The sequence below is a fragment of the Neolamprologus brichardi genome, chromosome 12 (genome assembly GCF_056152115.1).
Source record: "Neolamprologus brichardi isolate AB-2024 chromosome 12, ASM5615211v1, whole genome shotgun sequence".
NCBI classification, from domain to species: Eukaryota; Metazoa; Chordata; class Actinopteri; order Cichliformes; family Cichlidae; genus Neolamprologus; species Neolamprologus brichardi.
The window spans coordinates 28609770-28753948 of record NC_142115.1 but is presented as its reverse complement, the minus strand read 5'-3'; the positions used below and the strand labels follow the sequence as shown (position 1 = coordinate 28753948).

Sequence of the window (144179 nt, the reverse complement as noted above, 5' to 3'; positions counted from 1 at the left end):
GTGAAATGTGCTTTCCTTTTGTTCAGCATCACGGGAATTCTTCATGCACCCACCCATCTGCCCCGAGGCTCACAGCTACAATTTCATCAAGTTTTCCAGTTATATTCTGACAGAGCTACTTTTAAAAATAAAATCATTTATCAAGTGTAAAACCAAAAGGGAAAGGGGAAGAGGAGGTCTTAATACTCTCTGTTCTGCCACAAGCAGCTGGTTTTATTTGAACATTCAGTTGCCAGTAGCAACCACTACTATTCCACTATTGCATTTTAACTAATGGAGTCACATTCAGCATTGTGTCAGTTCTTTGGCCAGGGAAATATTGACAAACACATTTTATCCGCTCCTACAATGACCTTATCAGAGAATTGTTTTCCAGTGTTATTATAGCAGTTTTGTGATTGCTTGTTTGTGAGCAATCAGTTCACAGTTAAACAGGCAATCCAGCTGGCTAGCTGTTAGAAGATAACGCCTTTCTAATTTGACAGTGTATTCCTGATGGACAAAGTAACAACTCTTCTAGCAGCACCTTTAAGACATTACATTTCTTAAACAGCACTAGCGTTCTCTTTCACAGTTTATAACTGTTGTAGTAAAAAGGTCAGCCGTTATCATTTATTCATCTTTATTTGAAGTGTATTTAGCCCACATGATGATGAGCCCACACACATTGTTGCTTGTAAACTCTTGGTGGTTTATAAAGGATAGGGTATGTATTGGACTTGGGTATATATTGGGGCGATTGTGGCTCAAGAGTTGGGAGTTCGCCTTGTAATCGGAAGGGTGCTGGGAAGACACTTCACCTGCTGCATACTGGTGGTGGTCAGAGGGGCCGGTGGCCCCAGGGTGGCTGTGGCTACAATGTAGCTTGCCATCACCAGTGTGTGAATGGGTGGATGACTGGATGTGTAAAGCGCTTTGGGGTCCTTAGGGACTAGAAAAGCGCTATACAAATACAGACCATTTATATTGGAGATTTATGCCTTTTGTTATAATTTCAAATTTGTTTGTTTTTTAAATGTGCATTTTAATCAGCATTAAGCAATTTTTTTTTATTTTTTCTTGCTGAAGATTTTGATAGTTTTGAGAAAAGAGGTATTTAAGTATTTAAGGAAGAGGAAAAGAGGCTTTTTGGGGGGGGGGGGGGGGCATATTTCACAATGTAACTTTCGAAGGCAATTTACTTCCACTTTTTGTACCTAAATTCTGTCTCTCTCTTCTTTTGTAATACAACAATCTTATACAGGCTTTAATTGATTTATGAAACTATGGAAACCTAATTATCAAAATCCTTAATCTCATTATGTTGTTGCTCACATACCCAACATATTCATCATGAAGTACCTGTATGTGTTTTTTTTTATCTTTAAACAGATGAGCAAACTAATTGCACATAATTTACGCTCACAATGCATGCATAATCACAATAACAAAGAACAGATTAGTCTTGTTGCTGATTGGTATCATTTCACTGATTGCTCTGCTTACCAAGTATCTGAGGTTATATTTGTCCTATATTTTATTCTCCTTGCTTGAAGTTACCAGACATCAGACAACGTGTGCATTTCAATTACAGTTGAACAGTGGTTTTAAACTTCTGACACTCTCCAAGGGAATAAAGAAGAAGCTGCAGCTCACCGCGCTATCCTGCTGTTCTTGGCTTGTTGTGAGGAGAGGGGAGTCTTGAATAATTAACCTTCAAGCACTTGAAAAGTCAGGCACCATGTTCTATTTCTTGGCTCTGTTTTGGGCTTTGAACACTGGTCTAGTTCCAACTCGGACTCAGAGAGTGGTGTGGTTGATGTATGTTTCCGATGCAAAATGGAAACGTGCCCATGCACTACAAGTATTGAAATATGCAAAATACATACATATGTATTTTATTTTTAAATTAATTAGTATTCAGACTCATTGTCTGTAAATAAAGCAGTGCAAAAAATGAAACGGAGTAAAGTAAAGGAGTTAAAGGAAAAACACGGCCATGCCAAAACCTTCAGATAGTGGATTCATTCAGGAAGTTCCTTCTGCAGTTAGGATAACATTTATGTTCTACATCCACAGTTATTTGAATATTTTATATCACTAGCCATTAGGTGTCAGTATAGAAACCTCACAAAGGACAACCTTAAGCCAGAATTCACCTCCAGTCAGCCTCTAACACTGTTTGCCTGCCTGCAGTTTGCACTCCTTTACAATTAAGCAGACGACATTGTCACCTCCCTCCCTGCGGTTTTGATATTGCCAGCATTTGTCTCCAGGCCTCTCTAGAGACTGAGGCTTAGCGCTTCTGTGCCTTTCACTCTGCTTCACATTAAAGGGAAATGGCACAGGTGAATACATGATGGGATTTGTTCCGAATGCTCCATAAATATTTTATTTGATCTTGATTTATTTTTTTTTCCACACATAATCTGTGACATCATCATTTGCTGCTGTAGCATATCATAAGTGAAGTATTTCTCTTAGACAGTAATGGGAAACACCTCTTCATAAAAGAATGCATGAATTTTAGAGAAGGCCAGTTAAAGCAATCTCACTAATTCTTACCTAAGGCGGTATCCACAAAACAAAGCCTTGTATCTGTGATGCAATAAAGAGGTAAAAGGAGTTCAAAGAATAAATTGAGATAGCTTATAAGAATAGCTGAGGGTGTTGGAAGATGTTTTCAAACTTGCAGAAGGTAATATCTCTTAAGACCACTTAATGAGGGTCATGAGAAAGAAATATCCAGGTTTCACACTACAGCTCAGTAAGTGTCCTTACAGCCTCGTTCAAAAAGCCCACTGTGTTCCTGCTTCAAGGGCAGACTCCAGTGTGACAAATCACTGGCCTTCAGCTCCCCTTCATAGTGGAAAAGGATGACACCAGGTCAGAGACAAGGGCAGGAGGATTCGCTGCCCACCACAACCAGGCAGACAACCATCTGCCTCAGAATCCCTTATGGGATGGTTTGATTCCCCCAGGCCTTATCTCAGGCTTCTAACACATTTATCCCATATATACACACATGGTTGCTTTTAGATTACAGGGGTTTTTACATTTCTAGAAATGTTTTATTTTATTTATTTATTGTCTAATATAAAGTCCAAACCTAAATCCTACCCCTAATATTATACCAAGTCGAATGAGTTTCTTGAGTATATATGTTTGCCCAAGGGACAGTAGCTGTTTTTCCCCCTTTGAAAGCACACCACAGTAAACACATACAGCTATTCCCCACAGTTCAAATACATAAAACAAATATAGATGAGTGTGAAACCTGCTGCTGTTGCACATAATGCATGTATTACCATAATGTAAATGTTGACCTTTCTAAATATTACCTATTATGGAGATTTTTTCCTAACTTCCTCTGTCTCAATTAACTTTGTGCAAATGGACTGACTCATGTATTTAGTTATCCTTTAGAGTCTGTAGTGTGCCATAACTGAAATATCAGGGTACATTTATTTTGTGCTTCGGGTAATTGTATTTCTTATTTAGACATTAATAAAAATCTGCATATGGTATTTAGCAAGTTAGAAACAATGAAATTCACAGTATTCTTCCAAATCATGGTATCTGTATTCAAAAGTCAATTAACAAAACAAAGTTGGAGCTCAGAGAAACATAATTTGCCACCAAAAATCAGTCACTGACAAAATAGAAATCTTCTGATATTTTTGCCAAACATTTTTCAAGTCAATTAAAAATGTTTAATTTATGGTAATCTATTACCAAATAAGCAATATAAAAGGTTATTAATTGCCTTTCCTTTTCATGGAAATGCAGTGATGTTCTTTTGCTCTGCCTTGCTTCAGAAATCTAAGATGACAAGTTGGGATGATGGTGTTAGACTCCAGTTTGACAGCTGACTGCAAAACATCTTTACATTTGCATTCATTGCTAACATGAGATGACCTACGCAAGAGAAGCAGAAAGATTATGTAGGTAGTTTTGATGTTGTGATCCATCAGCTGATCTCACATTTATATTAGTAACAATGATCTGTTGTTCTAATGGGAGGAACTACGGGTTAAACAGTTTAGATGATAGATTCATTCATTTAATAAAAAAGTTTTCAGAAATTTTTATTTTATCTTTTTCTTTTTTTTTCTTTCTTTTTTTTTTTTTTTTTACCACAAATAAGTCCATTTGCACTTATGAGGCATTATGGATCCAAGAACTTTTCCAGAACAAAAAGTCAGCATGTCTTTTTAGAGTTTGGAAATCTCTTTTTATCACTTCATATATCAGAAAACACGGTCTTACTGTCAAACACAGACAGAAAGATATATTTTTTGCCCTCTTTTTTAGGAAGGCAATAATATTATGAAAAAACTAGGCTTTGAGAAGTATAAGAAAATCCCTCTATAAAAACTGTCAGAATACAGACAAGAATAAAACCAGAAAATCTGGAAGATGTTAAAAAGTGTCTAAAATATGTGTGCATTGTATAATTCCAGGACTTTTTAAAAATCAGAAATGAGAAAAAAATAAAAGTTGATCACTTAAGCTAAGACAATGGTTTAGTATTAACAAAATTTCCTAAATTTTATGTTTATGGAAATAAGGGCTCTCACTAAATATGCACTAATTTGAATAAGTGGTAAAGTCAACAGCTTAAAATATTTTTTTTCATTCCACCGTTTGACTGAAAAGTGGGATGAAAATAGCCTAAAATATCAAAACTGACCAGCACTTAAAAAACATGTTTTTGCCGGCCCTCTCTCACCATAACAAAAATATTATACACATATTGTCTCCCCCTCTTTCAAAATAAGGAAAAGTTATCGCTCTCGATATTGTATGACCAGAACTCACATAGGTAGAAATGGCTCTTCTAATATACATCAGCTTGTTCTTACACACTCCTCTGCAAAACACAAACATATGCATCCACTGGGACCCTCATGTGCAGGTCTGTTTCTGGTTCATTTGTCTTCCTCTGTGGAGCTTCCTGCAGAGTTTCTGGTTCAGACAGAGGTGCTTCCTTTCAGTTGAAATTCAAATGCTGACGCACATGAAATGTTTCTGACAGCAGTCAAATGAAGCGCACTAAACAAGAGGGAAAAAAAACACTTTTTTCAGAAGAGAAGGAATAACAATATGTTATCAAAAGTGTTTCGGCACTGAGCTCCACTTGTTTTTATTCAAGGTGAATCCCTCTTATAAAATGTTTCCCTTACTTAACAGTGATGTGGTATGAGGGTAAGAAATGTATTGCTATATTAAAGTGCAGCCTATCATTTGTGTCTGTTTATTGCAAGTTAATGCATCGAAATATACTCACCAGACATGTAATTAGGTACAACTTGCTTAGTGCCTCCAAAACTACCTAAATTGTTTATGGCATAGTTTTAACAAGGTGCTGCAAACTTTTCTCACCTGAGTGGCACTTCTGTTTTTTGGATCATTCTCTGTAAACTCGAAAGACAACTCGGTGGCAAATCCAGCCTCCGACACCAACAACCCTGTCCCCTTCAAAATCCCTCTGATGCTTGCTTCAAACTAGCGGGCTATCTTGACCATGTCTACATACCTAAATGCACTGAATTTGTGCCATGTGATTAGATGGCTGATTAAATTAAAAAGCAGTTGAACAGTTATACGTGTATATGAAAAATCACCAGTGACATTATGACTATGACCTTTACTGTAAATAAACCACACACAATGCCATTAAAATTATAGTTGAATCTTTGTGTGCAATATTTCTTCAGACCGTGATGATGACATGACAAGTCAGACAGGTGCAAAGACGTCTGAAATTTTGCTATTTGTAGTCTGCCATCTCTGCATTGCACCATCATTTCAAATACACCAAAGGAAGACTGCCTTTTCTAAATCCTGTGCAAAAGGAAAAACCAGAAGCAGAAAACTCAAGGTGTTAAGTTCATTCCCCCCCCCCCCCCCCCCCCCCTTGCTTTTAGTTGGAAATAAGAATCAGTCAATATGAGAGACTACAAAATGTACATTACATCACACCCAAAGGGAGCATTTATTGGCTTCCTCCCACAGCCAGTGGTGATGGCAGATCAACCGGTAGCGGTTTGTTTGAGGGGGAGAGACAGGGAAGGAGCATGATAGAAGGATTAGGTTTGAATCTGGTCCCTTATCATTCAGTTCAGTCTGCTGGCTCAGCAGCAGTAAGCAAATTGAAACTAACAGGATCTGCTGTAGCTACTACCTCCTCACAGTAATATGTGAGCCAAGCCAGGCCTGACTGGCATTAGAGGACTTAATGTCCTCTGCCACTGCCAAACGCATCCTGATGTACTCAAAGGACCAATGCTCCTTTAAACAAAAATTACATTCTCCGTTTGTTAGTATGTGGATGCCCCCCACCCCACCCCGCAACAGAAGCAAAGAGCTCTCATTGTGATATTTTGCAGGCGTTTAAACAGGTTAAATATTATCAACATTCAGCTTAGAATCTGAAAATTCACCCATTACCCAGGAAATTATTCCTTTGTACTAATAATAACAATCATAATGATAATAAGCTTCTTTTGGCTGCTCCCTTATTCACAAGGGGTCACCACAATGGGTAACTCGTGTGTTTGATTTGGCATGTTATCTTTAAAATGAATCTGTGACATTCACTGAATGTCATTGCAAAGCGGAGCATGCACGGCTTATCACACAATGTCTCTGGCTGTTTTAATGTTGCGACACTTACTATAAAGTAGAGTGACAGAAGCAGGGACAATTACTTCTCTCCTATTCTACTGGATTTTCTGACCTAGATCCCATAACCAGAGGTACATTACACAACACTGAGAGAAACTTAAACTCATTTGAATTCCAAACAGATATTACCCTAGGTTTATTCACTCCAATAGCCGGATAAGCCTCTTGAGATGAAACAGCTCATTAGAAGCATAAAAACAAGAAAAAAAAAAACTTCGTCGACCTAAGCTCCAGCACGACTTCTCTGACTCGTTCCCACGTCTTTGGCTAGCAGTGCATAAGAAAGCCCCAGTGATCCACACAGGTAAGAAGTGATAATCGCACAAGTTCTCATTTCATTTAACAAATTGAAAAGCACCCAACAAAATCCAGAAAGCTCATACATTCTTATAAAGAGTATGAAATGGAATATTTTATTTTCTTCCCCATGGGTGCAGCAAAAATTTGCAATCGTTCTCTTTGCCGATGGAAACTTTGATTTAAAATGACCCTGTCTAAATGGGAATCACTGTAAAATATAACCTGAAACTCAAAGCCATCAATTTAAGATGGCTATAACAGATACTTTTTATATTAACAATATATAAAATGTCAGTTTTAAAAAACAACGTGACAATGTGACTTCTCCTCTTACAAATTCCTTTCACTAGTTCTAATTCACTGGACAAATTCACTGAATTGTCTAAATTCAAGTCCTTGAACTTGACCATTTTCAGATGAGCGGTTCCTCTGAAATTGGTGACTGACCTATTCAAACCTCATTCAAACATAAAAAAGACACACAATTCAAGGAATGCCCAAGTGATTTGTTTCTACAAATAACAGATAAATTAGCAAAGAACCAATGTTAAACTGTATCTTTGGGCACTTATAAAAACACATCACCTATCTATGGAAAATACCAAAACTACATTCTGACCAACAATCAAACAACAAGAGGATACAGTGTGTCCTTGAAAAATTTGAGTAAACTGGAAAAGTGACAGGTCTAAAAAAAAAAAAAAAAAAAAAAAGCCATCTACAGCAGATAGGAAATATCTCAAAGCCATAGGAAAAAAAAAATCAGCAAAACCCTGAAACAGGAATTAAGCAATGCCCCTGGTGTTTCAGCTGATTCATCTATGGTTTTACTGAAGCCACATCAGAAATGGTCTCCGTAGACAGATGAAAGTCAAGAAGCCATTCTTAAGAAAGAGAGGGAGGGAGAAAAGGCTAACGTATGTCAAACTACACAAGAACATGACATTTAAAAAATATAAATTTAAAATTTTTGCTTCAAATAATTGTCATTATGTATATATATATATATATATATATGTATAGTCAGTGTTGGGGAGTAACGGAATACATGTACCGCCGTTACGTATTTAAAATACAAAATATGAGTAACTGTATTCCGTTACAGTTACTGTTTAAAAAGGTGGTATTTAGAATACAGTTACTTTGTTGAAATAAATGGATTACACGGCGGTACTTCCCTGTTTCATATTGTGGCCTGTTTGGGTTTTGTTTGACAGCTACGTTCTGTTGTTCCAGGTGGCAGCGTTACGGTTGCCATGGTTACAGGGTGACGCTGTCTCTCTGCGTGTTTCCTGGGTGAGAGAGGCCTTTTTGTTGTTGTTGTGCTAAGCTAATAGGCAGAATGCTACTGGTATAGCTCTAAAGAATGTAGCATCATAGGCAGTGTAGTCCGTGCTGCAGGGAGAATGGACTGCCATACACGTTTTGTGTCTGTGAGCGAGGGAGGAAGAAAAAGGAAAAGTATGAGCTGTCATCGAGCAAAAACGGGAGCTGGAAGCATGTAAATATAATAATAACCACTGCAGCCAAGAAGAGAGCCTGACGACCCCAGTTGTAAGTAAGCTATTAAGACTCGACTGTACACCGTGTTCGTGTTTTCCTCCAAAAACAATAAGTTCAGTTGGAGCAGCCTTTCAACGCCTCTCTCTGTCTCTCGCTAGCAAAGTTGACCCAGACAACAAAGTAAAGCTATTTTTCGGCTACGAGCCCGACACAGAACCCACCGTAGTAGCCAGAGGTCCCTTTACTACGGTTCGGAGCCGCGGACCTTCAGTAACAGTAATAAATCACAGCAATTGTACATTCATGTAGTTGTAAACATAAGGCAGCACGGTGGCACGGTGGTTAGCACTGTTGCCGCACAGCAAGAAGGTCCTGAGTTCAATTCCACCATCAGGCCGGGGTCTTTCTGTATGGAGTTTGCATGTTCTCCCCGTGTTTGCGTGGGTTTCCTCCGGGTACTCCGGCTTCCTCCCACCGTCCAAAGACATGCAGCTTGTGGGGATAGGTTAATTGGATAATCCAAATTGTCACTAGGTGTGAATGTGCGAATGAATGTGAGTGCGAATGGTTGTCTGTCCCTGTGTGTTGGCCCTGCGACAGACTGGCGACCTGTCCAGGGTGTACCCTGCCTCTCGCTCTATGACAGCTGGGATAGGCTCCAGCGCCCCCCGTGACCCTGAAAAGGATAAGCGGAAGCGAATGGATGGATGTAGTTGTAAACAGCATGATAATATATTAAGTAATCCAAAGTATTCAGAATACGTTACTGTCATTGAGTAACTTAACGGAATACGTTACAGAATACATTTTGGGGCATGTATTCTGTATTCTATAATGGAATACATTTTAAAAGTAACCTTCCCAACACTGTATATAGTGGAGGTCAGGAGAGTGATACTTTTTAAAATGATTATTATTATAGCAAACTCATCTACAAAACATCTATCTATCTATCCATCCATCCATCCATCTATCCATCTATCCATCCATCCATCTATCTATCTATCTATCTATCTATCTATCTATCTATCTATCTATCTATCTATCTATCTATCCATCTATCTATCCATCTATCCATCCATCCATCCATCCATCTATCTATCTCAGATTCCATTTGAGAATGCAGAATTTTCGTAAGGTTTGAGGTTGACAAATTTGTTAATGCTACCACAGTCTCACCCACTATAGAAATTGTTCGATCTTGGATGGAGCCCATCAAGGTTCAGTCTTATTCCCTGTGCTTTAGATTATTTACTTGCTCTCGCGTGGCCTTAAAATATAACAATAAAAAATGATCTCCTTATGTTTTTAGTTTCTGTGCTAAAGATATGTGATAAAATTGTTTTCGAGACTATCTTGAGTCTCTCCTGGCGAGTTTCCTACAGCACAATCCATCCCTTATCCACTGCAGGCAGTCAATCACAAATGTGACTAAATATCTTCCAGCTGACTGACTCACAGATGATGTATCAATGTGAAAAGCTGTCTGTCATGACTGCCAACACTTCACGTCAGCAGTGAAAAGCTCCTTCCATCATTGCACCTCCAGACTGCGGCTGGACAGTTGTTTGTTTTTCATTTCATCGTGAAAACAAAAAACAATGTTTTGAAGTAATGCACTACAATCTGAAACAATTCACTCACAAACTGAAAATGAAAAGATTACCATTTTTTCTTTTTACACCTGCTCTTAAGTTATTAATAACAGAGCAGGCACATTAAAATAAAATAAAGTAGCAGTGGGTGTTGTAATTCATATCATTCATCGGTTTGTTTACAGCCTTCCATGTTAAATATAATCTCAGGGAATACCTCTAGTTACAAACCCCTGGATATCAACAAATATGATATGCATGTAAACAGCTGCTAAATGCTTTGAATTTACCACAAAATATAGCAATCAAGGATGATGTTAACACCAGTGTGAAGCTGTCTCCTTCCCTTTTTTTAAAGAAAGTAAAATGCAGTACTTTGGCAAAAACCTTTTGCTAATTTAGTTCACAATGCAGGCCATGCTAATATAATTACTTTTTTTTTTTTTTTTTTTTACATTTCTCAGGTTTTCTGTTCAGTTTCCATCTTTTCCCCGCGTGCCCCACTTCAGTTTCTAATTTGTGAAAGAAGATCAAATCCCACCATTCAAATTTAGCCATTTCCTCACGGAGACCACTTAGAATTGGTTACTTTTAATGCACACTTTAATCTTGTCCTGAGGCACACAGTAGACATTTTAATCATGCAAGCCTCTATTTGAACCCTCTGTTAGTCCCTAGCAACTGCCCCAGATGTCAAAACTCAAGATGCCTTTTCCGTAAAAAAAAAAAGCATATTTCTTTTGTTATTAAATACAAATTAGCCCCGTGATAGACTAGTGACCTATGTACCCGCCCTACAGATTCAACCCTCCCAAGCCCTCTCCCCATCAGGTTAAAATTAGCAGTTAAAATTAATTGTGATAGCCCATTCATTAAAGTACTGTACTTAAGGACGTTTATTACATGCATTGCTTTATTCTAAGAATTTCCTATTGTATTTTTTATTAACTATAATCATTTGTGTGTTAAAATTAGACTTCACTGATCCTTGGGGTAATTTCATAGGCTACCCACCAGTACATAGCATAATTAGCTTGACCTTTAACAGCTGCAGCATTAAAGTGAAGTGCACAATAATTTCTGTACAATTTAACAGAATGGTGTACAGTATTCTTTCTGCAATGAATGGGTCATGCTGCATGGGTGCTTTTTTTTTTCTTAGGGTTCTTCAACTATGTTTGGATTAATAAAAAAAAATGAATGCATGACTATACAATAGTACAGTGAAGTACTGCTCATGGTAGCAATTTATAATCAACAATAAATAAGCTGAAGAAAGATATTTTATCTATAATAATATCCAGAATAAGCAAAACTCAGATCCATATGGATAAGTACAATATTTAATATTATCAACATTATTAATATTATTAAAGTGGTAGCAAGTTTTGCATTTCCTAAAAAAAATAACTATTTCAGTTTTGTTTGTTTTTTTTAAAAAAAAACATGACACTTTTATTTTCTAAATAGGAACAGCATGATAGCAGCTGTGGTATTTTTCTCCCAGATAACTAAACAAAAACAAACTGATTTTTTTCTTTTTTTCTGTTCTTACTTTATGAAACAGATCTTCCAGGGCACAATAATCTATTCACAAAGAGCAGCGAGGAAGGTATTGTGGAACATAAAATGAGACATGGACAATTCACCAGCACCTGCTGCAGAATCCTAGTAATGGAAGGGGAACACGAACCAAAAGCCAGTGAACCGGAAAGCACATGAATAAAGCAGTAGGGAGATGGATGGAGCGGGGCTTAAAGTCCTCCCTCCCTCCTTATTTCCTTTGGAGCAGGTCAGGAGGCATCCTTGGCTTTAATCAGGCTCACCTAAGCATACCTCAGCACCGCTATGCCAAAATGATGGATTGCCTGGAGAAATACCTGTAATGGCAAGCTCTGTGCAATGTTTTCTGTTTGGCATAGCAGGTGTTCACTCAAAAAGTATGGTAGAGAACCGAAGGAGAACTACAGACCATGGAGTCATGTTCTTTTACATATTCAAGCCTTTCCCCCGCCTCTTACTTTTTGCATTCTACCACAGTATGTTGTATCTGGGGGAGATAATCAACTTTAAAGCTCCAACCTGGTGTCTTGAAGAACAGTCAAAGCCACGAAGTGCAGGTGTTTGGGGCACTTCTGACATTTTGTCTGATATACTACAAATGTAGCGTCGTTCCTTTTTGCCTCTGGACTGACAACGTGTAGGGCTGATAGAAAGATGTCTTTTCACTCAGTCCTGAATGATACATTTTGTTCTTTGAGAAATGCCAAAGGCTCGGTTTAATCTATTCACACACTCTTTTTTCATGCTGTTGCCTTCAAGGGCTACTGCTGCACACAGAACTGCTCTTGTAATTGTAATAAATAATGTATGATTAATATGGCTGATTAAACAGTCTGGGAATCCTCTCCCTGTGGGCAACACTACTTCTAGCAGAATAACAAAGATTACCTTAGAGCTTTCCGTTCTTGTGACACCATTGTCTGATAACCAGTTAGACAGCTGCAGCAGATCAAAGAACACCTTTGTGAAAGTACATTTGCAAGTTACTTTTAGTTAGTTTGAAAGTAGTATTATAGCATACTGTGTGCGGTTTAGGGAAGTAAAAAGTTTGTGCTAAAAGCAGCCTTTGTTGTATATGTGTAGCCAGTTATGGCTCTCAGATTTGTCAAATTTTATTTACTTATTAGTCCTTTACAAATATGTAAATATGATGCCACCTGAATCACACAAATCATATTGGAAAACACTAAGGAGGTCATGGTGAAAGCTTCAACAACTGTAATTTAATGTCAGATGGTATTCTTAAACATCAGTTTATGATAAACAAACTGACGGAGAAGATAAATGTTGGCATTCTGCATTATTTGTGTAACCAAATATTAACATCTCTCCATTGAGGGAGGCTATGCGAAGACATTTGAAGTGTTCAGTGCTGTGACGCAGCAAGCATTCAGTGGGACCCCAGTCACATACTAACTGGATAAAATGGTTCATGGCAGATGAATACATTTACAATAACAATCACTGGCTCTTAAATTATGGGGGAAAAAAAGGTAGCAGGGCCCATTGCTGCAATTGCCTCTTTTCAGTAAATCCCATGGACAGATGCTGATTTCTGTGACAGTTCAATCTGGAAGATAGAAATTGGCAATGTATGAGCGCTTTCTTTTCTGTGCTTGTGTTCTCGGCAACAAACAACTTTAACATATCAGCTCAGCCAAGCCGAGCACGACAACAAGAGCAATCCATTCATGTATTTGTAAGAGGAAACTGGCAGACATAAGGAGCTATGTTTTAACATCTTTTGAATATAGCAAATAGCTTTCAGTGGTCCAGTAAAAACATCCATTTACATCACTGCTGAAACAGAATTCTTTTTCCAGCACAAGCAGGAAGTGCAAAAAATTATAAAACACTGCCCTCCTTTTTTCAGCTTGTGTTTCTGGAAAAACAAAGTAACATTACAGATGCTGTATTATGTATATCACAAATGCAGAGTTAATATGTTGTTTATACAGCCTGTCACTGTAAAATTAATTTAGTCAAAATTTAATTTGTCATTATTTTAATGTGAGTAATCTAATAAAATGTTTCCCAGTTATATTTAACCATCCAAAGCATGGCACAAAACACTTGGTCAAGGTGCGGCCAGAGGAGGTGTATTTTGACATGCTAAACTGTGGTATTCTTGAATTCTCGAAGCTTCCCTTGAAGAAATAGTAATATTTTTTTAAGCATAGCATCTAAAACTAAAAAGCCAAAAACAATGGATACTGCTAATCTGTGACAAGTTCAAAAACTGTGACAGAAATTAAACAGTAAACTATTAGATGAATCACTTATCATTAACATTTTTACCTAAGTGCAGAAGAAGCAGGGTTTCAACCACCAACCCCAGTGGATGATCCAGTTTTCTATCTTAGCCACCCTGGCATTGTAAAATGCTCCTTTACAAATGTTTGCATTGCAGTACAGCACATAATACTGTTGTTTTATTTGTGCCATGCATACCTTTGGATTTAATACTTCAATACTGACTGTATGTAACGTTTTATTTAGTTTTACTCTACCATTTATAGTTTGGTAATGACAATAATGACAATTTTGCCTCAATGTTAAAATTGTCAGGTGGAAAATTGGAATTTTCTGCACCCTAAAGGCCCAGACCTCCAGTGCTCCCTGGAGTCTCACCTTCTCTTCTGTCCTCTACTCCAACCTTCTCTTGTAGCTGGTAACACATCATCATTATTTGCCTTGATAGAGAATTTCTCCATCCTCCATTTCTCATTTTGAGATATTTCTTTTTTCGGAGAAATTGTGGAGTGCCCTTCTGTAAAGACCCTTGAGTATAAGACATAAAGTATGAAAAATTATATTTCTTGCTTGCACTACGTAATGCAGAAAACAGAAAAACTTTTTCCTTTTTTTTGCTATATACTGTCTCATTTGTGTGGACTTGAGACAAGGTCACAATCTTTGTCCCTGATGTATAAAGCAAAATGCTATTACACGCTGAACCACTTCTGAGGGACATAGTCTGTGACTGCTTTTTGGCTAATATACCTGATGGGACTACTACCATGGGCGGTCAAGTGAGTGAAAGAATGGCGTGTTTCTAATTTAACTGCCATTGTCTTTGACAGCCATTGACCTTTGGCAGACAGAGGTCCTTAAACACTATTACAGGGTTTGGGGGGAAATAGAAGTTGTTTAGCCTAATGCCTGGCACAGACACTTAGAAAATCCAATAAAGCAGAAGGTTACAGACTGTCCATTCAGCTCTACAACAGAGAATCTGAAGAACACTTGCTATGTGCTGTGTGTTATCATGCTATGTGTCCTGCAATTCTAACTGACTTGACAGCTCAAAATCGACGAACAGCCGTTTGATTTAATGTAAGAGAGCTTTGAAGCCCTAATAAGCTCAGAGAAAAGCCTATTTGTTATCCCTTTTCATAAAAAGAACTTATTAGGTGGGTAGTAAAACTGCAGAGCAAAGGCACAAAGGATTCCTAATGAAACCCTTATGCCATCAACCCTACTAAACCATATCATTATGTTAAATTCACTGTAACCTTTTGAGAAACTCTGCCCCACACCACCGATGCTAGCTTCAGTTGCAATTACAATATTTTTTAACCTTGTCTTATTCCCATATAATATTCAAATACCTGATTCAGACTAAAGTGCTTTCTGAACTTCTTTAAGAGAAAATAACATCTCTTCTGATTTTCAACTGCAGCTTCCTATATGGCTCGCATAACCTTGATACCGTTTGTTTACTGATGAGGAGCACAGACATATATATATATACACTGTATGTTATTCTTTGGCAAACATATTCTTTGTTCTCTGAAAGCAAATACATGCTGCAAGGCAACTGCAATTGTTTTTCACAGACTACTTGAACAGGAGTATCCTGGCCTCAAAACAAAACACGGTGAAGTGGAATATGTGCAAGCTGTCTATGAAAGAGTGTGTAGGAGGCGCTGTATATTTTTTAGAATTTCAAGTCTGGTTATGTGTGTAAATAAATGCAAAAAATATTTTCTATCAATACAAAATGGTAAGTGAATCAGACGGTGGTAGGGGTAGCACATCAGTGATATTATTTAGTTAATACCAGTGGTATGTCTGTGGTAAACCTCCATACTGTAAATTATTCATCGTGTTGTTTTTATGCAGGGGGCTGAAGTATATCACCACTGGGCAGGCTGCCAGTTAATAACAGGACTGGCAACAATAGACAGTCATTCAAACTCTCACTTTTGGACCAAATTGTATTTTCAGTACAAACGGCTTGCATATGTTTGGACAAACTCCAAAAGGTATCCACACAAGTGAAAATATTAAAATGCAGCACAGCGATTGAGTCACTGTGTCTCCATTTTCCATATACTGCAAGTCAAACCTTTGAGAAGCGTCTGTTTTAAGAAAGAAGAAGAAGAAGGACAGCATCAAGGTTAATGGCCTGGCCTTTATGACTTTGGAGGGTGATTACTTTTTGTGGTAATTTGCTGTTTATATAAATTGCAAAGCCTATTAATAATGGAGCCTTGCAGAGTAACAATGTGATTATGGCTTTGGCAACTCAAGATAAGCAAGCTGCGTTGCTCTAAGTAAAAGCTTTCCCAGGATTCACTTTCCTTGACCTAGAAAGTCCCGTCACTCCCACTCATCCACACACTTATTTTCCCAAGATGGTTTAAGAAGTCAGTTACGCTCCAAGGCACCAGGTACTTTATTGCCCAAAGTAATCTAACTCTTGATTTTTTTTCCAACTACATGTAGCTCTCACACTAAGACTTCTACATGGGTAATAAACATCAGAAACAATCTATAGTATTGAGACTGATTGAATTTTCTTTGAGTGAATTTCTAAATGGCTGTCATACAGTCGTTGCCAAACAGTAATCTAGACCGAATATCTCAGTGGGTGTTCTCTGTGATTGCCAGAAAGGATTATTAGTCAGATTTCTGAGAGAGTTATTCCTTAAATTATTAAAAACAGAAAATGTTTTATAATATTGTCCTTGAATAATGCAGGCAAACTGCTAACAGCATCTCTGTTGTTTTGTCTGTTAATTCCTTCCTAAATTAGTCAGGGCTGAAATACCTCAACAACCACTGGCTGGTGTGAGATTTAAGAAAGTCTGCAATTCTGTGAAAAAAAAGACTAAAAAAAGGAATACAAAGTTGAAGTTAGAATATGAATCCAAAAAGGTGAAAATGCAAGTTATTTAGTGGGATACAATTTTAAATAAGTAGGACACAAACTGGACTGCAACATAATTATTACAATTGCAGCATTGTGATGAAAACTGGCACACTTCCCAATACTTCAGGACAAGCAATTAACATTGGTAAGCCAATCAGCACCAATAGCGGGTCAAAATTGTAATTTGTTAACATTTTGGTTTCTGAATAAATACCCAGTGTTAATGGTCTGTGCCTGTCTTGGTGAAAGGATCATGAATTCACAGAGCTGCTAGCACAGCATTAGGCGTATTCTTGTTAAATAATAGGTCTCCTATTAATTTACAGTCTAACATAAATGTAAGTACTTGCTACAGCCATTATTTCACTGCAGATAGTTACCCTGCAAATAACAAAAGGAGATGTGTTAGACACTTCTAATTTACAGTGTATTCTTGCAGAATGGGGAAAATGGCCTTTTGGATTAAAGTGTATGAAATTGTTCCAGCAATTATGTTTCCGTATCGTTAACTAATAAGATACAACTTTAAATTGACCGCACAACACTTTTAGGGACATTTTGTTGTGTCAGTGTGTTTTAATCTTTTGCACCGAGAAGAGATAACCTTGAATTACCTGACAATCAAGTGTATCTTGTATGCTGTAGCAAAAGCAGCAGAGCATTTGCCTCTTCTTTGCAAGATAAGCGGGCCTGGCCTTAATGACTCCTGATGGCCACTTTAATATTTTGTTGCCTTTTGAACCCCCTATTCCTGAAATGAATCCAGCACTCTTGTGTTCTCTTTCCAATCTGCCATTTACCTTGTCAAGCTTGAAGTTGTTATGTATGTGAAAAGCAGTACTTTGGTCTGAAATTCTGGAGCAGCACTTTAAAAGGTTAGTTCCTGCGAAGAAAATGATTGGCTTTTACTGATTTATTTATGACGAGCTGTGGAGCCACAATAGCTTGATTTGGCTCCATTACTCTTATGTAATGCAGCTTCTTGTGAAACATGCAACGTTTTTTGTTTCAAGCGAGTGATATATGTTTGCCTCTCAAGTGAAAAACCTGTGTGACTCATAGAAAAATCAGGGTTCAGTGTTCAACGTTTACTTCTTATTAGTCATCTAACTAATAAGAAATAAATGTACTGCATAAATTACACGCTGAACCTGCTTTTTTGAGAGCGATTTCTTCAATCCAATGTTTTTTCAGCACAAGGACAGGCTCTGCCACTATTGATCATGTTTCCTAATTGTAGGTATCTAGTGATGTGAACTGGTTCGCATTTTGGGATCTGTCCATAATCTGTCTTTGCTTATTCTACAGGGGCTTCAGGGGCAGTGGAGTCTATCTGAGCTCAGTATTGAACTGACAACACCGAGCATTACATGAAAGAAGCTGGTTCAGGTTTTACAATCAACTTAGCACCTTAGGCAAGGAACACATTAAAAACTGCTCACAGTGGACTGAATCCATTGACTCAGCCACAGTGAAACATAATGAGCTGAAAGAAACTCTTCTCACTTTAGACGACAAAAAATAATTAAAAATGTGCATACATGCAACAAACAGTGCTATATTACATTGTACTGCACTATATACACTATATATACTTTTTGGTATCACAGTGATGAAACAATACTGTACTTTCAATTCAATTCAATTCAATTTTATTTATATAGCGCCAAATCACAACAAATGTCGCCTCAAGGCGCTTCATAGATACAGAGAAAAGCCCAACAATCATATGACCCCCTATGAGCAAGCACTTTGGCGACAGTGGGAAGGAAAAACTCCCTTTTAACAGGAAGAAACCTCCGGCAGAACCAGGCTCAGGGAGGGGCGGCCATCTGCTGCGACCGGTTGGGGTGAGAGAAGGAAGACAGGATAAAAGACATGCTGTGGAAGAGAGACAGAGATTAATAACAGATATGATTCAATGTACTAAATTCAGTAGTCTCATTACAGTTACACTTAAGTCACTACTTGCATTGGAACATTGATTCTTCCATAAATTGTGGATAGAGAGAAAGAACCATCAAGCATTCTTTTTTCTTGCTGTGGACTTGAGCTCCAATCAATGATTTTAGTTCATGTGCAGGAAGCATTGAAACCTTGAAAAAGTACAGTTCAAAGAAATCTAAAATGTCAAAAAAAAGGCCAAACTTACCGCGACATTCATGTCCATGATCAGAGTATTTAAAGGTTTGACCACAACTGTGTGTAATAGGACAGGGATTCAGTGTGCCCGACTGCAGGCTAAGGTTTCTGTGGTTCACTGGTAACAAATTACAGAGTACTGCAAAAGTAATGTAAACAGTAGTGTAACAATTTACTTTTTCTTACGAGTAATTGAGTAGCATAATGCATTACTTAAAAAAAAGCTACAAACAATGTGTATTACATGACTTTTCTGAGTAACCATCTGATTGTAGCTGTATATACCATATATCATATCTAGTGATATAAAATGATATGAAATAAAATGCCGCAATATATGCACATATGTGTGATTTACAGGGTTTAATCTTTACATTTTTGCTCCTTTCTAAACACTTATGTTGACTTAAAAATAAGAAGAAATTAGGAAACACACAAGCAGGAAGACAAATATAAAATGAATCAAAAGCTTAAACTGTCCATAAAGGGTAATAGCTTGTTGTACTAAAGGTGAGGTGAAATAAATTTGAAACCCGGACAGCGTGGGAGTAAAGTGTTTTTAGCTGTGAGCAAAATACCTCCATTTCCAAGTAGCTTTTGCAGATTTAATATCTACCTGATGAGAGTGAGTGATCCGTCTGTCATCATGGTGGTTTTGCATCTGTCACAATCACTCGATCAGTACATAAATGACACCAACAGATGGAAAGTGTGTTTCAGAGCTGTTTAATGCGCCTGTTTTTAACAACCTGCTCTATAGGCCTTCTGTTTTCAGCAGTATATCTTCTCACTAGGCTGTGATATGGGAATAATGATTGTCAGCACCATCTTCTTCAGTTTCTAAACTTTTTTGGAGTGGCTGCACATTAAAGACGTGCGAGACTCTTTACGAGTGTCTATTCTACTGGTTACCTTTAAGTCAGTAATGATTTGCTTCATCGTGTTTGCATTTAAATCAGCTTTATTTTCACTTCACTACCCTGTGAGTCACACAAACTCCTCAATGTAAAAGCAACTCATCATTATCTTGAATTCCCTGAATCAGTTTTGCTACTTGCAAATTTAATGATGTGGTTCCTATAATATTTTTCAGTGCAGTCATGGGTGAAATGTGAATAGAGAGGGGAAATAAGAATGCATCTCTGGGTCACACCTGCGTTCATTACCACTGCAGATGAAGTACAACGATCGACTCTGACTTCATGTTCTCTTATAATAAAACAGGGTCACAAAATTTATGCGTGCTGTGATGTACTGGCTGATTTTTTTTGTTGTTGTTATTGGTAGCTACAGTTAATAAGAAGAATATGTGTTTTGTACTGGATGCGTGACCTTTTATAGAGTCTCATTCTGTTTTAATAACATGCTGATGTGCGCATCTGCACAAAGGAAATCAGAGTAAAGCACCAAAATGTTCTCTACCTGACGCTACTTCTTTTCATCGAATTGTTGTCTCTATAGCCAAAGGAGTCCACGCTGGAAAAACACATGCACATTTTTAAAGCAGTATTTCTTGTTGAAGCACATATTTCAACCCCAGAGTAAAACATTTTTGTCCAACACAACTGAAAAATAGAATCAAGCATTTTTCTTATCAGCTTGACAACAAGACAAAGATAAAAACGAGTCTGTATATTTAATAATGACCCTTGCCTTTAAATAATTTCCACCCTGCAACTCAAATGCTGAGTCTTTTTGTCTCACACCACTGGTACAGAGAGGAGTACTTCTGCCTCATCATGCCCCCAGGGGGTCTTAAGACTAATCTGAAGGGTTACAAGTATAATACAGGCATGAAAGAAAATCTTTCAAGTTAAAATAAATTATATCAGGCTTAAACATTTATTGTAAGGATGATTGCAAAGGTCCCCTATCTTTAGTTGTGCTTTTTCTAACTTAAACCTTAAATTTAATACAATCTTCACACTGCCAGATCGCAGTGCAGATTTATTCTTCATTATTCATTTTCACCACTTTTGAAAACAATGCCAAATTAAAAATGGCAAATTGTGCCAATCTGATAACAACATTCGAACATGCTGAAGGGGAGTTGCAAGTGATATTTTGCTGATTACTGTAAAGGACTTTGTTGGGATTTCCAGATAATTTTACATCTTACAAAGTCTAAAATGTATTCAAAAGACTCAGTCTGGGAAACGTAGATAACTCAAAGGATTTGAGTAGAGAGGAACTCTGTTAGATTTGATTTTACAGATATAAATACGGGTTAAATAAAAGGAAGTTTTGTGTTATGTTCACATATGTAAACCAAAGTGTTTGAAGTCAAAGGGAATCGTTGTGTGCAGGGTGGCTAACACATTTTCCTTGGCTTTTGTCACCCACAGTAGTTTAACTTTATTGTTTGCTTCACCTCACTCAGTTATTAATGAACACATTCTGGCTTCATTTTTAACCCTGCCAACCACTTACCTTGTTCTGGATTGTTTCCGACTTAATTTCCCCTCGCTTATCCTAAGCAGATGTCACCCTCTCAGCAAATGACTTTGCTGAAAAACAACATCACTATCCCCGAGAGCTAATTCCAGGTGAACAAGATGATCGAGGCCTGTGTGAGATAACACTGGGAAATGGAGCCAGGGTTTTATATACTGCTGTCTTAATTTCAAAAGAGATCCATGTTGCAGCTTAAGCAGATGTTGGTACTAACCCATCATTTGCACTTTTCCACATCTAAAAAATAAAATAAAATAAATGCGATCCTCTACTGTGTGAGTCTCTTTGATTTCCAAAACAGCTGCACACTGTCAACGATGATGAAATTTGCCTCACAGAACACTTGCACATTTCATTTCCACAGTACTGTATAACAATAACACATCATCTTCTCCACTGAGCGGCCCACAGAAACAAGCAACAAGCTATACAGAGCTGACCAGCCTCAACCCAGTGACCCAACCTCCTGTACTCCTTGTCCCTCACCTCCAACTGCAATACTCTGAGCGCCTAATTGGGAAGACTGTGGGCTTATAGCAAAGAATGAGCCAATCAGAATGTCTTCTTCTCCACAGGAGTGGAACTGCATGCTGGCTGTGGAGCTTGTTAAGCCATAGTTACTGGTAGCATCATGGGAGCAGGAGCACACAAACACACACCAGATGTACAGCACAGTTACTCAAATCACTGTCTATACACCATTAAAAATCATTGAGTGTAAATTTTATGTGGCACATTTGAGAAAAGTACATAACATCACAGTGAAAGAGTCTGTAGTTAATCATAGTGGGCTACCTCTCCAACTTTACAAATGAACAGGATGGGGTCAAATCAAACAAGGATTTCAGGGTGACAGATTTACAATAAAGGAAGGCAGCAAAATAGCTGGGATTTAACAGCACAATTAGGGATTTCATTTTAAAACATGGAGCTAATGCAGTGTTTACACTAAGCAGCTACACTTCTCTGGTGTTTAAAGGCCTGTAAAACTGAGACTTTTGGAACCATCACTGACCTAGTTTTAGTTTGAAAACTCTGTGTTTTAGACTTTGGGGGGGGGGGGGGGGGGGGGGGGGGAATGATGCAGCCACTCACATTCACTTTTTGACTGGATCTTATCAGTCACAAAAATTAAGCCAAAACATTACATCTGGGCTCACATATCTTTTGTGGTTTCATCTATCTTGTCTGGGTACTCTTTTTCCAATCTAGTGGCTTTCTTCTCTCTCTCACATCTCTCTCTCCCTTTGCTTCCCAGTGACTGCCAATTTATTTTTTTCTGCCAGAGAGTATGTTTTATACTCATATATTACTTGTAAACAGACCTTATAGGTCTAAGCTAAGAAATCTCTGGTCTTACTGTTTGTCACTGTATTTTCTCATCCATGGTGTTTTCTATAAACCCCAAATCCTTTGTTTGCATGCATGTTAGTGTTGAAAGATCTTAATTCTGAAATTGTACTAAAAGTCTGACAGAGATCATCATTGGATTAATTTGGCCTTTAATCTAATCATTTAATCATTAGGATATACAAAGTCAGAAAACTGCAATCAAGCTGCAGTTTTCAGAAATTGTATATCACTGCATTCATACACAGATATTTGGACGAAGGTGGTCAGTCAACTGACAGATTTAAAGTGTGTAAAAGATCCACCTTTTGTTGAAATCAGTCCAAAAACAAAATTATAAGAAAACCTAAAATATCAAGTAATTTGAAAAGCTGTGAAACAATCCAAACCCCCCAGAAATACTGAGGGTGCAAGAGACAAAAAAAACAACAACATATCTGTCATTCTAATTTTAATCTTCTCATTTTTATGATTCCTGTACGAGTCAACCCATCCTCCAGGCCGAATTTTAAACACTAAATAATAAATCGTCTTCTATGACTCGAGAAATAAAAGACGAGTCAAATAATGCCGATGTATGTGATCACAGTTTCCAAAAACAGGACATAGTATAGCATAAAGGGGTTAATTACACCTGTCGAAAAAAAACCATGTACAACAAGCACTAATGAATGACAGCCTCACAGGTACAAAGTTTGTTAGCAAAGTTTAGTTCTTTTAATCATGTAATTTAGAGTGATTTTCATAATTTCACAACACTCAACAGCTGGCACAGCCAGCATGTGGTGTGCTGATACTATTTAGCATAATGCATAACACCTCTGGAAGCAACAGGGAGGACAGATGTCTCTCATGATATGAAATAACTCCCAAAAACCAGAGGGATATTTGTGGCTCCACTGCAATTATAACGCTGGAGAACTTTTAGGGAAAGCTAGAGTCTAACAGCAACATACTTTTAAAAATGGAAATGAAAGCGGTGGGCTAAATGATATCAGAGTGTACAAAAGTTGCAGCAATGTGAGAGCTGGTTGATATATTTTGGAATGAAAGTTCATTTTTGGTGGCGTGTGCAACACAAAAATCTCAGCTCAGGGGTCCACTAAGCAATTTTGGATATTTATATTGTAATGTGTATCTCATAAGAACATTTTAAACTGTGCATTTAGGTGCGATTTCATTCAGGTCTTCATCTGTTCTATAAATGGTGCTGTCTAAAAGTACATTGACAGCACAAAAGAATTTCAGCTACTTTCAATATTGAAATTTGAGATCAAAACATGACAGGGAGATGATGCTTTTACAGCATCTATTTGTGCAAGGTTTGTCATTGCACAAGGAGAAATTTTAATGTCCTCTTTTTTGATGTGCAAAAGTAAGGGAACACATGAAAGGAACACAAATAAAAAGGAATGCAGTCTAATATTTTGTCCCTCGATGCAATGACAACACAAGTCTGTGGTGCCCTGTCTTCACTAAAGGTTTACTAAATGCTGCTGTTTTAGGTTGATGTTTGCTGCATCCCTATTTTTGCATCCACTGGTAAGATTCTCAGTTGGCTTTAATTATGATGACTGCCTTGGTCTGTCTACCACTTTCCAGTTTACATCAACAGTAATATATGTTTTGCACGGGATGCAGATTTTGGACCATTGTTTTTGTTATAAGACGCAATCAATAATGATAAATGAGCCTCTTCCAAATGTAGCCATGTGCAAAGCACGACATTAAATCTTTCCATATTTCACTCATAAGATGGAACGGTTTGAACATGGGCAGCCCCCACTAAGAAAAAAAAAATCATCAGATTTTTCAGAATTGCAAATATTTTTGAATAAAAACTTTCCCTGAAAAAAAAACATTCAGTTGACAAGTATTCAACCCAGACTATGAATTCATGAATTTATCCATTTTTATCCATTTTTTCATCTTTGAATATATGATCAATTCATATATGAATGGGTCTGATTATTTCTTATATGCTTGTTAATATTATTCTGCATAAACAGTTGCGGCAGATGACTGTCTCTCCCTGAGCCTGGTTCAGCTGGAGGTTTCCTCCTGTGAAAAGGGAGCTTTTCCTTCCCACTATGACCTAAGTGCAGGCGACTGTCTGATTATTGGGATTTCTCTGTCATATTGTAGGGACCTTAGAATATTAAGTGCCTTGAGGGGACTGTTGCTGTGATTTAGTGCTATATAAATAAAATTGAATTGAATTGAAACTGTTTGTTTTGATAAAATACCAGAAATCAACCTTATGTTTGGTTCAGCATTGCACAATTTAATAATCGAAGGAAGTATTACATTGTTGTAAAATGTGGAAAGGGCAAACAATTTAAGATATTTACAAAATTTTTCACATGACTGTCAGCCATTTGTTTGTCAATAGAATCCAGAGAAGCATTTCCTGAAATATAATGCAGATCTATATTGGCTTTGGTTAGCTTTAGGCATACCAGAACTGTATTTTAAAGGTAAAAGGTCAGCATTTATGCTCAAATTGGAGCCAAACAGTACAAACCACAACACTACAATGGTTTAAAAACCGACTATTTATCGTGCTCTTTTCTCTGTGTAGACTTTAATGTTAATTCCGTAATGTTTCCTGTCATTAACTATCATGGCTGCTATAACCCACAGTCACATAAACTGCTGGCATTTAAATTATTTGTCAGAGGACAAACAGTAATTTTGCAGGCTAGAAAGCTAATCTATGACTAGAAAAAAACCTCAATAAAGCTGAGGGAGTGAAGCGATAATGCTCTATTGATCATTTGCACATTGTTTTTCCTTTGTCATTTCATACACTGTTATTATGAAAATATTGATGATTACTACTTAAAAAAAAATCTCAATAATTTCCACCACTGCAAACCCATACTTGATGTTTTACAGGACATCAAGTATGAATACTGATTATATGAAGACTCCATTTTTAGCTGTTGATTTGGATAAAAATGTGATAAACTTTGAAACTCATCTTAACAGAAACCACAGAGTGCTGACTATGAAGAGTTATATTTCTTTCTGACTAGCAGCAGTCAAGGTTGAGACTCCTAATTCACAACTCCTAATATTATTGCTTGTTAAACTACAAGCATCATAAGGACTCTAACAACCCCGGGCTTTTTACTGTTTCAAAAGACAGCCATCATTTAGTTTTTTTTATCACAGACGTCTGTGTGGGGCTGCACATTGCCTATACCACAACAGACTTTATTAAATCTCACAGCTCCAACATTCAGCCGATCCCTTTCTACACAGCATCTGAAATGTAGCATGACCTTTCTGGTCCCATCAGACTGCCAGGCTGTCTGCTTGATGTGTTTGGGTCCAGTATGTGCTGACAGGAATCTGGAGGAGGAGCAGAGCGGAGCCAAATCAGAGATGTGAAGCTACTTATTCAGAGCAACCCTGTTTTGACAGTTTTCTCCCCCTTCTATACCCCTGTATTAAGGACACCCTTTAAATCCTCCTTGCTTTAAATTTAAAGTGACATTGACTGATCAGTATGTAAAAGATTCAGACCACTCAGAAACATAGACTCTATAAGGACCCCAAGATGTCTTTATGATGATCCATCAGCTTTCACTTTTATCTCAGGGTAACATGGCCTAAGTGTTCATGGGACACAGATTTGAGATTATCTGTATTCAGAGCGCATAGATGTCATTAAATACTCTATAATTAGACCCCTACTTCCTTTTTAAGTGTCAGCAACGGATGAATGCACACTCGCATGCATGTTCAATTTGTCTCATTTCAGTTTAGTACTTGAGGCTGATGGCTTGCAGGCAATTTCCAAATCTTGTGTACCAGGCTAATCATGGATTATGGAATTTTAAAAAAAATGATAGGAAATAGGCAACAAGTCTTTAAAAAGCATTTATGCCAAATCATAATGACGCTACACTTTTTCTCATATAGATTTAATTTATATTACCAAGTATAATCATAGCAGTGACATAATTAAGTAGAGTTTATATTGCGATGCAAGTCAAAATTTACCTTGCAATGTGTGCACAATCATGTGCGCCTATTGTAGCAAATTATTTCATAAATCTCAACCTAAAGTTTCAGACAACACTGCGTGCTTCACTGGACTTACCTGGAGATATGAAATATGATGATATTTAAAAACGCACTCTCTGCCATCAGAGTTAAAATACAAAAAAAGTTATAGTTATAATTTATAACAAGCCAGAAGAGTTATCAATATTAGGTGATAATAGCAAATAATTTTACTTGCAAAACAAACCATATTTTTGTTTTGCACATTTATTTACATGCATATAACTAATTACATTTTTTTTTTATCGCTAGTTTCAAAAAATGCACTAGTAGCTGAAGATGTAGCATTGACAGAACAAAGCTGTGTGAGAATGTTATGAAAAACTGTTACACTATAATTCAGTATTTTTGGAGTAAGCACAAGGAAACATGGGAATCTAAAGGATTAAGTTTAGTCTATTAATTTAGTAACATTGTGATCATTTCCTCAGGCTTCACTATTATTTTGAATGTGTGATGTGGTTTTCAGTTCTATGGTTTAGCTAGCAGTTGGCCACCGTGACTGTGACTCCTATAGTGATCAATCACACCCAGCCAGCATTGTTTAGGCTGTTTATTAAAATGTTGAATACAGCAGTCTCTTATAGCCATGAGCAGCAGGGGAATAACCATGACAGGGGAATTGCAACAAAGCTGATAACACTCGATCAAGACAAGAAATGAATTCAAGCTGCATGGTATTACTACAATAAAGTAATAAACAATTTACAGTAGCAAATAACAATAATGTCTGGCAACCAAACTACTGACAATATCATACTCTAAAAAATCATATGTTTTATAATGTATGTTATCAGTAATAAAACAGTTGTTGTAGATTACAGATGGCAGTACTTGTATGTGCATGCGGTATTGTAATATCACGATAGGGAACCGGGCGGAAACACCAAATATTAAAACCCGATTCTTTGATCCCCATGATAGAACAGAGAAAACCCGACTCAGGAGTGGTCAAAACACTTATAATTCTTTATAAATGTATAAAACATTTATAAATATGTATAAAACATTTTTAAATGTATAAAATTTATAAAACATTTATAATTCTTTATTCAATCATCTTCCGGAAGAGAGAGCCCTGCACAGCCCAAAGCCAGTTGCAGAATCTCTAACATTAGAAGCTAAACCCATTTCTGCTAGACCCATTTCTGTAACATACTTACATATCTATATTATTGCTAATATATATTGTAATATATCTATATCACTAAAGCACTTCTGGATGGATGCAAACTGCATTTCGTTGCCCTGTACCTGTGCATGCGCAATGACAATAAAGTTGAATTCTATTCTATTCTAAAAATGTGTCTCATATAGGTGTTATTTTGGTACTTTACACGTCACACATAGTTTCGATACAAACAACTCCTTATATGTTACTAGTACCTCTTTTTGTCTGGTTTCCTGTTTTTATTTATATGCTTGTATAGCTCTACACTAACTTCCTGTTTTCCAGTCTGGCTGAGCACTTAGTTTATGAGTCAGTGGCCTTGCTTTACAAGCCTTTATTACTAAAATACATAAAACAATATAATCAGAAAATAAGCACTAAGAATATATGTTTATTCCTTAACACTACATTGTACAAAAACAAAAATAAATTCAGATTTCTAACAAGAGAATAAAAATCTGATGTGTTGAGTCTCCTGTCATTCCCCACTGAATTAATGGACATTTGTTTGGAAGTAATGCAACCTACCATAAAATATGGATAAGCTGTGGACTGAATAATATAGTTACACTCACTGGACACTACCCAGTGCTACCGAGGTACACCTTGGTAAACCTTGCTAGCTCCATTTTGTCTACAGTACTGAATAGTTTCAACAAACATTTCAGTGATTTTTGTCTGTATTGACACAATAGCATCACACAATTGCTGCACATCCACAATGCAAATATGCAAATCTCCTGTTGTCCCACATCCCAAAGGTGCTCAATTGGATTGAGATCTGGTGACCGTGGAGACCATTTGAGGACAATGAACTCACTGCAATGTTCAGGAAACCAGTTTGAGATGATCTGAGCTTTGTGATGTGCTGTGTTTTCCTGGTGGAAGACTCATGTTGTTTACAGTTCTGACCCTACCACCTTGAAGTTGCAGCAGAAACTTAGAGTCATCAGACCAAGCAACATTTTTTCAGTCTTCTTTTGTCAAGTTTTGGTTAGCCTGTGCAAACGGTAGCCTTACTCTGCTGTTATTAGCTGAAAGGAGTGGCATCTGGTGTGGTTCTGCTGCTGTAGCTCATCTGCTTTATGGTTTGATGCACTGCATCTTCAGAGAATCTCTTCTGCATGGATGCAGGCATTATTCGAGTTCTTACAGACTGAAGTAATCTGGCCGTTCTCCTCTGACATCTGGCACCAACAAGGCATTTTTTCTCAGAGCATTGACATTAACTTTGGTTTCTGAAATACTCAAACCAGTGCATTTCGCACCGAGAACCATACCACGTTTAATGTAACTTAAATCGCCTTTCTTTCCTATTGTGGTGAGTGTATGTGAATAACAACATGTAATATCTAATACAGCAGAAACAAACACTTTGGGACTTGGCATGGGTGTTTCTATATGTAATATTGATTGCCTGCACACTGAGAGCAGGTGGCCAGTAGGCAGTAGCGGTAAAATGGGCTGCCAATAGGGACTGGACAAAATAGTGTCAAATAGTGTTCCTTTAAGAGGTCTGTTGACTTCTTTTCCCTCCACCTAATACTGTGGACTTGTTCCCCAGTTCAGTATTTAACCTGCTGCCCCGAGGTCAGTAGCTGAGATAAAACTCAAGACTCTCAACTTTCCCTGCAGTCTGCGTACTGTTTGCTCCTGCAGTGAAAGACGAGCCTCTCTTCCTCCTCCAACTGATAGAGTCACAGTAGCTGTAACAAATTAATCACTAGTTCTGCTCTCTTTCCTAACTTTTAATCTCCCTCATGGACATACACTAATCTCTCATTTATATTTAAATCACAACTTTATGCAGAATGTGTGGCTCATGAGGAAAATGAAGCTCATTACTGTTTCAAGCTCAATTTAAGTGAGTGATACAGTGATGAGGATGCTGGAAAAGTCAATGTTTCCCCCCCAATGGTTACACAGGAACACTAGCTTTGAACTCAATGAAAAGGTCAGTGAAACATAGAAATAAGAATAAAAATGAGAAAGAATAACATTTTCTTTGTGTATTTTCACTGCAATTGAATTCGTCTGTTCAAAGTGTAATACATTCTTTATTAATAAACTAACATCATTACGAGCTAGCATTTGCACCCCAGAGTGCATCTGGTTCTGTAAAATGGGCTCATTTCCTGGTTGCTATGCAGTCATGTAGAACAGACACTGGACCTAATGACCCCTACCCAATGGACATCTTAACCACTGGAGACTGACCAACATGACGTTGTGGGTTAACTCGCTCTTTTGACTTTTTTCAAATTTAAACCCTTCCGAACGAAAAGCTACTTAGTCACGAGCCCTCCGGCATTTCAACCGCGTCGACCACATTATGCATCTTTGTGTTGACCTTGTATATAAACTGTGCTCAGACTGCCTTTCTGTTCCTACTTTGGGATGCTCACGATGTGCAGCTCTGTTGACACCGAGGTCAAAATTTCTAACATGAGTAAAGTTGAAGGCTAAACTGTTGTTATTGCTGGGGCATTCAAAACACATAAAAATGTGCTTTGAAGTTTAATCGTTTCAGCAGTGTTCCCTGCACGGCACCGAAGAGTTCTTCTTCGTTCCTTCAAATATGCATATTCTTCGTGTTATTGACTCATGTTATTAGCTCTGTGTAATGTTTTTATGTTCACATTTTCTGCACTGCTGTGCCGTTTGCATGATTCATTTTTATTTTTAATGTTTTAACACATTATTTAAATTTATGCTCTCCATATGATTTGTGCATCTGTTATCATTTATAGCTGGAAAAGTGCTCATTATAGTGAAACTATTGTCGATTTCCTACAAATGAAAATCCAATAAAATCAACCTGATAGAGCGCATATAGACATGCTGATGCTTCATAGGGTATATGTTAAAAAAAAATCACAGTTTGTGTATGTGCCACCATCATCTACCATAAAAAACACCCTGTGAACTCCATATTTTTAAAACGTTTATGTATATTTGGGGGGAAAGTGAGATAACTGGCACCTTTGGGTTTAGGTTGCATTGCTTTGGAAAATGTGAAATAACACAGCAGGCAATCATTTGTCAGTCAGTCCAAATCAGAACATTGCTGCATGTGCACTTTATTCATTTAATTTTTGTTTGGAATCATTTGTATGAGATTCTCTCTGGATATACTCCAAAAACCGTGTAGTCCAAAAACATACTTATCAAGTTAATTGGTGAATCTAAATTGGCCGTAGGACTGAACATGAGCATGAAAGATTGTCTTCTTCTCTGTGTTTGCCCTGCAGTACACTGGAGACCTGTCCAAGGTGTACCCTGCCTCTCCACCGTGACAGCTGGGACAGGTTCCATCCTCTCATGACCTTGAATCAGAAAGCGGCTAAGAAAATGAATGGATCATTTTGAAAACATGACTCTGTTAGCCAAATAGACAAGCAGAGATATTTGGCATGATCGCTAGATCTTATTTTTTTTCGCCAAATTTCCTAATACTTTGTCTTTGCATCACATACCTCCTCAAACTGCAGAAACTAACCTTGGAACAGCCATGTAAATAAGTGAAGACTAAATAGCTCTCCCACTGTAGGTTATGAGGATGTTTTAAAGTAATAATAACCCTGTTATGTTAGCCAAGACTCTATGAATACAAAGATGCCTCTTGCAGCTTTGATTTCATGTGTGATGGAAGTAAAAGAATATCCAGTGTTTGAAATTTCAATATCTAAGACCTTGTCATTTTAGTCTAATTTGTCTCATTAAGTACAGTCTGAGGCTTTTTATTCCCGCCAAGGGGTGCACTCTGCACTTGGAATATTGAGTCTCTTATTACATGAATTTCCATTTCTTGGCTTTTCATTGATGTGGCAAGGGAGTGACTGAGAAAATGCCCTGATATATACACAGCTTCACAAAGTTTCGTGTTAACTTAACCATTCTTTCATTTTGAATTTCAAAGGCACTTTATTTTCCTGTTCAGTACCAACAAGATTTTTTAAGAATAGTGCCTCTTAAATTCTTAAAACTAATAATAATAATACAGAAAAAGAAAAAAAAAGGATGCTTTGATGTTTTGATGAGATGACGAGTGCAGCAAAGGCTATAGGTTGTCTAGGTTGTGTGGGATATGTGGGCTGTACCTTTGTGCATTTAAAAATCCCTAATGAAATTCTATATAAAGAATATGAATATAAATATGATTCAACAAACATTTTAAGCATAAAAAACTGTATGAGTCATTTTGATACTGTTTCTTATTTAATAGCACCGTAGCAACACAGTGTAGACATCGTGCTGCTGCGCCTTTTCCCCTTCGAACAAAGAGAAGAAAATTCAATGTAAGGACTTTATATAGCCTTTAGAGACCTCATTCTGTTATATTTTAAAGCTCAATAGTCTCTCACAGAAACACACACACAACACACACAAACATGTGTTTTTATGATTTTTTGGAGGTCTTATTTGGACATATCCTGACACGACTCTGTTAATGGGCACAATCGTGCCTCAGTTTGTGAGAGAATAATGTAACTGTATGCCATGACATTCTGCATGGACCTTCCCGGGGGACAAATTGCTATGTTTGCTGATTTCCTTGCACTATATGCTTGTCTTGTTATTTAGCTGGAACATAAAAACATACACAAATGCACACACACACACACACACACACACAAACACACACACACACAAACACTTGAGAAATAATTAGCTGCAGTAGTTTGAGGCTTTAGTAGAATCTTCTATCTTGAGCTGTAAATAAAGACTTTGCTTTTTTGAATTTAAAAAAAAAGACTTGTTATTCAATTATAAGTGTTGTTAATAATTTTAAAACAATAGAAGAGGTCATGTGTAGGAAGTAGTCATAAAAAATAACAAAAAAGAAAACATCAGGTGGCAGGTTTTCTTTAGAAATATTAGTTTCCAGTTGCTGTGAAAGTCTCCTTTGGTAAGTTCTGGGAATCCTCCATTCACACATACTGTAGGTGGAGTTAAGCAACAGAGACAGGCATGCTTATGGAATTCATCTCATACATTTTGCATGCCGGGCACATGTACTGTACATAAAAGATGGACATATCCACAGTGACATCATCTAATAGACTTCAGAGATTCTTTTGAAACCTTTTCTTTGACATTTTGGCTGTTGGCATTTGTTTGTTTGTTTTCTAAAAATTCAACACAACCATATTTAGATCACGAGGTAGTACCGAGGAGCTAATGCTAGTACTAGCTTAGTTTCCAAAAATCTAATGTGTGACTCTGTTGACTGATGATAAATGTTTTAGCTGCCCAGTAACAGTTTTAATCTTGTTTGGTGTTCAGGTGTTGGACCTGTTTCCAATGCTTACCAAAAGAAACATTATGTGATTTGATATCATTTCAACCTCAGACACCTTGTCTTTCACTCATTTATGGCGAAGGACATATAAATTATAATATAAGAACATATACAACGTGTGTTTTTTCTTGTGTGTCTGTGTTCCAACCCTCCAACTCTCTGCTCCTGCATTCCTGCACATTTTACACTCTGTTTTGTGAGAACTACTCTGTATTGTTTCACATTCTGTCACAACTGTAAATCAGGAACAGGAAACAACAAGTAGCTGTGCCTGTGCCTGCTTTTCAATCAAAATGGTGAAAATATTCTCTAAGAGAACTTTGCGATTTCAGACAAAAGAGAAAGTCTGGAAGAAGATTTTTCAATACAGAGTCCTTTTGCCTTTGTTGGATCCCAACCCTTCTTTATTGGACAGCAGGGTTGGGAAACAGTCTGGGGCAAACTCAAACTCGGCCCCTGTGGTAAGGACTCTAATGTTCAATATATGGCTCACCTACTCAATCAAGTGAGCTACAGAAGGACCATTAATTCAGAGTATAACAGTGAGTTTGAAGACGCGGATGAGGCTGACCATCATTTTGCTCCCAAATAGTCCCATCAGCAGCCATCAAGGGGGGGAAATGGATGTCAAAAATGGTGAGAGCGAATGGTCTTCATGCCCAAGAAATAAGCCATCCCACATGACTGCCCCCACGATGCAACCAGGGCCAGCACAAATGGTGTGACGTGAAATCTTTAACTTTACATCCAAGATGCCATCTAGAAAACCATCCTGACCGTGAGATGTTCCTTGATATAAATTCTCCTCCTTATCAAGGAGCAACAGAAGCATGTAAGAGGTGTGTGGGTCCAAGATAGACAGAAAGATAGATAAAGTGCATGAATTAAGTATGCAACACACAGAGCAAAACTCTGTCCCTTGTGTGGTTTATATGCTGGCACCAACAGGCTATTTATTTAATGGGAGCTGAACTATAGACTGAGATGAATTGTTTGGAATTGGGACAAAGTAAACATATGTTAAGTATTTTTACAGACTGTTATGACTAAATTGAATAAAAAAGACCCAAAATGCAAAAGTTGGCCAGGTATCAAAATGTGAACATCACATAAGGGTTAAAGGAAAATGCAATCAGTGGAGAAACTGAACCGATAACTCTGCATGGTCTCACAATGTCTTCCGACTGAGTAACAGGCTCATAATCATGAGATAGCCTTCACTCTAAAGCATTCCCTTCTTTATCATACATTTTATTCTAAATGAGGATCATAATGTACAAAATGAGGATCAGGCTGCACTGATGAAGCCTTGAAACTGGCAATTGTGATTATAAACTCATCAGGAAAAGTGTTTACTGAGGCCACCAATCAAGTGAAAACTAGGATCATTTTCTTATAGACTTCTTTACATTTGGACTTATGTTTTTATACAGCTAGCTCTCTGCCTCCCCAGAGGCTATATTTATCTTTATATAAAGTCTCAGATCCAAAGACATGAAAGTGTATAATGGTAAACAGATGTGTGAGGGCAACAGCAGTGAGAATAACCTAATATACTATATAACTGCTTTGCTTTTAAACTCTCAGCTGACTGCATTTACATGCAAAAAGCATCTGATACTGTAGGTTATCAAGCTAAGACTCAAAGAACTCTTATATTTGCTTATTTAATATGATGTAAAACGGTTTTTCCAGGTTTTCTGTCTTTTTTGCTGTAGCTAACAGCTTCATCACCGTCTTGCTTTATACCTACAGGGATGCTGTATCAGTTTACTCAAGACAAAGGATTAAATGAGCGTACTTTCAAAATGTCTCTGAGCACTGTGATCATATCTTATTGGAGGGCTATCAAGGCCAGGTACAATTTTCACTTGTACACCTGCCAAAACAATAAATTATTGAATCTATTCTGAAATAAAAAGAACAAAAACCTGAAACCACCCAGAACGATAAATATTGAAGAACGACTGATGGATCACACCTAAAAGGAATACAGCAAACAGTAATAAAACTTTTACAGCTTTTCTTTTCCTTATATAAGAAGAGAGTCTACATATAAACAGTATGGACTGAAGCGGCATTCATGCTCCCGCTCTCTAGGAGAATTATTTATCTTTAGCTCTATTCCTGGGAGGATGCTTTTGACAACATCTCATCTCACTGTCTGAAAACCACTGGCATCCATTAGGGCCAGGAATTGCACTACGATGTCTTTGTGGGAGGCTTTGCCAGTTGCACTACGTTTAAAAGCTTCGAAAGAAGCAAAGCAATACTGAGGCAAAGAAAGAAAACATTTATTGTTCATGAATGTGGTGTCACACAGGTCCTGTCAGAAAAGAGCAGGGAGGTGAGGTCTTGGTTTGAGGTCTCTGAAGTAATCCTGCCTCCCCTCTTCTCTAAGCACAGGAAACTGGACTTTGGAGCTGTTCTTTTTCAAGAACAATCAGCACATTCGTGTAAAAGCAGTACATTGCAAAAGACAGTCTAACATTCCACATGACAGCTAGGTTTTACATTTGTGATGCCCACTGTAATTTATATCCTTATAAAAATTTACAGAATAACATTTTTGTGTCTCAGTGCAAAAGATATATATTCCAAAAGAATTTCAGAAAAGCCGTGCCCTTGTTAAATGTCCGTCCATATCCCTCCCCTTATCTGTACCCCTACAATAGTATAATTGGCCTGTTTACTGTACAAGACCACCAATAAATAACTAACAGAAGCAGTTTTACAGTCACTGTCAGGTAGCAGCAGTGTTTCAGCTTAGACTTTAAATACATATTCACAAACAACAGTGTGTCACTGTACACCCACAATTCATCAGAACTTTAACTATAGATAATAATAATAATAATTACATTTGTATTGATAGTAATTACCATGACAATAACAACGGAAAAAAAGAAATACATAGTGTCACATCGGCATTAAAGTATTTACATTGCTTTTTCAAGTTCTGTGGCTTAATTTCCCGTGTGTGAATTTCCCAAGTAAAAGAAGGCAATGAAGTGTCTCTAAGGTAAAAGGTTGACAGTGGGGAGTTTATCAGCTGGTGCAGATGCTATTGATGGAAATGATGCCTGGGTCCACCAGGCCAAGCTCCTCATGCTCATTCACGCACAGCTGATAGCCACAGCCCCGCCTACGCTTCAGTGGGGTCACCTTGGCATCCGGCTTGGCTCGAGGTGGCAGGAGAAAGCCCACACTCCCTGCAATCAGCATGTGCCAGATGCTGTGTATGTAGAAGTAGTTCTCCTCCGTCTCCACAAAGGCGTAGAGCGCCACGGCAGATGTGGCAATCATGGTGCCCGGGAAAAGGAAGAACACCCAGCGCTTCCAGGTGGGCGGGTAGCAACGTCGACGCCGGATGGTGCGCACAGTCTGACAAGGTCCACAGACACATAAAAAAAAAAGATTATCAATATCACTATTTACACCTGTTTTTTTTCCTGAAAGCTCACAAAGTAACATTTTCCAATGGGAACAGTTTAATACCCACTCATAATTTCATACAGGAAATGACAGCTTCCAAAAGAAATTCCATGAAAAGAAAAACACAGCGCCAATCCTTTACTGAGATCCATTTACAGACCAAGAAAAAGACTTAATTTATTCCCATATGTGCTGTGTTGCCTGCAACCAATATAACCCTAGCAACAACCACTAAGAACCTGAAAAAATCTATTTTTGCATTCATGTGTATCTGACCTCATCACCACAGACTAGAAAGCAGAGTTATAATGTGCGCTTCCCAGGGCTGTGTGTAAACACGTGTTTGAACACATTGTCATGTGTGTTTCTTTTACGCTCACATGTTAACAGCGTGATGTGTGTCAAAGGCAGCAGAGTCTCACGTAGCAAACCACAAAGTGTTTTATATAGTGAAGTTTATTTTCATAGTTCATAGTTTGTTTTCCACATGAATTGATCTCCAAGGCCTTGTGTTTAACGGTCTTACTAATTTAATGAACTTTTTTATGTAGAAAGAGCATATTGAAGTGGGAGATCACACAGGGAGAGTCATTAAAGAACTGAGACCAGTGGGATTTCAGCGAGGGACCACTAGACATCTCTATTTTATTGCAGGTGAAGAGGGATGGTATTCTCCGTGAATCTCTTGTGGTTTTATTGTATGAAATTTTGTATTCATGCCTAGCGCCGCAGAAAAAGTCTATCATCTGGATCAGCTGATGGATTAGTGACGTGCCTGTCGATGCTTTATCTGCTTTTTTATGTTTCTTTGCTGGAGCTGGATATGAAATCTATTTTTGAGAATATGTGCTAATGCTTTCTGTAAGTGTCCCATGATTGCCTCTATTACAGCGCAAAGAGAAATGAACATTTAATTTCATTCAGTCTCTATTTTCATCGCTTCATAAACACTGATTGCTTGAATGATTTTTTTTTCTTTCTCAAAAGGCTATTATGAAGAATTTGACACAATATAAGGGGAAATGTAAGCTGGTCATGAATGACAAAAGTAATTACATGCACGAAATGGCTCTGTATGCATTTAACAATGAAGAATGCAAAATCCTCGCATACTTTTGTGGTTAAGCCAAATAATTCTAGACCAGGATTGTGTTTTTATGTATGAGGCAGGGACCTCATTTAGTTTGAAGAATTAGGGATATTTGGCATTGACAGAGTTGAACTTCCCCCCCTTCCTCTTGCTGCTAATGACACCCCTGCACAGCAGCAGACGCTCTGTGCCCTCCGCTTGACTGATCTAATTCGGTTGTGTCTGAGAACATTCCGAATGCCAAGCTTTGCAGAAACATGACAAGCTGAAATGAAAGGGCTCTTGTAGAAAATGTGCAGTGCTCAGACTCGGAGTTGGAGTACAGAGCGGAGAATGTTGAAATGCAGACATACGCTGTTGAACCGCTGATAAATTATTAAGTGTCAGGTAATCAAAGCAGAATCCTGGGTTCATCTTTAAAAACTGCAACATTAGCATGAGATTCAACTGCCTTTAAGGAAAGGTTGCTGCGAGGAGTTTATTCCTATGCAGTCTGTTGTTTCATTTGCCAAGGGAGGATGAGAGATTATCTGTCTCTGTTTATACTTCCAGTCCGCAGACACTGTCACAGTATATCATTTGCCACTCGTCAAATAACATATGTCAACAAACCATCTATAATTGAATTACAAATCAGCCAAAGACTAAAGAAAATCAGTCAAATATTGAAAGCCGGTAGCTTTACATACATTTCCAGTGAATTATTTTAAAGCATTTAGAAAGAAGACATTTTTGACAATAGTAAAAAAAATACACTTTCCTACTTATTGTGCTAAAGCTGCAGGGTTTACATGGTGGAATTAAACAGTGCTTCGTCTTCCAATATTTCTGTAGGATCCTCCAGCTCGCAGATAGATAACTCTCAGCGCTACAACTCCCACACTTTATTCAGCACAAAGCTTTCTCCAAGGAAACCACAAACCTTGTTTTCAAACTCATGTCAGAGGTTTGGTGTTAAAGGCTTTTTTTCCACAAGAACCTTGCCTGAAAGACTATTATTTTTTATCTTCTCAGTTCAGGGAGCACATTATGACTCGAAGAAGAGTCAGTGAAAGTACAAGCTGAGTTATAATGGAACTACAACCCATGACTAATACCCACAGGCTGCAAAACTTTTAAAGCCCCTTCAATACTAATGTAAAATAGCTTCATTGGTCAGAAAACCACCAGTTTTTTATGCATGCACATGTTCCAAGCCTATGTTAGCTTACATGACAGATTTAATCCTTTTATACTTACTATCATCAGGGACTAGAGGGACTGTGGAGACGCATTTTATTTGCATGTCTGAACCAGCGTGAATGTTAAAGACAAATTATGTATTAAAGTAACAGTTTCATGTTGTGCACAAATATAAAATAAAAAATCTATTGCACAATAATTTTACACCCTATAAATACATGCAGAAATGCTTTTACACCTGATTTATACGGGTTTAACTTGATTTTAATAAGCATAATATAATGTAATAATATAAATTTTGGCACAAGAAAAAAAAATTACCCAGCCCACTATAAATTTTTAAAGGTTATATATATATATTGGATAAAGATTTTTAGTGTGATACTTTACTTTATATGTTCTTATCTTATATCATATCATATTTTTATTTTTACGTATTTATCGCTTTAGACTGTTTCTCTACAGTTCCTATAAATAAGTAGATCATTTTTCCCTTACCCATGCCACGGCCATGATGCCCAGAGCAAACAGGCTGGGTCCCAGCAGGTTCCACAGACCATGACGGTCCAGCTGCAATGCCATGGACAGAGACATCGCCCCCAGCAGATACAGAACCTGACAAAAAAAACATGGATCAATAACTGCCCTCCATAAACACAGTCAGCATTGTTACATGTACATGCAAGAACATATTTGTGCGGTCAGGCGATAGCACAACTCTACCTATGGAGAGGTAAAGACTATTGTCAGTGTGGCAAAGCTGTAATCATTTTTCCATACATATAGCAAAAATGGCTTTGCATCAAATCTCTAAACCATCAGGTGATTCATGTGTGGACTATACTTTCACGTTTTCTCTGTTTTGAGCTGACATCCTGTTATTTGGCTCTCAGAGTTATACTTTTCTTAACACACGTGGTTTTTTGCCATCAAGTTCAAGTTCAAGCCATCAAGAACATAGCTGTGATGCTGCACAGAAATAAGTGCCTTACTAAAAGAAATGTTGTTGTGCTTTGTCAACAAGTTCAACAAGGCTTTGGATGTTGTTATTTTCTACTAGTCACCACAATACTATATTACAAATTTTAGTTTTCAGTTAATAGTCTGCTATTATTAAAGATATCCATGTTATGAAAGAACAAACAGGTTCGCGGTTGAGAATCATAGACAGTTTGACAGTATTGACAGATGGTTTTGAGGCACTATAGAAGTATTTGTTCATGTTATCTATTCAAAACAAGAAAATATAAAATAATGGCAGCTATTTACTGCATTGTTAACTGCCACAACAAGCTACCTTTAGCACACAGCATGCAAGTTTGTGCTCCAAAAGGTAAAAGCCTCTCATTATGTAAATATACAAGCACTTTAATGTACCCGTAGGGAAAATAACTGCAGAGTTCAGGTGAAATCAAAATGGGTATTTTAAAGTGCTTATAGAAAAATACACTAGACCTCTTTTGAAACAGCTGAAAGCCCCAATAAAACAGTGAAAACAAAATGCTAACAATAGAGCCACATGATATATAAAATCAGTTATTTTATTTTATTTCATTGCCAAGCTCACAACTGGACACAAAGCCACAGGATATAAAAGAGATAAAATGAGAATGAAAAAAATCAATAAACTGTGCTACACATGCTCGGGGAGAACTTGAGCCCATCCAGAATGCCTAGGGTCTAGTAGGCAATGTGAGGAGGAATCGGGGATTTTTGAGCTGGTAAGAGATGACCTGTCTGCAGGAGAATAGAACTAATTGGCACACACCAAGGAGGAAAGGAGCAGCATGGTGCAGCCTGAGGACTCGTTGCAGCAACAGTCATCAGTCATGCTGCTCTGGTGGATCACACAGTGGCACAGAAACAAGCATGCGTTGCATGTAGGCATGAATGCATAGTGACAAATGAGCCTGCAGGAATTCTAAAAAAAAAAAAAAAAATCTATTTTTATCTGCAACTTATATTTTCATGCTTAATAAGATATACAGTGTGTCAGATTTAATGTATATAGTATTGGTGCATGTCTAATGACCGTACCACACTGAGGTGTCATATAACAGCCAAGGAAACAGTGGCTAAGTAAAGGTCAGCTTATCATCTTTCAAATAAGAATTTCATAATTAAATAATGCTGGAACCAGTAATATATTAACATATGTCTATATAAAACATTTTTACAAGGTTGTACAGACATTTGATGTACTAAGATTCCTGTGGATTACTGCTAATAACTGCTAAGTTATTAGCAAGGTTACATACTCATTCATTCTATAGTATATTTTCAAATTTGCAAATTATTTGTGAAGTCACGTTACAAATATTAGGAATAATATTGGTTTAATTTCATATCATGAAAAGCAAACAGAAATAGAAAATTCGGAGCGTCAAACACTGAAAGAGAAAACAGCGCTTCTATTTGCAGCAGCTATTTCAGGCATACCTATGTAGCTACTAGTAATTAAGATCATGTGGCTATTTTTTTCTGATTGACTGAACAAACATGTTTGATGTCCTACAGTGCAATTACATTGGTGAGAACAATGTTGTCAGTAAGGAAGGGGCAAAATTACAAAGATGTGATGAAGTGTAATTATCTTCATAATTGTGATCCAGAACTTTCACCAAGTTGAGACTAACATACCTCCTGGTGTTCAATCTTTATGCGAACAAGCATAAAATGATTTTCAGCCAACATTTTTAAGACATTAAGAGCTTTGGGGGTCCAAAAGTCGCATACTACACAGCGAGACAAACAATATTCCATGCTCTTAGGTCCTTTATCCTCTAGTACTAGTGTAACATACAAACAAACACACACATACACACGCTCAGTGTCTTTTTCAAGTACACAAACGCACAAAGTCCCACTTGCCAGTCCTGACATGTGCGATTTGATTAGTGACTGCGTACTGCAGCGCTAAGCAAAAATGAAAACTCTAGAGGACAGCAGATGTTCATGCACTCCCCACCCTCCTCCTACCTCACACCCTCTCTCCACTCTCCCCCCCGCTCTCTGTCTCACTTATGGACATGGACACACATTTACACATACACACACACTTTCCCTCAGACTGCTCCATCTTGGTATGCAGCCAGGGAGTGACCCATGGAGAAGGTGCACCTGTTAGTGTTTACCATTACCCACGCAATATGTCAGCAACCAGAGAATTTAGTGCCATGCAATGCTGATTTTAACACATTGATCTTCTCATTTATAACTGAAAATTGAGGCATATGCGGTACTCGTTTATAGAGCTACAGCCTCTCAGTCCTTTAATCTAATCTAATCTAATCTCTCTTTGTTCATGGTCTGGGAGAGTGCAAAGGCATCAGGGTCTGAAAATGTCTGTTTCCGGATGTCTGAATCTACTGACATCTACCTACGACTAACATTTTATTAAGTAGCAAATGTGACAGGCTGAGTTGTTTTTCTAAATGGCTGTTTATCCATTTAGAGACATAATCTCCACATAAAAGGGTATGACCTAAGCTGCACTTCATGTGTCCAAGCTGAAGTGCCGCTTATTACTTTTCAGCTAAAGTGGGGAAAATTAGTGTGTTTATAAATATGCACTGTTAATGATTCCATGCATTTTCTCAATTCATTTGTGTTGAGATCAATGTATCAAAGAACTGTTGATATCACCATGCAAGCCTTACATTTTCATCTTTATAAAGGGAAAAGTTTCTATTACAACAGGACTTTTCAGTTTTATAGAAAGAAAACGAATATCCAGTCTGAGTATCAGTAGAAACAGGCTTCGCTCAGAATTACACATACCTGTTTGATGATGGATTTTAGCCTAGCCATTGCAATGACGGTGACCCACACTGACATGAGAGACCCGAGGAAGTCACAAAACTGCAGAACATCATACTCCATGATGCAAAACACCACAATACCTGGCTGGTCGCATGCATGGTAGAACTGTGAGAAAAGAAGAGAAAGGCACAAAGGTTACAAAAACACGCAGATGTGTCAGAAGAATAGACGGCACAACAGCACAAAAGTATTGATTCTGTAAAAAGCACGAGCTGAATGATAAGCTGAATAAAATAAGCAATACGCGCATACAGGTTATTGCTGGTTACTGACAAAGAAGCTATACAGACCATTCTTTTACAAACTCATCTCAGATTCATTGCAACACAGTGGCATGCACATACTGGCCAACTCTATTTATGTATGAAATCCCACTAGCATATGTTTACAGCTATATTTCTTGCAATTTTATTTTTACAGCTTTGTTGAAAGAAGAAAAAAAAATTCCGGTATGAATACATTATCTATAAAATGTCTACTGTATACACTATCAATAAAAAAAAGCGCTAATGATTATATATATCACATTATCGTCGTAAGACATCGTTCATTTTAAGGAGAACTGGGTTTTTTTTTATCCTTTTATAAAGGAGGATTTCTTTTGTTAAATAATATTTCAAAAAAGTACACAATAGGCACTTTCTCAACAAAAGCATGTGAAACCTTTTCTTCAAGGAGAAATATTAAATTAGTCCCCTGAGATATGAAAAAGCATGGTCTGCTTTTAAATGTAGTTTTCTTTCACTCTATAAAACACACTCTTCTTGGTTAGGAGGCGGATAAAATGCAGCACATTATTAAAAAATAATGATGCCATATCGAGCATTGTTTCTGGCTCCAGCAAGATTTCATCCTTAGCATCAATGGTAACGTTTATTGTCAGTATTTCTTAATTGTAATTCTGTGCTAATATACTAGATGTAGCTTTTTAAAAGGTAGCTGAAAGAAACAAAACAACATACTTCATTTGATTCTAACAGTACTAGCTGCCAAACAGTACTTTTGGTGAGGGTGAAATAATTTACCCAAACTTAATTTAGTTGTAATTTTTGCAGTGAAAATGTTTTCTAAAACTTGCTGTTGCCTGGGGGAAGTTCCTGTAGTGGAAAAGTAATAACGTTATGGCTCTGAGCAGGGGATCATAGTAGGGATACTGGAGCATTTCTGTTTTAATGAAGGACATTCATTTTAATGCTTCCAATGCAGAATAGAATTGTAAGCATAAGTATTTCTGACTGTGGTGTAGCTTTGAATGGCTTACTCAGAAATAGGAGTATGTCATCTGCATACATGGGAATTTGATGCAGAATGTGTTTCCTAGTAAAGCTAGCCTTGCCACAATCTGATGACTTACAGAAAACATCTGCTTTTGTGATTCTTTCTAAATTGTTGTTTCAAATTCAATTTTTTTTTTTATTTGGCACCATGATTGTTTTCTTTATGCTTACTTTTGTGCATTACTGATACCAACTGTTTATTAGCAAAATACCATGCTTAAATAAAAGGAAAATATACTTTAGGTTATCACTTTTCACTCACAGTGGAGAAAAACATGGTGAAGATGTAGACCGAAGCCTCCAGGAGGTAGTGGCTTCGGATGGCGATGGCCACGGGCGGGACAAACATCAGGTTACTGAGACAGAGCAGCAGGGTGGAGAGGAGCTGGAAACTGTACGAATAGGCTTCTGAGTTGTCTGTGCACCCCCATCCATCCCAGCCTAAAATACCAACACACACAGACCCACTTAGTAAATCTGGTACTTTCACCTAAAAAACTAAAGCTCTAAGACAGGTTTTTGTTTTGTTTTTGTTTTTTTTAACAGGCTTTACATGTTGGGGAAAGCATAAATGGTGCCTGACTTCCTTAAACCCTCAATCAACTCCAGGAAAAACATGGTTTTGGTTTATGAATGAGAAGAGTTTCCCCAGCAGGTGAAACTGTTTGTTTCAAACCCTTAATCTCTTAAAATGTATGAAATATTTATTATCTCTTGACAAGAATAATGCCTTAGCAGCCTTTTGCTATGAACAGACATTTCTCTGCAAAAATAATCAAAAACAGATATGTGTGAAGTTGTTTATCCTGCATAATAGAGCCTCCTGGTGTGAACTCACTTCTATTTTAAAAACACCCCCGCTTTGGTACATTGGATCTTTATCAAGTGGTTGATTGAATAAGACAGTGTGAATTAAATATTCGTGAGCACTGTTGAACAGAGGTTTTGCAGTCTGAGATGGGCCAAGGGCAAGTGCTGAATGCAAAGCGTCTGCCAGGAAGCAGTCACACATATGAAGTATGACAATGAATTTAACTGAGGAGAAACCAACTCTGATAAAAGAAGATCAAAGGCAGGATTTAAAAAAGCCTCAGAGGACATGCTTTGTTTAGTTTCATAAGCTCATCTTTTATTGAAAAGCTGTTGGTAATTAAGACTGTGTTTTATTGTCTTATCAAAATGCCTTATATTAGAAGATTAACACCAGGCTGCTGAATGAGTCACTGAAAAGTGGCACATACAATTTAATTGCAGAATTGTCAGCTCAATTCTGGAAAATGACCTGTGCCATCCCACCTGGCTCTCTCTCATTTTCTTGTCACTCCGCATGATGTATTTTCCAACAAATTAGAAATTCTTTGCAGCAGTGATGACCTATTTTCTCAAAGAAAAGTTCTGTCTTATCTTTCATATGCAAAAGAATCTTTTGACAGACAAAAATCAAGTGTAATTATACATTCAGGGTTGCACTTGCATGCTGTTTATTAATTACTAATTAATTACTGATAAATATTTAAGGAGGTTGTTAAATATATACAGTACTAATTATTTTTCCCTTACATAAAACAACTTCCGCTCTTTTATTACTAACTGCATGACTTAGATATTAAAACAGACTCAAAAAAGACTTTACCAGACCACCTCGTTTCAATTTAATTGACAGTGTGCACTACAAGTTCAAATAAATAAACAAGGATTTAACAAAGCTGTCCATTTAAGCTGGAAAAAGTAAGACACTGTGATGGACTGCAATAGATTTTTAAAGTAAAATGTTACCTGCTTTGCATTCACATGCAGCATAAAGGTAATTGTTGGTGCGCAGAAGCTTGCACTGTCCATACGTCCCACAGTCATTGATGCACGGAGTCAGGTATGCACGCATATAAACCTCTGCAGTCACATTGCTGCATTGCTCAAATCTGGAAAAGGCAAAAATATATGATTGCAGGTGATGCCTTCACTGTTCTTCATCTGCATGATGACTTTTGTTTATGGCCAAATGTGTCAGATCTATAGACTGCATAGCTGTGCACACTTTTTAGCATTCCAAATTAAGCTGGTAAACATTATACTTACTAAATACAAATATAACAGCATTGTTATTGTGAGCATGTTATCAGCTGACATTCACATATCACTCCAAGCTCTTTTAGAGCTTTGTCTCACAAAGCCGCTCAGGCGCCTGCGGGGTTTTGTCTAGTTTTCTTGTGTCCTCCAGAAGCCCTCATCACCACAAAACACTGGAGATCAAAAGGTTGTTTCGGCATTGCTGGATGTCAGACAACTTCATTCTATTAGGCCTCGGAAATCTCCAACTTTATAGCGCAATTACAAAACTAATTTTCTGTAAATGATGTCTATTCCACCAAGGGTTGTAGTTTAACCTTCATTAATTATTTTGAATAGGTAACTCAGCTGTAATTTCTCACAAAACTCTAAGTCTACAGGTGACTGCATATTCAGAGACAGAGGTTACTTACTTAATTTGCTCATCTTTAACACTACAAAAACAAAAAATGCTAATCAATCAGTTAAAGAGAATGAAACTTCAAATATGTTTCTTTATGTGTTTCTGCAACATTTTATTAAATTTGTTTTTATTTAGTTGTATACATCAGCTTCACTGTATATTTGAAGGGCACCTGTCATTTACCATCTAATGATACCTGATTGGTTTAGTATATGCAAATGCGTGGAAATCTAGCACATAACACTCTGATCTTTGTCTGCATTTTCATACATCAGCTAAGTGTTCGTGTGAGGATGAGTCCACGTCCCACACCATCTGTTATTATCTGTTATTCAAATTCAATTGGAACTCCCAAGTGGGACGGGAAAAATCTGCTTAATTTCATTCTGTTCACATTTTTGTGCCATAAAGGCTTCGCCAGAACAGCTCAATCTGCTGAATTGCTAATACTTACGAACTCGTATATAACATTACAACAACAAAACTTAATGAAAACATTCGCTCTAACTTCTCTCTCTGACATGATTCGCACCAACTTTAAATAACCCTCAGAGAAAAATACTTTACTTCTTGAATTCACAGGTTAAGTAACACTTACATAAACGTGGAGAGAAAAACAGAAAGAGAGGGACACTGGTGTGGCCTTTGCAGTAGGCCAAAGCCTTATTGGTACCTACAAAGTATACTATTAATATCCAAATACCACTACCAATAAAACAGCATTGCAATAGCATTTTTTTAAAAAAGCTTTTTGCAAACTTTTGTTGGACCCCTTGAATTAAAACTGAATGTGTGCATTTCGATTACAACTTGATTGTTTGATTTAAAATTCACTATGACGTGTGCAAAAAACCATTTCCTAATTGGTAAGTGTGAAAATATGGATAAACCTCAAAATCTAACCCTCCTCTATGTCATATGCTTGGTGTGCACCATACACACATTTATGAAGCCAGTGCCAAATCAGTCTGCTGGGTGACAGATGGCAGAGGATGTGGTTCAATGAGGGAGGCTTCGTCATTCAAACAGAAAGCATGGTGTCTTCATTATGGCAATGAATTATTGATTTTGGTAAACAAACTAGTGATTGTGTTATGCTGACAAATTCAGAAGATATGAATGTCCTATTTTGCAATTGTCTTTGTGTAATTGACAGCAAATATTGTCTCATAGAGGTTGCTGTGGAGCATTGGGACCAGGCCGAAGGACTGATTATGAGAATGTCATAAATTTCTGTCAAAATTTATGACGTTCAGCTTGTTTCGTTGAATTCCTGCTTGTAAATTATGTTTTTGAGACTTTCGAGGTTGAGCACTCAGGAGATTATAGTTCACACAATTTTAAAGGAATAGTTTAAAGAAGGCATAGCTGTAAGGATTCTTACCATTGGACACAATTTATCAAGCCTTTTTGCCAAGTTTTTCAACCTCCTGTTTGACAGGAGGTTCATATTTAATGTATAACCATAAAAGCAAGTATCACAATTTTAACAGAGCAAATATTAATTTCCAAAACTGTAATAATGTCTCTTTATAGGCATAAAAACACAAACTAAAACTTGGTTTAATTCAGCGGTCCCCAACCTTTTTTGCACCACGGACTTAATGATAAAAACGATTTAAAAAAATAACGATAAAAACTGATAAAAACCCTGAAAACCAGAAATTTCACACCCTGGGGGTTGGGGACCGCTGGTTTAATTGATATATATTTAGGATAAGATGAGATGAGAAAGTTACAGCAGTTACAACACTATATGTAAAGCACAGATAATATATAGCAAATATGGAGACTGGTATGAAGCGCTATAAAATAGAATACATAACCAACAAACAGGTAAAGTTCTCAAGGGAAGCAGTGCTTTCTGTCTTACCCATGTTCAGTAGCACATAGAGAGCGCAGACTGAGGTACCAGGTGCCTGTTTGTGGGTAGGGAATCCTCAGTTTGGTGATATTAGTGGAGGTGTTCACAGAGAGGAAAAACCCTGCCACTGATTCTGAAGAAAAAGGTAACACAATAAAACACAGTCCAAGCTGTGACAGAGAAGGTCCATAACTGAATAAGCTTTGCGCATACACGGCAAAAATATCGATTACTTGTGCTGTTCTCACAATTCTACCAATAAACTCGCTTAGATTCAAAATCACACACTATGTGGCTGTTTTGTTTAAGCAAAATTTGGCATACCTGATTCACATTTCAGTGATGTGTTTTCACGTAAGAAAAGTGGCATCCCGTGGTTGAGGCAGCCAAACACTGTGAGATTAGCTCCTTTCAGCGTAGACTGCAGGAAAAACACATAATCAAACGTCATTCATCCGTCCAACCATCAACCATCTGCTGCTATCATTCTGGTGAGCTAACACTGTTCATGATTACCTTTAGGTCTATTTTCTGCACAGCCATGAGATAGTAAACTTTAAAACTAACAAATCAAGTAAAGTGCTCTCTCTCTGTCTGCCAGAGGCACCTACAGTAAATGAAGACGTTGGCAGTTTGTCGCCTTGAAGCATCAATTATACATTAACATGCTCAAGCATTAAAAGAAATCCAGGAGAATTATTCAAGCGTCGGGAACTGCATATGCTTATACAAATTGGTTCATTCTGCAGAGAGGTGAAGGGAGGCCACAGCTGTCCAAATTGGTCTATTGGTAAACAATAAATAGCAGGAAACTGGATGTGTCAATTTGCACTCAAGCACCAAACTTGACACTTTATTAGTTTTAAAATTCCCCTCCATTATTTACCTCCAGCTTTTGTTTCTGTGTGTGTGGGTGGGTACAGCGATGGGTCAGTTACTAAACCACAAAGTATGGTAAAAATCAGAAGACTTTCTGACGAAAACTTTACATTCAGAAATTCACATTATATACATTTGTGGGATAACTTTAGACAATTATTTCTTAAATACATAAGATTTCTATTACCCCCTTAGCATAAAATGGGCATAATGTATATATAGGGAGTTGGCAAAGTTGTTGATTAATGCAATGACTAACAAACACTTTGCCAGGTGCTGAGATTTCAGGCTTCCTAAACTCACCATCTGGCCTCTATTCTCTTGGTGGGAAGACTAAATCACACCCAGTGGCATTTTGAGAGAGTCCCACACCCTCCCCCTCCTTCATCCTGGCTCTCCTCTACAGTTTGAGGATAAAGGATTAAGCAACAAATATCAAAGTGGCTCACCAGATGCAAACACGGGGAGAGCAAAGCAGGCAAGAGCCACCCCAAAGCCAGATAATATGATTCTAATTGGCAGGTCAAAGAGCTCCATCAAAGTAGAGATGTTTCAAGTCAATGTAGCTAGATGGCAAGGTTGGTGTGCCAATTGACCAGTCAAGCACTATTAGAGGGATTATTATAAAATTTTCAACACAAATTCAAAGTATCTACACATTGATTTTTTTGTGATTTCTTTCCTCTGACTTTTTCTTTTGTAACAAAGGTTTATCCAGCCATTCATGGTCTGCAAAGGATGATTCCTGGTGAGTCTTATTCGATAATCTTCTCCCTTGCTCTTAAACACCACTAAACGGTTAAATTTATACTTTTACTGCGATGTATACCCTGTGATAAACTGGCAACTTGTCCAGGCTGTACCCCCACCTCTCACCCTGTGACAGCTGGAATAGGATCTCCCCCTCACCCTGAATTGAGGATGGACTGATGGAAGGATAGATGGATAAGCAAAACGTTCGGTATAGTCTGATACCTTAATGAGGACACATTTCAGTGACACTGATTTCCTAACTTTTCATTCAGAACAACGAAGCTGTCGGCTGTTCTTGTACACTAGAAAGCTCCACAAAGCTCAGTGTAAAAGTCAAAAGAGACAGATTTTTTTAATTGAGCAACATGAGAGTGTGTGAAGCGTTAATGATGCAAAGGTAATAACAGAAAACATTTTTATTAGACATTTGTTTTTCAATTAGGATAATTAAGATAAATGAATTAAAATAAATAAATCCACATCCATATTACTTTATTATTATTTTAAGCATGTATGGGAAATTACGGCATCCCTACAGAGGACAAACCAAAAAAAAAAAGAGGTAAATGTAAATTCTTAGCATCTTGAACTGTTGTGATTACAGTCCCAGTCTTTTCTCAAAGTTAACTTTTTTGGAATTCACTCTTAAAAAATGAGTTACCAATTTTAACTTCCTTTTTTGCTGGCTTCATATGCATTCCTGAGCATCTGTTGATTCAGTAATACTGCAGTATTAAAGCGGTTTAAACTGACAGAATCGTGAGGTTTTGCACTCTCACACAAAATACACTTTGTCAAGGTTTAGCGAGGATTCAACTGTATGCTGTCGGATATGAAATAACAAATCCCACTATGGAGTGCTCGACCTACCCCAGCCTGCAATTTCAAGCTGCTATGAAAATTGTTACAGGGTTAAAGTTTACATGAAGCCAAAATGTGACGATGTCCATCCTGTTTTTGGTGTATTTACTCAAAATAACATGACACACACATGTGTGTAAATTATTTGCAAGTTAAAAAAGCACATCTATAATATAAGTGCTCCCAACCTGGTTAGCCAAGAAAGCTAAAAATGTTCAAAAATCAATGGAGCATGTGTAGCTTGTTTTCATTTTTTAGAAATTATATCCCCTTTTAAAATATAAAAAACTATAAGACTATTTCAGAATCAGTGCACTTTTTAAATATGATTTATTATTCCACCAGTAATGAATCTCAGTGATTCATTTATTCATTTCATTATCTGCCCATAAACATCCTGGTTCCCCAGGAAACACATGCAATTAAGGAAGAAAGATTATCTCAAGATACAAGATTATGTGATATATGTGATCACTCTCAAATCTATCATCCAAACCGTTCACGCACTCGAAACAACGATATTCCCTTGCTTCTTTGATATTTCACTGATAACTTTTGAGGCTCATTCTGTCTCTCAAATCTGTCTGAAATAATTTCCCTTCAGCGTGGATGCTGGCTTTCTCAGCACACCGCATCATTTCTGTCCAGAACCCAGAATTTCTAAAAGGATTTCAATCACTTCTTAAAATAGCTTTAGCTGTCAGGGCATTATGTGATGTGTTGTTAATAATATTCTATTGTTGTTCTGCTTTAAGAACACATTCATGTCTGGAATTCTAATGTTGATTCTGTATGGGGTTTTTTTTATTTATTGGCTTTACTCGTAAAGCCTTTTGTAATATGATTGTGAGCATTGCTATATTAATCATGTTTAATGTTAGGATTTATATGCCTGATCCATTATGCAGATGTTAGTTATGATTGGTGAATGTGAGTGGCAGACCCATAATTCAATCAGGGGTGCTATCTACCAGCAAAGTAAGGCTCAAGGTTAAAGACTGAAGAAAACTACTGTGGAAAATCTTTAAAAGGATCACTTCGACAGCCCTGATGCATCAACTCTGATTGCTAAAATAGAGGAGAAAAAAAGGTTTGATGAATGCCAGTTTGTCTGTGTTGTAGACTGACATGTTTTTGCTTTGCTGAGTTTCATAGAAGTTATGCTGATGACATGTGCCAGGCAGTACATAACGCCAACTGATGCAAGAACATGGACAAGCTGTCATATGCTGTATATACTGCCTCCATATCCCAGTGCCCAAACTAATTAAACCAAACCCCAATCTCTGTGATGGGTTTTAATTTTAATCAATAATATATCTGCTATCTGGATATCTTTTAAAGCACATGTTTCAGCCTCTGACCACATGAATGCTGCTTAGCAAAAAACAAAAGAAGTTTTATTAGTTTGGGGGGTTTTTTTGTAATTTATTTTTTGGTATTTAGTTAAATTGGTTTATTATTTTAAATAAAAGATGCACGTAGTGCAGAATTAAGATGTGAGAAATATTACATTTCTTTAGATGTATTATTTATTGTGCATATGTTTAATTATATATTTATGAAGATTTTTAGAATGATTGTTTTAATCAATATTTATTTTAGCATTCAATTTCACACCTCTCCTGTGTGATAATGACAGATGGTGTTGCACAACTCTGCCATAAAAACGCCTAGTTTTCACTGGCTGATTAAAAATATGAAAATAAATGGCCGTGGAAATACTGGATGTGAAAATAAACTTACAAATAGAATACGATAAATGAACATAATAAATTAATATAGTTTAAAAAAAACATATTTATTGTTTGTCCCTGGCTGTTTAGCTATTATGACCTAGTATATTATGTAAGCATTATTTTTCATGTATCACACTTGTTTATTTTTTAATCTACTCCCCCAAACACTTTTATGCTGCCAAAACAGTTTATTACTGTGACAAAAGTACTAGTGCATAAGGGTTAGCCAAAGCATTCATGAATATGCGCTCATTACACTGTTTCTTATTTCTTTTCTGCGTGAGCCTTACCAAAGGTAAACTTAAACTGATCAACTGCCAGGTGAGGCATCAGTGGGAATAAAAGCCATATGCATTCCTTTCACACTTTTGCACAGAGAGTGATGCAAGGCAGACAAGCAGGTCCAGCTATTGTCTCCTAAAGCCCTGCAAATCTGCCAGAGTCCCCCACAGGCAGCGGCTGACTGGATTCTGCGCCTGTGACAAGCAAGTGACAGATCATCGCCGAGGGGGGTTAAATCTGTTCATAGAATAATATAGCATGACAGTCTCTCTGAAGAATACATCTAACGGCTCATACAACTATCACACCAACCAGGTTTCACCCCAGCATACTGTCTTTGTGACATCTGCAGTGCGCACCCAGTTAAAATTAACCAACAGCACACACTTGGGAGTATACCGGGGTGTTGAATGCAGGGTGAAAGGGGTCAGGGAAAACACTTTGCTACTGCAAAGATAGCACCGATAAATACAAAGAGAGGTTCTGCTGCAAGATAAAGGACAGATACAGTAAACAGGTGAAAATGGGCACACCACGGAGAAAGCCAAGGGGCTCACGTAGCCTTTGTGGGTGGTGACAGCAGCCACAGCAATCCCAAACTCCATTGATACACTGTTAAATGAATTACCGTCAATTATTTTCATTTCCTTTAAAAATTTTCTCTGACAATCTTGGAAAGAAGGCTGTTTGCTTTCCTACCGGGGGTTAGATGAGAAGATCGATCATTAATTTCATCTGTGTGTGTGTGTTCAGTAGAGATGATGGATGTGTAGTCTGGCTTATTATAAAGTCTTGAAGCGGTGAGAAACAGTATATAGCTGCATTTGGACAATTTCAAACCTGTGAGGACGGGATTGTAGGGGGGGGCACTACACCTAGGGTTTACTTTCATTTATGATTAATCTGACATTAATTTCCTCATTAATTGGCTTATCTTGTCTATTAAACCTAGAGCGTAATAGATTTAGTGTTAATTTCAAGTCTGCTGCTGCAAATGCTCTTTTTCATCTTTTTTAATGTCTGACATTTCCTACTGTTTATATCTTTTGAGCTAAATCACTGGTACTGTGGGCAACAAATTTCGTTTACCAGTATTTTTACTCTATCTTTAAATGTGGGGAGATAGACCCGATATTTTAAGAAATATTTCCCAAACTGTCAGGATGTTCCTTAGAAGTAAACAATCAAAGCTATCTGTTAGTGTTTTGTGCTTCATCTTGTTGCTGTCTCAACACTGGCTGGCTTTCTCTCCATTAGAAGTAAAATGTTTAAAAGTCCATCTGCCAGCCTATAGCTCTCCAGTTTCTGGCTCCCTGTAGACCTCCAGAGCCAATGCAGGTGCATTCCTAATGCCATTACTATCTGAAGGACAGATCAACACAGACATATTAAATCCTGCTTGGCTGATTTTTGCATTTTGTTTGCTCTCAATTAGAGACATATGCCACAAGCCCAAACACTGGCGCCTGTTTCATTGTGAACTTTTTCAGTTCCCACAGCAAAGTCTATGACCATACGTGCATCCATATTTAGCAGGCGCGCTCAGCCAGGCACTTTGTGAGCCCAGTTATTCACCCTTGCTAGCTGCTGATTTTCTCCTCTATGACTGTTGCAAATTTACTTTTCTGATAACAATCTGATCCCTGCACAGGACACAGCAAGCAAACGGTGAGAGTGGTGCCAGAGCACTGTCCAGCATCTTGCGCCAAATCCCTTCCTTGGACCAGGATGATAATACTGATTTGATGAGCTAGCAGTGCCTCGAAATTTTACAAATACTGCGAGAAATTATGAAAGAAACAATAGTTGTATCATCTGTAAACCTCACCATGTTGAGTTTGAGCTCCATGTTTAGGACTCCTCCGCTGTCTAAAACGGGCATTAGATTGACGGCGAACACGGCAGCCCTGTCCGGTGGAATCGATATATTTGGACCGAAGAAGACGTAGAAGTGCACAGAAAAGGTGTCCAGCTCATTGCGCAGAGTAGGACGGATCGGCCAACACTTGTTAGTGTCTGCAGTCGGTGCAAGGTAAATGATGCTGTCTTCTGAGGTGTGCAGGTGACTGCTGTTCTGGGACAGGCTTGGCAGGGCTGCCATTAACAGTGTATCAGATAAGGAGAAACCCATCGCTGTTCCAAAAGACTGAGGCATGTTCATCGAGGAGCTGGGTTGTGCTTGGTCTTTCAACAAACTGGGTTTGGAGCAATCTGTTCAGGAAAAAAAAAAGTCAAAACAATGCTGTTATTTAATTTGCACTTATATGCACTATAAGCAACAGAGTCTCTATAAATGTTTGAGCTGCAGCTCTGTGTTTTAGATCCGTGCTTACAGGCAGTGTTTACTGTTTGCTATTGTTCCTCAATATCATTTATTCTCTCTCTGCTCTCTTGTGACCCCCGACTGTTCACCAAGGCAGCCGCCCACCCTGCCTGTTAAAAACCTTCTGTTAGAAGGTGTTTTTTCTCACAGAAAGCATTTCATTAATGGGGATTAATGGGTTTTCTATAAGGTCTTGACATATATGTAAAGCACCCAGAGTAAACCATGTTGTTGTTTGGCACTATATTAATGGAACTGAAACCTAATTATTTAGTTCAGCTGGCTTCCAGAACATATACACCAAGATTCAGTGCTGTGGATTGCCTCTAACTTGATTGTAGACTGTATGTTTCCCACCAACACATAGAAAATCAATGCAAAATGGTCACTGATGTCGAATGGCAAAGTATCATCCAATACCAACAGTCCCCAAGGGGAAAGGATTTCAAAGGCTTTTTAGCTCAACCTCGTTTGCATATTATTGTCTCGAAAGGGTTTGAAGTATTTTGATGTCCGTACAGGCAGGTGGAGAACGCCTAAAAATACTGAATACTGCAGCTGCAGGTAACATTTGTGTAAAATCTGTAAAGCCTCGTAGACGGAGGACAAAGATGGAGCACTTGAAGAATCCTGAAAAAAATCTATAGAAAAATCTATAGAAGAAGAGGCAAATGTCACCCATCTGTCAACCAAAAGAGCCAACCAATAATTAAACCAGAAGACATGTTAACCAATCACATCATACATAATACAGATCATGATACGTTCGGCTGTGTGGTGGCAGACATATTAACTTATTTCTGTGATGATATAGAGAAGTCCACCTTTTGTTTTTCTTGGCTTTCTGTATCTAAGATGTGCATTCGCATTGTATTTATTCAGTCCTGAAATCGAGTAGGTTTTTAAATTAAGCTGTAAACCTTCTATATTGATGTATATTTAGGTGTTGGTGACCACTACAATTAAAGTAAAAGTCTCTTATTAAAGTCTCTTTTCATTCATTTAGATGGGCAGTTGCTCTTATCCAACAAAAATGGCTGCTGAGTGGCAAGACTAAATGTATATACACAATAAGTACTGTACTGTATTTGTGTGGGCAGCTTTCCCCCTTTCATTTAGAGCATAACACATCAACCCTGTTCAGTTGTCTGCTGAGGACAGAAAAGCTGCAGTGATGAAATGCTTTATAAACAGCAACAATAAATAATAAAGTGCAACCTAGTTTTATCACACTTTGTATTACTAGCGACCGTGACACCTGTAAATTGGACCGAATTCAACTATGGGCACATATTTCTGAGACAGCTCATAACAACAATAACCAATAACAGAAAGAAAGGTGAGGACTCCAGATGGTCTCCTCCCTCAACCTGAGCTGTTCTCCAATTTAAATCCACAAAAGGTCAAGTAAGATCTGCCTGGCAGACAGGAGGAGAGACAGAGTGTGAATAATTAGTGTCTGTGTTGCCATAGTAACAAAGTGCACTGTACAGTGCCGAGCAGAGGGAGGGGATCGCTACATGGAAGTGGACGTCCCACAGATTTGTGAGCTATCCCCATTGAGGGAGCATAAAGAGTATCTCGGTTCTCCACAACCCAAAAACAGCATGTAGCACTTAAGGATGGTATCATTTGCCTCTTAGCAATCCTGCACGAATCACCTCAGTTTGGGTTCCAGTCTTTTCTTGAAGAAGCCTCTTGATGATCTGACTGTGTCTGCCATCCCTTATCCCATCAAACATAAACTGTCAGATGCATGAGCATTGTGGACGGTCTTTGAAAAACATTTTCCGATTTGTGCTTAGATAAGCACAAATCGAGTAGAACACCCAAGATTTAGTCTTTTATGTGCATCTGAAAGCCATAATCCTCTATACTTTGACTGCATACCTTTGAATACTTGATATGGCATGCTGCAGAGATCCACTCTGAGCTTTTGTTTGGCCTAATTTATGAGGTAAACCACCCAAGCTTGGTCTTTTAAAGCAGCAGGAAGAAAAATAAATACAATTGCAGACAAACTGCTCATGGATAAACACCGCAATTTATCTGCAGATAATAAGAAAAAAAAGAGAAATCCAACAGATAAACATCTAGTAAAGCAGTAAAATGCTTTAATTGGCAAAATTGGTAAAATAGTTTAATTCAAAAACCTCACACTGTGAAAAACCTTCAGTTCATTTATAAAGCTCCGAATCACAATCACAACAGGCGCTGAATATGTCGTGTCATTAAACATTAAAGGGTAATTTAAATCAAGCTATAACACCAATGGACAAAGATGTCTTCATTTTAAAATGTAAATTTAAATTTGAACAGAATACATTTTTTATTTATTCATTTTAAATCTCCATATCTATAAAGGTCAAATCATGAAATTTAGGGAAAACAGAAGGTAAGGGGTTTGTTTGTTTCTTTGTTTTTAATCAGCATCTCAATTTTTAGTTTAATCTAACTCAATAAGTTTTTTTAAGGCATTTACAGCGCACTTTTTTTGTTCTTTGCAATTGCTTTTCCAGCACTTGTCCAATTAAATAATAAATAATAAATAATTAATTAAATATAAAACTAATGTTGGTTTGAATATTTTACTTTCATGAGTTTAAAATCCAGATAAAAAATACAGCTTAATGATGAAATTCTCAAAAAGAAGAAAGTATATATATGTTTTGTTATAACCATTTTATAAATTTTTTGATCTTTTAATATCTAAATTAATATAATGACAGACATTAAAGACTTTATTCAAATTTAGATGGAAATAATTTATTATTGATGAATGTACTGAATCTGAAACCGAGGAGGAACTATGCTACACCTGTGCATGTTCCCTCTTAGGTGGACCTGAAAAAGGTATAACAGGAACAACTACTCTGTCTGCAGCTGTCTGTGTCTCCATTCACAGCTGAGCACCATCCCCATCTTCAGATGCTTCATTAGAGCTGCTTTTGTAGTCCTTTCTGCCATCTGTTGTCTTTACTTAAAAGCATGTTCAACTGGGCTGAAATCAGGGGAATGTTACGGCTATTTAAGAACATTACATTTCTTTGCTTTTAGAAGCTCTTGGGTTTGTTTGCAGTATGTTCTGGGTAAATATCCCTCTGTGGATCACTTCAGTTTTGCAGCATTTGACTGAATCCCATGAAAAAACAAAACAAAAGCTATATCACTATACACTTCAGAATTTGTTCGACTACTTCTCATCATCAAAACACTGCACTGACCCAGTTCCACTGGCACCCATGCATGCCTATGCCATCAAATTGGCTCTACCATACTTGACAGATGATGCGGCATGCTTTGATCATAAGCGCTCCCTTTCCTTCACCATACTCTTCTCCTGCCATCACTCCGCTAGTAGTTTGATTTGTATAAAGAACACTGGTCCCGAACTGGACTGGCATTTTAAGATATTTTTGAGTTAAGTCTATTGTGGCTTTTCTATTCTTGAGCGTTCCCATACTGAGATAAACTATCTTTTGAAGTTGCTGACTACTTCAACATGTCTTTGGATCACATAAGGAGCTCTGTGAGCATCTACCAAGTGCAAATACCAATTCAAGTACAGACCTTGTATCTTCTTAATTTACTGGGAATTAATGCGGATTTGGGTTTCACCTGGCCATGACACTGCTTATCAGTCAGCTGTCCAATTATTTTTAAATCCATGAAAAGGAGTGACTATGCAAAGGAATATTAATTTAAAAAATGTCTATATGGTCATTCGTTTATGGTTAATGCAGTGTTATTATTAAAACCCCCGATTTAAAACGAAAAGTCTAATCTCAGTCAAACCTCAGTTGCGACATTATAAATGGTCAGTGTCTAAAGGCAGATTTCCCCCAGACGTCTGTGGGAAATCTGCCTTGTAACTTACGACGTAACAGGACACGCTTCTTAACCCTGCGATGTAACCTACCAAGCCATTTAGTTGTTGTGAGCTGTATTGACCTGATGTGTACCATAATATACACATGTAGTTACATTTTTCATAAGATTAAAAGGGGTTTCCAGCTATGTTGTAAGTTACAACAAATTTCCTGCAGAAGTCTAAATCAGGCTTTACTGAATGACCAGAAGCAAATAGCAGTGAAAGTTATGTAATATTAACCAACAAAGTCCATATTCTGACTTTATGACTTTTTTACTTCAGGTCTAAAGCTTATTGAAATGATTTTTTTATGTGTTTATAATGTGTTTATTCTGATATAAATAAAGAACACAAATTTGCTACAAACAACTGAAATTAACATTAGCCAGAAAATATGGCAAAAAAGCTTCACACTCACCTGTGACCTGCACCCCGATGCGGAAGTAGACGTCAGAGTTACTTAGATATCTCTCCACCAGGATATAATACCATTGCTCCCAGGCAGGTACAAGGGTGACTAATTCACAAGGGTTCCATTCCCTGCAGTCGAGGGCACTTGAGTTATGCACTGGCGGTGCCCGCGCTCTTATCTTCAGCACCACGGGACAACTGTCACTACTCTTGTTCTTGGTGCTGCAGTTTACCAGCTGAACCTTCACCTTTGATATATAATTGGGGATGAACACTCTGCACAGGCACACATAAACACAAGTTTTAGGCATTATACCACACAATAAAATGTAGACCTCTACTGAGTAAACATAATGTAAGTCAGCTTCATTGAAATAATTGTCTTTTAGATTTGTTGAATGTTGTGCATCACATCTATTCTGCAAAGGCTTCTATGTTAAATCGATATACTATATATTTTATCATGAGAAAATTAAGATAAGGCTTCAATAAAAATATATGTAGTATTATAGTCCCTTCACATCATTTATGCAGCACTCATAATAGCAGCTCTCCTTCCTTTAGGCATCATCGCAAAGACCATGGGAAAAATGAAGATTAACCTTGGAAGCAAAATCTTATTATTCCACTCAAAAGACTCAAAGTAGGTGAAGTTGATAAAGGTGTGCAAACTAATCACACACAGGAATTGCATCTTTTAAAATGAAATCGCAAGATACATTAAAAAACAAAAAAAAACTCATAACTTAAGAGGCAGATGAAGGATTAGGCTGGGGAAGTGTTATGCTGCAAAAAAACCCCCCAAAAAAAACGCAATTTTCTCCTGGTGTCTTTTCTCAAAGTCAAGCCCCTGTCAGGTTTCTAGGAGCCCACATAGGTGACTTACTTATAAAGTGCAGATCTATTATGGACTGGGATCATCTGGTCAATGAAGTATCCAGGGTAAAGTACTGAAATCCCAATCAGCCTCTGAACAATGAGCTGAGGCTGGAACAGATACTGGCATTCCTCAGACAGACCCTACAAAGATAAAGCAGCAGTTGTTCAGATTGTATTTTTGTGGTTAACTCACCAATTTTTATAAAAGCTGGTAAAGAGGAGATTAGATATCATTCAGACCGACTGAAAATTCCTAATGGACTGTGTGCATTAAGCCTGTCAGCCTCCTGGATTAATATCATTCCGTCCTCCCCCTCCCTGCCACACAGCGTAACATGCACCCACTATTTCACTTGTGTTGTTCTGAACCATTAATGCTTGATGTGCATTACTTTGTGAGATGAGCCGAGTAGACAGACTGATTTAGAGCCAAGAGACCGTGCATTAGTTTCTACACATGATGTGCTGTAAAATTTGTTTGTAAAATGAAGAGAAGCCTTTTGCACCTGATTCAACAGGACAGGTGTGAATGCCAAATTAGGCCCTTCGTTTCTGTCAACTGATCATTGACCCCTCCTGCTCTCGAGTCACAATTACTGTGGCATGTCATTAGTCTGGAAGCTGCTGGGGTGACCCTTTGATTTATTACAGCCTGTCGCTTGGACATGCACATGCACCTTGTGCTTGAATAAAAGCTCAACCAATGTGGGCTTTTGAGAGCAAATGGTTTTACACTGTGAGCCCAAACGGTTTTGATGTTCAATAGCTTTACATTTGACCTTCTTCATACCAAAAGCGATGTGGGCATTCATTCATTTTCCACAGAATTTCACTCTTGGCAAGATGTTAAAGCCTCTAAAACTCCATTAGAGCCATAAAGCACTAAAACTCCCTAATGAAACCCTGTCTAAATGCATTATTTTAGCTCCTTCAGTCACAGTTGCCCACCAAGACGATGTAATTTTAAGGTTCGCTTTGGAATATACAGTATGTCAAAGTTTATCAGGTATACATGGAGAGCTGCAAAAAAATAAAAACCTTTTAGAGCTTGTGTTCTCAACTCTGTTCAATTGTATGCTATTGTATTTAAGTCAGCAGTAAGTATTGTTGTATTGCCAGGACATAGTACCTGTCAACACATTCTCATCCCAAAGTGTCAAATACAACAGTTTGCCACTGGCATCACAGAGATAAGCAGAAAGCTGTCCCCTCCCTTGGAAAAGGTGTAGCATTGGCCTAGAGGTTTGTTAGCAAGTAGACGGTGGCTTGTACCTTATTAGGGAACTTTTGCTGACTTGTTTTCTTTTCGGTTTTTTTTTTTCATTTGCACTCACATTTTTATCTGGTATAGGTACCACAACTACCTGTTTAAGTTTAAAAGAACATTTTACAAATGTACCTCTTCACAATATTAGCCCTTCATTTATAGAAATGCTCAAGGGCATCCAGTGCGCTCTACAGGGACATATAAAAAGGGTATTACAGAACTCCAATTTTGCTCTGTAAAGAGTAGTATATTCTATTTGCAATAAAGGACATTTCAGCAAATGCAGTTATTCTCTTTGACTCTGTTTTCAGTTGCTAAATCCTTACTTACTCTTAAGATTGGTATTAAACTGAGATTGTTATAAATGCGTCGCACATCTCTCTTTTCTGCTTGCATTGCTTCCAATTGTGTCTATTTTTCTAAAGGAAAAACATCTTGGTTGCTAGAAAATTGCTTCAGAAAGCAAAATTTTAAAAGGTTTGTTATTTCCATCTATAGAGTGTGTCATTGGAAGCTGGTCACATTTGAGCCATGGTGGCTTATATCCCCAAATCCCCCAAAACAAACCAATTCTTCTGTATATGTGATGCTGCTGGCAGGTTCTGATTATATTTTTGATTGTTGTGTATTTCAGATGCACTTTTGCCAGTCAGTGGAAACCACAAAGCACAAGTGAACACCATGCCAGTGACACATAAATTCCCTGAAATGGAAATCAGCAGGTGTTTATGCAGCCAAATAGGAGAACACGATGAGATGAAGAAAAACTCTCTGACACTGTTCAGCCTCTTTAGGTTCTGCAGCACATACTGGAATACTAATGCCAAGGATCACTTACATCATTTTTATTTAATTTTTTTTTTTTTCCCCGTCACAAAGGGGAGTTAAGCAAGCATGAAGAAAATGATTTAGATATCATTAGAGTTATGATACATAACACTCTGACACAAATAAGCTTACATTTTACCCGTCATAAGTGGTGAATGATGTGTAACACAAACATGATGCAGTCTTTTCATTTACTGCTCTAAACAACTGAGTGCAGAGGGGTTTCTATTTTTCACAGCGTGGATGTAACGCTGGCAATATTGGTCTAGTGGTTCTAGTGGTTCAGAGATTCATTCCGAGTATTTGTTTTCAGTAAAGCTGTAGGAATTCTGGTGTTTATTTGTGATAAATGTGCACGCTCACCTTGACTGAGATCTTGCCTTCATCCTTGGGTAAATGTGCCGCCAGGAACCAGTCTCCAGGGAGAGGGCTGGTCACGTTGAATGCTCCTGTTGTACGGTTTGGAAGAGTCCAGGTCAGAGTCACAGCAAAGGACCCTGGGATGACTGTATCCCGAGGGAAGCGGGTGTACAGGGGGTTGATTACTGGAGGAGCCCCGGACCTGAAGTACCTATTAATCACAAAGCCACAGTTCAGCCTCCTTAGGCCTAATACTGTCATAAACAACAGGAACATCTGCTAAATATTAAAGTTATCCATGGGAACAGCTAACAGCAGAAGTACAGCTGGCATCCTATACACAAATAAGAATCACAGCAACAAGTTCTCAGACCACACGTTTATACACCAGACAAAGATGTTTCAAGCAAGGAGTTAATTTATTCAGCACATATCCATCTTTGACCTTTCTTTTGATCTCAGCTATGCACCTGTAGAGCATTGACTGTATCGCGCACAGTTATGACACCACCACACTGACAATCCAGACAGACAGGCATATAAACACCTGCCAAAGCACTCAAAATGGTCTTTGTTCTGGTTTCTGCTAGAGCAAGTGATTCCAAGGCCATGTTTCTGTATGACAAACACACACACTCACAGCTGGTACAGTTTCAGATACAGAACATTAATAATAAGCTCTTCATATCTGAATGGAACAAGCGCGTCCATTATTTCAGACGCTATATCACTGAGACACAGGAGACTGACAAAAATACATAAAGCTTCATACAGCTAACGGCTTTAAAGTTTCCCCTTGCGTGAAGGCTATAACCCCTTATTTTTCTAAGTGTATTTAAGATGCTTATAATCATCTGGAGAAGAAGAACACAACAGAACGGTGTTAAGCCAAACTCGGTGTCTTACACAGTCACATTGCGGTTCGGGCAGCTGTCTCCAAACGTGCCCCCTTGCTCCTTGAAGGTGATGAGATTCCATACGGCCATCATGGTGTCGTCAGGCACATTGAAGTGGAACAGTTCCACACTGGCGAAGGAGTTGAAAGCACTCAGCTTACGAGGCGTACGGGTGAAGTATTCAGTCACAAAAAGGCAATCTGCGGGGAAGAGAATCAGAGGAATGTGTCCCGAAAATATTTGTGATGGTGGATAGCCTTTAAGCCTCATCAAGCCATTACTCTGATTTGTCACAACTAAAAGTCACTTTCAACATACTGATGTGCGCATCATGTTTGGCCTGTTACCATTTCATTTCAATGCATACAAACTATAGCTGAGGTTAATGGGAAGTTGCAAGAAAATAAAAACGTGACCTAATAATGGTATTATATGAAAAGTCAGGTGATCAAAGTGATGTAGTGTCCAATGCAGGGCGCTATATCACAGGGTGGAAAACAGTTTTACTGCCACTATTACTTTAAAGTAACAACGTCCTATAAATCTTGAAGCAAAGTTGCAATGAAAAGATAGACAAAACAGGCGGGTGCTTTGCTTTACTCTGAAGTGCAGTGGTTGGTTTGAGGGAGAGAAACTTTGACTCAACTGACTGAACATCCCATATGCTTTGACTCATGGTTGTAGCTGGGAAACTTAAAACTTAAAAAAAATGACATCCATATGGCATGCTACATACTACAGAAGGACTGCAGAGTGTACTATTATAATCTATTAAATGTGTTGCACAGTGTAGTATGACCGCTAAGCTGGAAACGACCCTGGATTTATTTGTATGTTCATGTATTCAATGTATCTATAGCTTCACGGACGTTTATGGTAGCCCATGAAATAACTGTCAGCACATCTCAATTAGGAAAGCTGTGTGCTTGGAACAACCATCTCACTAACAGACCAATATCAACATCGTTGAAAGCATTGAATCATGATTAAAGCTGTTGCTTACAAAGAATAAATATTTAATTATGAACATTTCCCAGTATGCCTGTATTATCACTGCTGTGACTAGAGAGCAGTTTTAAGGTGACTCTCTGTAATGACTTACAGAGTTTCACCTCAGAGGCAGCAAATTATTTCTTTAAGAGGTAAATAATCAAACTATGTGATCAAAGACTTTTAACTCCTTTAAAAGAAGCTGCGGGAGACGGATGTATGCAGGCTCGCTCACGTCCTGCATAATGTCAAATCCTTGGATTACACCCACCAAAGCCTCTCCATATAAATGCAGCAGACAAGCAGCAGGTGTAATCTGCCACATTACCTACATGAGCTGGGCTGGCATCAAGCACAGCCAGCGGGTGGGCAAAATCTGGGGGAAATTGTGTGCAAGTCACTTAATTGCTACACTAGAACATAAAGCGTCTTTTAGGCGAGGCGTTATCATAAATATAAACTCAAGTAGGTAGAAAAGAAGGCAGCAGATTATTACGGGAATAATGCGGTGGCACTTTGATGTTTCACTGGAGGAAAATGCTTTCACTTGTGGCGCATTCGCTTTCTGCGTGTCAGCCATTAAAATTGCAATACCTGTGGTGACATTGTTTGGGTTTTCTTTTTGTCTCACCTACAATTTGTACAAAAATATAAATAATTTCACACCACTGTTTTCAGAATACAGTGAATAGGAGCCCGGACCTCTAAAATAATGACAGTAAAGTAACAAAACAAAACAAAAAATGATAAATAAAACGAGTGAAAAGGCAATGAGGTGCAGACGTGTAAAGAAATAGGTTTTTCTTGAATGCGCAATACTTTCTTATGTTTGCGTAAAAGGAGCAAAATAGCTCTTTTCTGTTCTTTTCTCCCCCCACGACATTATCCACTCACCTATGGAGGCAACCTTGAATACTAAAGATGTACTACGGAAGCAGAAACTGAGAAGAGTGAAGTGGTTTGCTGTCAAGAGTGAAATCCTAATCCCATACAAAGCTCCAGGTCTTTATTTGAGCCTCATTCCAGCCTTCTGCTGGACTGTTATCTCTGGTGTATGTGAGCCTTCTTTACATTAAGTTTCTTCTTTGCCCTTTCATTAACAGACTGTGACTGGGGTCACAGCCTGAAGTGCTATAACTCAAAAGGGTGAGTTTGGCGCTAACAGTGCTGGAGTCTGCAGTAAGCCTACAGTCACTGCTTGGCTGATTAGAAAGAAACAGACATGATTTTTTCTTTCCATTTACAGATTGCAGCTAAGCCCACAAAAAGTGTGGTTACAGTGGATCGGTCGGAAAGAGGTTTAAAAAAAGAAGAAGCCGCCGATTTTGCACATCTAGAAGTAGGACTGTGAATGGTGATTACGCTATTCAAGAGGAATCCTTAAATCAGAATTAATTGCTAATCGTCACTTTTTCCAGGTGTCATAATCTAAGGTACATGAAAGCCACCATTCATCATCAAAAATACACCTTCACTAAGAGGGTCAGGGCTGTCACAGCGGGTCAAGAGATGGTAGAGGGAACTAAGAAAATCAAACTCTTCCTTTTTTAAAACCTTTGCTTATTGTCATTTTGCCTCTTTACTGGCACAAACTAAAATCTTAGAGGGGTTTATAGCCAAAGGATGTTAAAAAATAATTTTTCCTAAGCGTAGCTTTTAATCATCATTTTTATCACAAGTTAATATTTAAGGCTTGATTTTGCTTGTACATGTTAATTGCATCAGTGTCTTGCAAGTACTGAATATCCTGAAACAGGGCGCGTTTCTTTGGCAACTGTCACAGCCTCGCCTTTACATTTTTATACTTGTGATTTCCATTGCTCTCTAATGTGCAAGCTATACCGAGGTGGTTACCGTCACACTTAATTGGCAAGACAGGCTACGTGTCAAACAAGTCGAGATCTCAAGATCTGAGGTTGTTGTGACAAAATGAATACAGAAAATTAGAATAATGAACTGACATATCTATTTTCAAGCTATGCGTGAAAAGCTCCGGGCTCGGTGACACTCCAGCAGCCACGCACAGAGACTTCACTTAAGTCTGAAGGTGTAAACATGCCAAAATATCTAAATATGCTTGTTTGTTTGTTTGCCAGCCAAATAAAGACGTTTCATTTGAAGATAAAGGCAGCCGGGTGCTTACAGGCTTTCTCACAGTGCAGTTCTAGATTCAATAATCTCTTCAATGAGCACCTCCCTACCACTGTTTTACTCTGTTAGAGGCTTAATATAGACATAATCCTGCTTTTTGTCATCTCAACATGGGATTTATCCATTAATACTTAGCTGGGTTGTCTTTAAACTTTATTTTTTGGAACAGCAAAAAGTAATTGCTGCTTTTTGAAATTCCTTCTCCTCTAGCAGATTTTAAAATCTCTCTCAAAAAAAAAAAACAGCTGCTAAAGATCAACCATCTGAAACAAGAGCCACTAAATGACACCAAATTTAATACTGGCCAGCGATAAAGTCAAATTTTGAGTCAACACTATTCTCTCCTCCATCCTCCTCACATCCACCTACAGAAACAAACGCCTCGAAGATAACACGCAGCCGTAAAGATTACTGGACCTTCCACTTCCACAATGGGAGATGCAGGCACCAGAGATATAAAACATTAACAATTCATACACATCTAAACATGCAGAATCTGCCTGGCAATCAAGTGGGTTAACATAAATTATTTTATGGTAAAGAATAAGCTCTAATTCTCTGTTGTCTCTGTTTTACTGAGATATATCCAAGAAAGCAGGGGAGGAAGGGTAAAATGGGTAAACTGGGCTTTCTGTCTAAAGCCAAACATGTCGAATGAGTTACTAGAATTGATAAAGCAAAACAGCAACAAGTCAGACAGACCTGTATGGTCCTTAGTGGCCACAGCCAGTACAGTCTGTGCTGTAGGTATGGATTCATTGTTATCACACAGGGAGATTTTTGTTGCACACCTCAGTCTTGAAGCAGCAAAGAAATTTTCGTGGATAGACGTTTAAAGAAAGAAAACAAATCAAGGAGGATACTCTTAGGTTCTTCTGTTTTTTAAGGAAACAGATAGAGAGAAATAATAAGAGCATGCTGCACTTTTCATACATTTAAAAACCTAAAAACAACTTGATTTTACAAAAGTCAACTTCAAAATTGTCCCATTATCCAGTTAAACCAGTTTAGTCCTCATCTCCTATCAAAGCAGGCTAAATTTAAGACGGGAAACAAGAAGGTTTGACTTAACCTTTCCCTTTATCCCATTACTGTGGTCACATTTTGTAGTCAGCCGTGACAGCGTGCACTAACTTGGCTTTGAGCCTTCACGTCTCCGCAAAACGAGAACAAATGAAAGGTAACAAGAGTCAACACATCCGGACTGATCTGTTTTCTTGTGACCACATTTAGACCTCCGTATCGTAGCCTACAACCTATAGGAGCTTCACTCAGTGCATTGTGAGCCATAATTAGCAGCATCCTTCCCCATACGTCACGTAACCGAAGCAGGTCCGTGTTCGTGAAAACCGTTTTGTCAGTGGCCGAGACTGAAAGCAGCAGCTGTGGATGTTTCGGAGACTGAATTGAAGCCAGAGACAGGATGAGATGCTGCCGCCGCTGCTGGGAGGATTTCAGCACCCCGACAAAAGGAACAGCTCTCCGCGAATCAAAAGCAACACTCACTGAATGGAAACTCACCTCCAACAGCGCAGAGATAGGTGTAAACAAGCAAGAGGAGCCTCGGAGGGCTACATCCTGAGCCCAGGCGCTCCAGTTGCCACATCGTTAAAAGCAGAATATTTTGTGAGGGGCTCCAGCCCGAGTGCAGTTCTCAGACGCTCTGCTGGTCTACATTTTTTCAGATATTTGCCAACGACCAGCTGTTTGTGCATGACGTCATTCAGACGACGACGGGACAGCGCCTCCTCTTTGGCTTTGATTTGACAACCTCAATATGTCGACTTATTTCATTGGACCTCCGGCCCTGTCAGTCCGGCGATAGTGCAGACGTAGATTGCACCACAAGGATTCACACTTCGCCGTCCGGGCCACCCGACACGGGCACGAGTGAGGTGTGAGGCTGCAGCTGCCCCTCGAGCCTGCAGCCTCTTCTGCCAGGACCCAGGACACAAAGTTGGTACTTTGGAGGAATGGAAGACTTCATCTTATGTGGTCGTGCACAAGCCTCAAAACTAATAAAATACGATTTCCAGCGATTAATAAATTCAAAGCAACTAATTTGGGTTTCTGTTAGACTAAAAAAAAAAGTAAAAGTGCAGCAACTTCACGTGTCTGTCTAGTTTTAAAAAACTAGCAATATACATACTCCTTAAAATATAACATATTACGTGAGCATAAATAAAATGAAAGGCTAAAAGGATTTATTTTAATGATTCATAGTGGGCTCAATTTGGGCCTCAAATATAAAAGCAGTCAAACCACAGTTAACAAAGCACAAGTGGACAATGAGTCATTACATTTATCCAGTGAAAATTATTTAAAAGTGAATGAATACACAAAATATACTTGAGGAGTTTGAATTTTTCATTTTAAGGATCACGTGGTCATCAGGTGACGTGTTTGTCAGACAATCATCATGCTACCACCAGGACACCAGCATTAAGAATGACTCAGATTTTTATTTCTAGGCCATGGGGTGACATGAATCATAAGTGTCTCAGCTGATTTAATGGGATTGAGTATAATTGATCTGCCATCAATGAAATATTAAACTAAAGCATTAGAGCTGAGCTAAAAGAAAATGTGTGGAGGGTAAGAATGTCAAAACAATGTTACTGATGTGCCCAACAAGATGTAACTCTACTTATCTAACACTAACTCACAAAGACTTTAATAAATCCAACGCACATGATGGGTGCCAGTCAAATTGCCTAGGGTTTCATTTAAGCAGCAAACTATAGAGTACAGAGTAGTTGAATTACATTTAAATTCATTTATGACTAGTACACAAAACAAAGATTTGCTTTTTTACATCAGGTAGTTGGCATAGTTTGACATTTCACTGATCTAAAACAGAGAAATCCACTTTCTTCTTATCCTTGACCAAATAAAAGTGAAAGGTTTGACTATGTTACAGAACAAGGTGGGCGAGAAACAAACAAATCCAACACTGGAACCTGAAGTAATAGTGATTGTGGAGGAGCAGAGAGCTAAATAGTTACATATTCTTTAGTTGAAGATTGTATTCAAACTACAATCTAAGTAAAAACTGAGTGCAGAGCTGTAAGATATGCTATGCAAATGTGGTTTCTTATAATTACTGTCATGTGGCGATGGAACAATGCAGCAAATAATAAATAACATTTAAATCTTTGGTTTGTTGCTATGATTCAGTGCAGTGTCTGCTGCAGCCATAGTTTACTCTGAAGCCTTCCTCAAAGTTCGAAAGATTGCCAGACTCCCTAGATACCACGACCCACGCATGGCAACCCACTGTGTATGGCCGGCCTCTCTATGAGGTACCACAATATTCAACTAAGGTACTGTTCTGTTTCACTGCGACTGACTGAAACTGCCTCTTTTAAAGCCGGCCTTTTCTTCTTTAGCCCTTTCAATGCATTTTGTTTGTGAATGCGCTCTATACACAGACTCGATTTAGCACACGGGCACAGACAAGATGCACAGCACTCACACAAAAGAGACACAGGAAAGTATATGCTTATGGTTATCTAAATTAGTGCTGCCAGTGGCCAGGTCATAAAAAATGTGCCTCTGTCTTGGAAATTATCCCAACTACCTCTTATCCCTGTGAATCCTAGGAGAAGCTCACATCCTCAGAGGCAAAACGTTTCATACGTTTAATTGCTACTGTAATTAAAAGTAGTTCAAGTCAGTAGGAAAGATCACTAAGGCTGTAAATAAACAGCTTCAACAAAAGCGAGTGCACACCTGTACCACTTATGTATCACTTACATGTGAAATGAGTCAAAACTGTGTCACCTTAAAGTAACTGCATTAACAGACTTCACAGTACGAATTCAATCCAACAAAAGTCACTACACCTTTCATTGTGGAATTTAAAGCTCATACTTATTTATTTTGTAATAACACTCTCAATCCTTTTTATTGTGAAAGACACAAACATTATAAAAGCTCCTGGAGAGAAATAGTTGAGTCTACATTTCTTTACTTTCTACTACAGAGGTATTCTGATCCAAGCCAGACACATACTTGAGCATTTCATAGTTTTTATTTTTTAAGAACACTTGTGTGAAACTCTTTTGCTGTGCGCTTTGAATTGTTGTCATATTACACTATTCTTCTTCTGCCAGGCTTCTGGAGACAGGGAATTATCTAGTTCATGAGAATTCATGGTGCAATCTAAAAATGTCACCTCTCCAACACCTTTTGCGCTCACCAATAACATCAAACTGTGCTTCACTGTCAGGACAATGATTTCAGTCATTGTTCCAGGCCAACATCAGGCCAAACGTGCCAGAATCGATCTGAGCCAAACAAAGCTCTCTAGGTCTCATCTGACTAAAGAATTTGCTGCCAATATTCAAGCTACTCTTTATGCTCTATAGCAAAGTTTTATATTGCAGTCTTGTGTCCTTTGTACTAGCTTTTCAATGGAGACAGATTTCCATTGAAAACCCCTGTGCCAAGGCTGAAGCACTTGACCCTCTGTGCTTCAGTGCTAGATTGTAAGTGGTGCATTATCTGTGGAATCATTCTAGGATGACGGCTACTGCACCTCTGATTAGAGTTATTATGCCCCACTCTTATTTTCCTGATTACTGTCACAACTGTGTTTCAACTGATTTTTAGTTGGTCACTGAATCAGATTTTTAAAATTCCATCAGGTGGTTCTTCCCATGAGGAACCATGGAGATAGACAAAGGATATATCCAAGAGTCTACTTACACTGGAGTACTCACCTTCATTTCAGTATTTTCTTTGTCGGCGATTGCAAGGATAGTCACTTTTGTTGCATTGCATTTCTCCTTTGCCGGATCTACTTTCAGTACCGTTCTTCTACGGTGTATGCTTTTGATTGTTTGAATCAATTTCTTTGAATTGTTTGTATCTGTGCTTCAGCTGGATTAGTGCTTTGTTGTCCTGTAGACTCATCTGCTGGCATCCTGTTATTTAACTATTCTTGGTCTGCTCCCATCTTACTTACTGACCTACATCAGTCAAAAATGCGTAGGAAGTTACTGTCTTCCCTCCCAAGACTTAGTTCTTTTATCCATCCCCAAAGCTTCTACTGAATTTGAGAGAGAAAAAGTGTTTTCAAATATGCTGCTCCATCTGCTTGAAATCTGCTGCAAAACCAACTAAATCTTAGGAAGCTGAGCTCACTAAATATGACTAATCTGAAATGACATGGAGGCTGTCACACCTGTCTAACTAGAACAGCCACATTGACCTACAGTAAAACACATTTTTCAGGTATTTCTATAGTGAGATTTTTAATCTCAACACTTTATTTCTTTAATGTATTGTGCGTGTGTTGTTCTGTGACTGTTGATTTCTATCTTGTGGAGGACGCTCTTCCAAAAAGGATTCTAGATCTCACGTGCATATCTCCTGGTTAAATTAAAAAAAATGGAACAAAAATAAATTTGACATTTAAGTGATATTTCACTCTCTGATGTATACTCTATGTTAAAACATTCTTAAGATAGGACTTTTCTGAATCATTACGGCTTTTTTACTTCAGTAAAAACTTTGAAGAAGGGTCCATTGTGCTCGGTAAGTCCTCCCACAGTGACATTTGGTGGAACACGAAGGAAGAAATAGCCAGCAAACCAGTTTTAAAAAGTGTGTGTGTGGGTGGCGTACACATGCATACACACACATACACATCTTCTACACATATCATGGCCTGAGTATTTTTGCTCTCCCCAAAGTGAGGCTCTCACAGCCTCAGTATACCAGGCACACAGTCATACACAGAGGAGCATGAAGGGCTTCCAGTTAAGCATTTTAACCACCTGGCGTCATACAAACATTCAAATCTACTCCTGCACCAAATCCCTGGCCTCTGAAAATCCTTCGGAGGAAAACCTAACTTGTTGCAAGTGGGAATTCAGATGGTCTATACCAATATGTGAACATATCAACTGTGTGCAACATGTTCAACTAAAAAGATAAATTGACAAAATGAAAAAGCGGGAGGGGGGGAAAGAGAGGCTGGCCAGCTGGTAAAGTGAAGAACTCGTTCTGAGGCTTAGCTTCGGCACACAGCACACTCTGTCTGCAGCATGAGATATAAGACCACATCCTATTTGTGCCTTTGACACAATAGTAGCACAGCACCTTTCCACAGCAGACATCACAAAGTGCTTTACAATAAAAGAATAAACAAGCAGATGCCCCAGAAAGCCAGACAAGAATAAACCCTCCAGTGTCTCTAAATAATAAATAATTACACTAAACTTGGAAATCTTCAAAATACTTTTTCTCCTTTTATATACGCAGGTCCTTCTGTGCGTGCTTGTACGCTTCCTCTACACTACCTCAGATATTTATAGCTAAACAGTGCCCCCTTATGAAGATTTCTTTCGTTCTGGCCATTCACGATTGATGAAAAGGCAACAATTTGAACTTTTCACATTTTTTTTTAATTGTTTGCATTTACAGTACTTGAGCCAACAAATGAAACAGATTTAAGAAAACGTGCATTTACACTGGAATGAAAACAGTTAAGGCACAACTTAACAGGGGAAGTGTCTCACAACAGTTCCATCATCCAGTCACAGCTCAAGGTATCCAAAGTCGAGCGATCCCAACTCTGTGAGAGTTTTTACTCAATCTGGTAAACTACGAAAAATACTATACAAACAGTAAATCTCTACTAAGTCTCGTGTCTCTATATGTACAAACTAAATGAGCATTACATCCGGAAAACTCCAAAACGTGTCTTCGTTGTTGGTGCATTGAGTGCTGCACTGAGGCTCAGACCCAAAACCATACGAGTTTCAGCAGGATCAATAATCCCGTCATCCCACAGCCTGTAAAAATAATAAAGTGCTCCACATTATTAGATGGCACATTACTCCTCACTCATGCGATACTTCTTGCGGTGCTTGTGCAGGACTATAATCAATTACTTTAATAGAGTGTCAAGGTTTTGTCTTCCTCTCTTTGGATGACTCCCTCCCTTATAGTCTAGGTTTAAAGATTTGCATTTTTTTTCTTTCTGCAAGGTATCAGATTTGTATTCTTTTCATACCTATATTTCATTAAAGAGCAAACAATATGGCTGTTGTTAATATAATATAGTATATGTATATTATAAGCGTATCATCAGATAAATGATTATAATAGACAAGCAAGTCCTGATATTTAAGAAACTAATAGCAGCTTCTGCTTAAGTCGTAAATAAATGAAGAGATAAATCAGTTTTCAAAATTCTTACTCTTTTGCAGTTAGCTATTTTTTTTATTCATTAACTGATGCTTCCACAGCAAGCAATTCTGATACAACTGGTTTCAAGCATTAATGACACACATAAATTTGACAAGTGCTTTCAGGGTAGCTTGTGATTAATTAGTGTGTAATGGGGCCTTGATTGCCCCTTGGCCTTTCTCTTTCTTTATATTTTATACAATTAACTGTAAAAATAAGCACCGACATGCTCTGAAATGTCTGTTTAACCTTCATAACTATATTGGTTTTTAATGTCAGTGAGGCAGTTTCCAGTTAGATAAATATGTACAGTATACTATCCATCTCATTTTAAGACGCACATGTAATCACCGCATGAGGATTTGTACTCTGCGCTTACAAACACACAATGAAAACAGCTCAGGGACTAAATGAAAAGAACACGGCTCTTATTATTTAAACAACAGGACATCTGATGCTAAAGAAAAACATCACAGCATCACTGGTCCTGCATGAATAGTCTTGTGGTTTCTTAGTTCTTGGAAAATAAGGCTAATGTGAGATTACTGAAAAGAGTTTAAAAAATAAATTATAAACACATGCTGGTGGCCTGTTGATAGTTCATTTGTGGCCAGTGCTGCCATTCGAGAAACAACATTTTATCTTAGCAACAGTAGTTAAACCAATTTTGGAAATTCAAAGACTCAGTTATGTGTAGTCCTTCATTTTATCACACACATCCCTAAAATACAACATATTGGATGAGCAGATCTCACCTAGCACTGGAGTAATACGGACTGCCTTCCTCTTCAAACCGCCGCACGATTGGCTCCTTCATGGCAGCCTCTTGCTCCGCTGTGAACTGTGAATATATTGAGAAAATAGAATTAGGCGGTAAGGACCTGCGCCAGAGGCGTTTTAAAGGTTGTCTGAATTATTGAAGGTGTAGTGAAATGTAAAGCTGAAAGCACACAGCCATTTCATTTGCCATGAAGGTCAATTTCCCCAGCTTGAAAACACCAAGCCAATCTTTGTGAACACAATAAAAACAGATCAAACACTGGATAAATAACGCAAAGCTAATCTTTACTGATTTAAATGGGCCAAACTCTTGTAAATATCAGAAACAATTTTTTTTAAAAAGGGGGAAAAATACAAATTAAACAGCAACAAAAATATAAGAAATGGTATGAAGAAAAACTCAATTCATTAGACTGTAATTCATTTCAAGGTCTCTATATTGGACTGCTTTAATTTTAACCAGGAAGACGTGCTTTCACACATCTCATCAGCCTAAGTTATCCTTTCTCACATGAAGCACATAATCGAAGATAAAATGCTTCAGATGCATTCTCTCTACTGGAAACACTTCATTTGAGGGGTACCTAGTGTAGAGCCTGCAGGAGGCACGACACATGACACCATACTTGCTGGGAATTCACTGCACAATTACCCCTGCTGCACTCACATGGCTGCAATCGGACACTGCAATTGCACTAGGAAGATGACAAGGAAAAGACCATCCTGTGCTCTAAACCAGCGGTCCCCAACCTTTTTTGCGCCACGGACCGGCCTTTAAGGTGTCGCGGATAAATACAACAAAATAAAACTAGTACCGGTACCGAAAAAAAGAAGATTAATTCATAACACACGTGAAAAGACCAAGGAAAACCGAGTTAACGATAAAAACGATAACAAAATAACGCTGAAAACCAATAAAAACCTTGAAAACCATACATTTCACACCTGAGCCTCAACTCTCGCGGCCCGGTACCAAACGACTCACGGACCGGTACCGGTCCGAGGCCCGGGGGTTGGGGACCGCTGGACTAAACAACTGAACCAGATATTTGAGTTCTCACGTAAAGTTTGACTTATGTTGGTTAATCACAAAGGAAGTTCTTATTTTGGTGGAAGTGATGAGTGGTGCAGGCTCAGAATACTATCAATTGTGTTTTCGTGGGGCAAACAACTGTAGTACTGACTGTACACCTAATACATGTTTAACATGTAAGCTGTATTATACTGTATAATTTAATAAGCTCTCTGTAGATCAACCTGTGTTCCCCTGTGAAGACAAGTAGAATGAAAGCAGAAAAAATAAGAATATTTGATACCTGTTCAAAAATTGACCCGATGATTAGTTTTTACAACCTTTTTGAGTTGAAACATTTTAAACATCATCAAAACGGCTGTCAGCAGGGCACTGATGTGAGGTGTCATTCTGAAGCTATTAATGCACTGGTTAATAGCCCCATAACAGCATACCTGACACAGTTTAATGACAGCCATTTGATGGCTACACTATTCAGGATAAGTCATCACAGTCACACTTAACACTGAAATTATTTCACTGTGCCATGTCAAACCATTATTGAAAGAAAAGTGTCTTTCATAATGTTTATGCTGTTGGCAGGAAACCCACTAAAGTCAATTCAAGCCTTTCCAGCGGAGCACAGATTTTAGTCTGCCGTGTCAAGCGATTAACATGAATCATTACCTCCTTTCCCTCACGTGCCCTCTGATCCTTAGTGATGGTAGCCAAGACAGTGGCAGCTTGCTCACCACCCATTACAGAGATTCGGGAATTTGGCCACATGTACAGGAAACGTGGGCTGTGAGACAAGAAACAGTGTCAATTTGAGTATGATTCGAGAGCCAGAATAGTCACCTAGATCACAACCAATAGGATAACAAAAGAAACCTTGAACATCAAAAATATGATTTGAGAGACTAGGAGGGCTTAACCTGGGGGAAAGTACTTCTTTGATATTTCATAGAAAGACTAAGGGAGGGTGAGTATCAGCTCCAACTTTCCAAAACACTAAATCATTTATGCTTATTTCAATTTACATGAGGACGCTTATTACAGCTCAAATAACCTGATAGGAATTAAACATGAGTGTGCCCACAATAATATTACATGCTTAAAGCTATTTGAATGGCAATTTTAATACTGTTAAAGCCATTTTTTCTATCCAGAGGGAGCTGTGCAAAATCTGATAAACTTCCTCAAGTGATTTCAAGACTTCCATCCATCAATCTATCTACCTATACAAATACATTGCACTGTGTTGTAGAGTGCTCTTCACTAAGGATGCTACACATCAATAATTCAGCTTCTTATCACTCCTAGTCTTTAAAAATAGCTGACAAAAATTAAAAAGACAAAATAATGACACATCCTCGAGTAATAAATGTCACTCAATTTTGATTAAAATTGATTTTTTTTTAAAAATACTTCTCAGCTTTGAAAGGGTTCCACTTAGAAAGTCTCTTTTAATGTTACAAAAGGTCACTGCCACCTACACGCAAGAAGTCCAAGGCTATCTGGTGCATAAAATGAAAGGCGATTGCACTTTGTACATTTTGTACACTTGAATTTCGCAGAGAAGCAGCTAATGTGTTTCGCAACAGTTCACAATGAATTAATTTACTTTAGCTGTTACCAGGGCTGCGTTTTTATTCCAACAAACCTCTAATCCCTACAGAGAATTTCTTCATACCTGTAGGCTCTGCCACACATGCCATAGTTTCCCGCACCATAGGAGCCGCCAATGATAACAGTAATCTTGGGTACACTGGCACAGGCAACCGCAGTAACCATCTTGGCTCCATCCTTGGCAATTCCTCCTGCTTCATACTCCCTACCCACCATGAAGCCTGAGATGAAGATGAAGACAAGAGATAGCCTAAGCCTGTGTTGTTATTTCAAGGAAGAAAGTGTGTTAATCTTAAACACTAAATAAGTCAAACTGGGAGATTAATGAAACAGATTTGTACATCATATAATAAGATTTGGTTATGATGTAAGTTATAAAATTATCTGTATGATCACAGATCACGTTGCAATTAAAGTAAACAATATTCAGAATTGTTTGCAGAGTAACAAACAACATCTAAACCCCACAACAGAACAAAATTACAGATGTAAATAAAGCCCCAAAACGCTGAAGAATTCCCACCGACCTGTTATGTTTTGGAGGAAAACAAGTGGAATGTTTCGTTGGCAGCATAATTCAATGAAATGCGTCCCCTGAAAAGAATTTCAGATATTCATTACATGTAGTACATTCTCAGACCTAAAGAACAACTGCCCAGAGTTCAAACATCTATTACCTTAAAATAGTACAAGATGGTAATGATTTACTTTTTGGGCCTCTCAAGAAATAACCAAGAGACCATAAACTTTAAATGAACTGCCAAAGGGAAAAGATGTGTAATTTTTTAAGAAAATATATTCAAAGCACACAAGTTCATCCAGTGAAGTGCTCGAAGTGAAATCTGGGTAATAACCCACTGAAAAGTTTGGATTGCATCTGGAGTTTGTATTTTCACAAGAAGATGTAAACTGTCACAATGTTGCCTGAGGTGATGCTTTTGAATCTTGCATTACATCTGTTAATACAAAAATAAATAAATAAATGAATAAAACAAGCAACAGAGTTCATGGCCTCCCCTCAATCCATCCAGAAATAACAGAAACCAGTTACTTTAAGAGCGAGCTCACCTGCCGCTACACTCACTTTGTATTTGCTGTATTCTAGTTTAAATACGAAGGAGGTGAATGGCCTTCAGTTATGTCAGAAAAAAATCACTGCATAACACAGAGCTGCCAGGAAATATTGAACAGACAAACACATACAAAAGACTGTGGAGACAACTCATTTCCATATATTTGTATTGCTGAATTACTCAGGTGTTTTCTTTATTTTGGCAGTTTCCTCCACTGGCTCTCTTTCAGTGAAGCATTTTGTTGTGTGTTGCAAAGTGCAAACAACAGTTGGAAACAATGTGAAATATGACTGCTTCTCTGTGAAATTATTCAATTTCAATTCAACTTTATTTATATAGCGATAAATCAAAACAACATTTGCCTCAAGGTGCTTTATATTTTAATGTAAAGACCCTACGATAATAAAGAGAACAAGCCACCAGTCAGAAACCCTCCTTTGAGCAAGCAACAGTGAGAAGGAAAAACTCCCTTTTACAGGAAGAAACCTCCAGCAGAACCAGGCTCAGGGAGGGGCAGTCATATACTGCCAGCAGCTGGGGGTAAGGGAAGGGAGACAGGACAAAAGACGAGTAGCTGATGATTAAATGCAACACACTCTTTATTAGTATAAACACAAAGAGTGAAAACAGATGAGTGAAGAAGAAGAAACACTCAGTGCATTATGGGAAGCCCCCAGCAGCCTAAGAGTGTGTTCACCTGATCCAGCCCTAACTATAAGAACAAACGCCTAATCTTAAAAAAAAGAGGGGGTCTCTGTCTCCCAAATCCCAAACTGGGACCTGGTTCCGTAGAAGAGGGGCCTGAAACCTCCTGTTCTACATTTAAATACTCTCGGAAACACAAGTCAGCCTGCAGTCTGAGAGCAAAGTGTTCTATTGAGATAATATGGTAGCATGAGGTAGTATGAGATAAGATTATCTATAACATTGCTCCTGAATGTGTGAACAACAGAAATCGAATCGTGTCTCTGATACCTCTCCCTTTTATCAACACAGAAAAAACTGGAAAAAGCTTTTAACAGTTTAACAGTTAGCATAATGGAAGCCTGGGCATGTCTTTAGCGATGACAGCGTGTCTCAGAAATGCAGGTACTGTATTGATTTTTCTTGAATATGCTCCCCGAGCATGTCTGTTCCACATCTTTGTCTGAGGCACTGTATCAGACCCTTTTGAAAGTAATTATAGTGACGAGATAGCCAATGCTTATAATGTCATGTTGAGACCTCGCAAAAAATAAAAAATAAAAATGAATGAAAGAAATCTTCGTTCAGGTCAAGCTTGTAATCCAATTCAAAACGTGCTTAGAAAAACTTATTAGTCTATAATCACAAATTCGGCCCCTCATCTTCCCTAAGCCTGTATAAAGTTCAGCTCTGTGCACAGCAAATTGACTTGAGAATTAAGTGAATTGCACTGAATGAAAATTATTACTGTTCTCCGTGCATGGTTTCTAAATGCTATCATATTTATCAGACTACTCGTGAAAGGATGTAAAGGTGCATTTTAAGGCTTCTTGCATAGGAGAAACACTGCAACTCTATTGTGAATGAGAAGTGCAAAAAACCTACAAACAGAAAAATGTTGGTGTTCATAAGCAGCAAATATCTGTGGAGCACGCTATCTCTGCACAGTGTTTAAAGTCCTTGACATTTTGAGAGGTACATAAACAGTACAAAGCTCAGTCTCCTGGAAATTCAGCTTTTAACTTTGTATAGGTTTTATTTATTTATTTATTGTATTGTTTTTGCGGATAAAAGACCGTTTTTACAGTTTGATTTATCTGTAGCTATAAAGTGCCTTTACCTTTTTTGCAGACTCTGAGAACAAGACTCCATTGTTCCCAATGATTCCAACGGGATAACCAAATATCCTTGAAAATCCTTAAAAGGTACAAATTTACAAGAATGAACTCAAACAATGGTTAGGTTTTAAATTTAGAGAAAAAAAAAATCATCCATGTCTTGGAAATTGAAATCAATACTAGTTCACATACCTGTAACAAGCGTGTCTCCATAGAATGCCTTGAATTCATCAAATTTACTGCCATCTACAATTCTGGCAATGACCTGCAATCCAATCAGTAAACAAAAGTTGTAAAAAATCTGATGCAATATCAAATAACACAGATAGTGACAACTTTTCAACAATTTCTACTCTACTAAGTGATTTTCACTCTGCTAAAAGCAATGCTACTCTTGAAGAACTCCTGTAAAGAGGCTGCACTCAGTTGATCTTACAACCTTAAATGGACTGCCAATACTATTCTACACTACAAACACTTTGGCATCTGTAGAGTAAGCAGTAATTCTAGCTCGCGGGTCTACATCAAGAATCAAAGGGCACAAGCTTTAAACCAATAGAGAATATCTGGCAAGCACTGCCACACAGCAGAAAAGCAAAGTGACTGATGCCAGCCACCTTATTATTGATTCAGCTGCTGATAGGAGAACATGACAACTCAACATTGTTTAAAAGTGCATTCTGAACCTCTGACAGCCAGATTTATAAATAAACCAATCAAAATTGGTTTATTTACAAATCTTAAAGCAGTCATAGCACTTCTACATTGTGTAAATCAGTCTTTTGGCTGTACTAAACAATGAGATGAATGAATGATTTTATTATATTTGACTCACATTAAAGAAATAATATCATAGCAAAGAAAAGTCGTATTATTTATCTCACCATTTTAAACTAATTACAAAGGGGTTCAACACAGTAGCCTACAAAATATCCAAATAAGATTCTGAAATGATCAGAAATGGTAAAGAAATCTTCCCAGCAGTCCTGTGAAAAGCTTAGTACACCCTTACTGCTTCAAAGGAATTCCATAGGAACAGGATAAGTAGCAGCCAGGTGTTGCTAACCAGAAGTATTTGATTTACTGATCATCAGCAAGTGTGACCTATAAAAGCAGAAGCTTTGAGAGTTTGTTGTGATTTGGAGCTGTATAAATAAAACTGAACAGAAATTTTCTAGTCTGGAATATTCAGGTGTGTGTTAATACAATGCCACAATCTTCCCGGAAAATCGAACCAAAGTTCAGGCCGGGCAATGCTCTAGCTTCTAGCAGATGCACCTATGGTAAAGATTTCCAAATCTACATTGCATCTTTCTTGAGTTATTGTATTTACAATTGTGGATGTCCACACTGCCCACCTGCCCGCTCACCCAGGAGGGTGATAAACAATACTCCATCAGCCTTTTATTTCTGTGGCGTAAAAAAAAACAAGAACTTCATCTCAGATTTTACAGGGTCCAGTTAGCATGTTAAATGTTAACATTCATGACAGTACAATTAGAAATACAAGGGACTTGTTTGTTAGTGCAGCCTGGAGAAAGCCTCTGCTCTCTGAAAAGGACATGGCAGCACAGCTTAGGTTTAAAAAGTTGCTTCTGAACAAACTACAAGACTTCTGGAACAATGTCCTTTGGACAAAATCAAAGTGGAGCTGTTTGGTCATAATGCGCAACACCATGTAAGGTGAAAACCAAACACAGCAGATCTGCACAAACACCTCACGCCAACTATCAAGCATGGTGGAAGAGAGATGATTTGTGCTTGTTTTGCAGCACTTTACAGTCTCTGAGTCAAGCATGAACTCCTCTGTACACCAGTATATTCTAAAGCCAAATGAGGCCATCTGTCTGACAGCTAAAGCACGGGCACAACTGAGTTGCGTAACGGGATGACGATCTCAAGGACAGCAGAAAATTTACAACAGACTGGCTGAAAAAGAAAAGAATCAAGGTGCTGCAATAGCCCAATAAAAGCCCAGACCTCAAACTGATTGAAATGCTGTGCAGGTATGTTAGGAGAGCTCTGCAGAAATCAATGAACTGAAGAAATGTTAGAATAGTGGGACAACAATCCACCACAATGATGTGAAACACTGATAAAGTCACACAGAACATTATTACTCCAAGTTTTTGCTAGTTCTACAAGCTAGTGAGTAATAGGGTGTAGTCCATCACAGATCTACACATACTCCCGTGAAAGCGTATCACTTAATATAGAAGGAAATTTTTTTAAGTGCGACTTGAAACCATCGTTCTGGAAACTGGGCAATTACCTCTCTGACATCAAAGTTACGTTTCAAGTTGTCTCCGACTATGCCGTAGAGTTCATCTGCAGGATAGAGAGGACTCTCAGGAGGTTCTATAGTAACCTAAAGTAAAAAAAGCAAACAAAAAGACTCAGTGTCAATGAAGCTACAGAGAAAACCGTTTGATTTAAATTGTCGACTGCAAACAACAGACTGACCTCGATATGTTTTCTGTAGTTGAGGCTTCTCACTGTCTTTCTCGCTAAATGAAGAGCGTGGTTATCGTCTAAAGCATAGTGGTCTGTCACTCCAGATTTTCTGCAAAGTAAGAAAAAACAAAGGCAGTCATTGAAAATATTACCTCATAAATCATTACTGTGGGGAAAAACCTACAGTACTTTCTATGTAGTACATAGTGTAGGTAGAAAGTTTCCTGAACATTTCATGTTTTCCATAAAAGGGTTAATAATCGGATTGCGTTCATTTTTATATGAAACAAAGACAAAGCCCAAACTGTATTTTGTTAATTGGTTCAAAATAAGAAAGAAAGAAACTGAAACACTTTAATTACCCAAGTCAAATCAAATCCTTTGCTATGACACTCACAACAGAGCAATGATCTTTGAGATGTTTATATAACTTGTCTGGATTCCAATTGTGCCTAACTTAGTTAAATAGAAATAATCAGGAAAGGCACACACAGCAGACTGTAGATGAAAAAACCAAGTCATGATGTCGAGAGAACTATTGGTAGGTGTGCTAGATTGGATTGTCTCAAAGCGCAGATCTGGGGAAAGACACAATAATATCCAAGAGAACAATAACCTCCATCATTCTTAATCCTGGAACAGTCTAACCTAAATTTGGCTGCTCAACCGAATTGAGTCATCTGGGAAGAAGGACCTCGGTTAAACAAGCAACTAGAATCACACAAGACTAACCTGAAGCATACTGCCAAGAAAACAATGGTGTTGCTTGGGGAAAAACTCTGTCAGGGTCCAGACCCGAACCTAACAAAGCATCTAGAGATGTCTAAAAAAAAACCTGGTGAAGCTTCTACCAAACAACTATCAAGAATAATGGGACACGTGTCTAAAATGATGGTGTTCCAAGCTTGTAGGAACTTTCCCAACATGACAATAAGGGAAAATAACAATAAGTATCTGAATATTCATGTAAATGGGATATTTGGATATTTTAGTCTTTTTCTTTTGTGTAACAACACTTTGTCATTGTGAAGTACTGCCTCCTGATTGACACAGAAACAAGGAAAGTGAATTCGCTTTAAGGATCTGTATAACATTATGACTTCAATAAGAGAACAACCTACTTTTCTATCAACCCAGCTTGTAATTAGCATCACTTGAATACCCAAACTGGACGTATAACACAAGGGCACAGAGGACATTAAATCGTCATTTTCAGGGATTCGAACATCAAGTCCTGATGTATATATTTTGCAAAAACTATTTAGCTATCTCTTTGGTATTTAAAAGTCAAGATGAGAGCTAATATTGAATCGCTATCCCACATATCCCATAAAAATGATCTGTTCATACTTGCAGTGTAGATCAGCACCACCAAGATCTTCTGCAGAAACTTCTTCCCCAGTGGCAGCTTTGACCTATTAAATAATTATATTACCAGGAAATATGCATTTCATCTCTTGTATTCAGTATGAGTTCAAATATATAGCTTGCTATATGAACAAACATTTAGCTCTATAAAATGAAACACAATATTTGTCTGTTTTTCAGTTACTCTAAATAATAACAGAAATAATAAGAAATTAACAAACCAGTGGAGGTCCTCCAAGAAAAATGGTTCCTTGCTTCTGTACGATGATGCTCTCGTCTGCCATTGCTGGCACATACGCTCCTCCAGCAGTGCAGGAGCCCATCACGACAGCAATCTTGAAGAGAGAAGAAAAATAGTTAGGTCTCATATCAGACATGTACAATATTAAAACATATCCTTCAGGCATTTTCAAAGATATCTTCATTACTCTGCTTTGAATAATTTGCATATGATTGTGGGGGGGGGGGGGTCTCTTTAAAATTTCAATTAACCTTGTGTGCAGTTATAATGCCACCTATGACTACTCCATTAGCAAAAAAAAATCTGGTTATAGTTTCACTTGAAAAGTTTAAATACTAGAAACAAAATGGCCATTACATCACTGAACAACAACTTTTAAGCTATGAGTACTGCAGACTTTATGATGCCTATTGGACCAGGAATGGTATTCAATTTAGATGTGGGAACTACAACTCTTATTTCAGGTGGGCTCATAGAAACATTTTCAAATCCATTTTCAAGAAAACCACTCTTCCAGAAATAAATTCTGAACATATATTATTCTGCCAAGAGAAGGAAAAATTCCAAAACAACATTACATTGGCCAAAACATTTTATAGCTCTGAAAAACTTTCGTCTTCCTGCAGATGAATTTGAAAACAGCTTTCTAACTAACACACAGTGAAGGTCGGTTTGGTGAGCAATACATCCTGCTTTTTATCATCCTTGAATCAATAGAGATGTGACTGCAAGACAGGTGCAAAACCGTGCACAGTGCAAAACCGCTGCAGTTCTCTTCATCATCATATATAAGATGGATTTGAGTAGCCTGCAGGTGCAAAACATGAAGAGCCTTCAAGCGTGGAATACATTTGAATATACCACCTCTGCTCTTTGATATTTTTCTTGTTTCAACAAGGATGTAAACACATGTATGGTTGAAAAAAGAGAGAGCTACCAGAACTGCAAAAAATACAGATACCGAGCAGTATAATGTGATATAACCCTGGTGATAAAGGCTCTTCTGTGTTCTTAAATAAATATTAAATTCAATTTAATACAGTTTATCATATGATTGCTGTCAATTTCTGTTCATGGAAGCTTTTCCCATAATGTTCCAACAGGCCATGAATGCCCCTGCTGCCATAATTAATTTCTTTTGTGTATCTGTCGCTCAGTATTTTTATTGCCTTTGCCTTGCAGCTAAATGGCCTTTGCCCCCAAGACAGCATGGTGAAAAAAATGAAATAATTAAAAAAATATTTAATAGAGGACTGTGACTTTCGTGTATATTAATTTATATTGCCTTCTACACGTATAGAATGAAAGAATAACAAAAATCATTATTTAAAAGGTAAACAAATATACCGTGGAAGCCCAATAATGGGCTTTAGTAAAGATGTAATCGGGGGAGGCAAGCAAATTATAAAGCCACTGCATTTTCTCATGCTGCTTTTGTGCCCATTAAATGAGTTAATACAATGCATCACCTGTGCTATTCCCTCTGAAGACAACCTGGCCTGGTTGTAGAAAATGCGCCCGAAATGATCTCTGTCTGGAAAGACTTCAGCCTGCCTGGGCAGGTTAGCACCGCCAGAATCCACTGAAGGAGATAAAAGCATTAGCATATTCAAAGAACTCACTTATTATAAACATCTCGACTATAATTAGATTACAGAGACAGACTTCCCTGCTATCCTCAGGCAGGGCATTCTGGGATGTCTCTGGTGTAAATATTGACCAAAAGAAAAAACCAACCCAAATATTAGGATTTTTCCCATAAGGTCCTTAAGAAACTGTTATGGGGTTTTAAGCCCAATACTGATACTAATATTTGCTGATTTAAAAATCTGATATACTGGACAATGTTTTTATTTTTCAGATGTGTGAAACAAACAGATTTCCCCAGCAGTTATTTATGAGTGTTTACTAAGATATAATGAAAATGTAGTTTGGTTTACTGTTACAACAAGTCATTGATTACTCATTTACATTCTGCCAGCAGCACGGGTAAGCTGGTTTGTTGTGTTTGTGGTGAACCAAATAAGTGTTGTCAACAGGGAAATTGCAGAGTGTCCTCTGGTGGACAAACTATGCAACACCATCAGTCATAACACAGTTAAAGTGTTTCATCCATCTCGCTCTTAGTTTTGAAATGTTGATTTTTTTTTAGCCATTATATCATATTGCATATATCAGTCAGGCTCTACTTGCACAGGTGAAGTGACTAACCCTAACCCAACAGTCCTACTGTATTTTAAAGTTAAATTCTAACAGGGACAGTAGAAAATTATTATTACTATATATATTTTTTTATTACTAATAATTATTATTAATTAATATTATTATTCTTTGATTCTGTAGATAATCGTTTATTGGTGTTTTACAAACCCTTACAAATATGGAGATACTCACCCAAGTAAATGCATGGTAGATGGTTCTGCTGGGCTATTTCTTGTGCACGAAGGTGTTTCTTCACTGTAATTGGGTAGTATGTTCCCCCTTTGACAGTAGCATCATTTGCAACAATAATACATTCCACTCTATGAACATTTAGAAAAGAATGAATAAATAAATATTAGATTATGCACCTGGGGTACTCAATTGAGATTCTAGTGGAAAACCTACACTGTAATTACTTTGGATCTGATCCTGTGGTTAAAAATACAAATTTTCATCTGTGACAAATTATTAAACGGAACCATTTTTACATATGATCATCAGAACGAAACACTTTCACTATTTTTTAAAGGCATTACATTCAAATCTGGTGAATATCAGAAACATTTATAGCACTTGCCCTGAAACCCGCCCAATTCCAGTAATTATACCGCCTGCTGGGACTTCCTCTTTTCCATACAACTCATATCCTGCAAATTGGGAAAATTCCAAAAAGGGAGACCTGCAATAACATGAAATAAAAGCGGGTAAAAGAAGACAAATTCATATCCATACATCCATGTTTTTCTGTGCAAGTTCTTTTAAAATAGTACATTTTAGTTTAGAGAAATATTATCATCTTTTGCTTCTTCTCATTGTACAGAGAACTGTACTGTAGACACCATCAGACATTTAAAACTAGTGATACCACAGTTTGTGTAAGGACTAATTCTAGGACAAAAGCTAGGGGGGATGAAACAGCCATGACTTTTAAATCTGTGACAAAGACAGAAGTAAGCAGTAATACCCTGGATCCAGCAGTCTGTCTATGCGCTCTCTAGGCAACAGTTTCCCACGGGAAGTATGAAGTCTTCTTGCTTTTTCTCCTCCTCCTGAATTCATTAAAAAGTAATAAATTAATAATAACAAAATTACAAAGTTAACAATTTGAGAATATTTTGTACTACTACTACTCCTGCAAGTAGCATTGATGACAGTGCTGATGGTTTAAAAAAAATAAAAATATAAAATTACCAAGAATTGTTCATCCCTGGTGGGACAGGCTTTTATTCATTTCTTTGTGACTTTTGTAGTTACTGATGTTTTTCTGTGTGCCAGTAGGGTTGAAAAATAAGCGAACGTGTACCTCGGTTGGGGTCACAACTTTCTGTGTTTTACTGAAAATCATTTCTATTGTCACTTTGAGCACATTTATTCCTTTTGTTGGGTCAATTAGTTGCAATGTTTTGTCATTTTTTTTTAGTCATCATTTATCGAAAGAATAAAAATTTGAAACCTTATTACACCTACACTTTTTACAGAACTTGCTCTAAATAGCAATACTGTACTTTTATAACTAAATTTCACCAAAAAGAGAAAAAGAATTAAAAACAAATAAACAGAAGAGAAAAACAAATGTTTTATAAACAATAACAATCTTACACAAGTCTTATATTTCTTACTTTTATTATACAGCATAGTAGACTACACAATCATAATAACTTCTACATTTTTAATATGTCTTGTCTACTGCTTTTAAACATAACTTTTCTCCTCAGTTCCAGCTACGCCTCTCTAATAATAGCAACCTCTCATTACAGAGTTTGGAAGTAGATTATTTTAAGTTTTTTACATTATGTTAAGATCAAGTAAACAGCTAACTATGTGTTAAATGGCATACAGTTTAACATATACTCCCATATAAAAAGTGCTTTTTATGCATTTACGTGTTAGAGCAGGTCCCTTAAGGCTTAATCATCTGAAGTGGAACCTGATTACTTTACTAGAACACATAGGTGTAAGCAATGATGTTTGGGCAACAATTTCATCACCCAGATTGCCTGAACTCAGGCACTAATTTGAACTGCTGAAATGAAAACACAAAGTGATGAATTTATCTCTGGGATAGTGCGTAACCTGCTGTGTGCGAACACGTACCCAATTTAATCTTTTCTGTCTGGCTTTTCAGCTCATCAAGAAGAACTTTCATTCGGTCATAATTCTCCTAAAAAACAAAAAGAGAGAAATTCATTTGCTAGAGTTTCCTCTTAATCCAATTTCTGTAAGAGATTTGCACTAAAATAAGAAAATGTAAATGATGATGATGATGTAAATGCTCCCCAGTCATTTGTTGAGTTTATTTAATAGAAAAAAAATTGTACTCATAAATATACACGGATTAGTGTTTAGTTATGTGTTCCAACAAATTGATAATTTTATTAACACACAGACACACACAGAGGAGGTCAGCAGTTTGTGGAAGCTCCCATGTTGCTCTGCCAAACTGAATACAATGGACAAGATGGGCATCACCGTTCTGCCCAATAACCTTTTATATGTGTGGCCAGAGACGGACCACATACGTGGTACGCCAAAGGCAGAGGAGAAGAGAGCATACAGGCAGTACAATGGAGGCATTTTAATTCCTGTCTGCACCTTCAGATTCAAGATGTGATATGATTTAAAGATGATACCTATGGTTTATAAACAGAGAGTAGATCTTGTTCACCAAAGAAGCAAAAACGTGAAGGAGCAAGCGGCATGTGTTTAGAAACTCATCCTCATCCTGCTCACCTCAAGCCTTATTTCCTGAACTGAAGTCAGGGCTCTAACACATGGAAACATGCTTAAACATGCTTAGATATTCCCAATACTGTGACAGTTACTTATTGTCATCATGCTGGACAAGCTATCCTCCGATCTCTGGACAGCTGTCTACAAACCAGCTAAACAACAGCAACAGCTGGTTATAAGCTAATATTGTGCCTGTTAATATTATGATTGTACTAAAAATCACACTTTGCCTCTGACAAACAGTTTGATTGGATTCTCACCTAGTGAGAGTTTATTTGCTAACAGTCTGAGTCCAGCGATGTTGGAGGCACTTGATAAAACAGCAGAAAACAGCAGCAAAGACAGCAGTGCTTATAATTGATAAGTTCAGGATACCCTCAACAACTCACCTCCAGAAGTGAGCTTCATCGATTTGTATTGGACTCCTTTCACAAGGTTTTGCAGCCTCCTCCAGTAAATAAATGTGGACATATACTACACGCACCTACTACACCTACACGCACTACAGATTAATCGCAGCCAGAGTTGTTTGTCCTACAGTGGTCAACATAGCTAGTACTATGCACTTGAATTGGTTAATGTAAGAAAAAAAATTCAGTTGACTGCAATCGGCAATTGACTGATACCTCGTGACATGGTGAGATTTTTACACAGTTTACCTTCAAGGGCAGTTGATCATCTTGTATTTTGAAACTTGTAAATCACATATAAATTGTGAATGACAAAAACATGCTGTCATAAAAAACAGATTAACTGTTGAATTGAAACACCACTCAACCCCAACAGTAACCTGATTGCGTCACTAAGGATGAATTGACTGTTTCGTGCCATTGATATAATCACAAAATTATAGCTTCAAACTAGCAACTTTAAGCAATAAAACATCAAGCCTCACTAATCAGTTATTCTAAGAAGTGTATTGTTGTTGCAATGACATGCAAAGCTGTTATTTGTGTCTTTTACTTTCAGAGGTTGCACCTTCACAGTTAGACTGGTAGACTTTTTTTGCACGCTGTTTAGCTCCACAACTCACTTAATTCTTCAGCGCTGATATTGCTGATAAATTCTTAGCTTTTAAGGAGTCTGACCTCTAGAGTGAACTTCAACATAGGGGACAGACTAAACAAACACTTTCCTTCGTGTTTGGGAACCTGACACGAAGGAAAGTTGCCTGTCAGGTGTAAAACACCTTACCTGGATGCGTCTGAACTCTCCGAACTGTTACCTTACTGTTTGACTAGCAGGCGTTAGCAACAGGCTAACCTACCTGATATTCAGAAGTCTGTTTATCAGGCTGTGAGCCCAGTCGAGCGACTTTATCTGCGTGGTACGCTCTTGTGCAAGCCAACGGCAGACTCCTGCAACGAAGCAGCCACGGTCTGAATGACTGCAGGATCATTTTAAATGTTCTCGACTAACTAAACGGGATCAAATTTAGCAACTGCTAGCCTGCTAGGTAACCTAGCGGTAATCTTCTTTTGTGGTTTTTGGCAGGGGAAGTAGAGCTCCATATCGCCACCTTCTGATTAAAGAAACGGTTTACATGTGCAGATTTGTGAAAATGCACCACGTTTTTTGTGAATATTGCTTGTTTTTTGTTACTTCTAAATCCTACAATTATGTCATATGGTTTAAATATTTAAATCAAGCTCCCTATAGCAACCTTTTCTACAGCTTCACACAAATAGTGTAAAGAGGGGTCTTAAATGCAGCATTGTCTACCACTTTAGTTTTTAAACTTACTTATATATAGCTCTGATGTGCAATTCTTTTGTCAAGCTGTACTGTTTAAATCCTCCAAAATCACATATTGATATATAATATAGATAGTCTTATACATATCTACATATATTTATACATACACACACACATTAGTATATCTGTTATTTGAATTGTATGCACCAGTAAAGGTATAGCTATAATTAAACAAAATATAAGTAAAGAATCTTGCATCTTTTTAAAAGCCTAAACACTTATTTTTTTACTATAAGATCCCCATTCAGGTTCTTCTTGTTATGAAAACAGTACTGCTGTAACTGAAGTAAGCACTGTTTCATATTTGTTGCATCAAATTTAGAGTGGCAGCTAAAAACTTTTATGGCATGTTCAGTCACCTTTAGGTGTAGCTTTTATATTCTTTCTCTAGCCTTGTGATGGGAACAAAAAACACCCATCTCATCCCATTTTCTCAACTATCTATTGTCCATAGAGGCCTAAGTTGGTAAATTTTTCCTCAAGGTTGTAAATCAGCTTCTGAATAAATTTTTGCAGATCCATTTTCAGATGGAAATAAAAAAATTTTAAAAATTATGCATCGGCTCCAAGGGCTAGAACTGCAAACTTCTGTTGATATTTCTTCTCTGAAAGCATGAGACCAAGCAGAGCATTGCACGTCAAAGCTGCCATCATGTGGATTTTAAAAGCACTACAGCTGAGCTGAACTTACATGAGTGTGTGTGCTTGCCTTACTCTTCTTGTACATTATTTACACAGTTACACTCTGGGGATCTGTCTTCCTTGTGAAAACAAAAAATCCAATTTTAAAATGAAGACTCAATTCATTTCTATTTATATATCACCAAATCACAACAACTCGTCCATCAAGGTGCTTAAGTTGAAAACGGGAAGTTTTCAGTTTGGCTGATTGTTAGGATGATCATTAGAGTAATAATGTAATCGTTTCAATTGGGTAAATTGTCTAGGAAATGTATTCAGTCAGTGTAATTTTACAAAAAGTGTTTGTATTTTAGAGAACTGTGCCTTTCACACAATTATGCAGGTTAAAATATACAATTCTTTGAGAAAAGTCAGAAAGTAACTGATCTGTTGGTATTAAATGTGCATTTGTTTAAATGTGAACTGGACTCATATGTGCATGAATAATGGCATATTCAGAATGCACATCTTTAATTTCTTAAAAAGGTGTGCACTGAACATTTCACAAACTGTGGCCACAAATTGGTCTTTTACAACATGCTAAAGTAATACTGAAACCAATGCAGGGAAAAGGCCTTGCCTTGTTTAGAAATGGGAACTAAAGTTGGTTTTAAGTGGAAATGGGAGTTAGCCTAAAAGCTTCAAAAAGCATCCCTTCTGACCTGAGTGCTTTATTCGAGGTAGAGTAAAGTACGGGCTGAAGAGCATTCAAACCAAGAGCTTTTAGTTCATTTGGTTTTAAGAGGCCTTTCTCCTCCAACGCTCCCACCTATTCTATCAGTATGCATGGAAATGTCCATGACCTCCACTCAAATGACTGCTCCTGTTTTCTTAGGGAATATACAATCCTCCACTCTCCGTGTGAACTTAAACCCTCTCACTCATCCAGCTCTCTCTACTTTTCCGTGACCCTTGAACTCTTCACAGCAGCAGCCGTGAAGTGACAGAATACATGTAGAGGCATGAAAAGCCTCTTTTAAAGTAAAGCAAAAAAGAAAAAGAAAAAGCTAAAACATTTTGATAGCTGAGAGGTTTAGAAAAATGACTGAATTGCAAATGAAAAGGAAAAAAATGGAAAGCATGAAACTGATTAATTTTTTAATACTGATATTTTTTATTATATTTGTTTTATACTCTAAAACCACAAAGTTTTGGGTGGTAAATCTGCTATGAGATTGAAATTTTGATCTAAAGGAAACATTGTGGAATAATCAGATGTACTGCAGCTTATCCCTTCATGGATCCAGGGATACTCCAGTTTTTGAGCTATTTATTTCAAAATCACAATGATTAACCTCCTGCTGGCAGCATATTGCACAAATCCAAAGATTGGGCACTGAAAGATTTCAATACACAAGCAAATTGGTTTTAGATAAAAAGCTACAGCTGTTTTTACTTTTTCACAGTCTAATCAGAAAAGCGCAGATAATAACATTAGGTGAGCTGGTTCCATTCAGGTGAGCTGGGGTCAGGGTTCTGCTCATGCTGACTCACTGAAATTGCTTACTGGTATATTTGAATAAAAGCCACCATTATCCTTGTTTTGCCTGAACTTTGCCCTGACCAGTCCATTTTTTTCTGAGTGATTAGACTTCTATGGCAGTTCAAGCAGCAGCTGAAATGAATTATTCTGGAATTATACTTCAAGTCATGAACCAACTCATGATACAGATGTAAATTCTCCCACCTTATCAACTAACAGGAAGGTCACTCAAGCACGCTCCGGCATAATTTCTGAGGTAGTTATAAATCAGATATTTGAATAAGTTGAACTTTGATTTTTTTTTTTTTTGGTGTGATTTTGATTACAGCCCTAAAAGATGCAGATGCAATATGATCCTCAGAGATATCAAGGTTATCTTCCATCCATCCATTTTCTTATGCTCATCCAATTCAGGGTCACAGGGGGGTTGGGTCCTATCCCAACTGTTATCAGGGAGGAGGTGGGCTACACCCTTGATGGACCGTCAGTCTGTCACAGGCCTAACACTTGAAAACAGACAACTCATTTCATAGTGTACATTCACACATTCAGCTGATGTAAACTCAGTAATGAATCAAACATGGATGTCTTTGGACCAGGCACCAGTAGAACATGAAAACACACCTGTGCTTTCCCAGGGAACAGTAGCGACAGTGCTAACCTCTACACTGTGCTGCCCTCGGCTCATGTAGCTAAATGTTTTTCCTCCAAAACTTGATTGGTTTATGTAGATCTATACACACCAAAATCTACCTTTTCCATCCTCTGACTCAGGTCCAATTCCTGTGCTGAAGTGTCTCACATACACGCATACACACACATAGTCAGTACATGATGACTGATTCCTCCCCTGTCTCTATACAAGTTGAGCTGAAATCTCTCATCTTTCCCTTTTTGGAAAGAGATAATGACGCTCGTTTCATAGCTCAAAGAAGTCATTAATGTGTGACACAGCCTTGAATGTAGGATATCAAAGCCCTGCGGAGTGTGCCCACCCCTCTCGCCCACTAACGGGCACAACCTTGTTAAGATGGCAGAGATATGAATTAATCATCAGTCCACCCTGTAACAGGGCAGGAAATTGTTAGCAGCATCAGCTGTTGTGAGAAATGCTGCTTTTGAGTCGCTCAAAAGTATAAAGCTTCTTACAAATCTGTCATCTCATTACAGAATCACTCTCAAATTTACTTCCCCAGATAAGTTAATGGACTTGCTGACTCCTATGTAGTCTCATCCAATCTTTTTCATAGATGTGACGGTACAGGCAAGGCAGAAAATGGAATAAGATGAAAATTAGTAAGTCAGATATGACAATCAAAGATTTTGCCAAATGCATGGCCATAAAAGACAGTAACACTGATATAGTCCCAGTAAGCCTAAACTTTGGCATTTCTATACCCTTTGTGCACTTGGTGTCCTCTGAGAAATAGAAGACTAAAGACAAACTCTACTGTTTCCATAAGACATGCAGTGTCTTATGGAAACAGTAGAGTTTGCACGCACATTGCTGCTGACTGCGTAACACACCCACCAAACCTACCTCTGATCATCTGGCTTGCACACTGGACTTTGAAGGACTTCTGCTAAAGTTTGCCCCTGTTTTCAGATTTAACATGATCCAGATGATGAGGCTTGTTAAGAAATGAAAATAAAAGCTAAAGTTAACCATAAGAGCTTTTGTGCCTGAATAAATTGTTGATTATGAATGAATAAACCATAGAGTAATTCTTAAAGCTGACATTGTAGTTGATTTAGTATGGTTTAAGTTTATTTTATGAGTTATTTATTCTCATATCTGTCTGCATACATGTTTGTACCTTGCTTATATCTTGAGCTAATGTCAGTTATCTATTTGATATCTATCTACAGTTTCATTTCTGTGGGGTTTTGGCAAAGTCATTTGATGTCCTTTGTTTTTACAGAGAAGAACTCTGGATTTGTCTGGTAATAGATTGATCCCTACTGAGAGATAATTTCTCCCATAATGAATCCCATTCATTTTCAGGAAACTGTTGCTACAGTTGGTTGCACTGTCACTAAACTAAGAACTTGCCTGTTACACTCAGAAGTTTTTCAAATTTTAAGTTTCATTTTATTTATCACTGTGGGATTCATTTACAAAATAAATGTTCAGTAACTTTGTTTCTGACAAAGTATATGCAAAATGTATTAGCACCAACATACTTTCAGTTTAAAAACTCCAACTTTAGCATGCAAAGCTAAAATGCTAATCCTGCTAAACATCGTTATCTGATGCTAGCTTAAAGAATCCCTTTTCCTAAGCAGATCGCAGAGCTTTTGCACAGTGTTTCTAGTGAACTGTGTCCTGAAGGACACCCTCACAGTCTTTGTTTGGAACTGCAGTAAATATTCACTCGGCTACTATAATCCTCTAGATTTTCGAGAGTGTACTGCCAGTGCTGCAAAACAGTGAGTTGATTAAAGCAATTCTGACAGTGCGAAGTCAGCAGAGTATTGCAATGATTCTGTTAAGTGGTACTCTGCGAACATTATGCCTACAGACTATGACACACATGGGCAAATATGGTGCAAGGGCTGGAAACAGAATCGAGGTGAATGACTACAGTGAGTCTGCACAGCTTGTTAACTCGGTTGCAGTGATATCACTTTAAAGACGTGATAAATTAAATGTTAACATATAATTTAGACAGATTTTACTTTTATGTTAGTAAAATTTAGACTAAAACCTGTAACCACAGTTTTTTGTTATCCAGTGTGTGGCCCTTCGCTTGATCAAATTCAGCCCCGTCCTTTAGCCTACCCCAGATTATTGGAATCCTAACAGTTTTTAGAAAGAGAATAAATGTAAATCTGTGGTCATAAACATACCTATTTTAGATATCGAAATATGCAGTTTTGTTACAAAGTAGATCTTGCTTTATGAGCCATATCTAGCAACAGTGTGATTCACCACGTGGACACTAACACCATGTTGCTATTGTGTGGCCTGTTTGTTTAATCCAGCTTCTGTGTCTGTCAGGAAAGTGGGCAATTTGCATGCTGCAAGAGCTCTTAATATAAAATGTTGAAGTAGGGTGGCTCATTCCCACATTGCATCCCCACCTTTCCTCCTTCTCTCCCACTTTTGGCTGTGTGAAGTACTGGTTGGAGAGCTGTAACAGGAGTATCATTCACTGTAATGGTGGAGCGTCCTCCTCCACAGCCCTCACTTAGATCACTTAATCCACTTTAGCAGTCCAGTGCTGTGCACTGTGTGAACACAGCACGTTCACAATGGGAGGTTAGAGTGAGACGCTGACCTGTCAGTTTGCACTAAAATGCCACACTAAAACACTCGAAACCCTTGTTTCTCGCAGCTCATTTAATATGGATGTAGAGAAGGCCTGCTACACACTCCAGTCAAAATCAGGATCTTTTCTGGTAAAATATATTTTTTGGGCACACAGTATACTTTAAAATGAACATAGATGGTTGTGTCCTAGGAATACTTTAAAATCAGAGAATATGTGGGATTTCTAAGCAACAATGGACACACTGGATACTTTGACTAGTTTATTCAATTAAATTCTATCAGTTCGGTGCAAAGAGGATTCTGAAGCAGGTTTTAAAATGTAAAGATGGGAATATATGGAAGGTTGTTTCAGTAGATTTAATGTTAAATCAGTTAAACAAAAGACAATCTGCAAACTGAAGCTTAGATTTTCAGTTTAAAATGAGACACAAGTGATTGACCCGCATGTCATAAAAACAATCCCATGTAATCTACTCAACAAAACTGACAATTTGAGTGCACTTTCTTTGGGTATATCCCACATCGCGTCAGTTAACCTTTCTCAGTGCATTACACAACTAATTCTTTTAAAAGATATATCTATGGTGTACCTTGCCTGTTGCCCAGTAACAGCTGGGATAGGCTCCAACCACAACCCTGAATTGGATAAATGGAAATGGATTTATGGACAAAAATTATGTCTATATTGGACATTTGCAATTTTAAATGAATAAACCCCAAAACTATTTTAATGACTGTCCTCCAGTCTCAGTCCATCCATCAGAACAATTTAGAGAACCAAAAGTAATACACAGGATGTTCACTCATCTGGAATTCCCTCACTGTTTATTGTTCACCAGAAAAAAACAGTACAATAGCGCAGACCAGTATTTCTTGATTGACGTTCCAGGTTAGGGTTAGTAATTTAACTCGAATAGTTATCCCAGCATTGCATATGTATAGAAAAGCGGTGGCTGGGTTTCACATTTGCACTGAATAGTTACAGTTAGGGGTGAGGAATACTAATGCCCATTAGTATTAACAAGTATAACTAATTACAACATTTTCTTATTGTAGGTTGCTTTATCTAAAAAAATGTTTTTAGACTGAGTGCAATACAAAAGTGCAAGGTGCCACCAACACAGGTATTGTAGGGAAAATCTACTTATTGTTATATTTCACATAGTCCCTAATACGTTAAATAGCAGCTCCATAGACATTCACCTAACAAGTGAAAGATCCCTTGCTTGATTGGCAGAAGAAACCCAAATCTCTCAAATCCTTGTCACTAATACTTTTGCTGCAATATGTAGCAATAAATCTTACACTTTCTCTGATGTTTTCCAGTGCAACTAGAATGTGTTTTTTGGGGGGGAATTTAATTGCAATTAACTATGTTATCTGGTAATAAAATAGAACCTAAATGAAGTCCTACAGACTTCTAGCTTGAACAGTAAAAGAGGCTCAGACAAAACAGTCCACACAGTAATTTAATAAATTCAAGCACAGACTAGAAAAAAGAGAGCAAAGGCATTTTGTATCGAATGAAAAAAGCTCAACTAGTAACAGGAAGTTTCTGCTGTAAGCTCGAATAATTACATGTTTACAGTAAAGTTATAGCCAGTCAAGCTAAATGCTCTACACATCATTACTGTTTAACAACATTTCTGTGCCAGATCTTGTTAGCCTTCTAACATGTAGCAGTCAGATAAGATGAGTAACATTCAGATTTGACTCTTGACATGACAGCGACTACAACCAAAGAGCATTTCCTTTTTTTTTTTCCTTTTTAATGTTTTATCTAGATGAAGACTGAAGATAGTACAAGGAAGTGACACCGGATTTTATTCATTCAAGAGCAGAAAGCGCAAAAGAGCACTCAAGACAGCAAAATGAATGAATCGTCATTTTGATCAGAAAGCATAGCTGGATTTAGCAAACAGGAATGTGAAAAAACATATTTATAACCACCTTCGAAATGTACAGTGTCTGTGTAAAAAAACAAACAAAAAACAGCCATAACAGTAAATTATTTTCAATACAGTCTCTCCTGTATCAAATCCAGTCAGCTCAACATACCATACTGTAAAATGTCTTTTTGTATTCAGATCAGTGCATTTATTACAAGGCTTTCTTTCAATCTGCCACATAGCCAACATGCTTCTATATAATGTATTTAATTTAAACTTTTCTTTTCCTAAAACAATCTGCCGATATATCAGTACATCCCTAATTAAGAGCTTATTAAAATAAGATAGGTAGGTAGATCTCAGGCAGGTTAACACTAAGCATGAGTGCTTTATCAGTTTTCAAAGTAAAGCAGTCATTTACAGTAGTTTAAAAAATGTGGTCACATTTCTTTTTTCCCCCCTCCCATTTCATGAAATGAGAGCAAAAAGCGTAAACAATGAGTTACCGAAATACGTTGCTGGCAACATGTCATTTATCTCAAAAGGAAAAAGATGAATTCAGCAATAGTACAGGATGGATCTGAGTAATATAAGAACAGTTTCATTCATAGTCTTCAAATTCATTCTGACAGGCACTACTAGTACATACACAAAGCGAGTCTATATCAATCTTTCTTGTTGCCAAATTACTCCAAAGTACTAAAAATCTCATATCAAACTAACCTAACCTAACAAAAGTTACTGGCAGTAGCTAAACCAAGAGATTGGGTTTAGGCACTCAATTTAAAATTATTACTGTTTAACATATGCCTCCCGATAGTTAGGTTTAGTAAGAAAGTTTAAAATGCCTGTTTAGGATAAGCTGGCATCCATCCTGATTGGATGATTATAGGTCAGAATCTTGGTGACATAAATCTGTGCTAATAACTTATAGTGTTGTGTTTACGTTCCTGTAGATTAATGCGATGTGGGACTGATGTTATAACTAGGTAATAACACAAATGAATTACAAGCAACAAACAAGTTTTTAAAGCTTAAAAACAGCAACAAATATCAAAGAATAAACACTTTTTAACTCCAATAGTTATTTTTTCTGGTTAACTCCACTGGTCAATAGTGTGTTCCAAGTGTTTGAAATAAAGTTTGGTTCTGGAAATTTGTGATCATTTCAGCAGTACTGTTGATAAATGATCCTTGTAATTAAAAAGGATCCTTAAATGTTCCAAGACACTCAAAAACACTTCCAACAGAGGAGACACATTTCAGTTCTGCGTATGTAACTGAACGCAGCAGGACAAAAGGAGGGCAGAAGTATAGCGTAAAGGCACTGTGTTATTTTTACAAGCCAACAGACGTAAATCCAAGAGAAATCAAGACCACATCGCTGACCACTTGTTTTTCCCAAAGGTTTTAACAGAAAATCCAGGCTGGAGTGACTGACCTCCAAACACCAATAAATCAGTTTTACTGAAATCTATCAGTAGGAAGCCAGCGAGCATCCAGAGAAGTCCGAGCTAAGGGACAGAGACAGTGCAAAAGTCAGTCAGTAGAGAGGGCATTGAGGGCAATTCTGTTAGTTTGTTCAGTGCCCACAGAGTCGAAAATACAGAAATAAACACACACACACACCCGCGCGCACACAAACAGCTCTTACTTCACTCAGAAGCTGAACTACAAGAACAAATTCAGGAACACAGGTAGAAAATGATGCTGTAGGTAAACAAACAACGGTATTTAAAGGAACAGTTCTTTTTTTTTTTTTGGCAAAGATTTTGATCAGAGCTGTGATTTCCCAAAGCGTTTGTGGCTGCCTCCTTGTGGCCTTCAAAGGTATTTCAATTGGGTCTTGAAAGGGCTTGCCTGCCCTAAACCAAACGCCCCCAAACAGTATTTGTGATCATATTTTATGATTATATATTTACATTTTAAAACATAACCAGAACTCATATATATACTCATAAAGTCAAGCTGATGAATTAAGTTACTGGCTTATCCTATGTTTTGTGTATTTTCTAACTCATCGTTGTTGGGAAAAGGGACAAATGGAGTAACGGAAATAATAGAGACAAAATCCTAAATAAATACCTATTTTGTCTTCAATTGATGTGTTGATGAGAGCTGTGATTATTGTTTTTGGCTGGTCGCACAAAATTTTAAGATTTCAAATTGTTTGGCAACATTTTTAAGTTTGGGAATGAATGGATTAGAAGATCAGCATTACACTCTGTTAGTCTAGGAACCCTTTCATTTATCACCTGATGGAACAATAGCCAACAGTTTGGACCATCCAGTATAGCCATTAATTACAAATGAAGCGAAAAACATGATCATTATCTCATTAGACTACAGCTAGTAGTTTCTAGATTGTATTTAATAGGATACTTTGGACCATTTATGTATATGCAACCAGTGTCTCCTCAGAGTAATAGATCAATTCTACCGACACATGGTAACCGGAAAGCTTGTGGTACCTGAAATATCATCCCTTGTCTCCAAATTTTGCATATTCATATGCAGTGTTCTTTTACCAGATATTTTTAGGTGTAAATTCTTGTTGCCTGAAAATCTCACAGCAATGACCAGATATCTTGTAGTAGGCATAGTTGAGTATTCATAATCTGAGCCAGGCTTAAGTCCTCCTGGCTGCATCTAGCATTCAGAAAGTCTTATTGATCTTATCTCTAAAAAAAACTGAATATATGAACATGTTTAATAATAAACTATTCTAAACTAATTCTTGATGGACAATACTATTTTAAGCGGGTCTGACACAACCTTTTTAGATAGATTGTTATGAAATTTGTTGATGTTTTTCACAGGTGGAAGCTTTTTCTTACTGTTATTTAAAATAAAAATAAAAAGGTGTATATCTTCATAGCCCAAAGAAGGAAAAATCAGTGTGATGAAATAACACACTGTACATGAATTCAAGCCATAACTAACAAATTAAAGATGAATATACCGCCTCACATTTCGATACCATTTAAAAAACGGCGCCTCTGATATATTTGCTTGAAAAACCCATTTACATGTGCGCAAGTGCTATATTTTTGTGTGCCCTGCACCCTTTGGATGAATGTGCCATCGTCACAATTAAGGCGACACATCTGCAGGATGCAGTTAAGCACAGAAATAACGAGGGGATGTCAAAATATGAAGAAAGCTCAGCTGCAGACTCAAAACACATGGCAATATAAATGGCAAAAAAGTAACCAAATTGTTGCCCCTTTATTTACACCATCAGCATTAGTTGTGTGCAGGTTGGCTGTTGATATTCCAGAGTAGCCCAGAAGCACTACAGCTCAGATCTGCCACCTAGTTTGCATACATTTTAGTCTCCATGTATGTATAAAGTCCACAGGCAGATTAGTATGTATGTGAACAGTAACGCTTGTTTTACAGTCTACACACTGAAAAAGGAAAAAAGAAATAAGAGGCTTAAGTGAAAGGTAACATAAAGGAATGTTAACAGCCCAACAGCATTCACTCATCCTCACAATAACACAAAGTCACTTAAAAGGAAAAAAAAAAAGATCTGTGCTTGGGTCCGCTTGTTGGTTTTGATCCTCGACTAGCCAGAAGGTCAGGAAGTCATGGTCCAAGAAAATGTTTGGTTTGTTCCTTTTAGGTTTATCCTATACACATAAAAAAAATTTACACAGATGAAGGAGACCTCACGGTTGGATGGAAGGATGGCCTTCTTGTTTAACAAGCACAGCTATTAGTAGATGACCTCATAGACAGTTGCCTTCTTATCTCCTGATCCCGTCACAATGTACTTATCATCGATGGAGATGTCACAGCTCAGCACAGAGGATGATTCTTTTGACTGTCGGGGGAATAAAAGATGCAAGAAAATGTATAAAAAGGGCGAGAAAGATGAAGGCTACGCAGACACACGACTTTCTTGTTATTGTAAAGCCACAGAAGGTTGTTGAACTCACTATAGCTGCAAAAGTTCAGTCATACAGACTGTTGTATTTTCATTAGGAAAGTAATTTCATCCAAGGAATATCCAAGAATTACTTGTTAAGAGTTCTTATTTTTCTTTATTAAAAATAAGAAATAACACCCCCACTTGCGTGTTTTTTATTTTTAATCTAGTATTTCATTCAGTCCAGTTTATTTATTCCCATAATTGATTCTCACCTGCTTGAGTTTCCCACCTGCTGCATCACCTGTTCTTCCCTGTTCCTCTCAAATGTTTTCATTCATCTAATCAGCCCCATCAGCAGGCTACTCCCAGTCTCACATTACCTACTGCTTTAGCTCTTTGGTGTTCTGCTGCTCAATTCCGTTTTGCACCAGATTAGTCCCAATGTATGTCTTTTATAACGGTAAGTGCCCAGCATTCTGCATCAGCTGCTCCCTGTGCTTGTTTTTTTATAACCTTGAATCTCCTTGTGTGACTAAAGCTCATCTTTTGCTTTTTACCATCTGTCTTTTGTGTCGTACTCTTGGGTCCTCAATATAGAACCCTGATAGCTAAACTTCACAATCAGTGAGCAAAAGCGGTGTTTGATATCTCTACCTGGGTTATTTCTCTAAAATCCATAACTCTTGGCTATTACGCTGTGCTGCGCTTGGCCTCTCAGTTGCCTTTCATCCATGGTTGTGTTCTTGCCCACTTACCTGGAATATGCTGGCTCCATATGGGGTTCTCCATGCATTTAGCAGATTGTCTTTTCCTGTACTTACAAACCACTTCCCTGCAGAGGATCGACAACTGCATTAGGCTACGGCAACGAAAAACGCTTTAAATCTTTAAAAGCCAAAGTAAATTATTTAAGTGAAGGTTAATTTGCTCGCTCAGGTGCTAAACCATTATCTCATCGTTAACATCTCAAGACCTGGCACATATATTCATTTCATGTTGCAAAATACTGGTGACAACAGAATCATCTCAATAAAGTTGTTTATGCTTACCACAGTGCGCAAATCTGAGTGACAGCACGCAGCTTTCATGCAGGTGGAGCTGGTATTTGTCAGGTTTGGTGACATGCAACACCTCCACATTACTGTTCTCCATCCCAACTGCCAGCCACTCTCCCGTTGGACAGTATCCCAGTGAGAAGATCTGCAACCAACACCAACATACCCATTTTAATGACAGCTATGTCTCCCTATATTCTGTGTAAATAATACTCAGTATATCTCTTATATTAGGGTAAGGTATGCATCTGTCTATTGGAGGTGGGCACAGATAGATGTTCCAAAAATATGTCATAGTCCCATACCTCAACCTTTTACATTACAAAGAGGTAGATGAATAGTTAAGTCCTTATTGTTTTTTAAAAATCCCTTTTTTACACCATGGAAGAGCAAAATGCATACACAGGATACAACTGATAGCTGAAAAATCTGGTAAACCATTACTTCTTTTCTCTGTCAAATGGTTCCAGATTTGCTCAAGCTGTAGCAGGGGGGAGCGGGGCTAGACCTGACATTACTGGAAAGCCTAAGAACTCTATCAGCCATGACTGTCCTCTCTGAGCTCTCTTTACTGCACACTCACCTCCTCATGTGCACACTGAAATGGCTCTATTCAGGAAAATTGCAGTAATGGTCTATTATTGCTGCTTTTCTACTCACAAGGGGGAAAAAACTAAATTCTACCTGCACATATTATTAGTGTTAAAAGTATTTGAGGACAGGGCTCAGCCGGGCTTTTAGTGTGGGTTAAATGTTCTGAACTGAGCTTGTAAATGACTGCAATAAATCAAAAGCCGAGACAGTAATCACACAAACTGCAAATGGCAGTGACTTGTCCTGGGGTGCACAATTTTCATCTGTGACATTTTACCACCAAATAATAATAGACGTCTGTGCAAAACCCATATTTTTGAACCCTGAACACACACCTGAAAGCTGCCGGAGGAGTGGAACAAATTCCACACTGTTTCATTATGATCGCTCCCAATAGTCACGTGGTGCAGTACGTGTATAAATGTGTACCTGAGAGGTGAAGTCGTGCTGTTGCAGCTGGCGTCCCTCTCTCAGGTCCCAGGACCGGACAGTGTTATCCAGACCTCCGGTCCAAAGCTTGGTCCCATCATTAGAAATGTCTATACAGCTGGCTCCATCTGTGTGGCCCTGGAACTGCCTGCAGAGAAACAGACAAACCCATAACTAACAATACTGTTTTTCTTTCAAGTTGGCTTGACATCAACCAGATCAGCATCTTGACTAAACTAATGTGTAGCCAACATGTGACGCTGTTTTGGTTTAATAGCAGGTTAATTTTTTTTTTTTTTTTTGTTCAGCATAATTCAATAACCTTAAATTTCATTCCCCAGTTCTTTACCTAACCAGAGTCTGGTTGTTAAGATCCCAGACGGCAATGTTTCCATCAGAGCAGCAGGAAAAGCAGACTTTAGAATCTGGGCTGATGGCCAGAGCATAACATGCAGGTGCAGACGAAGTTAATTCCGCTTTGATCCGAGGAGTCGGTGTAGCCAAATCCCAGATTGATAAAGTACTCGCTTCTCCCCCAACGATAAGAGTTCGTCCATCAGGAAGTAGCCGACAGGATCGAATGTAGTTATCCCTGTTCTGATGTGCCAAAAGAGAACTGTCGTTGAAATGTATACATGCAAGCAACTAGTGGCTGTAAAAGTGGTATTGTAAAAGTATGTTACATGAGGACCAATGTGTTGCACTCACAAGGCAGTCCAGCTGGGAAACAGGGGTCTTGTTGCCCGGGTGACTGATATCCCACACCTTGACACAGCCCTTGCCGCCGGTATAAACGTGACGTGTAGGGTTACTGATGGTAACGGCACACACCACCTCCCCGTGGGTGAGAGTATTGATCTGTCTAGCATGGCGCGGGATGCCAGGGCCGATCAGTGCATCCGGAGGAAAAGGCACAGGCTGCATTTGTCCGTCAGCGCTCACATGAAAGGAATAAGCTCTGAAGCAAAATAAAAGGGTCGTGTGAGGTGATAAAGGGTGATGAGAGAAAAGTAAGAAAACATAAGCAGAGGGGAATATATGTGTGTTTCTGTGAACTTTCTCAGTATGATTATGCCATTTAAGAAAGACTAAACAAGACTTACGGTTTTCCACCAGGAATGCCCGACAGGTTAGGAGGAAGTCCAGGAACACGTATGTGGTGGTGAGGATCAAATCCTACCTAAAGAACACAAGAGTGAGACATTTTTAAAATATACAAAAATGCTTAAACAAATAGAAGACTTGAATGAAGTCAGGTGTGCAGGGCAGGAAGGCATTTATAGTGACGTGACAGGTGACAGGAAAGGAAGTGTGTTTTTACATCCATTTATGATGTAAAAAAAATAAATGACCTCATTTATAAAATTAACAAACGATCAGTTTTAATCCCAACTATGACTCAAGCAGAAACCAAGCGCAAGTAGGTGTTTTTAAAAAACACTCTGATGTGGAAATTATTTTCTCTCTCAGAAAAGTCTAGACTTAACCTAAGTGATTTTCCCACTGTTTGTGTTGGGTCATTACAGATACCCAGTAGGAATTAATTGCCAGACATCAAGGTGTTTTGAATTAACAGGAGGATTAAAATTAATTAAGAGAAGGACGTTTTATAAATAGCATGTCAAATAAGAAACAAGTGCCCTCGCCTGTTCTTGCATTATTGGAAAATCCTGGTAAGTGTGCTCTAGAGGCAGGAGATTTTTCAAAGGCTGCAATGACTTTTTTTTTGTGAATCATGATATGTGGTTATAATAACGTCAGAAACAGTTCAGTCTTTATGCTCTACCTTGTGCACACTCCTTAGCTGCAGGTTTTGCTTTGCTCATCAACTCTTTAGTTGAGTAAATACCACATGGTGCCCTGCTTCAACCTCCTCAACCATCGCCATGAACAGTTTTTATTTCTTTTTTTGCGCAATGTTTTTTAAGCATTTTCTTACTAATTGAACATAAGCATACCATTGGGATTAATCTTAAAACTAATTAAAAGTTGAAATGCTAAATACATTTTTTATGAATGAAGTTGTACTCCTAAATTATCTGGAAGTGAATTTCCAATTAAAACTTTTGGTACAAGATACATGCCAGCATTTCAAAGCAGATTTAAGCAACAGTCAACTGAAAAATAATAATAAAATCCTGGTGAGACCACCATTTTTAGCTTTTATTCTAATTCAGTTTAGTTTTTAATCTCTCAAAAACGCTTGCATGGTTTCAGTGGGGATGGTAGTTAACGGTACTGTGTTTACCTGCTACCTGGTGAAAGATTGTCATCACACAGAGAATATTTGTTCATACATGGTTACCATTTTAGGACAGTTTCTCATTTCACAACTGACATAAACGGTTGAAAATACAGTCGTAAAAACGAACCTAAATGGAATAACTTGCAAAAAATTGACTAATCATTAGAATGTTGAGCATGGGGTAGAATGTTAAGCATGGGGTAGGGATTAATAAGTATGTTATACTTCTTCCTACTCCATTTCAGACCTAATAATTGTCATTTCATGTCATTTAGACTCTGTTTTATTTTATTTATTTTCTTTTTTTGTTTTATCTGAGCACATACGTGTGTGTATTTACATATATATTCATATTTGTAAATGCAAGTATGTGTACTTGTGTATATATTGGTTTTTTTTGTTTTCCACTAAATCATTTTTGTCTTTAAAGTACATTTTTAACACTGACAGAATATGTAGCTAATGTTTACGTCTGCTGTCTGCACGCATCTGTGAGTGTTCAGGTACCACTTGTGTGCGTCCGTAGGCTGCCACAGCGGCCGCGGCCACTGCACTCATCTGTGGGGAAATGTTATGCAAGCCAGTGTAGGCTGCTCCTGTTCCACTCAGCTCTCCATTCATACCAGGGTGAGGAACCATTCCGAATGGGCCAGGGTACGAGCAGGGCACTGCCAGGGGTGTGCGAAGACCAGGAGCTACAAAACAACACAGCCAGATTGTGACGCAAACATCTATCTTTTTCAACTGTGGTGTACAAAGGTTATTTTTTTTGCTTTAAAGCAAAGGTTTAGTCTTAAATACAGAGATTTTTGTTAAGCTAGTCTATGGTAATAGGGTTTTTTTCAAAAACATATACACATGTATTTGCACTGAGTCATATCCACCATCTGACAGATGCAGGCAGAGATGTTTTATGTTATGCTTGCAACACTTACTCAGTGCCTCAACTCCTGATGATTTACTGGGTGCAGACCTCAGGCCTGTGGTGGAGGCACTGCTGGGTGTGGGGGCTTCAGAGCGGGATGTGGGAGTGCTGGACTTGGACACGGGAGTTGTTGACTTCTCATTCTACCGGACAAATTAAAAAAGAAAGATTTCTACACATGGAAATAAATCTTTATGCTTTTTTTTAAAAAAAAATATAATAACAGTGCAGGAGCATTCACACATCAGTTTATTCTAAGACTCATTAAATTGATATTCTATAAAAATGTCGAATAGTGTCCTTTATCTCTTGGATTTTATCTTACATCTTTCATGTGGTTTACAGTTTGCCAGATTTACTATTTGATCATTTTTACAGAAGCAAATAAGCATTGTTTAACCCTTTATTTAGAGGGTTTCTTGAAAGAAATGAAATGAAAAGGAGGCTACACAAATGACTCACCATATTAATATCTTTAGACTTGGAGGAAGGTGTGCTGCTGGAGGAAGCAATTGAGGAAGGACTCAGTGGTGGGTCTTTCTTCAACAGGCGACTTTTGTCCAACCCATTCTCCCGAGGAGAGTGTGCAGGACTTCCTCGGGGAGACACTGGATCCTGTAAGCATTAAACCGAAATAATTCACATTTTCTCAACAGGTAACACACAGGATGGTAGAATGGTAGTGTGCAGGTAATATTTTATACCTCGTTGGAGACGTCGACGACCAAGTTGTCATCACTCTTTTCTCCATCACTTTCCTGGGTCAAACACAAACAAGGACCATACAAAGGTAAATAAAATAGACCTCCCAGAATGTAGATTTGAGAATAGGCAACAAGCTAATTATTCTTTGTTGAAAAGTGTGTGTGCTCATGTCTGTGTCCACTTCACAGTGAGTTTGAGTTGTTGCCTTCCGGCCGCTGTTTTAGAGTACCTCCGAGGAGGACTAAAAGACTCCAGGTCTCTTTTATCCCTACTGCGTCTTGTCTCCTTAATGGCAAATAATTGTCCTTGAACTTTCTATCATTATTATTGTTATTATTATTTTATTGTTCTGTTTATTTTTATCCTGCTGCTAAACTAATTTCCCCTTGTGGGACAATAAAGAAATTGAATTGAATTGAACTTTTTTTAATTTAAATTAATTTATTATATGAACACAAATCAGAATCAGTTTATTGAACTCAACACCTAATAACAAATTCATGTACAAATTCAGTTTAATCAAGTAGTTCCCTCATTGTGAGAGAAGACCATAAAATAGTGTAATAATATATTTTAGCAGAAGAAGTCTGAGGCCACACACCCCACATGTGTTATATTTGCTGATGGGCATCATTAGGTACACATTGCTAATACTGGGTTGGACTCTTCTGCCATCAGAACTGATGTAATGGTTCATGAAATAGACTCAAAAAGGTGCTAAAAATATTCCTCAGAAATTTGGGTCAATGTTGACATGATTGCAACAAACAGTTGTTAGCTGCACGTCCATGATGTGAATCTCCACCACGTCCCAAATTTCCACCACGTCAAATGGCCATTTGATTACAGTGAACTCACTGTCATGAAGAAAACACTTTGATCTGAGCTTTGTGGCATGGTATATTATCCTACTGGAAGCAGCGAGAGGATGGGTACACTCTAGTCATAAATGGATAGACACGGTCAACAACAATACCAAGGTAAGCTGTTTACCCCATTAAAACCAATGGGGGAATCAAACTTTTAGATCAAACTACCGTAACTCTTGAACCAATCAGAAAATTCCAGTGGTTCCTGAAAGCAGCAACTCTGTGCTTTACAGTAATCCCACGCGGGGCGCCACAAATAACACAGAAAACAGGAAAAACAAAGCAATAAAATGAACCCAAATCCCTGATAAGAAGTCTGTTTTCTGTAGAGCACCATCAAACCACTCACTCTGTCTTGTTTCAACCAAACTTCAATGGTGCTGCAACGCGTGGGATTACCGTAATGACCCTAATATCCCTGAAAAGCGCATAGTCCTTGCTTTTAGAAAGCAACTGTTACCTGTCTAACACCAGTGACAGGTTAGGCTTTAGAGGGTTAAACAATGCCTATTTGCTACTGAGGGGCAGAGTTTGCCAAGAAAACATTAACACATACCATTATACTAACAGCAGCCCCGAACCATTAATACAAGGTGGAATGAGTCAATGCTTTCAGATCATTGGTGCCATATTCTGACCCTGCCATTCAAATGTTGCGACTCATAAGACAAGCAAACATTCCCGGTTTAGATTTCAGCAGGTCATCTTGACCATGTCTGCATGTTACTGACTTGTAATTGGTTGATCAGATATTTGAATTAACATGCAGCTGAGCAGTTGTACCTAACAAAGTGGCTAAAGGTGGCATATGTGGGGCGGTAAGGTTTGAAACAGGTATGGTTGGTATATAACATGATGAGAGTGAGGGGTGTTCCATGTGTACAGCAAAGCGCAGATTGACTTGCCTGCCTGAACTAGCTCACAGGCTACACGCCATTTGTTAAATATATATTGGTCAAAACGGATTCACTAGAAGCATCCCAGTGGGTCATGTGACTGAGTTACAGGCCATAAACTGCATCATCCTTGGTTCAAAGACCTTTGGTGCGCCATGTTTCTACAAGTCTCTAGCATCTCTCCTAATCTCATCTCTGAAATAAAGAACAAATAATCTCAGTTTACTTCATTTAGACAAAAAAGTGTAGTTACTGTAGATATGACAGTACAGGGCCATGTAATCACAAGAGAACTGAATAATTGAGCACTCCCTGTCCCTAATCCTTTCTAATGAGCTTGATAATAAATCTTCTCCGCAGCTCAAAAACGATTCATTTTAGCATATTCACTCACATAGCGTGTGGAGGTCAGCTCCTTATCATCTGTCTTCTGTTTTTTGCTTTCAGAGGAATAATCGCTTGAACTTCGATGCTTCTCTCCAGTTCGAAAATTGGCTGATGGAGAGACAGATGAGCTCTGGAAGAAAAAAAGACAACCATTTACTTAACTGAAGCTGATTAAAACTGATCTTTTTTGTTTGTAAAGTACATAAACCCTGCACTGGAAAATCATAATAAAATCAGAAATCAGGCAGAATCAGACAAGAACAGGCCCGTTTTCTAGCTCAGACGTGTGGAAAATAGCTATTAGAGCAACGGTTTTTGCTATAGAAAATCATTCATTTCCATTGTGAAACACACTTCCGGACAGAAGGAAAATTAATATAAAATTACATTTGTTTGTATTCAACAAAAACATAAATTTAAAGATTAGGTTACATTTTCTGGGATGTGAAACCCAACCCAAATGGACACAGAAAGAATCATCCAAGCTCCGCTGAAGAAGATGTGATTATCAAAGGCAAAAAAAAGTTGAGATAAATTACTAATCTTCCCCAGGACAGACTGATAGGAAATATGTACGCTGCAGCTTTTACCGCTAGAAGAAACTTGGAATGTGTTGAGAGCCGTGCGGTCAGTCAACAATCTGAGCAAAAAGACAAAGCTGAGCGGTGCAGACACAACGTACGCCGCGGCTAGATTTCTGTATCGCTTTTTAAATATCCCCTGGCTGTCAAAACAATTTCCTTTTTACTGTATCACACAATACAAAAGCAGCACTGCAGCCTTGACAGTTTGACTACAACATCGCAGCTTCACGGGGAGGGCTTGGCTGACGTCTCTCTTTCTTAATCAAATATGGCATCCTTTAAATACCATTACTGAAGGATTAATCTTCTTTGAGAAGCAAGGATCAAAATAAGGTCAGCTAAACATTTCCCCTCCGGCTCTGCCTGCCTCTGCTGATCTCTCTCTCTCTCTCTCTCTCACTCACTCATTGGGAGGTCCTTCTTACCCAGCAGACGATGGACAGAGAAGAAAAATAAAGCAGGACCTTTAGCTCGACCTTTCCACTAACTCACGCTTGTAACCTTTCCGCTGCCCTTTGCCGTGCTGCAAGTGTTGATGACACAGATTCTGTGGGGGAGGAGTGAGGGGTTCACTGTGTGTGTGTGTGTGTGTCTGTGTGCGTGAGTGTGCTGCTCAGGCAGCACTTGTACCTGTTTACATTTTAGTACTCCATATGTGCAAACAGTGTTAAGGAGTCAGTGTGTGTACAGGTGTGTGTCTCGTCTTGAGTGAGATGAGGCAAACTGAGCCCCTGACTCTGTGTCGCTCTATTTCCAGACTGATTAGATTAATTAGCCTGCAAATTAGCTCTTTCAAAAACATCAAAGCAAATTAATTCTGCCGCAGAGACAAATGAAGGCGCTGCCGACAGCACAAGCGTTATGAACGTGAGGACCTCTGAGGTGTGGTTGAGTGAGAGTATTCATTTTCATTCACATCATAATTATATTTGCCTCCCATTTCAAATTGATTCTGCAGGTCCTGATAATGATATCTGCAACCTCGAGTGTTTTGTATTTTTCAGCTTTACAAACAGTCTCGCTCCCTAGTGTCTCTCGGGTAATTAGGGGCACGGACGTCCAGGATGAGGTTACTATGCCGTTGTTAGGCACTGTAAATTTATGCTCAGCGTGGATGTTTGGGGTGCATCACAGGGTTATAAAAATAGAGTTCAAATCCAGTTCAAATGTAGTCTGACACTGAGAAGTTGCTGCACCTGAGTCTGACACCTTTTCCAAAAAAATCTAACTTTGTCTGTCTTCCGCTTCGAGTCTTCCACTGGAAGCAACAGGTCAATTTTGAGGGGTTTCTGGTGTAGCCAGTGGACACACAAGACTTTAGGTACAGTAAAGGTAATAAAAAGACTAAGCTTTGTGTTTTTTCTTTTGCTCTCCACAGAGACTGTTTAACTAGATGCAACCAAATCCTGCTCAGGATTAGGGCTACAAGCAGACGACCAGATGGAAGCCAGAAAGGTTCCAGGTGCCAAACATCATACATTTTACTTACAAACTGCATATTTATAAGAAGATATGTTTTCATAGAGATTACACACAGAGCCACTTGTTCAATCAAATTACTGCCAAACTTTATCACAGAAAATACTAAATAGCATGCTATCTGAAAATCCTGTGTCATCAACATGCACAAAAACACAGAACCTCCCCATGTGCAGCATGAAAAAAGTGTGTAAATGTGTAAATCCTCTCATATTGTTCTCCAAAGAAACAACTTCTTTGTTCAGAAACATTTTAGCGACAACCACATTGCCCAAGTAAGTCCAATTTATCTAGATCTAAGGGTAGATTTACCTCACAGAGTGTCCATATTTGTGCTATAAATTCAAAACCAGCCTTTCAGTTTTAAACGATTTAAACTACAAGGGACGTTCTTGTTCTCTGAAGTCATCAGCAAATTTGCACAGATCTAAGAATTGTGAATTTATATAAACGAATATGTTTTTTTCTACGCTGGATCACAGGGAGCTCTGCACAAATGATTTCTGTAAAAACCCCAAAATCTTCAGAACTCTGGCTTGATGTAATTTTGTCTAATAGTTCTCTCACTCCGCTCAGCTCAATTTGTCACTTATTATTCTGCAGCCAACACAGCATGGGAAGCCAGACTGTACATTGTATGCAGAGCTTTTAAAGAGCATCCCGGCATAAACAAAGACAAGCAGACTGCATCTGTACAGCTTGTTTACCAGCGACAAAATTCAACACAAAGACCACTGTAGCGATCGCACAAACAACAAGCTGCACTGCATTTATACTTCAACAGGTGATTAACTGTAAAGGTCAGTCTAAACTTGAAAGCGACCTCATTAGAAATGTGTTCCTCCTGTTTCTTTTAAAAAAAAAGACAAAAACAATCCCGCAGACAGACAAAGATGGTTACAATGTTACTATGTGATTCTACGAGTCTAATTTGATTTAAGGTAATTAAAAAAAAGAAAACCTGTTTGTGAGAATTTGCATTTCAGAAATGACTTTTAAAAAACCCCACAAACACTAAAAACACAGAATTAAAATAGAATTGTCATTGACCACTGATCCAGCAATTAATGTGTACTCATAATCAGGTCTGTGAAGTTGTAGTCCTTGAACACACCATAAAGTAACTGCATAACTGACTGCCTGTACTGGCGTCTATACACACACAAGCACACACACAAGTAGTGTTTACATTCACGTAGCTTTATCAGTGTGTGAGGTGCTAACGCCAAGGACATTAAGGCACAGATGTTCATGCAATTCACACACCGTACTCTGTGGACTGTTGCCAAGGCAACTGCAGACCACTGACAAGGGGCTTATTGGTTTCATGAAGTGACTGTTGGCCGCCATGTCAAAGAGCAGCTCTGCATGTGTGTGTGTGTGTGTGTGTGTGTGTGTGTGTGTGTTCTCACAGGGCACTAATGAAAGGCATCCATCATTCTGGCCTCTCTCTATCTTTATCAAAGCGTTCTTGTGACCTCACACACACACACACACACTGCTAATCTCTCCCATCATGGTGCCTACACCTCTGAGCGTATGTGCATGTGCATCCAGGTGTGTTTGAACATGTGTGTGTGTGTGGAGGAGGAGAAAACTACATGGGGGGCAAGAGATAACAAACATACCTCCAGTTAGAGCATTCCTCCTGTTTCCGCCTACTCCAAAACACCAAAGAACACACACACATGCACAGGCTTCTAAACTCATGCATGTTTGTGTAAAAGTGTGTGCGCTCAGCCTGCTGGTATAAAGAAATGCTAATCTGCTCATTGAGTATTCAACAAACCAAATGTTTGCCTTGGGAAAAACGCTGCGCTTAAGGGACTAATTACTACAAGCGCTGGATAGAACAGTGATCTGTTGCGCTGCCTCTTTCTGCTCCCTCCTTCCTTCACTAACCATACTGTGCTTTTTTCCCCCCACTTTCTTCTCTGCTCACCTTGGGGTTTCTCTTTCACACTGTTTTGTTTTTTTTCTTCCCGAGCTGTTACCAGTTTCCCATATCTGATATTTTTATTACACACAAAGCACAAGTGAAGAATATGAAAATGACAATAAGATCAGAAGCTTATAGTGTTTTCTTTAAGCCTCAGTGTGGTCATTTTCATTTCCAATTACATTGACAAGCATAAACTAAAATTTCATAATAGGACATTTGTGTGAACATCCATCCATTCTTTTTCTTAACCACTTATCCAATTAAGGGTGGCAGGGGGGCTGGAACCTATCCCAGCTGTCATTTGGCGAGCGGCAGGATGCACCCCGAACATGTCGCCAGTCCGACATGTTCGGAGCTTTGTGGGAACATATTAACAATGTCTTTTTACAGTAATGTTTTCAATCAAATACTACATGTGTAAATATTTAGGATCTTGGAAATGTCACAGAACTGTTTTCAGTTTGATGGCTATCTCTAACAGTCTCTTTTACATGAACACAGACGTGCACATAGACATCCTTAAAGCCAACATTAAGATTTCATCACAGACAGGCTTTTTGTGTGCTTTATGAATAAAAATCTAAACTTGTCTATCCTTTTATATCAACAAAAAAAAAAAAATTCAAAGTACAAAATGACACAGAGAAGTTGAGCGAGCAGAAGTGAAGCTATGCTCTAAACATGTCTTTTTTTTTTTTTTTTACAAAGGGAATAAAGAAAGGAAGGACTTACCTTGACTGAGTCTCTGTCTGAGAGGGCGGAGGGCATGAGATAGAAAAAAAGAATGACAGATTCAATGTCTGAAGCACAAGAACACACTGGCAAACGCACAAACACACACACTGCTGCATATAACAGATACATACAGATACAAAAAGAGAGCTAATGGCGAATTTATGATATTTTTGATGAAGATAGTGAGGAATTTCATTACTGTTTATGGATCTTGAGGCGTACTATTAGAGTACTACTGCAAATAAATAGCACTTACACCTCTTTTCCAAATTAACAGATAAATCTCTTACAGTTTTGCTCTCAATTAACCATTCACGCACGCTTTCACACATTGATAGTGACAGGGGTGTCTTTGAAAGCAGACCTCTACACATTGGAAACTCTAAGTTCATTATTTTCCCAAGGCACTTCGACAAATGAACAGGAGCAGCTGCAGATTAATCAATCAACCTAACTTGCTCTAAATCCTGATTGCAAAGTTGTGGAGAACCTTTTGAGGATTCAGATAAAGTAAGAAGTGGAAACCTCAGTTTTTCGACTTTAAGACTTAAGTTTTGAAAATGTCTTTTTTTCTGGTTGCCTGCTGATGTTTGCAACTTTATTGGGGCAGAACTCAGCACACTGGTAACACTAAGGCGTGGAGAAGTGTTGGACAGCAAAAATGCAGACTTTCTAAAACGATGAGGCATGTTAGTCATATGATGCAGCCATGCGACCAGTTAAACTAAGATAGCGGAGGGCATTATACTGCAGTTGTTTTGTTTGCTCTGAATTTTGACAGCCCTATTAAAGATTAATATCAGTTTGTATATGCTCCAGGTGGCTTTTCTTCAAATTCTTTAACTCTCACTCGGTTTTGCAACTTTGTACTTTTGTGTTACTCGCAGCAACAACTCGGTGCTTTTCTTCAACATTTTGCCGCGATGTTTCAAAGAGCCGGAAAGTAAATAAGCGGCAGATTAAATGAGGTCGAATCTTCTTGTGTTTCATGCATGCACGGTAGTGGAACGTAAGCATTTCCAGACGTTTGTGGATGCACAACTCTGTGAAAACAACTGAAAAAAGTGGACGTAGCCTAAATGCTAACTAAGTGGTGTTGGTGCCTAAACCAAAACATACAATACAAAAATAAAAGTGGGCAGTAAGATAAAAACAACTAAAGCAAGAAAGTAGAAAAAGCAACTGGGGTGGCTGTAGCTCAGGTGGCAGCGCGGATCAGCCACTAACCGGAAGGTCGGTGGTTCAATCCCAGGTTGCTCCAGTCTGCATGCCAAATATCCTTGGGCAAGATACTAACCCCATGTTGCTCTCCGATGCATCCATCGGAGTGCGAATGTGTATGAATGTTAGATACTGAGCACTTAAGCTTAGATGTGAATGAATTAGCTGTATAAAGCGTTTTGAGTGCTCGGACAGAGTAGAAAAGCGCTATATAAGAACCAGTCCATTTACCATAACTCAGATAAATGTTGGAGGATTTGTTGGTTTAATTTGTGTTTGCCTCAGTACTCTGCTCTCAGCTGACATAGTGAATAGATTTTTATTTATTAGAGTTTGTACATTATCCGTCATTTTCAGTGTCAGTCTTTTAACACATTAATATTAACCATTATTACTGACCAGTGAAGTTTCTAAATGTGGTGAAGAAGTCCAGCGGGTTAAAAATGCACTGAGGTTAGCACCACAGTCACACAATGTTCAACAGTGTAAACTGCAGAGAAAATGCTTTTTAAAATACTAAAAGGGGAAAAAAGAAAGTTTTTATTCCCTTTGTTCACATAGTCATTTCAGCAAGCAAGCTGTAGCTGGAACTGTATTCTTAGTGACTGTGCTCCTTAGGTGGGTAAGTATTACCTCAGTTAGCAGCCGTTAGCTTCACTGCAGCTACAGTGCAAGGTTAACTGCTCTGCTGCACTGTAAAAACCCTCACTGACATGCTGCAACAGAGTAATTAAGTGCTGGCACACAGTTTCAAACCTACACGCACACGTACGCACACATGCACACACATGCACACACATAGTCTCAATGAAGAGTAATTAAATGCTTGAGCTCAAAGTCAGCTCAGAGAAGAATTAGAAGCGCTCTGTGTGAACAGGAGAAAAGAGGCATCATGGTGGTTGTGTATTGCTTCCTATTAGGCCAATTAAAATGGCATAAAGACAAATCAGTTTTTAATTGTTTAACTGCTGTTCATTCAGAACACTAACAATTAAGCATCAGCCATTACAAGTGGTAATTCGTAATGCTGGGTGAATACTTTGACATGTAAAAGTGGATTTGGATCATTAACTGAACAAAAGATTTAAGCTTTGATGTTTATGTTTAACAAATATATTTAGCATCTGTCCGTGAGTGAAATAAAACAGCCAAGTTGTTGCGAAGTATTTTAGTCCGCTTCAAACCGTCTCACCAAGAGTCACGATAAAAACAAAGTCTACTTTCTTCCAATTATAAGGCTGTACACATCAAGGCGTAATCAAAACCTCTTGTCCTCAGCAGGTTTTAAATGAGGGAAATAAACCTCAGCTGAATGACAACATGTGATATATTATACTGTGCAATTATTTGTTGAACACAAATAAAGCCAAAATGCAGAAGCAGTGTGTGTAAGTAAGTAGCAGTCAGATTCTGCACACCCATTTAATTAACTGATCATCAGCAAGTGTGAGCACCTCTATAAAAACAGAGGCTTTGGCAGTTTGCTCGTCGTTAACATTCAGTGGTGTGTTAAAACAATGCCAAGGAGCAAAGACATCAATAATTATCTTGGAGAAGCAATTGATGCTGCCCATTAATTAAGGAAGTCTTATAAGGCCATTTCCAAACATTCTGAAGTCATCATCATTAAAAAATATTCACAAGCAGGAAACATTCAAGAATGCTGCTAATTGTCCCAGGAGTGGTTATCCCAGCAAATTTTACCTAAGATCAGACCATGCAATGCAATACAGAGAAAGAGCTACATTCCTGACTCAGTTAGCATGTCAACTGTTAAAGTTCTTGACAGTGCAATTACAAATATGGCTCGTTTGGAAGGTTTGCCAGGAGTAAGCCCTTTCTCTATAAAGAGAACATGGCAGCACAGCTAAAGTGCCATGTTCAAGCAAAGTTGCTTCTGAACAAACCACAGCATTCCTGGAACAATGTCTGAGGACATACAAGACCAAAGTGGAGATGTCTGGCCGTGATGCACAGCACCATATCTGGCTTTAACCAAACAGAGCATATCCAAACAAACACCTCATATCAGCTGTAGAACACGGCAGTGCAGGGTTGATGATTTGTATCTGGGCACCTTACAGTCAACGAGTTAACCACAAACTCCTCTTTATAATAATACAATAATATAATAATATTCTAGACTAATGTGAGGCCATCTGTCTGAACGCTTAAGCTTGGTTAAAACTGGGTATCCAACAGGACAGTGATTCTAAATACGACAGCAAATCTACAACAGCAAAAAAAAAAGCAAAAAAGATGCAGCAATGGCACAGTAAGATCTCAGACCAACTGAAATGCTATGGCAGGACCTTTAGTGAGCAAGAGATACTGCTCTCAAATCTCAGGTGACTGAAACAATGTTGCAAAGATGAGTGGGCAAAAATGTCTCCACAATAATGTGAGAGACTGTCATAAGGAAGGCATTACTTTAAGTTATTGCTGTCAAAGGTGCTTCTACGAGCTATTGAAGCTTTTTCACAGGCTGCTTCTACGTTTTGGCTTAGTTTTTGTTAAATAATGACATGATGCAATATATCATCTGTTGTTGTTTAACTGAGATTGTGTTTACCTGATTTTAAGACCTGATACACCTTGGCTGAAAAGACTAGATTGGGGAAACTGCTTTTTTTTGCCTTTACAGTAAACAAACTGAGAGCGTATCTTTGTATCTACCTTTCTCTTGTGTAAGAATTTGCCCCTGATAATCAGGTAACTCGCTTTTTGACTAAACCATAATTAGAGTAAACCTTAAAGCAGTAGTTTGAAAACTCAAATTGTGACTTTGAACATACAAGCAGATGTAACAAATGCAAAGGTAATTTCAGGCACGAAGAGACCAAGACTCACACAGAAACAAGCACGCACAAACCAAAATCAACACCTGCTATATTAAAACAGCACATACAGAGCAGACCTCACCTCGTGTGTGTTCGCTGTTGTTATCGTGATGCTTCCTCTCATCTTTGAGTGGCAGCTGGTGACTCAGGGCAGAGGACAGGGCCAGCAGGCTGGCAGTACTGGCCCCAGGAGGCAGAGGGGGCTGAAGGCCCGCTGGGTGGGGTGTTAGCGGGACAGGGATGGCATGGCCATGAGAGAGGTGCTGAGCCTGGAGTTGCTGCTGCTGAACCAGACACAGAAACACCAATTAAGACTTGAAAGATCATGCATGATAAAATACAAATAAGTACGTGACAAAAGGAAAGAGAAGGAAAGAAAAACACATTCAAAGTGAGCGGGGAAAAAATAGCAACTGAAACATGTAGGCTACAGCTAGAATAGTTAAATATCAGATACACTTTTTTTTAATTTGATCAAAAACACCAAAACCTTTGATTTATCTTTCTGTGAAAGATGCTAAAACATTCAAATTTCTTGCAGAACGAAGTTAGCTATTACTACTATACAAAATACTTTGGTTTTATTGTATATTATTATGAATACATCTGACTTTGTACTTACTCTTCTCCTCACATTATTCTTTTTCAATTAATCTCTTTAGCTATTTTCCAACATTGCTGTAAAAAAATAATCTATGCATTTTGTATTTAATTGTGTGTGTCTGCGTGTGTGTGTGTGTGTGTGTGTAATACACCCACTCCTATGATAGCGTTGAGTTCAGCCATGGTGACCTGCTTGGCCCTCTCTACTGCCTGCACCACCTGCTGCTGATGCTGAGAGACACACAGAAACGGGGAAAAAAAAACTGAAACTGAAACAGCAGCTGAGACGGAGAAAAAAATGATATGAAAAGAATTTTATAGTTATCACAAACAACATCTTTACAAAATTCAAACAACATTTAAAATGGACTGGAATGGACACGTAAAATGAGCAGGAACTTATCTCGTTTCATCACATTGAACTTGCATATGCGTACAGCAATCATTCTAATGCATTCTGTGATATCTTTTAACCAGCTTTCCATTTCAATCCGTCATTGTGCTTTGCCTATCAAACCTTATTCACAGCTAAAAAGCAGCTGTCAGTTAGTTGCACACTGTAACTTCACACAGCCTGCAATTTATTCAGAATTAACAATGCACTGATTGTCAAATATGCCAATCTCATTAAAACAGATATCAATGTTCAGTAACACGAGCGTGCTATAAAATCACCTGAAACTTGATATATATTTTTTCCTTTGTATTAAAACTCAAGCTTCTGACCAGAATCAGGTCAAACGCCAGACAGCCAAGATTCCCCGAGGCCATTGAATCATGACTGCACTTCAGTGCTTCGCTTCAGAATCTGACACCCATCAGTGCATTCATTAAAAGTCATCAGGCAGAAGAAGAAGCTAGCAGCTAATTAGGGTATACTAGTTAGTCAAGTGTAACCTGCACAGGCTGGTTGATTTCCTCTACGTGGAGGAGAATTTAAAAACAAACAAACAAGTGGATGTCCAAAGGAGGCAGTTAAAGATGTGTATTACAAGTGGCCAAAAATTCAGTCACAGACTCGTACAATATTTTGTGGATTCTGTGATTGGTTTAATGTTTCCGTTTTGAGATTGTTATTAAAATTTTATGCGGCACTGTTTTCCGATTTTTGCTCAGTCTGCTCACACGTCTCGACACTGAACAGCTCCAAAAAGTTCAACACATAGGGAAAAAAGATGGGTACCAAGAGAGGCAGACAGCTAACAGGGCAAAGTCATACAAAGGGTACAGAGAGAGGGAGACAGATCCAGACAGTGAGAGAGCAGCGAGATTCATCCAGGAGCGCAAAACATCAAAGTACGCCCGAGATGAAAGAGCTTATCAGGTGTGGAAATGAACCTGACCATCGAGTTCAGCTACACCTCTGCAGGCTCAGACTAACCTGCCTGAATGTGACACACACACACGCGCACACACACATGGAATGATCCACTATATAAATTGTGCCAAACACTTTTTATGCAACAGTTCTAAAAAAATAGAACAATCTAAAATCAGTCGTATAATCAACACTAGAGTTCAATCTGTGCAGATGCTTTTCATTTCTTTGTATAGTGTTACACCATAGGCTCCACTGGAATGTCACACTTGGGGAAGCAGTTTTAGATGTGCAGATGTTGCTAATATAAGTTAAAAGCTTGGTGAGGTAAACCATTTTCGAAGAGGTATTGAACAGATGCCGGGGGAGGGGGGCATTTAAGAGAAAGAAATCGAAATTATAAGTCTACCTCAGACATTCTGCTGCAGTGTTTCCACTGTGATGCATTTCAAGAGTAAATACGAAAAACTGAGAAAACTGAAAAAAGTTGAGAAGGACGAGATGATGCGCGTTACTAATGAGATGGAGTTGTAGAGGGTCGTATCCTAGCAGCCTGTTAAAATTTGCACAGGACTGAACGTAGATAATCAGTGATAGTTTGCATAATGCCTCTGCACTCTGACAGAGGACGTCTGAATTTAGAGGCTCTATATTTACCAATGTACATATTCTGTTGCCTTCAGATGGCACAAAGGATTCAGTGCACTGAAGTAGATTTTCTTACAGAATAACTGTTTCACCGTTGTTTTTGTATTTGCCTAAAGATGATTGATTACTTATGATTTCTTGTAAAACTGTGAGGGAAAATCTGACTCCAAATATGAAACAATACCTGCAATCACAGCAAAACTGTGCCTCGATGGTTTAGTGATTAACATATTCACTTTACACCTTTTGGGACTTGGAGGGGACAAAAATCTAGCCTCGGGGTGGAGATTACACGGTAATGTATTCCTAGTGCTGGTTGTAAAACTGGATAAATGAGATGGTTCTGTTGGGAAGGGCATCTGGCATAAAATCTGTGCCAAAATGAAAATATGGGGATCCATCCACTGTGGTGGCCCCCTTGGGAAATAAAGGAGTAGCCAAAAGCACATACACTCATCCAAAATACTTTTAGATTTCACCTATTCAGTGATTAATTATTCAGGTTAATAACCAACACAGTAACGCAAACAAAATTTACTAAAATTATTATATCAAATTAATTGTGCATTCATTTGGTAGCTTAATAAGAGCAAAAACTGACTTTCTGACTGAGAAAGTTCAAATGAAGAGCTCAGAAATCAGCTCAGAAAATTTTGATGCATGATCTGCTGAGTTGTTAATGTCATACATAAAAATATGGTGAGTTTAAGTAAATATCTGGTTGCTGTTAACCACAAGGAGGGAACTAGATAAGCATGGAGGTATTTGTTTGAGGTGAGTCAAGTAAGAAGTCAGGCAAAGCAGTTATTCGCAGAGAACAACATGTCTTTTTCTTTTACTCTGAGCAACTGACTTAAACACATCTTGGTGTCTTTCCAACTCAAAAGCACATGAACACCTTGAAGTCAGAGGAATGATTCCTCACTGGGGATATGGCAACAACCGAGGAACATGTGAATAACGAGTAACTAAATGCCAGATTTTACAAACTATGCTCATTTCCAGTTTCAGATTTTCATTTTTGAAAACTGCTACAATAGCTTAGCGTAATTCCTCACCCCACCCAACTGCACCTTGAAAACAGATGGTAAGAGAAGCAGGTGGACTGGGTCCCTACTATGCACATTGGCAGAGCTGTGTACCAGACATGACCAAGTACATAACCACCACTTCTGAGAAGAGCATATTAAGAATATTTCTTCTCTTTGACATCACAAAGATCCATAGTTTTAACTAGCGGCCAGGTGGTGTGCCCAAGTGCTTACAAGTGCTCTTTAAATCAGCCAACCCCCCAGGCCACGCACCGGTACCAGTCCGTGAGTCGTTTGGTACCGGGCCGCGAGAGTTGAGGCTCGTGTGTGAAATTTATGGTTTTCAGGGTTTTTATCGTTATTTGTTTATCGTTTTTATCGTTAACTCGGTTTCCCTGGGTCTTTTTTTGGTACCGGTACTGGTTTTATTTTGTTGTATTTATCCACGACACCTTAAAGGCCGGTCCATGAAAATATTGTCGGACATAAACCGGTCTGTGGCGCAAAAAAGGTTGGGGACAGCTGCTTTAAATGATCATATCTCTGTTAGCGATGTGCTAGAGAAAAAATTGAAATGGTTTCATAAAGAAGAGAAGACAACATTTATGGTTTCCCACTGTATTCCTGAAGTACTTCTGTCTGAACACCGACAGAAAAATTAGCTCCAACTAGATGCTATCATGTGCGCTTCACATTACTGTAACTCCTGAACCATTATAGGTAAGAGAGAAAACTTAAATGGTTGGTGAAATATGAGAATTATTTTGTAATTTTACAGCCAAAACTCCAAAATAAGTCCAGCTGGTATGTATGATACTTGTTTGATAAAGAGTTAAAATAAGAAAAAGTATAACTGGTCCACTTTAAGGACGTAGTTATTCCAAAACTTTCAGAAACAGATGGCACTTTTGTTGCCTTACCTTACTTGCAAATGTAAATGTCAATCAAGGAATGCATATGCGATCTTAAAAAAGGGGCCTTTTTATGGCAGAGACACAAAATCTGCACCATGATAATGATTCTATTTATATGTTATGTTAATTGGGGGATTTTATTTACTCAAGTATATTTTTTCTTTATAAATTTGTCAGAAATAACATTTTTGTCAACTGACTTAACACAAACTTTGCTGTGAATGGACCAATCATACTTACATGGCCCCAAAGGCCAATGAAACATTATCAGAAAATGACAAAAATAAAAATAGAAAACAAAGCGCTTTCACCAGAAATACACAGACACAGTCGATGTGATTTGCTGCACAACAATAATGTGAATGTGTTACATTTTACTTGCACATGCAGTAAACAAGGCTGTGCACCAAAACAAAGCAGCTTCCTCTCCCTGCCTCCCCTCTCTGCAGGCCTCAGGGCTGTGTAGCAGCACCACAGTCTAATGCCATTATTCCTAATCCACCCTAAACCCTCCTAATCCATGGCTAATCTGGAGGAGAGCTTTTGGAGTCCACACTCACTCCTTCCTGCTGTTCCCACCCCTCAGCACACACACGCACACACACACACACACACACTGTCAGCTCCTCAGAGGAAGGATTTATCAGCTCAACACATGCACACCTAAAAATTTCACAATAAACACTGCATAAAAACACTTCTCACACCCACTGCTGTATGTGCACACAATTATAATGTATTTTAACACAAAAAGTATTTTCTCACACACACTCAGCCGCTGGCTCCTGCATATGTTAGTGGGAGACATTTGATAAGTTCAGAGCATATCTGTCTATCCTGAGCAGGGGGGATTAGCCCAGGATAATCTGTACGAGTGTGTGTGTGTCTGCGTGTGTGTGCGTGTCCCCATATTTTTCTTTCTCTTGCTTTAAAATCCACCACACACTTCTCCCCTTTCCCGTCTCCCTTCCTCCCGCTCTCTGACTCTCTCTCACCCACCTCCTTCTTAACTCACAGTGACAGGCATTTTTGAGTCTTACCTCTTGAGAGAGGAAGGGGATGACTTGGGCGCAGATTGCGTTCAGCCGTTTAACGATCTCCGCCTGCAAGACAGAGAAGTGGGAAGCACACAATCATTTTTTAAATTTCTTTAAATTCTCTAGCAGACAAGAAGGCGTCATCCTGTTCACACAGCCTTCAATTCCTGATTCAGTTTATATCAAAGTAATAGCTCACATAACTTTCATTTCAAGACCTGTTTACGTCGTCACATGAGACGAATCATTTGATGAACATCTCTCATAAACTTGTGTTTAATATCTAGTGTGTTTCCACCGAAACAAATCTCTGGGTGCACGGGAACTTGTGCATTTTAAATGTCAAGAATATTTAGTTAACTCTAACTCAGGAGGTAGAGCAGATTGATTACAAACTCTAAGTTATGCTATGACAGGATACTGGACAGACAAAGATATCCCTGTAAAGTGTTGTGTGAATGAGGAAAAGCACCGTAAGTCTTAAAAAAAGTGTTGCTAACCAAAGCAGAAAATTCAAGAAATAATATCTGAAAGTTTCATAAACTACAGGAAGACATTTCCATGCAAAAATATAGAGCATCACTATTATCACATATTCAATTCACTAAGCATCTAACCCATAACCAGCATTTTCTGAACAGTAACAACTTTTTCACTAAGCCTAATTTTTGCTAAACCTAATTACCAGGAGTAACCTTATTAGGTACACCAGTTCAACTGCTCATTAAAACAGATTTCTAATCAGCCAATACCACAGAAGCAGCTCAGTGTATATAAGCATGTAAGCACAGTCAACATGTCCTGCTAAAGATCAAACTGAGCATCAGAATTGGGAAGAAAGGTGATTTAAGCTACTTTAAATGTGGCATGGTTGCCATAACCACTTGTTGCAGTAATACAGAAGAGCATCTCTGAATATGCAACATGTCAAACCTTGAAGCAGATCAGCTACAGCAGCAGAAGACCACACTGCATACTACTCGTCAGCTAAGAACAGGAAACTGAGGCTACAGATTGAACAGGCTCACCAAAACCGGACAATAGAAGACTGACAGAGTGTTTCTCACTCATGGTTTTCATGAGTCTCAATTTTCAGCGTAACATTTAGATGACAGGTTACATATGATGGATCCAACCCTGCCTTGTATCAGTGGTTCAGGCTGCTGGTGGTGTAATGGTATCTGGTACTTTTTCTTGGCACACTTTGGGCCCCTGAGCATCATTTAAACTCCACAGCAAATATGTCCATCCCTTTATAACCAAAGTGTACCCATCTTCTGATGGATGGTTCCAGCAGCACAACATGCCATGACAAGCTTAAACTATCTCGAACTGCTTTCTTGAACATGAGCATGAGTTCTCTGTACTCATCAGATCTCAATCCAACAGAAAACCTTTGGGATGTGGTGGAAGATTAGCATCATTCACGTGTAGCTGAAATATCAGTACAAAAGTACAAAAGTGCAAAAGTCTCTGAGGAATTTTCGAGCACCTTGTTAAATCTATACCACGAAGGATTCAAATGATTCTAAAAGTAAAGACTCCAAACTGGTACTAGCAAGACAGAAGCTCCCAATCACACAAGCACTCATCCGCCTAAAATACAAAACCGTTTTACAGATTTTCTAACACATTTATAGAAACAGTCACGCCACACATTTCCTGTTTTCACCATTTTATCAATTAAATGTAAAACAAATTTGCATGCACCTCACACACAAATACAAACAGGCTTAATGTGTATGCTCTGCACACATACTTCATGAATGAGGAAGAATAAAGCATTCATGTACTCTTATCCTGATGTATCCTGAAAAATGTCTATCGCTCCTTATATTTTCACCCTCTCTCAACACGGACATTATCTCTTAGTTACAAATCTTTTTTGCAGTGTTGGTGAACTTTATCAACTTCGAAAACAAATGCAGCTGAATTCTTTGAATAATCAAACAACATTTCTGCCAAGATGCTGAAGATTTACCTTGGACCCTGCCATCTAAGCCTCTTGACAGAATAATAATAATAAAAAAGTGTCACTCTGTGAAAGAAAAGGCACAAAATCGAACAATGTGGTTGTTTAAGAGACTTGTAATGGAAGCTGATAGCAAAATGGAACATCAACATTATCAAACTGAGATATAAAAGGGGAAGTGCACCAATTCAGCACTGAACTCCTGTAACTCACAATGTGCAGTAGGGATGGGTACCGGTATCCGGTGCCATGATGGCACCGGTTCTGACATGAACGGTAGTAACCAGACCGAAAAGCAGCGCACATTTCGGTGCTTTATTTCGGTGCTTTTTTTTCCTGAGCTGTGATGACTTTGAATTCTAGCCAATCATTTTACGTTTCCGAGGATAGTAGGCGGGTCCAGGTACGTACGTTCTTTTAGAGCAGAGCTACAGATTAAAAATGCCCAAGGCGAAGCGGTCAAAAGTCTGGCTGTACTTCACAGCAAAATATGCAAACTCAGCAGCCTGCAACAAGTGCTTTAAGGTGATATGTGATACTGTCAAAGGAGGTAACACCTTAAATCCAATGAAATGAGGCGACGCATAGCGTTTTTTAAAAGCCGAGAAATGCGCCGTATTTGATAGCTTGCTGCAAGACCTCACATCGAGCACATCTACTGCGGGTGTGGTGCCTGTTATTGGACCCGGAGTTAGCAACATCCCCCAAGAACCCGAAGAGGAGAGTCCTGGCTCCGAGCCCTGCCAGTGTAGCAGAAATGATGACGGATGATGATGGCAGCAGCAGCCGTTCTTCTCTGCGTGAGTAGCTTAATGTTGTCCGTGTGTAATTTACATTGAGTAGGCTAACCACGTTATTAAATTAATGCATGTAAGGTGAACTAGCAAACACCGTCGTAGTTACATGCGGCTGTCTTCTTGTTTGATGGCAGATACTCCCTTCACCCTCAAAAAGGCTAAAATGACCAAAGAAAAAGTGGAAAACAGCTAAACATGAGAGGTTTTTGGACAAAGTTTGTGTTTTTTCCATTGTTTAAACACTGCTTCCAGCCAAGAGTGATACCATATATGCCCCATAGTTGCAGAAAAGGCTAACATTGTTGTCTTTTTACAAAAAACAGCTAAACATGAGAGGTTTTTGGACCAATTTTGTGTTCTCCATTCTTTAACACCGGTTCGAGCACTGTTTAAGCACCAGCACCATTTCAAAAGTACCGGTTTGGTACTGGTATCGGATAAAACCTAAACAATACCCATCCCTAATGTGCAGTATTTAAAAAATATCAGAATGAGTGCAGCAGAGTGTCTCTCTTTTTACAAATTCTTCTTTGCCAAATATGCCACGACCGCCAAACAATGGACAGTTCACTGCTTTAATCTAAGATTATTGTCCTAGTAGCACTGAAAGAAGTCTTCTGCTGCTAGCCTAAAGCAAATCACGTAGAGAGTTGTGCTTAGGTCATGTCTTTGTACAGAGATCGCGTTTAATTCTTGAACAAGCCCCAATTTGATATGACCAGACCAGAACAATGGACTAGTAAAGACTTAACTAAGTATAAATCAGAATAATCTGTATTAGTAGTGTAAAACAATATGTAAAGCTACTCATGAAGTGCATGTTGAAAGTTAAAAACAAACCAAAGGGTAATGAATAAAGTTGCAGCCACACTGCAAGGAAGTTGGTCATTGCGTGTCTCTTTGAAGCTGACATCTGTTAACTATAACCCTCTAATGAATTTACTACTAGGTCATATATTAGACTGCATTCTCATTGGTAGTCCCTTCAATCAGTTGCCTGGAAGTTGTCAAAAGTTTATCTTGGGTTCTGCCCAGGTTACTTTGCCAATGGTTTCACCTGGAGTCGCATGAAATAGCCAAATATTATTCACATTCTATGATTTCCATCGCTGCCCTGCTTCCAGCGTGGGTGCTGCTTCAGAGATGGACACAGTAACTTAGATGACGTTTAAAGCATCCCTGCAGAACACTGGTCAAGTGGCAAGCCAACTTAGCTCTGCAACATAATGGGAAAAAAGCACATACACAATGCACTATCGCTCACAATTCCATAATATTTAACAAGATCTTTAAACTGACTCTTGTCTGTAACTAATTGGAGTAAACCTTTAAGTACCAGAGGAATGATTACAGCACTTAATTTGAAATAAACTGATAAAATGTGCCTTAACATTTAATGGGTGTTAGAGTCACTTGTAATGACAACTTCTGCAAATTTTTAAAGATATCAGAGAGACAGTTTTCAACAAGATGTAGGTCACTTTAAAAGGCATCATAATTTCATCATATGCCCATCAGAAAGCTATGACATATCCATTTTTCATCTGTAAAGACTGGATGTGTGTTTATTTCTTTAAATTATAGCAATTATATTTGATTCATTTAAATTCTGCTATGCTAAAGCTAAATGTCTCATTATTGGCCTCAAAAGTCCAACTTTACATTATCAGATTTACTCCTTATCCTTCTACATCCCTGAAAGGTAATTCTCTGCTGCACTCTTTGAGCTTTATTCTGTTTAAGCTAAATGGATGATTTGTAAACATAAACCCAGAGAGAAAGTGGAGTATAGAAAGTGTAATCCTTTGCAGACAGATAAAGGAAAGTGTAACATTTTTGTTGACTTAACAAGTTAAATTAAGACCCTGGCTACTGAAAAAAGCAATCAGAGTTTGAGATAATTTCTCCAAGGCCAACACAAATATATAAGTTACATCCGTAACCTTGCCAAGCACTTGTTTTATGTACATAACCTTGGCAGAGGTGAACTTTGCTCTGGCATCAGTGGTAACAGAGCCCCCAGAGGCAAATAAGGCTTCAGACAGCAGCACAAGCAACGCTGCGGCAGTACGAGACACATAAACACAACCGTGTGCGCAAATACATGCACATGCACATACACACTCCAGCTTCTCTGTATTCATCAGATGTTTTATACTGAGCCCAAGGGCTAGCTTTTAAAGATTACACAGCACTCTCTCTTTCTAGATCAGGTAGAATTTTTTTAACAGGAAATTGCCTGATCCACTGTCCCAAAGGGAGTGCTAGTAGTGCACCTCAAATACAAACGCCAACACAGACAAAAGACTCAGACTCACAGAGAACCGCATACTAATGCGTACACAAAGATGAACATCACCTTCTTTGTTTGCAACACTAAGTGCATAAAACTACATAACTGACTATTTCCTCTCGTGATGACATGAACATTATAGAGTCAGTTCCCATCAAAGCCAAATTCACGTGTGCCTGCTGGTGACAATTTAAGTTCTAAGTCCTAAACAATGTCTCTGTTTCTGTTTAGTAAACTTGAAAGCACATAATCCAATCAAGTACTGAATCAAAGGTAATGGCGAGTAACACTGTGAATTTATATGCGATTAAACTTGGGTTATTTTATTATTTTTTAACTGGTAATGAACAAAGAAATGGCAATTCATAATGTTAGCTAATTATTTAATAGCTGGTTTGAGCATTATTTCAATTTTTATCATAAAGTTTCAACTAACTTTGATAAAAGACGTTTTAGAGCCTGTATAAGGAGACAGTTTGGGTCATTAGGTTGTTAGGGTTGCAATATTAATGACTACCAATTATTAATAGTCGACTGATTGTTAAACATTCAAATAACTCTAAAGTTTATGTATATGAACACTTGATTAATCAGTTTATCTTTAATCTATAACCCATGACAAAACACCGAGAACAATAAAACCTTCTCCTAATTACTATTTCTCAAAGTGTGCACTATTTTTGTGACGAGACACATAAACTTTAATAAAAACAAGTAACTGATTGTCAAAACGGAGTGACTAGTCTATTCAAATTCAAATTTGACTAATGATGTGACCCAGAACTTTAGTGAGAACACTTTAATGTTCTGAGAGAGACAATCTCATCTCAGCATTAAAGGACAAGCAGAAATAGTCATTTTTAGAAAAACCACCTCTGTGCCATCTGACCAGAACAGGTCAGATGGACCTGAACAGACAGTAGAGATGTTTATGAAGTGTGGGGAATCACAGTTATTCAGAAGACAGAAGTTTAGAAAACTGATGCATGGGGTATATATCATTCAGAAACACTGTGTATTTAGTTTGTTAGGTCACTCTAGCAAACAGGATGGAATGACAGGAAATTGGCAAAGAAATAGACAAGAGGGCGTTTTGGCCCATTAAACCATACATAAAGTGGATGAAACCACACAAAGGAAAATTGGGTGGTTGTTACATTTATAAAAGTCTAACTTGTAATTTGGACAAAATAATTTCATGTTTCTATGGTGAACCTAATTAAACCATGTAGGATCTGTATGAAATTCAACAACTTAATTTGTTCTTGTTGAGAAGACATGATATAATCTAGTAAGAGTGGTTAGTTGCCTGGACTCACAAAATCACATGAGATTTCAAACCACAGGAAAATCACTGGGGTTATAAGAGGCAGACAACTATACACACACCACGTGTATGCTATTGCTATTTATTGTGGTTTAACGTGTCAAGGACACAAATGTAAAGAAAATTCTCTATCAAGCCTTGTAATAGCTTTCCTACTTTTGTTAAGCCTAGACTGACAGCTCGGTGGCGCAGTGGTTAGTGCTGTTATGTCACAGCAAGAATGTCCAGGGTTCAAATCCACAATCTGGCTAGTTTGCAGTGGGTTTTCTCTAGGTACTCTGGTTTCCTCACATAGTTAAATGTCATACAGTTATTGCGGATGGGTAAATTGGTGATTCTAAATTACCTGTTAATGTGAGTGCAAATGGTTGTTTGTCGCTATGTTTTAGCCCTGTGATAGACTGGCAACCTGTCCGGAGTGTACCCTGCCTCTTACGGGTAAAAGTTATTAAATAGTGTTGGAATAAAGTGAGAAAATTATGAAGGATTAAAATATTCCAAGAGCTCAACTTACTTCATCTAAACATGTTTCAATCCTGTTTTATCAACACAAAATGCACAGGTTTATTGAATATGAATACGTTGTGTTGATTTAACTCAGTTGTTTAAGTTGCTGCCAAAGCAAAACATCTGTGTGCAACCAATGTACACTATTGAATTAAGTAAATCCAATATGCTCTTTTATGCAATTCTGCAATCTGAACAAATTATTACAATAAGCTCTAGCAAAACCTGAAGTGTAAAGAGGAATGGTGCAAGCAAAGGCGAAAGTGCCACAAGACCTGTGGATCAAGGTGAATAAATGTAAGCACTAAGTAAGCAGAGATCTTGACTATCTGGAGGCAGTGTGTAAAAGCCTTTTAACTTATCCATGTGCAGAGGCTATGTTATTTGAAATTTTTAAAGAATACTTAATGCAGGAGCTTGAAATAGTTTCCCCCATTTTTCTCAAAGTCACCATTTAGCAGGCAGCAGCTGTGTCTCGTCTCAATCGTCTAGTCAAACAAAAGTCCATAAAAGCCCTACATGCCAGGTGATGACTAAAAAAATAAGCTAGGACTCAGTAAAAATCACATAATTGCCAGTGCAAGGTCTAAAGGAGGTGGACTTGCCCATCACATATCTAATTCTGCCACTGGCTGGAAGCTGACTTTCACATTATTTCAACCAAGGCTGAAGTATGAAGAAATATAATGGCAAAGAAGCAGCACTAGCTCAAGTGAAGATTTTACAAGTTTAGAGTAGATGCCACAGAAAAGGCATTTATCTAGAAAATATATATTTTTAAAGTACTCAACCAGGCAGAATGGATATATAAAACCATATAAAAAAAACCAGAAGGACTGCTTCAAAACAAGCCTATTCACTCTTGAGACTAGGAGACCTGAGGAGTTATTAACTCAAGGGGATTCAGAATAACTTCTTCAGTGTTTACTCTTGATGATTCACTTACAAATATCTCACAAATTATGACACCGTGTTAGAAAATACCTTTAAACATATTTGACACTCAACTTTTTATCCTTTTTTCATCAGTAGTGCTAAACCTTAGAGCTGAAGTGTAAAACAAAAGTCCCAGGGGCCACAACTGGCTTTCCAAAGACTAATCCAAAGGCTTTGTGAAGAGGACATACATTTTAGACCTGTAACTGTATTTACTGTATCCTCCCCACCTATCAATGGCAATTTATACTACATCAAAGCAAACATGCTCTAGACAAGCAGTCCATCAGTCCATTTTAGAATTACGGGTCAGTCTGTGCAACAAGCTAACAAACCTTTTTCTGTAATTTTACACCTTTGTTTGTTATAATTTGAGCATTTCTTTATCATATAGAAACACTAAGATGTCATTTTGAAACTGACATTTGTTTTCTTATATTAATATATCTCAGGGATTAAATGTATAGTTAAACTTCCTTACACTGACAGAAAGCAGAGTTTCACTGCTCCAACCCACTTAACATCAAAGTGGGTTATACGTGGCCCACAATGTAAAATGGGTTTGACATCCCTGGTTTGGACGATGTAAATTAAGAGCCTGCAGTATTCTTTAGGATGGCAAAGGAAGTACACAAAGGAAACCATTTAGTGTCATGTACACCTCAAATTACCTTCTAATGCATAACAAGATGGCATAGAGGACCTAAAACACTGACATTTTCATTTTATATTTAATGTTTATACAGGAAAAACTTGCTGAGCACACATGCCCTTTCTCAGCTAGATCTTCTTCACATTCACGCACTGGGGAGCTGCACAGTGTGTATCAGACCCAAGCTAGTTGATGTTCAACTGCCTTACTAAAGGGCGCCTTAAATTTTAGTGCTGAAAATAAAAGCAGGAAAGGAAGACATTCTTTTTTTTAACAGACAGGAAGTTATTTGGCAATTCTCTATAAGGCCACAATTTAATTTGATTATTGAAACTGTTGGGCATTTTTTTTCTTAGTAGACAGAGAAAATTCCTAACGCTACATCGTGCTACAAACCCCCAAAAAGTTGTGTATACAATGATTTGTGTATCAAAGAACAAAGACAACATTTGATGTGATGTCTTTGTTGAAGAACAAAGACATCACATAGTGTAAAACTCAGATTTGTTTAAATATATACTTATTGATGCTTCAGACACATTTCTTCAAAGTTGGATCAGAGACATGTTTACCACTTTGTTTCATCATCTCTTCTTTTTACAGCAGTGTAAAATGTAAAGTGTTTGAGAACTGCAGAGAAAGACTGCTGTAGTTGAGAAAGCAAAATGTTTTCTCTCAGGTTTTTTTTTCTCTGTCCGTCACTGACACGGATTTCAAATCAAATAATCAAGATGTGACTGATTCAGCTTTAATTCAAGGAGTTTAACAAAAGTACTTTATTACTGGTTTAAAAATTAGAGTAATTTTAATCCACAGTCCCCAATTTTGAGAGGCTCAAAAGAAATTGGATAAACTAAAATAATTTCAAACTTGAGAATTGTTTTTAACAGTCACTCACAACCCCTTGAATTCTAGAAGCCAAAGTAATCATCAAATGCTGTTTTCCACCTTTGAGACGCTCTGCAAGGCCTTTTATATAACTGCCTTCAGTTGCTGCTTGTTTGTGGGTCTTTCGGTCTTTAGTTTAGTCTTCAATAGCTGAAAAGCAAATAGTAGGGTTTAGATCAGGTGACTGACTTAAAGAAGATCCCATTTCTTTGTCTTGAGAAACTCTTGGGTTCCTTTTTCAGTATGCTTTGGGTCATCGTCCATTTTCACAGTGAAGTTCTGCAATCACATTTGCAGCATTTGGTGGAATCTGAGCAGGAAGTATAACCCTGCACACTTCATAATTCTTCCTGCTACTTCTATCAGAAGTCACATCGTGAATAAACACTAGTAGCTCAGTTCCAATATATCCAGGCCAAAACATTGCATCTACAATGTTTGACAGATGATGAAGTATAGTGTACCATTTATTTCCTTCTCCACGCTTTTCTCTTCCCATCATTCTGTTACAAATTAATCTTGACTTCATCTGTCCACAACTGTGCAGGGTAATTTCAATGTTTTCTGGAAAAGTCTAATCTGACCTTCTTCTTCTTAAACACAACAAGTGATTTGCAATGTAGACAGTTATACTACTTAAGGTGTCCTTTGCTTTTGGAGTGTGACAGTAAAACACCAAAACAACACCTCCGCCAAAAGTGTTTTTGACTTGGAGAGATGTTATTAGGGGTTTTTCTCAACCAACAAAGAATCTGTGATCATCCATTTTAACAGGCTTACGAGGACTCTGGGGCCTTTTGATGTTGCTAAGCTGACCAGTGGTTTTCTGCTTTTTAAGAAAGTACCAGATTGTTCTTTTGACACTCATAACATTATTATCTCTCTAATAGGTTAATTTTGTTTTTTCACCCTAATTATGGTCACCTTTACTTCCATCAACAACCTTTTGGACCTCAATTCATGCAAAGCTACAAAAAGTGGAATTTAGTCAATTCCACGACTTAAAGCTGAAGCGCTGCACTGTAATCACAGTGTCTGATTTAGAATCCAATGTGGTGATGTAGAGATGCAAAAATGACACAAAGAAATTGCCACTGTCCAAAAGCTTATAGATTTAACTGTGTATAAGCATTTATTTTGAAAGATTTCCCTTTCCCTAACAACTCCAAGCAACATTTGGAAAAACTGACCCAAAGATATTGGCATCAGAACAAAAACAAAAGCACCAGAGCGGAAAAGGAAATGGAGGTGTTTTTCCATGAGGCAACACAACCAATTTCAGGTGACATTTTACATCAATGGCAAAATATTGTGTCTGGCGGCCAGAGTGCAGGGATGTCAGCCCGTTCGGCCAACACGTCTTTTCACCCTGAAGAGACCAAAGCAAAAAAAGCAAGGCTTCCTTTTTTCCCAAAAAAATGTCCTGAAGTTCGTGCAAACCTGGAGAATTTGTTTCTGCGATGGTCAGGGCCCAGCTCTAACACGCAGTATTCACCTTGTTGACAAAAATAAGAAACAACTGGCCAGAGATTGCACTGAGGTTGGAACTCAAACTAAGTCAATCTATGGAGCCTTTTGCTAGTTAAGAGTCTGCAGTCACATAAAACAGCAGCAACCCCTGAGATCATGTGTACTGGATTTTTCTTTGAACCTGTATGTGAGTCGCTGCAGAAATGTTCTACCAGTTAAAAAAAAAAAAAAAAAAAAAAAGAGAGAAAATATCTTTCATCAGTAGCTTTGCAACATCAAACTTCAACAATACAGAGAAAATGCAACTAATGGCGTGATCTTCCTGAGCTATTGAATTTCATGACCACAAAAATTGACTTCTGTAGAAATTCTTATTATATATTCTTATTATTTCATTATTTGCCAGAAATAATCCACTTGTTATCTGTTTTCTTTAAAAAAAAAATCTCTTTGTGATAATGTGGTGGCAACTAAGCTAGTGACAGAGAAAGAAGTGTTTAGTTTTGTTTTTTAGTTGAATTGTTATCCAAAAGAGTAATAAGAAGAAGAAGAATATGAGAGGAAAAACAGCCCCACAAGCCCCACTTTAACTCCTAACAACAAAGAAATTAGATCAGGCAAGAGCCCTGGAGTCAGATTGGGTCAGAAAGAAGATCAAATGTCCATCTCCCCTGTGGAGCTTTGTAAGCACCACATCAGCACCACTTTTCACCACCAGCTAATACACCTAATGGACCCCACCATATAAAGGCTACTCTCTCTTGTGACTCTGTATGTGTGTGTACGTGGGTGGGTGTAAGAAACAGCTAGATCAGTGGAGAGACAGAGAAGAAAAACAAAGGGTGCCATACAGACAGGTTACAAACAGTTCAAAGGAAAGGAGCACTTAATGTAAAGTTTTCCTTCCATCTTTCAGTCTGACATGTGCGCCGCTTTCGTGCACTCCTCCCTTTAACTGACAGCATAAAAATGTCTCAGCTTCATGTTTGAATGAGCACCCCGGTCATATTTGCTTTACTTACTGGGTTTGGCCAATTAACATTTACATATTACTTTCAAGTCTGAACTGCGTGAAATCAGGATATGCACAAACTCACAGCGGTGCATGCCTCTGCCTGACTGTATTTTGTCCAGCTCACTAAATGCATGCCTGTTTTGCAGAATGTCCCGAATAGCAGCAGCACGTGTGTGATAACATATCTCAAAAACGTAATTTCTTAGGTGCAATTCATTTGAGACGTTTATGATTTTGTAGAGCAACCTCTCTCTCTCACACAGATTATGGCAGTGGTGGGGTACAGGTTTCTTTCATACACACAAACTAAGACCCTGCCTTACAATAGAGGAGAGAACCAAACATTCAAAAGCCTGATTAATTTTCACCAGACCAATGCTGACAAGGCTCATTGCCACATGTATAAATCTTTTTGTTCCCCCTATTACGTGGCTTTCCCTGTTGCTGTAAAATAATGTCTACATGCAGCCTAGTTTCAGATGAATTATGTAGGTTTTATAAGACTGACATACCTACACATAATAAAAATAATCGCACAAAAAAATTTAGGTCAGCTTTTACAGAATGGAAGCCCTGAACAAGCTATATATTGAAAAATGTGGAACAACAATTGTTCATTCCCCAACATAAAAGAGGGAACGGAAGTGAAAATGGCTTATTCTGGAGCTGACTTGGATTGTGAACTCTCTGCTGTTATTACCACACAGTTATTGTTTCTAGGCCTTAAATTCGACACCCTCCCACCCCAGGACCCATGCATTAGGGAGTGTTGTATTTTTAATATTTTTTTAGCTAATGCATGTAATAAATCAACTATTATCATTAATTATTTTGCACAATTGAAAAGAACATCCCCACAGCATTAGTAGAGATGAAAAAGGTAAAGAAAAAAGTTGAATTTCCACTTATGTTTATGTTACTTAAGCATGGCAGACTAAATCATTTGCCTCTCCTCTCTCCTCACACTAGCAGCAGATAATGTCATGACATGAAACTGAAGTGATCTGTTAACCTCACCACCACCAGGTCTTCCTGCTTTTCTGGTTGAAACCCAACTTTGCATCTTGTGCAGCTCCTGTGGTTACTGTGGTACTACACGTTTTCACCATCAAATATGAATTTTACTGTAAAAATACTGTTACATAGTGAAATTTAGGATAGAACAGATCATCTTTTTAACTATGTATATGAATGTTTTACACTCTATAAATACTTACTGATTTAAATTGCAAATACTGTCACTTTGTATTACAGTGCTACCATCCTGTAGTGGTTTATACATTTGTCTAATAAGGCAAAAGATCCCTGGTTTGAGCCGGGCTCGATGTCCTTTCTGACACAACCTGGTATGAAAATCTGCAAAATCAAACACGTGGAACAACCTGCTGTGGCAACACCTTGTGAATAAGGGAGTAGCTTTGCTGTAGTTTTATATTACTAACTTAATGTTGTTCTCAATGCATTTCTAAAATCCCAAATTCAAAGTACCACTGGAACACTATGTGACCAAAATCCTCAAATCGAAATAAATGGCTCCCTGTCTGCACCAGTAAAATGAGCTGTCAGACCTCATTGAAATCGCTGCCAGTCTTCAGTATCAAAACGTCTTATTACTTCCTTCTTTTACCACTTTCTCATCCCTTCTCCTACCCATTTTCTCCCCGTCCTTCACTTTCTTTATTTCTCTTTCAGCTTTGCTAATTTGCAATTGATTAGCTGTCCTCTCAGTCAGCTCAGTCCCATGCTCGACATCCCTCGTACCCTCCTCCCTCCTTATCCCTCGCCCCCCCTTCCCCTTACCTCACAGCCTATCCTCTCCTCCATCCGCGAGTCAATTTCTCTTTAACGAGCATTGGTACATTTCACTCCCCGGGCACCGGGGCCCTTCTGTGTAAATAAAACACAGAGCAGAGTCAAAAATCAATGGGCCTATTACCCTCCGAAAATGCTAAACAAGCAAAATTAGCGGCTCGCTTGGTGGTGGAGGCCTTAATGTCCTTCCTACCCTCAGCATCACCACCACTAGCCCCCCTCTCTTCAATCTCAGCATCCACTCAGCAAGCCACATACTTTGTATCATCATATTGAATGCCATGGACAGAAAACACATATTTATGCCTGGGCATGTTGGAGTAATACTCAAAATCATTTGCTTCCAAAAGTCTCTCCCTCACACAAGGACAAAACATGCACCGCACACTGCTGGCAGAAATGAGGGATTCACTCTTCTGAGAGAAATCATTGGGCACCACACGGAGCTATAGGCCACATTTAACCGCTTTTTATTTCGCCTGCCTTGCCCATATAAACACAGCACACGCGCACACACAAACAGCAGCAGCCAGCAGGAATTTATAGTAGGGATCCCATATTTTATCAGACGAGTCTGATTAGTGTGGCAGTAAAAAGCTGCACGTGTGTCCAACATTTGCACGCAGAAATACACACGCGTACTGACAGAAACAAACACTAGAGCACACACAAGTAAATGTCTACATTGTAGGAGCACACGCACAATGTGAACAAATACACAAATAGCGCACACAAAACTAAATAAACAACGACAGTGTGCCTACAGACAAACACAGACCAACACACACAATCACACACGTGCGCACACACACACACACAGAGAGTAAACATGTACAGTATGTACAGGCTGTTAAACATACACACACGCGCGCGCGCATGCACACACACAGCAAAGCAAACACATGGTATAGACACAGAAACATACACACACACACAGAAAGACAAAGACCAACAACTTATCACTTCCACTCTCTCTCTCACACACACACACACATACGCACGCGCACACAGCCACACACACTACACACACCATTTGTCTGGAAATGAATGTGTAGCTGGTTAGCTGTGGTTCATTTATCCTGGCAGCTGATGTGTGGTTAACAGAGACATTTATGCTAATGACCTTCCGTGTTTAAAAAAGGCAGCAATAATGTAAAGGCTCGTTAAAGGCCAAATCCTCGTTCGCTTGAGTCATTTTTCAGCCCATTTTCTTGTTCAATTAAACTGATGAAATTATTATTCGCATGTGAAATGACTATTCAACCTCACGAGGCAACCGACCGCTCGAAAATAGAACAGGGGACAAATGGATCAAATTCTTAAATGTTGGTGGCTGATGTTCTGGCCTCATCCTGGGCTGCTCCCGTTTCACTATGACTCTTTACAATAATTCAGAAAGTTGCTAAACGTGTGCCGTGAAGGGAGTTTTTTTTAATGTGTAACTCATTTCTCGAGTTGGGAATTCTAATCCTGTTTTAGAAAATCACAAGCAATAAGAATAACATCATTTTGTGTGTAAATATCAACATATTGATAATGTAACTTGTTTTATGTTAGAAATGCCACTTTTTCAGAGCACTTTGTAAACTGATAGCAGTCTTTGACATCCAGAAAAAGCAATAACTATACTTCAGCTGCGTTATCTGTATTATGGAAGCACATGACCCTGTCGCTGTCAAAGAAAATGGTGAAAGAGAAATGGTAAAGACCTCAAAAATATTCTTCCAGAGTATTACCAGCATGCTGGGACATTTTGAAAACTGAGATATGCCAGTCCTCTGCTTAAAAGCCATCCTATGTAATGGCGTGAATAAATTAAAGTGCCTACAAGTTTGCTGGACTTTGCCCAGTGAGATATTTAGAATTTAAAAGCACTTACAAATTGGAATAAAAGTCCCATTTCCATTTGCATCCCTTTTGTCACACAGTACAGCGGGGTTTACGTCAGATGTTTTGTTTTGTTGTTGTTTTTTTCCTTTTCATCATTTGAGTAAAAACATCTCTTACCTGCTTGTGCATCTCGATGTTCAGCCCGTACGACATTTCGTAGTACTGCAAGATAAAAGCAAGGTCGATCAAACATGTCTTCTCTGTTCCTCTTTTCACTCACACACACACACACACACACACACGCACACACACACCAATAAAATACTAATGGCAACACATGAAGTAAGCTGTCTCACCATGACATAGTGCCTCTGCATCTCAGTTTTCTCACTGGCCAGTTTCTCACATTCCAATTTCAGACTGCGAGACAGATAGAAAATGTTTTGTTAGCACGTGTCACCATCAAACACACAGCAAGCTGCATCCATGCCACACGCAAACACATGATCAAAAGTAAAACCAAAAGACCAAAAATCTTTTCTGACTTCTGACTTCTAATTGACTTATTTTGTAGGGAGTGGATAAAAGAGGATGAGCGAGAATGAAACATGACTTTAGCAAACTGAAAGCGGAGATGATACTTGCACTATACTGCGCAGGCAAGTCACTGCATCCTGCCACTTTAAATTTGCATTTCTAAATATGAGAGCTACAAAAGAAAGACAAATAAGTTGTTTGGATCGCAGCAATTTCCTCTGCAGACCCAGGCACTTACTCAGCAGGTGTAGTGCAGTAATTAATGGATCGATGGACAACCACACAAACCTCATCATATATTCTTATAGTGCGAGTAAAAGCCTAAACTGCAACATCAACAAAAAAAGCAACCATAACATTAGGATCCATTTTACGGTAAAGCTTAACTCTTTTGTGTCTGCCAGTGTATCGCTCCTCATAAAGTTTTTGTGCATGTTTTAAGAAGGAACTCAAAACGGTTTATATCATCATCGAAACCTTTGCGTGTACACTTCAATCGCAGCAATGTAAAACATGAAAAGAAATGAGAAATTTCAACATTTGCTTAAATATAAATGCTGAAATCAACTGAAAATCTGGGGCATTGCCAGACGTTAAATGTTTAATACCTCAACTTTATTTAAGTTTGATGGTGACGGTGTCCTCTTCTTTATTTGTACTCTAAGGTTGGGGAATATTCTCAAAGAGATTCATGGTTTTAGTAAGGTCCATAACATGTTTACATTTCTTCTAAATAAGAACTACCGTAATAATAAATACTAATAAATTCATCCTTAAAAAACATGAAACATGTGGGACCACAGTAATTCTTATTGTAGCGTATTCCCAGAGTATGTCTGACTCACTGCTATTTAAAAAAACGAATAAATAAAATCTGATCAGCGCCACCCTCGTTTTGGATTGCACTGGAACGAAAGAGTTTGATCTGTGCGGCTGTAGCATTAAGCATGCAGCGCACCATTCAGCCAGTTCAGCCTCAGGACTGGCCAACAAACTGGACCACTGGTTCATCTCACCAGGTGATTGGGTAATAATTATGAGGTGGCCAGAAGTGGGTGATTATTATGCATTGGTATTGTGCCTGTGGTTCAGCCCTGAGCAATGTATTTCACACTTCATCATGTCAGGTAAAAAAGTATTTCACACCACTTGCACTTGCAGAGAGAGAGAGAGAGAGAGAGAGAGAGAGAGAGAGAGAGAGAGAGAGAGAGAGAGAGAGGAGAGAGAGAGACGTGCATGCAAAGGTTGATGGGGGTTTACCTGTGGTTAGTCACTAGTAAAAGATAGACCTTAGACAAATACAGGCTACCACTGTTTTAGCTGTATATGGTGCATTTGAGAGGAATAGCAATATAACATCCCTGAATATAAATGTCAAACTCAACATACTGTATTTCTTAATCGAAACTTAAATTTAAAAAATACATTTCTGTCTTGTATTTCATGTCCTTGCATCACACATTTCCCTAATAATTTGGTCATACTTCGTGACTCATACATGACTAGTACACAGCAGCACAGAACCCGACCATTTCTTTAACATTATCTCGGGTTTTTCGGTTTACAGTGTGAGTCAATCCACAGTCAGTCAATCAATTAATTCTTTTAGATTTATTATTTCTTTAGTTAGCATTTTCTGTGTGTGGATGGGGGGGGGGGGGGGGGGAGGTGGTCACTAGTATAAGCTCCTGATATCCAAGGTGACTTAGGGTTAGGTTTCAACTGACCAAAAGTGCAAGAACCAAAAGGTAATTAAGAAGAAAAAAAATATTATAGGTAACATTTAATAATCTAAAACCAAACGTATTTATTAATTATTAATTGTGCATTTTACATGTAAACATTTTTTAACATTTAATTTTTTTAAATTCCAGCTATTAAAGTGATTAATTAACCCACTAATTACTTCCAATGCGCACTCAGAACAACAGGGATCAAATTCGCAATCGCTTCTATTGTGGGGAATGCAGAACGGTTCGTAAGTTTACTGCCGTTCTGGCTGATGAGCTGATGTTTCAGTGCAGCCCAAATGTCATGCTCGTATCCGAAATCCTACCTGTGATACTGCGCTTGCAGGAACTGGAACTCCTCCTTGATCCGGTCGCAGGACTCGGTGACAGTGAACTTGAACGGCTGTCCCGGCTGATGAGGGACCTCAATCCAAAGCAAACAGCGTGCGAAGGAAGAAAGGAAGAACTGAGCCACCAAAGTTCAGCGTCACGACACACACACAGGCAGGACTGTAGCTGACAATAGGCCTCTGTGATAAGGATGGCCTTTTTGGTTTCACTCAGTCTCCTTACACGTTAACTCACGCACACTCAGAGACACACATGCAGCTGTGGCAGTTTGACAATGAGCGCAATTGTCCGTGAGAGCGCGCAGTGGCACGGAAACTTGATCTAAACTGATTACGCATCAGGCGCGACTGTTAATCTGCGCTGTTTTGACACACTGCTCTTACCGCTACTGTTCTGTACTTACCGGATGCCGCGCCGGGGGGTACATCTTGCTCAGATCTCGAATCATTGAAAATGTATTGCAATGTTCATCCAGAAAAACACGAAAACAAAGTGTGTGAGAACCGAGCTTTCTCCGTGCGTAAAAAGTCAGTCAGTGGCTGGTTTGCGGGCTAAATGCAGGTTCCGCGAAGAGTGGAGACATCCTCGGACCTTTGGCTGACCAGAGACAGCAAGACAGTAATTCAAAAGTCCATTCAGCGTAATAATAAAAGCAAAAATTGTCTCAGTCTTTTCCAAAATCTCCAGCACCTTATTCTAAGCGCTTAACGTTCTCCTTCTGAACTAACAACAAATCCTCTATCTTCTCAGATTTCTCACAGAAAACATTAAAATCTCGCACACCATGACCCTACTTGTCTGCGAGTACGCTTCTCCACAGTGTCCCGTTGTCACGCGTTCATTGGTTTATTTCCTACAGTCTCCGTTAAAGGTTTGCATCCTCATTCAGCACCCGCCGACCGACCACCTCTCCGACTACAGCAGCCTGCCTCCGCGACGCCAAATTTAGAAGCAACCGGTCGTACGAGCTCAATTACATATTCACCACAATTACAAGGACCCGTAGCACGACGTCGGGACGTGTAGTTTAATTCATATTAGTCGATAATAAGCCCTACAGATGTGCGTCTGCTGTAAAGAACTACAACTTCCCAGCTCCTTCGCGAAACCCCCAAAGCCAATGGTGTGTGGTCCGAGGGAGGAGCGGCCATTAAAGCCAGCCAATAGCGACAGAAAAGTATACACGCTCCGTTGCACCCCCCTGCCAATCATCTATAAACTATCCAATCACATCCAGCAAGACG

The 144179-nt window shown here is 38.3% G+C and overlaps 3 protein-coding genes across 4 annotated transcripts; all 3 read right to left on the bottom strand.

Annotated features, from left to right (window-relative positions):
- Positions 1 to 35559: 35559 nt before the first annotated feature.
- tmem8b (transmembrane protein 8B) lies at positions 35560 to 68622 on the bottom strand. The gene is made up of 13 exons (XM_006790015.3): positions 68433 to 68622; positions 63781 to 63970; positions 62878 to 63085; positions 60427 to 60560; positions 59548 to 59816; positions 54764 to 55146; positions 48746 to 48842; positions 48431 to 48554; positions 45864 to 46006; positions 44350 to 44528; positions 42769 to 42915; positions 39487 to 39603; positions 35560 to 36665 (listed from the first exon to the last, which is right to left on the bottom strand). The coding sequence occupies exons 1-13, from the start codon at positions 68515 to 68517 to the stop codon at positions 36330 to 36332; spliced, it is 2412 nt and encodes an 803-aa protein (XP_006790078.2). The 5' UTR covers positions 68518 to 68622; the 3' UTR covers positions 35560 to 36329.
- A 4679-nt stretch (positions 68623 to 73301) lies between these two features.
- On the bottom strand, positions 73302 to 90873 carry mccc2 (methylcrotonyl-CoA carboxylase subunit 2). Its single transcript, XM_006790014.3, has 17 exons — positions 90670 to 90873; positions 88767 to 88833; positions 87637 to 87721; positions 87250 to 87351; positions 86865 to 86992; positions 85940 to 86052; positions 84451 to 84564; positions 84212 to 84276; positions 82871 to 82970; positions 82680 to 82775; positions 80600 to 80672; positions 80410 to 80486; positions 78060 to 78126; positions 77597 to 77753; positions 76591 to 76705; positions 74867 to 74952; positions 73302 to 73714 (listed from the first exon to the last, which is right to left on the bottom strand). Exons 1-17 carry the CDS (start codon positions 90799 to 90801, stop codon positions 73597 to 73599), a joined length of 1695 nt encoding a protein of 564 aa, XP_006790077.2. The 5' UTR covers positions 90802 to 90873; the 3' UTR covers positions 73302 to 73596.
- Positions 90874 to 101162: 10289 nt separating this feature from the next.
- Positions 101163 to 143850, bottom strand: LOC102798722 (transducin-like enhancer protein 4). 2 transcript variants are annotated; one of them, XM_006790010.3, is made up of 20 exons: positions 143339 to 143850; positions 142911 to 143008; positions 140674 to 140737; positions 140495 to 140539; positions 124822 to 124884; positions 120027 to 120101; positions 119350 to 119551; positions 115204 to 115220; positions 110474 to 110596; positions 108314 to 108367; positions 108072 to 108224; positions 107620 to 107752; positions 107192 to 107379; positions 105543 to 105619; positions 105148 to 105397; positions 104789 to 105036; positions 104440 to 104587; positions 103411 to 103561; positions 103117 to 103193; positions 101163 to 102313 (listed from the first exon to the last, which is right to left on the bottom strand). In XM_006790010.3, the coding sequence occupies exons 1-20, from the start codon at positions 143381 to 143383 to the stop codon at positions 102206 to 102208; spliced, it is 2319 nt and encodes a 772-aa protein (XP_006790073.1). In that variant the 5' UTR covers positions 143384 to 143850; the 3' UTR covers positions 101163 to 102205. The 2 variants fall into 2 exon arrangements, with proteins under 2 accessions (XP_006790073.1, XP_006790074.1); XM_006790011.3 differs by having other exon boundaries at positions 119350 to 119548.
- Positions 143851 to 144179: the final 329 nt, after the last annotated feature.

What these genes read in the sequence shown, in the direction of transcription:
- LOC102798722 (XM_006790010.3), bottom strand. Translation starts at nt 143,383, where the DNA reads ATGATTCGAGATCTGAGCAAGATGTACCCCCCGGCGCGGCATCCG. An exon ending in AGCTGACCTCCACACGCTAT is followed by an intron (nt 108,368 to 110,473) that starts GTGAGTGAATAT and finishes TGTTTGACCCAG; the next exon opens with GAAAGTGATGGAGAAAAGAG. An exon ending in TCGTCGACGTCTCCAACGAG is followed by an intron (nt 108,225 to 108,313) that starts GTATAAAATATT and finishes TAATGCTTACAG; the next exon opens with GATCCAGTGTCTCCCCGAGG.
- tmem8b (XM_006790015.3), bottom strand. Translation starts at nt 68,517, where the DNA reads ATGTGGCAACTGGAGCGCCTGGGCTCAGGATGTAGCCCTCCGAGGCTC. An exon ending in TAAAATCCATCATCAAACAG is followed by an intron (nt 39,604 to 42,768) that starts GTATGTGTAATT and finishes TTTTTTTGTCAG; the next exon opens with GTTCTGTATCTGCTGGGGGC. An exon ending in GCATCATGGCCGTGGCATGG is followed by an intron (nt 36,666 to 39,486) that starts GTAAGGGAAAAA and finishes GGACCTTGTCAG; the next exon opens with ACTGTGCGCACCATCCGGCG.
- mccc2 (XM_006790014.3), bottom strand. Translation starts at nt 90,801, where the DNA reads ATGATCCTGCAGTCATTCAGACCGTGGCTGCTTCGTTGCAGGAGTCTG. An exon ending in CTTCAGAGGGAATAGCACAG is followed by an intron (nt 84,565 to 85,939) that starts GTGATGCATTGT and finishes TCTCTCTTCAAG; the next exon opens with ATTGCTGTCGTGATGGGCTC. An exon ending in TCTCAGAGTCTGCAAAAAAG is followed by an intron (nt 78,127 to 80,409) that starts GTAAAGGCACTT and finishes AATTCTTTTCAG; the next exon opens with GGGACGCATTTCATTGAATT.